The following is a 144,179-nucleotide window of genomic DNA, read 5'->3' as shown; positions in this document are numbered from 1 at the left end:
TACATGCTTTGTAAGCACTTTGCAGACCATGGCTTCAGAAGTCAGATGAAGCCAAGGATATGTCAAGAAAATCCTAAAGAGACAGCTGGTCTTTATTTGGGAGTAATCATACCCTGAATTTCATTGATTACACTGATGACGGCTGTATGATAATTACTTTTTAACATGAGATTGAATGTGATTGGTTCATTCTGAACACAGTCACATCCCCAATTATCAAAGGGTGTGCACCTTATCAAATTTTTTTATAACATAACTTTTTTATTTTTCCTTAAAATGTTTCTGATTGTTTTTCAATTAATTTTTACAGTGGGGGAAATAAGTATTGGACGCATCAACATTTTTTTCAGTAAATATATTTCCAATGAAGCTGTTCACATGAAATTTTGACGTTTTTGATATTAACTCAAAAAATCTGGAAATATAAAGAATTCACAACATTAAAATCCATAAATGAAGTTATGTGTACTAAAGTGTAATGACACAGGAAAAAAGTATTGAACACGCTAATTGAAATTTATTTAATACTTAGTGGAGAAGCCTTTGTTTGTAATGACAGCTTCAAGATGCTTCCTGTATGAAGAAATTAATCAGCCGCAATATTCAGGTGTGATTTTGGCCCATTCTTCTAAACATATTGTCTTTAAATCTTGTTCAGTTGGATTCAAGTCAGGCGATTGACTGGGCCATTCTAATGCCTTGATTTTTTCCCTCTGAAAACCAATTGAGAGTTTCCTTTGCTGTATGCTTTGGATCATTGTCATGCTGGAAGGTCCACCCATGTCTTATCTTCATCATACTGGTGGATGGCAGCAGATTCTTCTCAAGAACCTTCGGTTAAATTCATCATTCTTTTAATTATATGAAGTCTGCCAGTACCATGCAATGAAAAACAGCCCCACACCATGATGCTTCCACCTCCAAACTTCACTGTTGGTATAATGTTTGATGGGTGATGTGCAGTGCCATTTCTTCTCCAAACATGGTCTGTAGTATGACAGCCAAAAAAGTTAAATTTTGCTCTCCCAGTATTTCATAGGCTTGTCCAAATGAGTTGTAGCAATCTTTATATGAGCGTTGTCATACCTTTTCTTTAGTAATGGAGTCTTGCGGGGTGTGTGTGAGCAATGGAGTGCATTGCCTATTGTTTTCTCTGTGATGATGACACCTGCTGTGTCCAAGTGGTCCTTGGCTCTGGTTGATGACAGAGTGATGTTGCTTCCACTTACATATAATGGCCCCAATGTTGCTTACTGGAGGATTCAGAAGTTTGGAAATGCGTCTCTATCCGATTCCATCAATAAGATTGTGAAGGTCTTGGCAGAGCTCTTTGCTTTTACCCATCATGAGATGTTTCTTGTGTGACATTTTGGTAACGAAAAGCCCTTGTATATACCATCAATTTACAAACCCAGCTGATATTAATTTGCATAGATAGGAGGTATAATTACTTATGTATTTCAGCTGGTTCCTTGCCTTGCCTTGGAGAACTGCTTTTTCTTAGCATGTTCAATACTTTTTTTTATCTCCCTTGGACAAAACAACAAAATTATCTTCCTAGATAATAGAAATTGTTGATTAAGTAATGATAATGTTAGCTATGTTATATGGTAGGCTAGATGATTGATGAAAGTTCTTTGTAGCTGATAGGCTATAATCAGACAACACTTATTCTTTTACTTCCAAAAATAACTATTAAGATGTTTACTGGATAACTTAATTACAAAACATTCACACTACTGTCCTCACCTGTAATTCAGAATTATACCAACGTGGCATCAAATGAACATAAATTATTATGGCCACCATGTTATATTTAACCAGTCAGATGCAGGCTTCACAGAGGGTAAGATTTAATTTCCCATAACCAAAAAATGTAAATGTCATAGAACTATCCAACAGCATTGCAGCAGATGGCAGCACTTTGCACAGTTACCATGTTCTAGCAGGACTTAGTAGTTACTACCTTTTTGGTCATAAAGGTTCCATGGGTTTGAATCTCATTGTATCCTGAAAGCTCCACTAGCCATCTAAAAACCATATATATGTATGTATGTTTACATATTTGCATTGTGTGAATGAAGTTTGAATTCTGCTAAATGCTGCTAGAATGTTTTTTATTTGCTTGTTTGTCCTAAGGCAGTGGATGTGGAAACACATTATCTTTGTATTTACATGCCACTTGGGCATACTGTATAAAGCCAAGCCAAAGTGCCATGATAAAGCCAGGTTGGCACTGCTTATTTGAATGGCACATTTATTTATCACAGCAATTGAAAAACATTGTAATGGTGTTGTCCACTTAAATGTGAACCCCCAGGATCTGTGGATATTGGCAGGCATTGAGACCATGTTTTATTTTTTGCACAACACTATTGAAGCTGCTCTTCAATCAGCAAGTCATGCAGAGAGACTTCCAATATTGATGGTGCTTCAGAGACAAGGAGTCTCTACTAATGAGCCCATGGTTCACTTAATACACATGTACAGCTGTGTATTACTGAGGATATCAAAGGCAATATCTAAATCTTTCAGTCTTGCCAACATGTGTATGCTGGTGCACATGTGGCTGATGAATGATTGTTACTGGGTTTGTGAATTACCAGCTCCTGTGTTTGACAATGCAAAAGTAGAGGGTTTTTAAAATAAAATGCTCTAAACAACACTATGTTCTTGTGGCAGGGACAACACATCCAGCGTGCACTCCAGTATTGGCACAGAGGACTCTTGTAGGGGCATTCAGCAGTGGCTGGGGGTGCCACATGGTGGTCACAAGGATTATGGGGTTGGAGTCTCTTCCTATACTGGAAACACATCTGGCCCCCAGTCAGTCACAGACACAATGAGCACCTACAGCTTCAGGTAATTACTTTAGACCCATTATTTTTTATTTTATTTTATTTTATTGTATTGTTAGTATTTAATAAATAACAATGGACTTCTTCCATTTCTACTTTACCAGATCATGTTCTCAGGAATTGGAGGATGATCTTGCTAGAAGTGCTAGAATTCTGCCCAGGGCATCATCCTCAACTGCATTATCTGAGCTGTTGGAGGGCTTACGTAAAAAGCGGACTGGGTGGGACAAAAGTTCAGAGGTGGATGAGGGCAGTACAGTGTCACTACCCATTTACCAGCCCACAGCAGCCTCTAGCCTGCGTCGCCGAGCCTTCACCCTCTTGCCAGACACAAATGAGGGCCTGGAGGAAGCAATGCATCCAGGCATCCTTAAAGTGCCCAGCCCTCTGCTGACCCATGCTTCCAGCCTGCGCTCCCTGTCTGAATCCATGCCATCAGTCCCTTCAGCCACATCCATGCTGTCTTCTGTGAAAATCTCCAAACTCTCTATTCCAGAGGAACTGGAGGGGGACCCTGGTGCCAAAACCTTGCCTGGCCTAGGCACCCATCATCCAGTCCGCCATCAGCTGTTCAGGGGTCTGACTGCTGAAGGTGGTGGTGAGGCCCTACTTGGGTCAGAGCCACTTGTCTTTCAGAATCGGCGTCTTTTAGGAAATCCTGAAACTGACAAAGTGACGGTTGGAAGTGATTTAGGGGACACCAACTCAGACTTTGTCCCAGCTATCCGTAGATCACAATCAATAAGCAGCTTAGCAAGTAGCAGCTCCAGAGGGGGTCAGCGTCGCACCCTAAGTGTGCACTTTGGAGAACTGCCACCCTCCAGGTCATTGTGCAAGGACTCCGATTCAGACTCTTCTGATTCTGAAGGCACTCAGCACTGGATTGGTCCACAAGAAAAGAGGCTGGAGGCCGAAGGAAGTGAGGGAGATGTAAATTCAGTGATGAAAAAGTATCTGAAGAAAGCAGAGGTTGACTGAACTTAAGGAATTGGATGAGGACATTTTATTACAAATTCTAAGAGGCAGTGTGGAAATAAATTCTTCAATTGAATCAAAATTGACTTGACTAGTTTCAGTCATTAGTTGCTAAAAATGTTCTTTTACATGTGAGAAAAGGCACAAGAAGTACTCATTCTACCCAGCATGCAGTCACCCACATTGCTGAATGTGGAATCACAATGAACATGCTGCACATTCTACTCTGTACACATTAATAATAAATGATTTAAATGAAACAATGTTGTATATATTCAATAACCAGCAGCAAAATCATTTCATAAAATAATTTAAAATGATCAACTTGTTAGTTTCATAAATAATTGATTTGGCAAAATGAAGCATATACTCTGGAACTGTATTTAGTCTGCATGAAAGATAAGCCATGGCAGATTTTGGATTAGCATTGACCAAAAAAAAAAAAAAAAAAAAAAAAAAAAAAAAGGAATTCTTAAATTGCAGCATTTGGAAACCTTACAGTTGTTCAGTTTCCATATTGTCTTTTACAGCAACACTCATGGTAGTTATCCACATTAGCAGTAATTACTGATACATATATTGGTCAGGCCCAAAACTAACCTTTATTTTTATTCATGTTTAAAAACACACGCACAATTTTATATAGACATACATATATTTATATTAGGAGATGCACCAATACTAAATTTCTCAGCTGATACAGATAACCAATTATCCAGCATGATACCGATAGTTCTGCCTTTCATGCCTTCTCATAAATTAATAATGAATTTAAAATAACTCAAAGAAATGCTAATAAAACTACTCTCCATTTCAACAAGTTGTTTCACAGTAACTGGTCTCAAACAGAAAACACATTACTCAAATTAAACATTAACCTTCAGAATTTAATGTGTTAAAGTAAGATTGCTTTATTCTAAAAAAAACAAAAAACCCCTCCTGGTAGGCTCACATTCACTCACCACAAACAAAAGCATTTCTACTTCATTGAACCTCAAACTGGTAATATATAAACTTATATTTATTAATTGGATATGAAATATACTACTCTACAAATATTTCTGTGTAATATATACTTTGTCAACCCATCTTCATTTAAATCTTTCAAGGGGGTACTGGCACTTTAATTCAGTGCGAGGGTGAGGGGAAGTGCCGGGGAAAGAGAGAGAGAGAAAAAAAAAAAAAAAAAAAAAAAATTTTTTTTACTATGCCAAAACTCCCACTTCACTGCCACTCACTTCCTGTGTAAAGTTTTAGCAGTGCAGAGATTACAAACTACAGATTTGTCATCATTCCACACAAGAGATATCATCTTTACACACAGCACGAAATCTATGCGTTTTCCCCACACTCTTGATTGACAATATAAATCGGCCTTGATCAGATGTTTTTAAACTATTAGCTGATACATCGGTGCATCTCATGTATGTATACACACTTCTTTCCACTAAAATTTAAAAACGAGTGAATGCAACACAAACTCAGTTGTGGTACATAAATATTTTTTTAATTTAAAAAAACCCCACACACAAACAAAAAAACTAATTCAACAATCACTCCTTTATGTTAAAAATGGAACTTGCTTCAGATTACCAACACTGCACTTTGAAACAAGAACACAAGTCAACCACCTCACTCAATACAAACAGTATAGGTTTATTTAATACAGTCCCTTCCCAGCTGACAAATGGGAAACTTTTCTTTTGCAATTTTATTACTAAAAGCCAAGATATAGTTGCAATGCAAGGCAAGTGTAAGCATTTCAAAATCTATACCCCAAAAGGCTTTACAATTGCTTCAGAATAGTTTGCTTTGAATTAATTAGTTCAGCTGGTATCATTTCATCATTCCTTCCTGTTTGGTCAAACCTTTGCAGCCATTGGCTTTCTGCCCCTTCCTTTTCCCTGGGGAAAGAACAGCTGTTAAATTGTCAACTTAAATTTTAGATAAGTAAGATCAAAATCACTTTAGTCTTACCTTTTTAGGGGGATTATTTTCACCTTCGGATGCTTCACTATTTTACACACACAAATTTAGATGTTTAGTGGGAAAGCAGCATGCTAAAGTTGTTATTTAATACAGAAAAGAGCTCTAGAGCTTACCCCTCATCTTCCCCCTTTTCTGGCTTCTTTCTCTTGAAAAAGAACATTCAGACTGCTGTCAGAATACTGAAGCAACTTGAATAAATGAAATTAAGGTAATTTGAAGTTTGGCCTTACTTTTCCACCACCATCTTTTATGACTTTCTTCACAGGTGACTCTTCAATATCTTCCTCCTCTTCTTCTACCTCCTCCTCCATCTCATCATCCATTTCGTCATCTGAATAGTCTTCCACTAGAAGAGTATTTGTTCATTGCTACTGTACAATGCCTTTTTTGAAATTGAAAAGTTAAATTAGGTCAGTGTAAACTCACAGGCTACATGTTCTGCACCAACAAATACAGGGCCTGAGCCATGCTTCAGCCTAAAGGTCACAGGCGGATGCAAGTCTAAGCCAGACAAGTTGACCTGACCAACATTGATGAGAAATATCAATTCAAAGGTTTCATTAACAGAAGAACAGAAGAAAAGGAAGAATTCACTTACTGTAGGCATTGACTTGGCATGTAGAGTTGCAATTGGTACACATTTGGCATTGTCACCCTCCCCAGAAACTAATTCAACAATGTTAAACTCATCTTTCACAGTATGGCCCAAGCACATCTGAGAGATTTGAAAGAATATACTTTTCATTTGACTATATGAACACAAGTAAACTAGCCCATGTTATAGTTATGGAACTTACCGTTCTTAATGCAAGCTGGTGCTGATGATTTGTGTCATCAGTCTTGAAAGACTCTTGCTTGTTTGAATCATTTAGTTCACACCCTAAATTAAAAGCAAGAGGATTTGGCTAAAAAAGCAACCTGCCGAAAAGTCATGCAATGTTTAAAAATAAAGAAAGACAGCCAAGCCACCTACCCCATAGCGTTGACAGAGGTTTTTCTGATTTGCTCATCTTCTGACAGATCTTAATCTGACTGACCTGGAAATGTCAAAAGTAATGTCAAGACCCTTTAAAACACAGTATTGTGATTCAGCCTTTAAAATTAGGTTTACTTGTTTACAACAAAGAAAATAAACCTTTTGAACAAACAGAAAAGACAACCAGCTGTATGTGTATTTTTTTTCTTTTCTTTTTTTTCTTCTTTTTTTTTTTAAGTGGGTTGTTAATGTGTAGCAGGTGAAACCAATTAAGGTATTATTGTCTCAGCGATACTAGTAGCTATTTCAAGAGTATATGACCCAACTTGTGCAGTATTTCACAAAGCAATCTATCTCAATAAACCACCAAATATTCACAAGTGTAACTAATTTCCATTAATTTTTGCATTTCCTAATGGAAGGGAATCTTAAAACTCACTCATTCACTGGGGCAACATGTTCTATTGAAACATACAATCACTTCTAATATAAGCCTTATATAAACACTTGCCCTCCACTTTAATAGGAACATCTGTACACCTACATATTTGTGCAGTTATCCAAACAGCTAATCATGTGGCAGCAGTACAATGCATAAAACCATGCAGATACATGTCAAGAGCTTCAGTTAATGTTGACGTTAAACATCAGAATGAGGAAGAAGTGTGATCTTTGTGACTAACCGTGGCATGGTTGTTGATGCCAGATGGGCAATATATATATCAACAAATATATATATATATATATATATATATATATATATATATACACACACATTTATTATTATTATTTTTATTTATTTAAACATACATACATAGTTATGTGAAAAATTAAGTACACCCCATGAACTTGTTTGAAAAATGTTACAAGCAAACATTTGATCCTCTTTGAAAGGGTCTATTAATAAAGTTCTTACACTCTATCAAATAACATAAAATTGACATTTTGTAGTAATTTTCACAATTTAAATTAACAAAAAAACCAAAACAGATCAGTCTCATGGAAAAAGTAAGTACACACCTAAATTTATCACACCTTCAAATCCATAGAATCAGGTGTTCAAGATTGGGTGCCAGTGATCAGAACCTGCTTAGGGAGTGCAAGTGGAACCTGCCTTATTTATCCTCTCTCATATCTGGTGTCTTGTGTTCCCTTTGTTATTGTGGTGTGTGGTGTCATCATGCCAAGATCTAAAGAGTTTTCTATAAGGCCTTCAGAAAAAAAGTTTTTTCACCGTTGTGGGGACGTTGATTTGTTGGGGTGGTTGAAGAACACCAAGGCAAGCATTACAGGTATGCAGGATGATGAAAAACAAAACCAGTCTAAATGTAATATTTCAAACTAGATGAAACTATTTCTATAGTCAACTGCACTGTTGCAATACAGACTCGATGCAGAAGCAATTGCAGACAAATGTCTTTATTTACAACCAGAACTTAAACAGGGATCACGGTCTAAACAAGAAAAGCTATAATCAAGGTACTAAACATGAGACTAGGTTCAAAACATGTAACAAACACATGGCACGAAAACACGACCGCTAGCATCCAGGTAGCTCACATATACTTGGCGTCTGTTCATTTATCCAGAACCGAGGCATGAAACATGAAATTAGACCAGGACATGGAAACACTACTGTTTCGCATCTAGGTAGCTAACACATACATGAAGTCTATACAGTTATAATACTGCGCGAGGTGTGCCACAACACGAGTGGTTTAAATAACAAATGTAATTTACCTTGAACGCCGACAGCTGGTAAGAATTAATACACACCCTCGAAAACCAACCAATGACTAAACAAGGAGGAGACAGAACAGAAACAAACGCACATGTCCATTATAAACAAAGTCTCCATAGTTCATACGCAATCCACGAGTGTGTGCTTGCTCTGGTTTGTGCACGCGTGTGCCCTCCGGCTCTCCGTGCACATCACCGCCGCAGTGCCATCTGCAGGCGAGATCGTGACATACACATTATGTAAGTCTATGCTGTGAAGGTATGTATTATTTTATTTTCTGTTGTTTTAATGGAATCTTTTAACTTTAGGTATAGGTATATTTGTATATCGGTATATTTGTATGAAGTGCACTGCACTAATCAGTTCTTGCTTTAACTATGAAAAAAGACAACTAGTGAATTAGTCCACTACTTTTTAAAATTAGGTCTATTGCTCAACTAGTAAAAATTAATAGCCACACAACCCCTTAGACTGGCTATATAGGACTTATATCTGTTTATCTACTATTGAAAATATATAAAAGTAAGAAAGACAGTTAAGGAGACCTCCCATGATATTGTATCTAAGAATTTGTCTTGAATGTTAAGAATATACAGTCCCATCCAAAAGTATTGGAAAGCCAATTCTTTAGCTTTTACTATACACCAAACATACTGTACATTTGGGTTTGATATCAAAAGATGAATGAGATGATAGATCAGAACTTCAGCTTTCATCTTCAGGACTAGATCTGCTGCTTCTAACAATCTATTTCACCTATTACTACGCAACATTTTATTCACAACCATAGTTACACGTATGTCTGATGTTCCTTTCTTTAAACAGCTTGCCTATCAGCTTAGCTATATGATTGGCAAATAATCAGAACAGAAACCCAAGTTAGCAAAATCTAACATAGGGCCAACATAGATACCCAAAACAGATGCTCAGCCAAGGAAGTGACCTTGGAACTTGCCTTGTGAATGCATATTTTCTTTCACTATACTTGGATAGGGTCTGGATCCACCACAACCCTGAATAGGATAAAGTGGTTCGTGAAGATGAATGAATAACCACCTTGAATAATAGTATTCTTGAGTGACTTGTGTTCTTCAGTGAAACTCAGGACTGTACCACTGGGAGCTTGCTTGGTGAACAGATCTGAGTGGATAGGTCAGACAAAAATAATCCTAAAGACCACCATTAAAAGTATTTTTTTACAAACCCAGTGTACTCTGCCCTGATAAGCATTACCGGGACCCACCCCTGGAACCATGCTTGGGGGTTGTGTCCAAAGACAAAGGCAAACATTTATTGAAAAAATATTGGTTTACAAATACAAATATCTTACAAAAGATTTCATCAGATCTTACAAACATCCCCGACTAGCTTGTAGCCCGCTAGCATCACCTTAATGCTAGCCTTGTTTACATTTCACATCTATCTTATTTTCTGCTGTTTTAAAAGCAAATTTGTCGGTTGTTTCTCCACTTTTGAGTGCAGATGAGGACTCACTCGAGCTGCACATGGTGCTGTTGGAACTGGAGGCCGTGGAGAAACAGATCTGCGGCCTACTCGACAAGCATGCCCAGCTGCAGGAGCGAAGAACCGTGCTGGAAACAGCTTGTGCTTCCCCCTACAAATCCAAGGTAAGCATGCAGCGTGGTATTACCACTCCTAGCCCCTCTATGCCATGTGTTTCTCTGTGCAGGGAGCGTGCACCCAAGACGTATCCAGCCGAGGCCTCCATCACGCCGATGCCAACACACCATGGACCTTGGGTGCACCAGCAGCGGAAGGAGTGGGCCATACCATGGGCGAGGACCTCTCCCCCTCCACCACCCCCAGAGTTCGAGATCCCAACCAGGAACCGCTTCGCCCCTCTCCGTCAGACCAGACCAAACACTGTGATCGTCGGGGACTCCATTTTGCGGGACGTCCACATTGCTTCATCTAAGGGTAAGGTGCGAACACACTGTTTTTCTGGTGCTCATGTCCTTGATGTCACTGCGCAGGTACCAGGGTCCTGAAGATGGACAAGAGCATTGGAGTGATCGTGCTGCACATGGGGGTGAACAACATCAGGCTGTGGCAGACGGAGGTTTTGAAAAGGGACTTCTGCAGCCTGATCGAGATGGTATGAGGCAGATAGCCCACCAAGAAGATCATCATCTCTGGACCTCTTCCCACATACAAACGTGAAGCTGAAAGGTTCAGTAGCCTTCTCGCTTTGAATGACTGGTTAATTTCTTGGTGTAATGAACAGAATCTGCTCTTTGTCAATAATTAGAATCTGTTCTGGGAGCGTTCTAGGTTGTTCCGTGCTGACCTGGCCTGCATCCCAGTAGCCTCAGAGCGGAACTACTGTCTGACAACCTGCCCAAGACGCTACACACCATGTGACTACCTACCATAAGTACATCTTCCAACAATAACAACATTTATCAAAATCAACATTCAATTAATTGTTCAGCACTTGGAGTACATTCTATAGAGACTGTGTCTGTTCCCCGAGCTATACAAATACATAGAAAATTCGGAAAGTTTGTTTTAGTAACCTAATTAACATAAAATTAGATCATACCGAACGCACATCCAGCACCTTTGATCTGAAGCTAAGACTATTAAATATTAGATCTCTTACATCTAAGGCTCTTACTGTTAATGAAATCATCGCTGATCAGGAATTTAACATAATGTGTTTAACGGAAACTTGGATTAAACCAAACGAGTACATAGCATTAAATGAAGCCAGTCCTCCTGGATACAGTTATGCACATCACCAGTATAACATATGTAGCCACAAAAAATAAATCAATTCTGCTAAATATTATTTACAGACCCTCAGGGCCATATACTGAATTCCTTAGTGAATTTGCAAATTTTATCTGAAATCTGGTTGTTTCTGTAGATAAAGCATTAATCGTTAGTGATTTTAATATTCATTTTGATAACCCGGAAGACCCTCTGAGAACAGTAGTTGCGTCCATTTTAGATTCAGTAGGGGTCAATCAGAATGTAATAGGACCTACTCATAATGGTGGTCACACTCTTGAATTGATACTAACATACGGATTAAATATAGAAAATATTGCAATTTTTCCGCAGTCTGAAGTTGTCTCAGACCATTATCTTATTATCTCGTTCAATAATACATATTGATCATAATATTTGCACTTCGCCTCGCTACCACGTAAAACGTGCTTTCACGTCAGCTACTGCACCGAGCTTCAGCAATAACCTCCCAGAGACATTTATTAGATTTGGATCACCGTCTGATCCTGGGAACTCGATCAGGCGACTGAATGCTTAGAGTCAACGCTCTGCTAGACAGAGTGGCTCCACTCAAAAGAAAAATAATTAGAGAGAAAAAGCTAGCACCCTGGTATAATGATCAAACGCGTACCTTAAAACAGACCACTCGACAATTAGAACGTAAATGGCGTGAAACCAAATTGGTAGTATTTCAAATAGCATGGAAGGAGAGTCAAAAGAACATTAGAAAATCTCTTAGTGATGCTAGAAAAGTTTATCTCTCCACCGTAATAGGAGATAACAAAAACAATTCAAGATTTCTATTCAACACGGTAGCAAAATTAACTAGGAATAAAACCACCACAGAAACAGGCACACAATCATTACATAGCAGCAAAGATTTCATGAATTTTTCCATTGGTAAAGTTGAAAATATTAGATGTGAAATCCAGGCTATTAAATTAAAACCATACAGTTTAATAACTAACCCTGTAGATGATAATATAGCAATATCTGATCAATGATTAGAATGTTTTACTCCCCTTAGAGAGAGAGAGTTTACTCCCCTACTTCATTAATCTCTTCATTAATCTCTTCAGCGAAATCATCAACTTGCATACTAAATCCTTTACCTACATGTTTCTTCAAACAGATTTGTCCTGGAGTAATTGAACCCCTTCTAAAATAATCAATTCTTCCCTTAGCACTGGCTATGCACCAAAATCATTTAAATTAGCAGTTATTAAACCCCTGATTAAAAAAACTGACCTTGACCCCTCTCAACTGTCCAGCTATAGACCTATATAAAATCTCCCCTTTTTCTCCAAGATATTTGAAAAGGTTGTAGCACAGGTCTATGCTCGTACCTACATAGGAACAACATTCCTGAAACGTATCAGTTGGGATTTAGACTTCATCATAGCACAGAGACAGTGCTGGTTAAAGTAGTGAATGACCTACTACTGGCCTCTGATCAGGGTTGTGTCTCCTTGCTTGTATTATTTGACCTTAGTGCAGTTTTTGATACTATAGATCATACTATTCTCCTTGATAGATTAGAAAATGTTGTTGGCATTATGGGAGCTCTACTGGCTCAGGTCTTATTTGACCGATCGCTATCAGTTCGTACATGTAAATGGTGACTCCACACATACCAAAGTTAAATTTGGTGTTCCACAAGGTTCTGTTTTACGCTCACTGCTTTTTACTTTATATATGCTACCTCTAGGTCAAATTATTTGTAAACATGGAATTAGTTTCTGCTGCTATGCTGATGATACACAGCTGTATGTTTCAGCAAAGCCAGACAACAGACAGCAGCTTAATAAAGTTGAGGAATGTGTAAAAGACATTAGAGGTTGGATGCTTATTAACTTCCTCTTACTTAATTCTGATAAGACAGAAGTACTTGTACTAGGACCACGTGTAGCCAGAAGTAAGCTTTCTGATTACATAGTAACTCTGGATCTCTGGATGGACTTTCCGTTTCGTCATGTGCAACAGTAAAAGATCTTGGAGTGAATATTGACTCCAGTCTTTCATTTGATGCTTATGTAGATAATATTACTAGGATAGCCTTCTTTCATCTCAGAATTATTGTTAAGATAAGAAATATATTGTCACTACATGATGCATAAATATTAGTTCATGCTTTTGTCACCTCTAGACTAGATTATTGTAATGCCTTACTATATGGATGTTCCAGTAGGAGCATAAACAAACTCCAGTTAGTCCAGAATGCAGTTGCTAGAATCCTAACTAGAACCAGAAGATACGACCACATCACCCCTATCTTATCCACACTGCATTGGCTCCCAGTGAAATCATGCATTAATTAGGAAATACTATTATTGACCTATAAAGCACTAAACGATCTTGCACCACAGTATCTAAGTGAACTTTTGGTTTTCTATGATCCACCATGCCTACTTAGATCAAAAGGTGCAGCCTATTTGTCGGTACCTCGAACAGTGAAGGCTACAGCAGGGGTAAGAGCTTTCTCTTACACAGCCCCACAATTATTTGAACAGCCTTCCAATTAATGTTCGGGACTCAGACACAGTCAAAGTGTTTACGTCTAGGCTTAAAACATATTTGTTTACTCAAGCCTACAATGAGTAGACTTTCCTTTATGCAAAGCACAGTTTTACTAAACAATCTCTCCCTCTCTCCTTCTGCCGAGCCACATGATTTTATGGAGATACTAGAGATACTGATCCTTTCTTCTCTCTGGACCTGCCTCATCCCTTCCTCTGGATGGAGCTCTAATCAACTCCAATTACAGATGAACATTCTCACTGTGGTTGCTGGGACTATGGTTGCTTCTAAGGCCCCGGAACTGCAATTACAACATGCAGTTTTGCACTCGGGTCTCCTTTGAACAGTGAACTAGTTCAACAAACAGACTTCACATTAAACCATAATGAACTTTCCTTTACTTTTACACTATCCGTTGTTACCCAGATGAGGATGGGTTCCCTCCTGAGTCTGGTTCCTCTCAAGGTTTCTTCCTCTTAACATCTTAAGGAGTTTTTCCTTGCCACTGTCGTCACCGGCTTGCTCAATTGGGATAAATTCACACATTTAAAATCTGTATCCCGTGTTTATGTTTCTGTAAAGCTGCTTTGAGACAATGTCCATTGTAAAAAGTGCTATGCAAATAAAATTGAATTGAATTGAATTGAAGCATCAGGCAACTCAAACACCCACGTAACCCAGCCAGACTAAGCCCTAAATAGTCAAATGGAGCCATATTGTGTGCTCACCACTTCCAAGAGGAAGGGTGGGGGTTAGGTGCAATGTCAGGAATGTGATGGACAGTCTTACATGGACTAGGCTCTTGCATTGGAAACTGGCATTCGAAATGTGGTATGTCACCTTTTTGATGAGGGGAAAGAGTGTGAGGTAATGATCCTTTCTGGGTTGTTTGGAAGACAAACTTACTTGCTGCTGCCAAAAGGACTACTTCTGTGTACTGAGTGAGGTCAAGGATATTGAGTCTGAAGTGACCATGTTCAAGTCTTCACCTGAAAGAATTGTGGCCAGAATTCTGTCGGTGCCTGTCATGGCAGTAACCCTAGATTGTGCTGGAAGACACCAGTGGTGAGGGAAGATGTCCAGTTAAAGAAAGAGGCTTACTGAGTAATGTGCACCTGATTCAGTTAAGAGGTATAGAAGAGCCATAAGACCTCTAGTCAAAGCAGTAGCAAAAATGAAAGCTCAGGCATGGGAGGAGTTTGGAGAGGCCATGGAAAAAGACTTTCAGGTGCCCCCAAAGATTTCCTGGTAAACTATTCAGTGTCTCAGGCAGGTAAGATGAACCCATGCACAAGCTCTGCTTTTCAAGTGTGGGGGAGTATTGACCTGTACTGTGGATATTGCTGAGCAATGGAACACTTTGAGGAACTCCTTAACCCAGTGTGTTTTGGGGATTTGGAGAAGGCCTGTGACATTTGTGCCTTGACATTTGTTGTGGAAGGTACTGCAGGAAGTATCTGAGTTGATACATTGTGTGATCCATCTCTGTATTAGTACAGTGAGTGTTGTGTGTATGTCCATGCATTAAGTTGAAAACATTGGTGTGGTGTTGAACTCTAAGTGGTGTCAGACTCAAAGGTGTGTCTTGTCTCTACTCTTGGTTTTCATAGGCATCAAGATGCAGCAAAGGTAACATTCCTAATTTGCAGTTCTCTTGGCATCATCCAAACTGGAGCTGAGTGTGAGTGTGTGCAGAGTGTGAAGTGGATGGGATGAAAGTCAGCACCTTCAAGCCTGAGGCCATGATTCTCACTTGAAAAAGAGTGGGATGCTCCTTTTAGGTGAGGGCAGAGAGCTTACCCCTGATTGAGGGCTTACCCCTGATTGAGGGCTTACCCCTGATTGAAGTATACTGGGATGGAAAAAAAGAGAGCATGGGTTAGGGTCAGTGGCAAGAGTAACAGTTAATAGTAACTGTACCAGTCAGTGTTGATAATGCAGAAGCTCGGATTATGGACAAAGCCCTCTGATCAGCAGACTCAGGAGCTACTAGAGAGATTATATCTCACTGTTGGCTTGGGAATGTCTGTGGATCCCCCAGGAGGAGCTGGAACCTGTAGCCAGGAGTAGAGAAGTGTAGCTAGATGGCATATTCTGTCTCCTCTGTCAGTCACAGCTACACTAGCTAGTGGGCAACTGTGATGTCATACAGTGGGGGAAATAAGTATTGAAAGCATAAACATTTTTTTCATTAAATATTTCCAATGAGGTTATTCACATGCAATCAGTTTTCACCAGACATCAGTATTTACTCAAGAAATCTGCAAATATAAAGAATTCACAACAGTCCATAAATAAAGTTATGTATAATAAAGTGGAATGACACAGGAAAAATGTATTGAACACACTAAGAAAAAGCAGTTCTCCAAGGCAACGTAAGGAACCAGCTGAAATCTGTAAGTAGTTTGAATGTAATTATACCTCCTAACTTTTCAAATTAATATCAGCTGGGTTAGTAAATTGATGGTCTATAAAAAGGCTTTTTGTTACCAAGGTGTCATACACCTTGTGTCAGAAACATCTCATAATGGATAAAAGCAAAGAGCTCTCCCAAGACCTTTGCAACCTTATTGTTGCGAAACATATTGATGGAATCAGATATAGACGTATTTGAAAACTTCTGAATCTTCCAGTAAGCATCATTGAGACCATTATCCGCAAGTGGAAGACAACATAATCCGTCATCAACTGGCCATGCACATGAGCTCCTCGCAAGATTTCTGACCAGAGAGTCAGAAGAATAGTCAGAAGAGTAGCCCAAGAGCCAAGGACCACTCAGAAAGAGCTCCAGAAACACTTGGAGGCAGCAGGTACCATCGTCACAGAGAAAAAAATAGGCAATGCACTCCACCGCCATGGGCTCTATGCACTCTCATGCCGCAAGACTCCATTACTAAAGAAAAGGCATGTCAAAGCTCATTCAAAGTTTGCTACAACTCAATTGGACAATCCTATGAAATACTCGGAGAGTGTAGTCTGGTCAGTTGAGAGTAAAATTGAACTTTTTAGCTTTCATAACAGACCATGTTTGAAGAAAAAATGGCACTGCACATCACCCTTAAAACACTATACCAACAGTGAAGTTTGGAGGTGGAAACATCATGGAGTGAGGCTGTTTTTCATTGCATGGTACTGTAAGACTTCATATAATTGAAGGAATGATGAATGGAGCCCTTTACTGGGAGATTCTTGAGAAGAATCGGCTGCCATCCACCAGATGATGTAGGTGAGACATGGGTGGACCTTCCAGTAGGACAACGATCCAAAGCATACAGCAAAGGAAACTCTCAATTGGTTTCAGACAAAATAAAAACCAAGTTGTTAGAATGGCCCATTTAATAACCTGACTTGAATGCAATTGAACAAAATTTAAAGACAATATGTTTAGAAGAATGGGGCAAAAAAACACCTGATTACTGCAGCCGATTCATTTCTTCATAAAGGAAGTATCTTTTTTTTTTATCAAGGTTCCTTTATTAGCATTTTTCAAATAAAAAATCCCCTGGATTACTTTGCGCCAATCAATATCAGAAATTGATTCGCCTAAGTCCGTCTCCCGTTTATTCTTAAGGAGATCTAGGGACGACAAATCATGCATGCCAAGTAGGTCGTAGATAACCCTTATTGTCTGCTTCCTGGCCAGTTTACATTTAAAAATTGCATTAACTGTGAATTGGAAGGATACAATGGGAAGGTGTCTGAATTTAAGGCCACAAAGCTTCTAAGCTGCAAATATTTATAAAAATGCGATCTGGGAATGTCATATTTCTGCATTACCTGCTCGAATGAGAAAAAAACACCATCAACATAGAGATCAGACAGTAAGACAGCCCCCTTTCTAGACCAAGTAACGAAAGTCTTATCCAACAAAGATGGGATAAACAGATGATTATTTGCAATTGGCCCTGTGAGTGACAAGTCCCCAAGAGAGAAAGATCTTCTAAACTGATTCCAAATTTTGATTGAGTGTACAACAACTGGATTAGAGGTAAAGCTAGACAGAGGTTGTGCGAATGGTAATTTAGCACACAGTAGGGCCACTGGGGAGGTGGACGCAATGGACGCCCCTTCCATAATTGTCCATCCATTGTGCTCTATCCCCACACGCCGGATTCCCCTAATGTCAGTATTTTGTCTTAGCGCCACAGCAAGTGGGTCTATTACAATGGCAAATAGCAGTGGTGACAGAGGACATCCCTGTCTTGTACCCTGCCGGAGCTTGAAGTAGGTGGACAAATTATTATTAGTACGAACAGCAGTCCTTGGAGACGTATATAGAAGTTTGACCCATGATATGAACCTGGGACCAAATCCAAACCTCTCCAGCGCGCTGAAAAGATGGCCCCACTCCACCTGGTCAAATGCCTTTTCAGCATCAAGTGAAAGCACTATTTCTGGGGTACCAGGTGGAGAGGGGCTATAGAGGATATTGAAAAGCCTTAACATTCCAGCTCATGAAATTAATCATACTACCATCCAACCCTCTGGGTATACTGAAGTCAATCATACTTAGAGAAAAAAAAGGTTAGACATCTGAGCCCTACAGGGAACCTAGAATGACAGTAGATGAGCCACAACACAGATGTCTGGCCAATTAAACACAATAAATGACAAAGTCTAGTACACCCTCCCCATAACCCCATGCCCAACCCCACCCCCCACAGCACCTACAGGAACAGGGTGCTCACCGTACCCTCCCGAAACAAATCCACACATTCAGTGATTGTGTGGAGGAACTCTATAGAGCCTACTGCTCAAGCTCCCACCGAACCCCTGGTATGAAAAGTAAACTCAAAAAAAAAAGTGCGTCCTATCACAGTGTAGAAGCATACACCCTATCATAGCGTATATAACAGAAAATAAGACAGTGGTGTTGATCATCCTCCTTATTTCAGTAAAAGTCTGATCAAACAGTTATCATCCAGTCAAAGTTCAGAGACAATGAATTAGCCAGGGCAATGTTACTCACTCAGCCCTCTACAGTAGTAATGATATTCTTCTTGACGTAGCTCATCGCTTTGCTTGCATCTATGAACTCCTTTTCCTCTCCATTGAACGTGATGCAGAGACGGGCTGGAAACAGGATGCCATACTCCCTGCCGGTTACGGAGCAACTTCATGACCTCATTGAAGGCCGCCCTGGCCTTAGCGACACTCGTGGTATAATCCGGAAAGATAGCAATCGTCTCACTGTTATGCCGGAGCGGGGCTCGAGAGCACGCCCGGCTCAGTACCTCAACGCAGTCCTGGTAGAAGTGGAGTTTGGCTATGATGGCGCGTGGTTTCCCATCCTTCCTCACAGAACCGAGGGTTCTAGGAGAGCGGTCCATAAGCACATCTCTATCCAGCTGTAGTATTTCTCTCAGTACTTCCGAGACCGATGTTGTAGAGCTGGATCCATCTGCCCCCAGAATTCTGATGTTACATCTCCTCAGTCTCCCCTCCATGTCCTCAAACTTATTTCTGAGTCCAGTCACCTCTACTGCCAGGTCATTCGCCGTAGTCTGTAAAACTGCCACTTCATCCGACCAGGTCGTTAGCCCACCTTCCACCTCTTTAATTGTAGCTTTCATCTGGTCAATTTCGGAGTGAATTGCGGCTGTATTGTTCTTTATTTCCGCTTTCACCGCTTGCAACTCGTTCTTAAGAAAGTCAAAACCTTCAGCAAGTGCACTTTTCAGCTCAGTTTTCATCACTGCAGCAACGTTGGCCCTTAGTGAAAGCAGGATATCCATCTTCAAGGTTTCAGCATCCACCTCTTGGCTGTTCAGCCGGGGCGGGGGCTCCGAGCCCAGAGAGGCGGCAGAACTTGCGGACGAGACGGTGCTGGGCCTAGACTTGGTTAACTCTGTGAATTTATATTTCCGCAAATTTGCCGCCATCTTCATGCAAATATATGTACATTTAACTTAAGAAAATATGTTCAAAACAGGTTTTGCTAGCATTTAGCTATGAAAAACACTTATTAACTTAAATAAAAACAGAAATTCGACGGGAGCTCAAACTAAACCCGACCTACTCCATTGCCCGCTTGACAGCACCCCCTTAAAGGAAGTATCTTGAAGCTGTCATTACAAACAAAGGCTTCTCCACTATGTATTAAATAAATTTCAGTTAGTGTGTTCAATACTTTTTTCCTGTGTCATTCCTCTTTATTACACATAACTTCATTTATGGATTATAATGTTTGGATTTCTTTATATGTGTGGATTTCTTGAGTTAATACCAAAGTCTAGTGAAATTTTCATGTGATGAGCCTCATTGGAAATATATTTACTGAAAAAAATGTTGATGCAGAACAGGGTAGATAGAGCTTTCCTCATAGTGTGTTATGCTGCCCTGTGCTGCAGTATGAGCAGCAGTCCAAATAGATGTAGAGGCTTTACATGTCTTGGAGGAAATTAGTGTTTGCCCCACACTCCCCATTTGGTAGTTTGTGGAAAAATATTTTAAATGCCAATCCATCATTTTTTTTGTGTGTGTATTTACAATGCCCAAAACATAACATTCAGTGTAACATTTCGTGGTCAGTGGACCTGAATTTGATAATGCACCAGTATAATGCACCAATATCAAGACATTTGATTCAGAAAATCTTGAATGTTTGAATATTACAAGCAACCTTCAAATTATTTATCATGGGTGAGTGGTGCACAACACAACTGACTGTCCAAAACTTCACTTTTACTGCTGAGTTGCTTGGAATAATATACTGTATTTCTACCAAGGAGATCTCCGATTATCTGAAACATTTCAACCAATTATGTAATGTTTCTGGGATTCTGCTATTGTGTTTTAAAATCAGATGCTCTACTGACATAACCAATAGGTAAAATAATATCGTGTTAACTGAGTGAGTCAAAGAGTGGCCCTGCTTATATAATCAATTTGAAAACATTGACATGCTTAAACATGCACACTCTCTTTACCATTTTATGCACATAAAAATGTATAAATAATGTAGCCCCATGGGCACAGATTTCTCTATCGCTTGATTACAGAGAGGAGAGAACACACACTGGGAGAGTGTGACCCCAACTCCTCTAGATACCACAGCCCAGTTGCTTTCTGTCTTTCTGTCATCAAAGGTTATACAATTAAAAGACTGACAAGTAGAGTAGGATGGAGAGGTTTGGTAGAAAGAGATTTCAGACAGTGTCAGATAGCCCATTTAAAATGCTGACTTGAAGAGTGTCATTACTTGTGGTATAAGACCCAGCCCACTCCAACATGTCATGTTCCTGCTTCCAGCTTATCATCGGAAGATCACAACTCTTACACACCTTGCTCTGCCTTGTGCTTTGGGATTGGTTGGAGGTACTTTTCTGGATGTGCGCAGATCATTGCCTCTACTTTGTCCTGTGTAAATGTTGCTATGTGTGCTTATTTCTTCTGTGTATGACTCTTTGCCTTTTGTTGACCTCATTTGTGCTTTGCTCTTTGGGTTTAATTGTTTTATTTGTATATATGGCAGTTATGGTCTTGCCACAGCTTTATTCCTTTGTATATTGTGGCTCAACCTAGGTTATAACAGTGGCTAAATTCTTAGTCTGTGAAAATAATTTAATCTATGAGAGAAGCTTTCTAAATGTAAGAAGAATTTGCTGGTTTGCTTTAACAGTGTGTGCCCTTTGCTCTAACAGCATGTGTGTGGGAGGGCTGAAGTGAGTTCAAAGTGTGTGGCCTCTGTCCTTTTCACCATACAATAATAAAAAATAACCCAGGATTGTAGATATATAATGTCCTCCATAATTATTGGCACTATTAATAAAACTGGGAAAAGTGATTGTATAAAATAAACATATGTGTCACGTTATTAACATTATGACGGTTAGGACAGAAGCAAGTGCAGATAAGAGCTTTTAATAAAGAGAGGCAGACAGACAAATCCAAATCCAAATCATGAGACAATAGCATATCAAGAAACAGGCAATGGGTCAGGCAATCTGTAAACAGGCATGAACTAGGCAAGGCAAGAATCGAGAACGAGAAACAAGAAGAAAGATCAATGAACATGAAACAAAATGAGGAAACGTGTACAAACGTTTGGTATGGTGATAACACTCAATACTTCACAGTCATAGTGTTCAAAAAGTCTCTTATATAGCATGGAGTGAGTGTGAGATTGGCAACAGGTGTGTGTGATTAGAATTCCGGAGAAGGTGAACGTGTGTGTCCTGGGAATTGCAGTCCATGGCGGCCATGTTTGTAGGCCGCAGTACAGGATGGGAAATGTAGTCACTGGTTTGCTGTGATATGACAATATGTAAGTGGACTGGTGGTAAGAAGACACAGGTGAGAATCATCATGTGTTATCTGCCACCTCCCTGCTGTCTGCTGCTGACACTCAACCATACCCCTGCTGCCACATACCCCCACTGCACAGCTCAGGCCACGGAACTGTCCAGCCTGCAGCTGATCCCCCCCACACTGGAGGGAGAGGTAATTCGCCACCACCATCTATGCCCCCAGCCTGTGAACCACCTCAAATTTGAATTGCTGAAGTGCCAGATACCAAAGAGTAATCCGCACATTGACATCCATCATGAGGTGGAGCCATTGGAGTGGGGCATGATCAGAACAGAGGGCCAATGGGTGCCCCAGTAGGTAGTACCAGAAGGCCAGACTCCTTCTTTAATGGGGCGCTCCTCTCCCTCCACCACCAGGGACAAACTGGCCCCCAGCCTTCTTACGCATTAACCTGCAGAACAAAAGGAAGAGAAAAGTCAGGAGAGGAGTGAAAATGGCGTGGGATGTTGGAGGTGGTTACATGGGTGGTGTTGTGGATAAAAATGACATGAAATAAACATGAGGGAGACCTAGTATCCAGTAAAGGGGAGAAGAAGAAATGACGGGCACCTAGACACACAGAAGCGGTATTAGGCGGATATTGACGAATTGGATTCACACTTTAAAGATCTTTTAAGAGTAATACACTATGGTTTATTAGTCAAAAAGTCAAAAAGAAGTATAAGAGCTGAGGAGTGCTAACACACACACACACACACACTCTCGTACAGTCAAGGGCGGGCATGTAGACATAACACACACACACACTCTCTCTGTCTCTCTCTCTCACACACACACATAATAGTATAACGTTATAAGAATAATAAAAAGGAGTATTAAGATATTATAAGGGTAATATCTTATAATAATAAAATATATACTCTTTATAAAAATAAAGAGTAGTAGGATATGTAGGATAGTAGAAGGGTAATATAATGATATTATGAAGTAGGAAGTACAGTAAACCATTTTGCAAGCAGTATAACTATATATAAAATAGAGATATAGGGCAAATATGAAAATAAAGTATAAACTAGAAATACAGAAAAATGTAACTTACTCATAATTCAGATGGTGAAGATTCTTGTCTCGCAAGGAAGGCCTTAATTTTAAGAGAAAACCATGAGGAGCCATTTATAAGGGTAATTATAACCCCCCCCCCCCCCCCCCCCCGCAAGATAATAGTGAGACCAAGGTCACTCTAAATTGTTTTGTCTCTCCACTTTTGAATCTAACGGTAACTTGGAAAGCCCTTTTTCAAAACATAATGGTAACTTGGAAAGCCCTTTTCCAAAACATAATGGTAACTTGGAAAGCCCTTTTTCAGAACCTAATGGTAAATTGGAAAGGCCTTTTTCAAAACATCATGGTAATTTAGATGAGCTCTTTTTTAACCCTATTGGTACTGATATCATAGTCTTTTTGAAATATATTGGTTATCTACTGTGTAAATACAGTATAAATACTGGAGCTTGAGCTCCGGGTGTCAGATCACTTCTGAGAATTCTCATCGGTGTGGATCTCGTGTGGTGGAACGGAACCAATAAATCTGGACCCTTGCTTCTTCTCACTCACGGCTGGTGTCTTTTTTTCTATCTCCAACTGGGTTCAGAGGTAGATGTGAGTATTTGCTTCTATGTTGAATTTTAAGTGTTTTTGGGTAATAGGCTAAATTTGAGCCAGCATTTGGCGACCCAGATGGGACTGGGCTAAGAACTATATGTCTGTAATCTCTCCCGTGGGACTTCACTCTCTAAGCAACAGATAGGCCGTGTAGAAAGAAGGCATTGCAGACGCCTGTTATTTCAAAGCTCTGTTTTAGTGGTCTGTTGTTACGATTGGGAAGCCCCGGGGTGGGAAGAAAGACTAAAGTTGGTCTCCAAAAGAACCTTGGGTGAGTGAGAAGAGGTAAGAGAAGTGTGAACCAATTGTAATTGTATAGGGGCTATGAATAAGGTTCATAAGACTGTTTAATGAAATTGTACGTGTTGTGTGAGTGAAAGTCCTGCAATACCGCTGGTTAAAAATTACAGGGCTGGATAGGAAGCAGGTGGATATGAGGCCTCAAACCCCAGATACCGGCTACTAGACTAGAAGTGGCGGCTGCTTTGGTGGGGACCCCTAATACCGCTGGTAAAAGATTCCAGGTCTGGATAGAGAGGGGTATAAAATCCTGGGCCCAGGTCCGGGTCGCGCAAAACAGCGTGCATGGTGTATGAATGGAATGTGTAATAACAAATGTGTGTGCTTATAATATGAGTGTGGTGTGAGAGCGTGCATGCAGGTGCGATAAGCTCTGAAACTTAGTTTTGGAGACAGGGAAAAATGTATTCATTAGTGCTCTGAACATGAGCTCCATACATAAGGAGATATGTGTGTTGGATAAGCTTAAAAAAATTAGTTTTGGAGAAAGTTGCATTTAATTTATATGACTGTAAGCTTCATACATACGGAGCTGGTGTGAAGGCGCTTTATACTCTGAGACCACAATTGTGTGTATGTAATAAATAAATATGTGTAATAGTGTGTGAATATAATATGTGTATGTGAGCTTGCGGGCGTTGTTTATAAAAAGGAGTGGTGTGTGTGTGTTCCTATCTGTTCTTATCTGCGCAGACTTAAACATCTTAAAAATGTGTGTGTGTGTGCGCGCTCTTCAGATTGAGCTGGGTAACACAGAACATTGTGAGATTTTTTTTTTTTTTTTTTTTAATGTTTTGAATTTGGTACAGACTTTCTGTGAGTCGGGTGTGACTGTGTGTATTATAATTTCTTTGGTATCAATAACTGCTGTGTGAGTGTTTTAAAAATTGGGGGAGCATGCAAGAACATTGTAAATATTTTAGACATCTGTCAGACTGCCCATTGTGTGAATAAGAACTTCTAGACCTGTAAAACAAAATTGTTGAGAAATGAGTGAGTCAGTCCATTGGGACCTTTCATTTATATCCATAAATTATGAATGTGTTGTTCAGTTAAATGACAAATAATAATAATATAATTTAATTTAAAATAATTTTTCCCCTGTTGTATTTCTTCCCGAAAACACTTATGATAAGTGAAAAAGTACAGGCCCCAAAATTGGGTAATATTGAATAGGGGTTGTAAATATTATGTCTAAGAACATTGTAAACATGTAAGAATTGCTGGATTGGCCGTTGTGTGAGGCTGTGTGAATTACCTAAAGTTAAACTTAAGAATCATAAGATTAATTGAATCATCGTAATTAATTAATTAATCGTATTAATTAATTGAATGTATGTACTCTGAGTGTATATGAGTCCCTAGGGCAGCTGGCTGGACCGAGTACGGACGGAAGGGAAAAGCAGGCATAAATCGGTACGAGATAGGCTAAGCAGGCCGGAACAGCAGGACAAGGTAGGAGGAAAACATTTGGCTGTGAGGGATAACTTAGGCGATTTAGGGGGGGCATGTACAAAAGACTCTAAGGGCTGAGAGGTGTGAGACATGACCAGAGTTATGGCTGAATGTAAGAAAGAGATGAGCCCGATAGAGAGGGTGATAAGCAAACACTGTACAGATGAGAAGGACATTAGGCATTATTGTAAAAAGTGGAGTGAGAAGACTAGTGGTGAGTGGAAATGGCCCGAGGAAGGTACTCTTGATGAACAGCTATGCCAGATAATGAAAGAGAGATTAGCTGTATGGAATGAACAGAAAAAAGGCTTGAGAGTGAGGGAGAAATGTGTGAAGACAGAGAAGATAGTGGACTGGTTTGTGAATGCAGGGAAGGAGGAGAAGGAGAAGGATAGACGCAGAGAGAACGAGCAGAGGCTGTGGTACGGAAGAAAGAAGAAAGGGAAGCAAGCCTAGGAAAAAAGATAAAAGAGGCCATTCAGAAGGAATGGGCCGAGGCCCCGCCCCCATATAACACTCAGTACCTCCCTCCAGTGAGACCTGTCGGAAGTGCCCCACCTGCCGGGCTCTAAATGATGCAAGACCTGGAGGACAGAGAAGATGAATGGAAGGAAACCGAGGTGGACATACAGGGAACATTCACCGGATACCAAAGAATGAGGCATCGCATGCAGGAGGATGGAGAACCTACCAAAATGGAAGAAGGAGCTGCCGGATACGAGGATAGAACCCCGGTCGAGAGCGAAAGCCCACGGCTGGACCTCCCACAGGTAGGCAACAAAGAGAGGGACAGGGAACTACAGGAGTATATGAAAAACTGGACCCACACTCCGGGGTGGCCGGAGCATGGGGAGATTCCCACCAGCACTAGCACCCCGAGGCCAGGGTCATGGCCGATGGTGCACAAGCAAAGAGACAAGAAACTGGAGGAAATACAGGAGCAGGAGGAGCATAGGACCAGTGACAATCAAGAAGGTCGTAGGAGTGAGAGAGGGCAAGAGGGTGAAAACGGAGCACGAGGGGCTCCACATACCAGAGGAGGAGAAAAAGGGGAGCCAAGAGACAATGTGGGGCGGGTGGTCCATATAGAGGGGGATGTGGTGCTCTCCCCATATGCTATCGAGGAGGAGGACGGGATATCATATGGCGTGGGTAAAATGGATGAATTGAAATATCTCGCAGGTCAAGCATTCCAAATGGCGACGGCTGTGAAAAATAAGTATGCGCACAAGCCCCGTTTGGGAGAATCAAAATCACAGAGGTCGAGAAGAGCACTGAACCAGTCAGCAGGAAAACATGTGAAGAGCCTGAGTAAGGCCTCAAAGGTCCTAATATACCACCAGCAGAAGAAGAAGCAAGTGAGTTCAGACATGGATCTGGACGAACAAGGGGGGACTGAGAGCAAGGGGACTGAAACAGACAACGAAGGAAAAGTTGAACAAGACGTCAGTGAGGAGGAAGACTCAAGGGCCACGAAGACAGAGCCTAGTGAAGCTAGAGCACTACGGAGCAGGGCAAGCCTGAGGCCCCCAGTGAGATTCCAACCTGGTATCACAGCGTACTTAGCACATTCCCGCTCCCAGTCGGAGCCCAGCCTTAATCAGGTTGGGTGGTCACCCCCAGGTCAGATGCCCCTCATGGTTAAAGGAAAAGCCCTACATTATGCACCCTGGAGTTTCATGGACCTAATGGGCCTGATCCAACGACTACCCAACATGTGTGAAGGGGGGCAGAAATGGATTACACAGTTTGAGGAAAAAACATCAGGATAGCACCTGGCGATTGGCGATATCAAAGCCATTCTCTGCCAAACAGTGGGCAAGGGACGGGCTGAAGAGATTTTTGATAGGGCAGAACACAGGGATTTGATAGACGACCCCAAGGCTGACGCCATCCCGTTTGGCCTGTACCGACAAGAAATATGGGACGCTGTGAGGAGTATGTTTCCGGCTAAGATGGACCCTGGGAAGCTCGAAAATATAAAACTGAAAGACAAAGAAAACGTGATAACCTTCATACAAGAGTTTCAAGACAAATGGAGGGATGAAACGGGTGCCAAATGGGACGATTCGGTGGCAAGTGTGGGACTGTTCAAACTGCTGTTGAAGAAGGCTCTCCCTGGGGAGGTACAGCAGAAGTTAGAGGAAGTGGTGGGGCTCAACGCAATGGAATGGGCTTCATTTCTGGCACATGTGACCCATCACGTGGAGCAACACAGAAAGCTGAAAAAAGAAGCTAAAGATGCCACTGAAACCCTAATGAGCCAACTCTGTAAAGCACAGCTCGGTGAACTGACCAGGACTAAACAGGAAGAGAAGGAACGGAGGAAGGAACACATTAAACAAGCGGCAGTAATGGTGCCCCATCCACAAGCGGCAGCCCCAGCACAGGCTGACCCTTTGCTGCTGGCCAGTGGATACCAGGCCCACCCACAACCGCAAGTCCCACACATAACTACTATGCTGCACCCCTCCCAGATGGATTACATATATCATATGAGGGCCCCCATGTACCCGGGGACGCCACCCGCCTGGGGGAGGGGACGAGGATACGGACGGGTCGAGTTTTGCAAAGACCAAATTTGGCAACTGAAGGGTGTTGGGGATGCGGCGACCCTAGCCACTTCAGGAGAAATTGTCCACGTGTCCCACGACCAACTTGGGGAGACCGCGTGGATAGGGCTGAAAGAAGAGGTCAGGTGCTTGGACCGAGAGCGCCGGAGAGCTATGGAATGCCACCTCAGTGTCAATCGCTACTCCCAGTACCCCCAGGTGGCCCCATGTATGGCCCCATGGGGAGCCGGGACCCAGCCAGAGTTGAGGAGGCCTAGAGAAGCCCGGGGGGGGAGCTCATGCAGCCCATCACCACACTGCACCCAGAACAAGAGCCAACTGTTACAGTGACGATCCGAAACACCTTGCAAGCGCCCTTTATGATCGACACTGCAGCTACATATTCAAGCATAGGGAAAGAAGGTTCACAGCTCCCCCTCACCTGTAAGGCAATTCAAACTATGGGCTTCTCAGGAAAAATACAGACCTTACGATTCACCGAGCCTCAAGAACTAACTCTGGATGGCGTGACAATACAAGCACCCCTGTTATATTCGCCAGGAGCGCCTGTTAACCTACTGGGACGTGATGCCCTGTGTAAGTTGGGAGCTCAGATACAGTGCGAGGCAACTGGGATTTGGGTGACATTCCCTAAATCAATATCCACACAATACTTACTGTTGCACGAGCCACCTAACACCGCCCGTAATGTGAGGATGGTATACTGGTTGGAGATGTCCGATCCATCTAACTCGGAACTCTGGCACAGATACGCAGAATGGAAACCATGGTTACTGTACATGCGGCCTGATTGCACAGAGGTTGAGGCCCCTTTACATTGCACTATTAAATATGATGACAGTGGACGAGACCAGGAATATGCTCAGCTTTGGGAAGACATGGAACAGGGACAAGTAATGGACATTAAAACCATGGAAATAATAAGCGGCCCACAGGGATTGGCGGCCATGATCCAGCTCCCCGAGAGAATCACAAACTGGTATCAGCTGGAAGGGACAGCACCCCATGTCACACCCATAGTCACCAAAGGCCTTGAACCGGAAGATGTAGGGCCAATGATAAGGCAGGCGAAAGAAGTAAAAGAGTGGAAGCCAACTACCAATCCGTCTTTGCACAAGTCGCCTGATGGAAAGTTTGTGCGAATCTCAATAACAGCAGTTGACACCGCCGTGGCCACTAGTGTCTGCATATGCATGAGCACGGACCGAAGTGGTTTGCAAATGGCAGTTAAGGCAGCAAAAGATCAGGACAATGAGGAAATACTGAAAACTGTTCTAGAACAGCTATGGACAAAACATCCGACCGACGTAGGGCTTGTTAAATCTGCCGACCTAGCTCAGATTAAGGTAAAAGAGAATGCAAGGTTGCCCTACCAGAAACAGTATCCGTTGTCAGTGCAAGCTAGAGAAGGCATACGGCCCACAATACACGGATTGGTAGAGGCCGGAGTGCTAATCTCCACGCAAAGTCAGTGCAATACCCCCATTTTTCCAGTTAGAAAACCTGACTCAGAGAAGTGGAGGCTAGTACATGATTTGCGTGCTATTAACCAAATCGTGATACCTGAAACACCAGTAGTGCCAGACCCACACACCCTATTGTCGAACATTCCAGAAGGGACCAAATGGTATACTGTCATAGACTTATGCTCAGCATTTTTTAGCGTGCCACTGCACCCAGACTCACAGCATTTGTTTGCTTTCACGTATGAAGGGCAGCAGTACACATACACTAGACTTCTGCAGGGATACTGTGAAAGCCCATCCATATTTAATCAGGTACTGGCTCAAGACCTCTCAGCCCTGGAGTGCCGTAGCACCATCTTGCAATATGTCGACGACCTTTTGATTTGTAGTGCGTCTAAAGAACAATGCCAGCACGACTCACTAAATGGCCACAAAGTGAGTAAAGAAAAGTTGCAATTTTGTAGACAAAAAGTGGAATACCTAGGTCGCGTGTTAGAGGGAGAAAGCCGTACTATAGCGCCAAAGCATGTAGAGGCCATATGCAAGGCCCCACAGCCAACCACCGTACGACAGATGTTGGCGTTTCTAGGAATGGTGGGGTTCAGTCGCCCATGGATATGTGAGTTCGCGCTAAGGGTTCAACCATTACGGGACATGTTTAAGGCAGCAGACTAATCACAGCCAAATGCCCCCCTCGTCTGGACTCCTGAAGCTCTAGCCGCACTTGCAGATATTAAAATGGCCTTGATGACCACTCCTGCATTGGCTAACCCAGACTATAGCAAACCGTTTCACCTCTATGTATCCGAAAGAAAGGGGTACGCATCAGCCGTCCTAACTCAGCAGCAACAAGGGATGGGAAAACAGGCCATCGCCTATTACAGCATGGCTCTCGATAACGTATATAAAGGGATGCCACCCTGTTATCGGTCTTTGGCAGTGGCTTCATTTGCATATCAGAAAGCGTCCTCAATCACCATGGGGCACCCAGTTACATTATATATGACCCATGCACTGCATGCGCTCCTAATGAGTCAGACCTTTGTGATAACGAACTCCCGTTAAATGGGGTATGACTCCATTCTGTCAGCCCTGGAGCTCACTATAGAAAGGTGCACCACGGTGAATCCGGCCGATAAACTGGTAACCCCGATAGATGGTGTACCCCATGAGAGCGTAGCGGAATCAGAGAAATTTTTGAAAGCGCGTTCGGATTTGGAGAACTGACCCTATTGATAATGCTAAGCATACGTATTTTGTGGACGGTTCCTTTTATCGTACTGATACGGGCAATAAGGCTGGGTTGGCAGTAGTAGAAGCACGACGAAACCCGGCGACGTTTGAGGTGGTGATGAGTGTTCCCCTTCCCCAACCCTGCTCGGCCCAGCTAGCTGAACTACGGGCGTTGACAGCTGCATGTAATTTGGGCCGTAATGATAGTTGCACTGTGTATACGGACTCGGCCTAAGCTCATGGAGTCTGCCATGTGTTTGGATCAATCTGGGCTCAAAGGGGATTCCAGCGGGCAGATGGGTCCGCCGTGACCCACGGGGAAGCGATTTCAGATTTACTATATGCTATGACATTACCCACAAAATTAGCTGTAGTGAAATGCAGGGCACATTGACTGATGATTCCTTTATCACTAAAGGGAATGCACTGGCGGATGAGGCAGCAAAGAAAGCTGCCGTAGGGCCTGCGCAGATGATGGCCCTAACTCAGCCCGGGGAGAGTCAGCTGCGGCATCCACAGGAAGACAATGTGGCCCACATAGTGGAGCTGCAGAACACCGCAGGTGTGGCTGAAATATCGGCATGGATAAAACGGGGGGCGAAAAAAGAGGCGGGTACTGGATTGTGGCGCAGCATAGAAGGGTTGTGTATAGCCCCAGCCTGTTACCTCCCGCTCTTGATCAAAGAAGCCCATGGCTTGGATCACGCCCATAGGACCGAAACTATCCGAAAAATCCGTCAGGAATGGTGGTCCCCATTTCTGGCCAGTATGGTGGACTATGCGTTGAAAAGATGTAATGTGTGTATCAAGAACAATGTGCGAAAGAACTTTACTGCCCCTTTAGGACATATTCCCCCGCCGACGGGACCTTTCCGGCATATAATGATGGATTATGTAGACATGGGAGCAGACAACCGGAAAGAAGGGAAGCGCTACATTCTAGTAATAGTAGACCGCTTCAGCAGGTAGGTGGAGGCAACTGCGACTTCCAAGGAAGACGCGATGGCCGTGGCTAAATTTTTATGTCGCGAGGTCATTCCCCGGTTCGGTATTCCAGATTTTCTGAGTTCGGACAACGGCACCCACTTTGTGAATAACGTCATCGACAATGTTGCATCTGCCTTGGGGATAGATCATAAGCTAGGTTGTGTATATCATCCTCAATCCCAGGGCATGGTGGAACGAGTGAACGGTACCCTAGTTAATAAACTGGCAAAAATATGTGAGAGCTCTCGCCTAAACTGGGTCCAAGCCTTACCACTGGCATTGATGAAGATGCGTTCACAGACCAATCGTATGACGCACTTGACTCCTCATGAAATGCTTACTGGGCGCCCAATGCCTATGACGTTCACCCGAGGTCCATACACAGGGCCGTCTTTGGCACAATTGGAGGACGAAATGCAGGATTATGTGCGAACCCTCACCCAAATCCATAGACATTTGTATTCACAGGTTCGTGAGGCAGTCCATGGAGAGGACAAGGTACGGGAGGATGTGCGTCTAGTGGCACCCGGGGACCAGGTATACATTCGTGTTTTCAAGAGAAAGAGCCCCCTTGCGGGACGTCGGGAAGGACCTTTCACAGTGGTTGCTGCAACCCTCACGGCTGTGAAAGTTGAGGGGAGGAATTACTGGTATCACTTGAACCACTGCAGCCGCGCCGAACCAGGTAAGGGACCGCTACTGCAAGACACTACCGACAAACAACCATCGACCTCAGGTCTAGTCAGTACAAGGCAGCCCATTGGGGCAGTGGTGTTCACCGATAGTGACAGTGATTCGGATGCATCCCTGAGCCCTGCCTATGGCACTCGAGCCCAGACTAAGCGGCGGGCTGTGGAAAAACTAGATAAACTGTCTCAGTCTGATGCCAGTAGCCCAACCGGCCCTCTGCTTCTCTCCACTCCTTGCTATGATATGGACCTTGTTCTCTCACCCCGAGTAGAAGTGACGGGTGTCGTAGTTACCAGCCCACAGGAATTTGTAACCCCAATGGAGGAGGATTTTCTGTCTACGCTTGCCACTCTCTGTCAGGACCTTGACGACCCCGCTTTGCCTCTGAGCCTAATTGACTCGGATACGCTGCAGTCCCTAGAAGCACAGTTGAGCTTACCTGGGCTTACTCCTGAACTTCAGTCTCCGCATGAATCCTTGCACACTCCCCTACCACCGGTTCCGGAGGGGACCGGTGGCACGAGCTCCGCAGAATAGTAGCACATATGGGGGTAGGGTGATTTTTGCAGCAGGGCTAATAGCACTCTTTTTCTTTTTCTACGACCCAATGTTTAGAAGGACTATTCATACCTTCAATAATGCCCTGGATTCCTATCACACGTTACGCCCACGATTGGCTGCTACTTCCCGCACAGCCCCCTATCCCCGTATTAGGCATGTTCGATCCTGGATGGCCCCTGGCTTAACTGTAGGTTCACATAGCTCGATGTGTGCGTTAGCTCTCCTTAGACTCGCCCATGAAGAGTCCCTGATTGGCAGAAGTCCCTATTTGGCCTCATTCACTTTTTCCCAAGCTCGATCTGTGGAGATTCGTGTGGGACATCGTAGAATTACTGGTAGGGCACGGACGAGTAGGTGCTCCTTTGAGCTGCCCACTATTGGCCCCCTGTGGCTAGCGTTCCTTTGCTCGGCTACGGCGTGTTCTTACCATGATAGTACAGGGTCACCTTTCGCATCATGGGCTCTCCACCCCCTCCTCATTGCCCTTATGTCAACTCCAGTCGCACATAAATTAATGAAATTACAATACTATTCAATCTCCACCGATAACACCTCGCTTACGGAGGAGCAGAGTAACATGTATCTGGCATGGATGGTCCATACTGCTCGATCTGTGACGGATCGCTCGTGTCTCGTATGTCATGATCGTAGCCTCACCCCCCATTTTATGCTCCTATGGGGAACCTCACGGAATGCCTCACCACCCCCTATTCTGTTGATTTTTTGTGTCCTACTGTGTGCCTCCTTGGGGCCCTTTCTGCTGACTTTGGCCCATCGTGGATGTACAATGCAAGCTCCTCATGCCTGTTTCACCCTGTTTCCACTCAAGTGTCGACTTTTGTCCACGTCCAACCGTCTCTGCCCTTGTTCTTTCCCATCTGCCTCTGCTCCTCTGTTGGCGTATATCCTGTGGGAAATGTGTCTGCCCAATGTAATGTCTCCCTGTTCGCTAATGATTTGCAAATTGAGACTCTCTCTGTCTGTGATTCATCCCCATGCACCCCCAGTGTGACAATTCCCCTACCTGATCTTAGTGTTGGTACTTTTCCCCTTGCGGATGTTTTCTGGTTTTGTGGGGGCCAACGTGTACGCCAGACTTTGCCTGCAGAATGGCAGGGGTGCTGCGCCCCGGATAGGTTGGACGGTAAGACCCGTGTTTTGTTGGTGGCTGACCAACTGTCATCCAGCCGGTCCCGTTCACGCCGCGACGTGGCCCTGTGGACTCAGTATGTCCGTGACGCTGGTGCAGCAAGCTATTCTGACTGGGCCGCTGATGAGACCATCCATCTTGACTTTGGGGGCACCCCCGTTGGCGTTCCTGCTCGCTACAGAGCCATGGAGGCCGTTGGCAGTGGTGTAGCGTCTATTTTGCTCCCGGCCGTGCAGATCAACCGCAACGTGGCATGGATTAATTACATGTGGTACAACGAGCAACGCTTCATTAACTACTAGGTGAGTGCTCTCGGACTGGTCCGTGATCAGCTCCATGCCACTTCCCTCATGGCTGCTCAGAACCGTTTTGTCCTGGACCAGATGCATGCCCCTGAGGAGGGTGTCTGTGCAATGATTGGTCCCGAGTGCTGTGCTGCAATCCCTTTGCACACTGGTTCTGAGGGTGCTGTCTCCAAAGTCCTGGGTCATCTACAGGTCCTCCAAGCAGAGCAAGCGACTAACTCCGGCTTTGGGTCTAGTCTCCGCCTCCCGCCGTGGCTCTCCTGGTTTCTTTCTGGAGATTGGACTGCTGCCCTGACCCGCTTGGGAGTGTCCCTGCTCGCCCTCCTTCTCCTTGTGGGTCTGGTGGCCTGCTGTGTGATCCCCTGCGCACGGCGGATGGTGATGTCCTCCGCCTCCTTTTCTGGCCAGTACATTGTTAAGGGTGAGGCGTTACCACCTCAACGGGGGGTGGTGATCGAGACCATGCGACGGGAGACAATGAGCAGCAACAGCAGCAACACCAGCGAGACCGGGGGGGTCTACGAGAACATGAGACGGGACATGAGCCAGGACTGATGAGGACAGCGCAAGGGAGCGCAAGGACCCATTTGTACAAGGTAGTGGCCAACTGGGCCTATCCGAGAAAAACGGGACCTATAGGTGTTTTGTATGTGTTCATCTGTGTCGCAGATCTACTGAACCCTGAGGGGTGAGAAGAAGATGTGATGATCCATACCCTGGGTGTAAGTGCTAGCCTAACCTCTCCCCAAAGGGTGGTTCTCTACAGTACGTAAAGTGCTTGAGCCGAAGACAACCGGAATACAGAGAGATACTGCCAATAGAGACTGTCATGTCAATTTTATAAAATGTTGTAATATGTGATATGATATGTGATGGGGTATGACCTGTGATGTGCAACAAAGTGTGACGTAATCAGGCACGAGAAAAGTATAATGGTGCTGTCGAGCACATAGTGCTGGCAGGGTGGGAATTTTTCCTCATAAGAGGTTTTTTCGCCCACCCCTGACTGCGAAGGATTGGGGTTTGTTTTTTTGGGGGGAAGCAAGACTCTGCAGGTCCCGACAAATACAAAACTGTGGGCTGACAGGCCTAGTTGAGAAAGATAGGGACGTCTAGATCCAATCAAGTAGTTACTGTAGTGGCCACTCATACTTAAACTAGCGACGGCAGTAGTAGTAGTAATGAATGATTAAGGGAACTCAGTTAATCACACTTATAATCGATGTAGGCAAACAAACGTATAATCAAGGTAGTTAGATTCGAAATAACATATATATATAGTTGAAAGGAGAAGTAAGTTAAGGGTTAAGAGTTATGGCTAGGTACATCTACATGGGTCCGGCGCAAAGTGGACGTAGGGGGGTCCTAAGGCCCATTCTCCAGCTGCCAATCTACTATGAAGCCCCGGGGCGCACAACGCTAGCACGTCTCCCACCAGGTCTACAAAACCTCCTCAGCTCCTATTCTGATCAGTGTAGCGTAGAAGTGGTTACTGTAAGGGATCCATTTGATTACGGGGACAAGCGCAGGGATTATGGCTTCGTTAGAGTAATCCTCCGACAGCTAGCGGGGGACGGCCATGGGGTGCGGCAGAACCAGTTTCTCCACAGATACCCGCTTAATTAAGGTAGTGTATGAGGCTTTATAGCCTCAGAGGGGGAAATGTTGTGGATAAAAATGACATGAAATAAACATGAGGGAGACCTAGTATCCAGTAAAGGGGAAAAGAAGAAATGACGGGCACCTAGACACACAGAAGCGGTATTAGGCGGATATTGACGAATTGGATTCACACTTTAAAGATCTTTTAAGAGTAATACACTATGGTTTATTAGTCAAAAAGTCAAAAAGAAGTATAAGAGCTGAGGAGTGCTAACACACACACACACTCTCTCATACAGTCAAGGGCGGGCATGTAGACATAACACACACACACACTCTCTTTGTCTCTCTCTCTCTCTCACACACACATAATAGTATAACGTTATAAGAATAATAAAAAGGAGTATTAAGATATTATAAGGGTAATATCTTATAATAATAAAATATATACTCTTTATAAAAATAAAGAGTAGTAGGATATGTAGGATAGTAGAAGAGTAATATAATGATATTATGAAGTAGGAAGTACAGTAAACCATTTTGCAAGCAGTATAACTATATATAAAATAGAGATATAGAGCAAATATGAAAATAAAGTATAAACTAGAAAAATGTAACTTACTCATAATTCAGATGGTGAAGATTCTTGTCTCGCAAGGAAGGCCTTAATTTTAAGAGAAAACCATGAGAAGCCATTTATAAGGGTAGCTGAGTCAAGCTGCCCCCCCCCGAGATAATAGTGAGACCAAGGTCACTCTAAATTGTTTTGTCTCTCCACTTTTGAATCTAATGGTAACTTGGAAAGCCCTTTTTCAAAACATAATGGTAACTTGGAAAGCCCTTTTCCAAAACATAATGGTAACTTGGAAAGCCCTTTTTCAGAACCTAATGGTAAATTGGAAAGGCCTTTTTCAAAACATAATGGTAATTTAGATGAGCTCTTTTTTAACCCTATTGGTATTGATATCATAGTCTTTTTGAAACATATTGGTTATCTACTGTGTAAATACAGTATAAATACTGGAGCTTGAGCTCCAGGTGTAAGATCACTTCTGAGAATTCTCATCGGTGTGGATCTCATGTGGTGGAACGGAACCAATAAATCTGGACCCTTGCTTCTTCTCACTCACGGCTGGTGTCTTTTTTTCTATCTCCAACTGGGTTCAGAGGTAGATGTGAGTATTTGCTTCTATGTTGAATTTTAAGTGTTTTTGGGTAATAGGCTAAATTTGAGCCAGCAGTGGTTACATGGGTGTTGGTGGTTACATGAGTGATTACATTTGTGTTGGTGGTTACATGGGTGGTTACATGGGTGGTTACATGGGTGTTGGTGGTTACATGGGTGATTACATGGGTGTTGGTGGTTACATTGGTGGTTACATGGGTGTTGGTGGTTACATGGGTGGTTACATGGGTGTTGGTGGTTACATGGGTGGTTACATGGGTGATTACATGGGTGTTGGTGGTTACATTGGTGCTTACATGGTTGTTGGTGGTTACATGGGTGATTACATGGGTGTTGGTGGTTACATTGGTTGTTACATGGGTGTTGGTGGTTACATTGGTGGTTACGTGGGTGTTGGTGTTGTATATTCTGACTACTGTTCTGGTTTTTGACTGTGAGTTTTGTTGTCTCTGTATCTGTTTGGCTATTCTATACACCACTGTATATATTTTGCACTCAGTTCACCAGCAGTAAGGGTGTGGCTGTCATTTCTTTTGGGAGGGGTTCTTTTGTCTCTGATTTTGGCTTAGGGATTTAGGGAAGGATACCTGTTTTTCTGTGTTATTTTCCTTTCAGGTAAACTAGCTAACAAACCAAGAATCCTTTTGTTTATTATTTTGGCCTTGGCCCACCCTGAAGGTACGTCTGGTGTTTGGTTCTCTGTACAGTTATATGTAAATGTGTATGTCTGTGTGTGTGTGTGTTATAATATACCACAACTTTTTAACACAAACCTGTTTGTGTTATTCCTGGCTTCCCTTATTTAAAGGTCAAATTCCATTGAATTGTGAGCTGGTTACTCTTTGTGGCCTAACGTAGACTCATGATGAAACGGAAAGTCCATCCAGAGTAGCTATGTAATCAGAAAGCTTACTTCAAGCTACACATGATCCTAGTACAAGTACTTCTGTCTTGTCAGAAGTAAGTAAAAGGAAGTTAATAAGCATCCGATGTCTAATGTCTTTTAACCCCTAACCCTGTCATCTGGCTTTGCTGAAACCTACAACTGTGTACATCAGCATAACAGTGGACGCTAATTCTATGTTTACAAACAATTTGACCCAGAGGTAGCATATATAAAGTAAAAAGCAGTGGACCTAAAACAGAACCTTGTGGAACACCAAATTTAACTTCGGTATGCATGGAGAAGTCGCCATTTATATCTATGAACTGATAGCGATCGGTCAAATAAGACCGAAGAGCCAAGAGAGGGCTATTCCCTTAATGCCAAAATTTTCTAGTCTATCAAGGAGAATAGTATGATCAAAAGTATCAAAAGCTGCACTAAGCTCACACACACACACACACACACACACACACATTGGTCATTGTTTTTTTCGTTCATAAGCTGTGCTACACGATTGTGGTTACAGTCTGTACACTAACACGTCTCACACACGTCTAAGGTGTACAGCTCCATCTCCCGCTTCTTATTCTCAGAGTGTGACCTTCTGCAGTAAAATTCTCTCAGATTTTCTCTACATCATCAAAATAAACCTTTGTCCATGTTTCTCATATTTAGCTGCTGATGCTGACAGTGTAATGTTTCAGAAGGGATGGTGGCTGGAGCTTTACTGCACATCTTCTCTCGCTGTCTTTGTAACTGTTTAACACCAGGCCATAAAGCCACTGCAAGTCAAATGTCTACTGAATGAAGCGTGTGTTCTTTCAAGCAAAGGCCCACTTTCAAACCTGTACCTGTGTCACTGTGTCTTATTCTATTCATCTGTAAGGAATTAAACACTCTGTGGTGTGCTGTTCTAGGGAAATAATCAGTGATGGACTGGTGTGATGAAGCGTGTACACACACACACACACACACACACACACTCCTTCAGATCTAGAGCCAGTTTATCTCAGCCAGTTAACCTATAGATGTGTTTTTTTTCCACTCCTCCTCTAGTCTGTGAACAGATGCAGGAAAAAAGAAAGGAACACAGGAGTGTGTGTATAAAACACAGTGTAGCACTGACTCCCCTGCTGTTTGTGGAGCAATAATAAAATAAAAAATATCTTTAAAAAAAAAAAAAAAAAAAAAAGCTGCACTAAGGTCAAGTAACACAAGCAAGGAGACACAACCCTGATCAGAGGCCAATAGTAGGTCATTTACTATTTCAACCAGGACTGTCTCTGTGCTATGAAGAGGCCTAAATCCTGCTTGATACATTTCATGAATGTTATTCCTGTGTAGGAATGAGCATAGCTGCTGTGCTCCAACCTTTTCTAATATCTTGAAGATTAAGGGCAGATTTGATATCAGCCTATAGCTGGACAACTGACTGGGGTTAAGGTCAGGTTTTTTAATCAGGGGTTTGATAACTGCTAATTTAAATGATTTCGGTACATAGCCAGTGCTAAGGGAAGACTTGATTATTTTTAGAAGGGGTTCAATTATTCCTGAAATAATGTGTTTAAAGAAACTTGTAGGTAAGGTATCAAGAATACAAGTTGATGATTTTGCTGAAGAGATTAATGAAGTTAGTTCGGTCTCTCTAAGGGGAGTAAAACATTCTAATCGTTGATCATATATTGCTGTATTATCATCTACAGGGTTAGTTATAAAACTGTCTGGTTTGTATGAAAATACAAATATTATTGAGGCCATTTTAACTGTTCCTTCTGAGCTGTACTGTATGGAACTTTCCAGGAACTGGTGGTGTAATCTTGTGAGATCACACGAGACTGTAGCACTGTGATGTGTCTGCACTTGTAGGAAGAGCGGCAATCTGCATAGTGCCAGTGGCCAACGAGATCAAGAAGAAGACGATGATGAAAGAGCGCAGCAAAGATTGTCATTTAACGGTTCTAGATTTATAGGTAATCAATATTTGTAATGCAAAATGCTATTTAATTTACATATAAAGAGTGAAATTACTAAAATGACTGATGCCAATTCCTGGTAAAGCAAACACCACAGTTTGCTAATAGCTATAAGTTAGTCAGGGAACAAATCGCAAGCAATGTTAGCCTACCAATTTAGAGTTCTTTTTTCTAGTTGACCTAAAGTGTGTAAGATATAACATACGCTTTATTTTTTGTGTTGGTTGCTAGGTTAACGTCTCAACTGGTGATAATTTGAGCGCCTTTTGGTTCTGTTTTGGAGGTTCCCCTCCTTTTAAGCACATAAAAATGGAGCTGGGCTTTTAATAGTGTGTAAAAGTGATTTTGGCTAGCTGGTGATAATCGTGGCACCATTTTGCTGTTTCCCCTCACTATAACGTGAAAGAATTATAAACTCGCTTCTGTTCACCTCCATTTAGATTTTTAAAAAATGTAAACATGCATTGGTCAAAAGTAAAATCATCAAAACTCTTCTTTACAATCACCAAAACGGTTTGTGCGGACCAAACTAAAGCAATAAGACATTGCTAGGCATGACGGGGAGCATATAAACCATGGCATCACGGGCTAGTCCATAAAAATATTTATTCCTGCAAAACAGGTGATTGCAAGGTTTTGTAAAGATATTGATTTGAACTGTGCATTTTGTACCAAAGAGAATAAAAGAATTGTCCATTTATTTTAAGATTGCATTTATACAAAATTATTTTAGTGTGATTTGGTTTGTTTTCTTGTTGTTTTGTCATAGTTGTATGAATGACTGTTTAAATTTATTCTTGAGAAATTAATCCCTGAATAATAATAATTTAAAAAATCTGTTTATTCAGAGTAATAAAATTGTTATATATTATGTAAAAAGTATTTGAGTATAATTTTTAATTATGGTAGCATATACAATGTGTTTTCCCCCATAAAAGCTAACAGTACTTTAGAAATCTGAATGTTAAAAGAATGCAGATCTTTGGAAGATTGAATTGTAACAGCTGTGTTCCTTAATTTATACAGAAAGGTGCCATAATCTCTTGTTCCACTGCGATCTTATTGAATAACATTCAATGTTTACCATCTTATTTAATAACATTCCAGGTTTACCTCTGACTTACTTTGAGGTGTTTATTGTGTGCATGATATAGAAATCGTATAGCAACAAGGTGCATACAGCTGAGTTGGAAAAAAATGTAGGCTACATTAAACCAGATTCAGCAAGTATTGTCATGTGTTGTTCTGAATGCGAACTAGGCTATAACAAAAATAGGTTATAATGTAATTAAATGCACAATTGTGAGTGAATTGGAAATTCAATTTATAGTTTACTCAATATTGAAACGTATGGCTTTGAAACAACATCGGAATATTAAGATTGATTCAATTTGCAAAATCGAAGGCAAAAATTGAATCTGTCACGTTTAATCAATGGTGATACAATGTTGAAATCCCTGCATGGGGGTGGGGGGGGGGTGGTTGGGGTGAAGGCTAACATATGAATCCTCTGAAACACCTGAAGCCATAATTTATTTTATAACAGTGTCAAAGGAGAAGCTGGAAGCTCTTGGAGGTGAACGTTATTTCACATACAGTATCTCACAAAAGTGAGTACACCCCTCACATTTTTGTAAACATTTGATTATATCTTTTCATGTGACAGCACTGAAGAAATGTCACTTTGCTACAATGTAAACTAGTGAGTGTACAGCTTGTATAACAGTGTAAATTTGCTGTCCCCTCAAAATAACTCAACACACAGCCATAAATGTCTAAACCGCTGGTAACAAAAGTGAGTACACCCCTAAGTGAAAATGTCCAAAATGGTCCCAAAGTGTCAATATTTTGTGTGGCCACCATTATTTTCCAGCACTGCCTTAACCCTCTTGGGCATGCAGTTCACTAGAGCTTCACAGGTTGCCACTGGAGTCCTCTTCCACTCCTCCATGACGACATCATGGAGCTGGTGGATGTTAGAGACCTTCTGCTCCTCCACCTTCCGTTTGAGGATGCCCCACAGATGCTCAATAGGGTTTAGGTCTGGAGACATGCTTGGCCAGTCCATTCCCTTCACCCCCAGCTTCTTTAGGAAGGCAGTGGTCATCTTGGAGGTGTGTTTGGGGTCATTATCATGCTGGAATACTGCATAATGATCATGCTCTGCTTCAGTATGTCACAGTACATGTTGGCATTCATGGTTCCCTCAATGAACTATAGCTCCCCAGTGCCGGCAGCACTCATGCAGCCCCAGACCATGACACTCCCACCACCATGCTTGACTGTAGGCAAGACACACTTGTCTTTGTATTCCTCACCTGGTTGCCGCCACACACGCTTGACAACATCTGAACCAAATAAGTTTATCTTGGTCTCATCAGACCACAGCACATGATTCCAGTAATCCATGTCCTTAGTCTGCTTGTCTTCAGTAAACTGTTTGAGGGCTTTCTTGTGCATCATCTTTAGAAGAGGCTTCCTTCTGGGACGACAGCCATGCAGACCAATTTGATGCAGTGTGTGGTGTATGGTCTGAGCACTGACAGGCTGACCCCCCACCCCTTCAACCTCTGCAGCAATGCTGGCAGCACTTATACGTCTATTTCCCAAAGACGACCTCTGGATATGATGCTGAGCACGTGCACTCAACTTCTTTGGTCGACCATGGCGAGGCCTGTTCTGAATGGAACCTGTCCTGTTAAACCGCTGTATGGTCTTGGCCACCGTGCTGCAGTTTAGTGTCAGGGTCTTGTCAATCTTTTTATAGCCTAGGCCATCTTTATGTAGAGTAACAATTCTTTTTTTCAGATCCTCAGAGAATTCTTTGCCATGAGGTGCCATGTTGAACTTCCAGGGACCAGTATGAGGGAGTGTGAGAGCGATGACACCAAATTTAACACACCTGCTCCCCATTCAGACCTGAGACCTTGTAACTCTAACAAGTCACATGACACCAGGGAGGGGAAAATGGCTAATTGGGCCCAATTTGGACATTTTCACTTAGGGGTGTACTCACTTTTGTTGCCAGTGGTTTATACATTAATGTCTGTGTGTTGAGTTATTTTGAGGGGACAGCAAATTTACACTGTTATACAAGCTGTACACTCACTACTTTACATTGTAGCAAAGTGTCATTTCTTCAGTGTTGTCACATGAAAAGTTATAATCAAATATTTACAAAAATGTGAGGGGTGTACTCACTTTTGTGAGATACTGTACATGAGCTTAATGGAGAGAGTAATGCCATTCTTTCCACCTAGAGTGCAGGGCCAAGTATGCTTTCTTGGACTCCTGAGATTCAAACTCATGATCTTACACTTCAAACTTTTTTCATTTTTCTCTAGGTATATCAGTAGTGGCAAACATGAAACTGAAATGTGTTAAATTTTACAGTGAAATACAGTTTTGAAATAAATTTTACAGTGGAAGAGACATAATCAAATATCACAATCCTTAAAAGAAACCACAATGAATTGAACCATGAACGTGTTTGATAAGTCTTTATGACCTGAACTTTAGCCCTCATCTCATACCAGATTAATTAGTGAATAGAGACATTCTATCTGTCAAATGGCTATGCATAGATTTTAACCATCTTTGTTATGAATTGGTCTCTCTTTACTTTGTTCCATTTCAGCAAGACAGCTAACAATTTAGATTCTTTGGAAAAACAATTGTTCTTTTCTGCATCATCATCATCATCATCATCATCTTTTAACTGTCAATGAATTAACTGATTTTAATAATTGCCCACATTCTGCATCCAAACACTATTTGAGACATTAATAGTAACCATCACACAAAGTATAGCAGTTCAGCTAATAGGTGTTAAAAAACAAAGCTCTTTGATAGTCACTTGATCACAAGCAAAAGATGTCATCTGAGCACTGATTTCTCGTATCTGATCTCTAAAATGTCCAGAGTTCTTTATGAGCTTCCTGGGCAGTCTTTCCAGGACACTGGTTCCGTTTTTAGGGATAATTCAGGCACCTGGCTATATTTTCACATGACTTGGCATGTGATTCTGGTCTGTTCTGCTCAGCAATGGTATCTAATTCCGGATTATGTTATGCACAAATGTCACATTTGTGACACAAATTTGTGACACAAAGATGGCCATTGTAGTTAAACCAAGTAAAAAAACAAACAAACAACAACAACAAAAAAATTGATTGTTTTGCAATACCAATACATAGAGGTAATCACTCAAAAAAAAAATAAAATAAAATAAAATAAATAATAATAATAATAATAATAATAATAATAATAATAATAATAATAATAATAAAATAAAACAGTCAAGCAACCAACTAATTATTGGACCACTTGAGATGGAATGACCCAGAATAGGGTTCAACAGTTTGTGTTTCTGGGGGAACAAACTGAAGAATGTTCCATATAGAACTCTACAACATAAAGTTCCCACTCAGTAAAGGTTCTGAAGAGTAGAACCTTTAGACACACCATCAACCACCAAACCATCCTTCAGGAGCCTTTATTTTTGAGCACCTTGTCAAATAAAATTAAATGTTAGTGTAGCATATATGAAATATGTACTATATAGATGATGTGTAGACCAGATATCAGAAGACTAAAGGGTACGTAGGAGATAGTGGATTGAAACAATAACGGTGACAGAACAACTGATAACTTAAATATAGAATGATTTATATACAATTTAGAATGAGTGTTCTTTGTGCTGTCTGCGCAGTAAAAACAAAAAACAAACAAAAAAAAACCAAACAAACAAATAAAAAAAACACTCTCCCTGTCACCTGTCAATCAAGGCGGGATCTATGTGTAGAATGGTGTTAATTGGTCGAAATTATCAACATGAAACATTTTAACTGGTTCAAATAACGTATTTGAAATTATAGTGGTTTACATTCTGCTTCATTTTTAATGAATCTATATTGTTTTAAATTCTGTTTAAGATATTTATTGATATACATTTTCTAGTGGGCTACACCAGTGAAAATCTCGTTGGTTAAGTGTGAACTCAGTACGACTTATGAGCAGGCAGTAGCCTTGATATTTTTCATTATTTCTGTCTTTGTATCTTTTTATTTTCTTTCTTTCTTTCTTTCTTTCAAACAACCAACATTTAGTCTGCTAACACATTAATATAACGTGATTATCAGACAGTATAATATTATAGTGAAATCCAGTTTTGGGACCTAACGATGGCAACACAAAAAGGGGCAACTTTTATTGAAAGGAGGTGCGCGGAGGGAGAACGGCGAGACACTGCAGTGAGAGAAAGAGAGAGAGAGAGACATTTGCTAGAGGGGGAGCGGATCCGAAATGTAATGGTCACTCGGAAACGTCTTCCCTCCTCGATTAATCCCTGCATTTACATCCTGCCGGTTTCACGGAGCTGTATCACAGATACTGGATTTCTGCGTTGTTTAGTGCGTGTGCGCATCTCGTCATGCCAATCACACGCTCTGTTGAAAGTCGTGCTTTAATCGCCGCGGTCTGGGTGGGCTTCCTGTGCGGAATCATCCTGACCCAAGGTAATATTCAGCATTCGCTTACATTGCAAAATGCTGTTCTCAGGCTCTTGACTTTCATTCTACATTCTTTCAATGCACATACATGATATTGTAGCAGTCACTTCTGAAACTTTCGCTTGGCCGATTACTCTGTGCCGAATTATTCTGCGACAGAAGACTGTATTTTACGTGCTTCTGTATTTTAAGTAACATATATAGACGTCACACGCGGCATGGGCTATGCAGAAAGATTTGAGTGAGAATCGGTTTTCAGAGTCCCATATGTAGCCCATTTTTAAAATCTAAGCTTTTACATGATGTTGTTGTGTAGTTTCAGGGACGACGAGGGGTCATTGCCCACACCGAGACAACAAAATGCGGTGTTATTTTGATGCGCTGTGTGATAATTCGCATCAACAAAAGATCTCAACTCCGAGATCCTTGCTTTGTGAATGGGTGCATACATTTACACAGCTCCATGGGTGTAACCTAAATTAAAATTATCCTTAAACACGATGTCACCTGTGTGAAGCAGCGGTAGGTTTCCGGGCTGATGGTAGCTTGTATTGATCTGAATGATCGTAAATGCAACACTGACTCATAGGCGCCGATTTCTGTTTCTGCCGGTGCCCCCCTCCCTTTTATCTCTCTCTCTCTCTCTCTCTCTCTCTCTCTCTCTCTCTCTCTCTCTATATATACACACATGTATATACATATATGTATATACATGTATATACATATGGATATACATGTGTATATATATATATATGTATATACATGTATATATATGTATATATATACATGTATATATACATGTATATATATACATGTATATACATGTGTATATATATATACACATGTATATACATATATGTATATATGTGTGTGTGTGTGTGTGTGTGTATGTAATATTCAGCAATTTATAATGTGAAACATTTTAACAAACTCACAATGAATAATTCATCTTGCTCCAGATCTTAAGTTACAAAAGCAGAGACTAGACACAAGAAATTTGTATAAAACATTTTGACAGCTTCTATAGACTATAAGAAAAATATTATGCACACTTAGCGTGTTCACTTGCGATAACTTGAAACGGTTAACATGCTCATGCAACAATTATTTTGTTTTTGGTAGCATCGTATGCTATCCAGAGGAAAGTTTTTTTTTCCAGTTATCTCGATATGTTCAAGAATTCTTTTGCCTCCCGGCTTCACTGCTCCTGTTGTCTTTACATGATGATGTCGATGATGACTGGTCATCTGAAGTAGCAGCAGCACTGCTACTAATTGAAGAGAAGCTAGTGTCAATTGAATTTTTCATTTTTATTACAAACCTGTCCATTTGTATGTTAAATGCAAAGAAAAAAAAAAAGACAAAAAAAAAATGCAAAGACGAATTGACCTTATGACAACGGTCTGATAATCACGCCCGCCACCACTTTGAAAAGGCGGGCATTCTATCTATGTCTATAGAAAGCATGGTAGATATTGCGACCCGTGAGATACACCAATCAGAGAGCTTCCTGAATTTCAAAAAATTTTTTGATTGGTTAAAATTTATGTGGAATATCTCGTGTTTTTCTGTAGACCATTTCCATGGATGCTGGGGGGATCAGCGCCTATGCTTTCAAAGTAGAATTGGTCGAGACATTTTCGTGAATGTGGCACATGATTAGCCCACTTCTTTCCCTAAAAAGTGGGGAATCATTTAAGACACAATGAAGCTTGCCAATGAACGATATATTTTAAAAAATATTGTTTCACATGGACCTTTACAACAATAAATTATTTGGGTAGAATTGCTTAAATCTCTCAGGAACCACGTGTCACTAAACTGTTCATCAGTAATCAGAAAGCTTCATTTACAGATTCATAGATTTTTTTGTGTAATGCAAGAATCAGGAAAGTATTAAGAAAGCAATAAGTCACTGGCTTCACCATTAGGCCTGGCCTGTGAAGACAGACTAGTACATTAAGTCCAAGTGACAGGCTATATTAAACCCATGGTCAGTGAATGGCATATCATGGAACAATTGGTAAAAGAATTGAAATTCGACAATATGTTAGATAATAACTGTAGGGCCAGAGTCATTGGCTCCATCCTGATTTCTCATTCTTATCATGTTTGGTGGCATTTGCACGTTTGCATTATTGGATCCAGTGAAATTAAGTGAAATTCACTTACAGACCAAGTAACCCTGGATGATTCATTTGCTGAACAATTCTGAAGCAAATTTATGAGTGGAACTACCATGGCATTAGTGCAGTTGTGCTAATGGAAGCTGAATTCAGTATTTCTACTGAGCCGTCACAGTGCTTTTATCAGCAGGCCCCGGCTCTAGTGTCTGTTCTGAACTCACTCGGCTAGAATTTGTCCACCTGCTCTCATCCCATCACTCCTGTACAGCTTCCTTCACTCTCCTTGTTTGTTATACACATGTACTATATCAGAAGATAGACAGAGAGGAAGAATATCCTGAAACAATTTGAAGGGTTTTTTTTTGGAAGAAAATTATAATTCTTGTGGTTATGGGATATTTCATGCATACAGTAGACGGAAAATATATAGCACTGACTTTGTCTTTATTTGGGAATAATAGAGTGAACAATGTAGATTTGTTGTTCATGGTCCAACAATTTAATTATTGCATTCCTTCAAACTCAGGATGAAAACAAACAGCAGTTGTTTTAAATCTTTAGAGCGCTTTTATTTTCAGTAGGCATGAACAGCCATTGCCTTAATGTAGTTTATGTACTAGGTAGCCTACTGTAGTTAGATACTTATACTTCTATTTTTTCTTAAATATGCAAGCACATTTAAAATAGGAATAAATCCAAACCAAACCTAAAAGACTTTCAGCCCCTAGCACTCCCTAAGCATGAATAACGAAGCAGCTCTGAGATCTTGTACTTTCTTTGAAATGATGGTCTGTTGTGGTTCTTTCAAATCACACAGCATTTTTATGTCTGGGGTTCCCTGAGAGAAAAAGGTAGCAGCCAATACCTATAAGCAAGGTTGGCTTTTTTAAACTGCAATAACAAATGGTGTTAAACAGGATGCCAATAAAAAAATATTTGCATCAGATTAGAGCCTGAGCACACTTCCAGGGCACAATTCATCAATTGGCATCATATTTAAAAATTTCTTAGTTAATTTTCAACCCCTAACACACACAAGGCTCTGACCACAAAGGTGCAAGACCCAAACCAGCTTGGTAGACTGTTCAGTTCACTGACTGACTGTGAAGTTCAGTCTCTACTACAGGCAAAGCAACTGGCCAGGCACCCCAAGTGTTAGACAAAGTATAAGCAAGATGCCTTAGAGCCCCTGCAGTGTCACTGTCTGAGTGTATTTCTGGACAATCGGCTGCTGGGACAGCAGGGATTTTAAACAGACAAATGTCCTGATCATGCATATGGAAGCGCTAGTACTAAAAGACAATCACAGAAAGAGTCACTTGCTTAGTTGCTCACAGGCTGTCTAGTGATATGAGTCTCGACTCATGTGCCAAATAAGTCTTCTTAATGAAATTGAAAGTGAACAAGATGTCCTGGCAGTCCTCTTTCAGAGCTATGATTACATTACTGTATGTAACATTCTACTTTGTTATGTTCCAGGATCTCACAGGCATGGTGATGGTAACATGGTCTAACTGAATACTCAAGATAATGTATAAATTGTAATATTGTGTAAAAACATTGCATCTCCAATAACAATCATTCTAAAAATTGCTTCAGTTATTGTAGAACATTATGCATACATTTTGAGTTTTTATACAATAACAGCTTTTAAAGTTACTGTTTTGGTGATATATGAGGATCTCATGGCAAGGATGTATAAACCTATAATCTCAGAAATGTGTTTTGACTTGAGTTCAGTAAGATTAATTTACATCTTTTTTCCATAAACCATAAAAACCCAAACCTCCTCAAATGGCTTCTCTCAATTCAGAGGAGCAACAGCTGTTCTTCCAAACTGCAAAAGACCTCGCCCCATCACAGAGAGTGAGCCCATCAACCCTTCACCACCTTCAGAACAACAGAAGATAGAAAATGTGAAAATTTTACCATGTTGGAAACCATTCTCATTTCTAACACTTATACTTGCAAGTAGGGATGCATCAGTCCAGATAGTTGTATTGGTATTGATACCTTGCTTGTGTACACATACTCGAAAAACATGCTCTGATACCAACATCCAATACCCTGTGACACTATGTGACATAAGCATAGTGTGCGATGTCATGCTAATGCAGAGAGCACACATAATGACAGCAGTCTGCATTTGTGTTTCATGATTAATGATGGTAGCCATAGCAGAGCAGACTACTACAGCATCTTCCTACAACAGAAGCAACCTGAAAAAACATCTTAAAGTGCCCCTATAATTCTTTTTCAGATATTACCTTTCATGTAGTGTGTAATATAGCTGTTTGTGAATGTAAAAAGTCTGCAAAATTTCAAAAATTACAGTGCATGACAAATGGAGTTATTGTCTTCCAAAAGAAAGAACCAATTCTGAACAGCCTGAAACGAGTTGTCAGTAATTCCAGACTTACTTCCTGCACAAACCTATGTGGGTTTATAACAAAAAAAACCCACCTCTGGTCTTCATTGGCTGCTCGCGAACAACATGCACTTTGACCTGCCTTTGTCATTGCCATAGTATCCTAAGTATGAGCTGTAAAGCACAGCCCTCTTCAGGAAAAGGGGCGGGGAGCAGAAGCTCATTTACATTTAAAGAAACGCACACGAAAACAGTGTGTTTTTGTTTCCATCCAAAAAGGGGTATTTACTGCATGGTATAATAAATGATCCGTGGGGTATTTTGTGCTGAAACGTCATAGACACATTCTGGGGACACCTGAGACTTATATTAATAGCTTGTAAAAAAGGGGCATAATAAGTCCTCTTTAAATGTAAAACTCAACATGAGGACTACATTGCTAGCAGTACACAGCAGCAACCATCACTAATGGTTGTTATCAGTGTCCTCAACCCCACTCAGAAAAAGTCCTTTTGGAGGTGTGTTAAATTTGTCTCTCACTGATATAGCCCTGAGGTTCAGTGAAGTACACAAGCCCCTTCACCACTACAAGGTGTCAATCCACGAAGGGGTGTGTACATCCACCAACTCAAAAATTTGCAAAATGCAGCATTTCTACAGTAATGAATGAGAGTACAATATATAGTGCCAAAAATGATCCAGAGAAAATCCAGGCTATCTACTACATACAGTCATGGGAAAAAGAAACCACACCCTCCTTCAATTCTATGTTTTTATTTATCAAGACCTAAATAACAATTGTGTGATCCTCACCAACTTCTATAAACAAACAAATAACCTCAGGGGACAGCAACAAAACAACAACAATAATGAAAAAAAAAATAAGTATACCCTTCCTACTTCCCCAATCATTAAGAGAGTTATTAACAGTCAGATGTTATTAATGTAATGCACAAGATTAATTAATCATCAAAAAGTGCGACTACCTATATAAAACTGAACCTTTGGCAGTTTGGTGTTCTGGATCACTCAGGTGTGTGTTTACATCATGCCAAGAAGAAAGGACATCAGCCATGCCCTCAGAGAAGTAACTGTTGCTGCTGATCAATCAATCCTTCAAGACAGTTGCCAATTTCCTCAAGGGTGGGTGTCTCAGCAAATTCAGACCAAGGTCAGACCATTTATTGCTCAGATTTTTAAAGAAAAACCCAAGATCTATATCATGTGACCTACAGCACCTAAATTTTGTAGCAGAAACTCTGATACACATGTGCATACACATGACTCTGTGCTGCTCACCTCTCTCTCCCTTCATTGTTGTCTCTCCCCTCTTTACTCCTTTATCCTTGCCACCGCTCACTAAAACACAGAACACTCGTTAGCAAAATCCCAGACAGGTGCAGATCCTTACCACTCACTTTTTACAGCTTCGCCCTCCATTCAGATACCAGTACTCAACCACATGTTGCCTCCTGTCACGATTTCCCCTCATGCTAGCGCGGGAGCACGCAGCATGCTCCGAAGCTCGAAGCATGAGTGTGTGCTTCCGGGTTTTAAGTAACATTGACTTTTGTTTACTTTTGAAATGTGTGCATTTGTTATGATTACTGTCCTGTCTCCACCCCTGTATTGTCATTGGTTGTTCCCTTATGTGTCATCACTGTATTCAGCTGTTCTGTGTTATTCCCTGTTTACATTTGGTATTAAAACCCCTTGTGTGTCTATGTTCAGGGCGAAGTATTACATGTGTTTTCTGTATACCAAGCCGTCGTTCCTCGTTTCATGTTTCATAGTTTTGATATTGTTCTCGCCCGTTTGCCGATCGCCTGACCCTTTGCCTGTTTTTGACCACACCTTTGATTCACGTTTTGCCTCTCTTCAATAAAGCTCTTATCTGCACTTGCACCTGTCTCAACCCTCCATTACGTGACACCTCCACATATGGCTTTCATGGAAGGATGACTAGGAAAAATCCCCTTCTCTCCAAAAAGAATATGCCAGCATCACTTAGGTTTGCAAAACTGCATCTGAACAAACAACAAAAGTTGTGGAACAATATCCTTTTGACTGATGAGACCAAGGTGGAGCCAGAGGGGTGTCTGGGGTGGCATTGAACACCCCAGATATCTCGCATCCTGGGTGCTAACCCCAAAATTTCATTTGCATTTCACCTCTTGTTGAAAGGAGCGTTTATTTTGACATTTGGCAGCGACTTGGCACGTTATTCAAATCAAGGACGAGGACGAGTGATTATTAATGTTGGTTGCGAGATACAGAAGAATAAGAAGAACATACAGAAGAAGAGAATATATTTCCGCAGCTTGAAGAGCTCTTTTTGCAATTGGTGAAAACATCATATTTGAAGAAAATTTTAAGGTTTAATATTGGGTTGAGGTTTTCCAAACAGCTTTTATGAAAGTTGAGTTGCTGTGTAAGTTAACATTAGACCTTTGGCTCCATTAACAGACAGTTAATCCGACAGGAGAGATCGGTTCCCAATTTAGCCTAATATTATGTTTATATCTGTGCTAGTAATACACACATATTGAGTGCAGTGTTGTAAGTTACAGTATATGAATGTTTAGCTAAGGGGTAATTAGTAGGCTACATCTGTCAGTGTTCAGCAAGTTAACAATTAGCAATTGTTCAATCCATTAACTCAGTTAGAATTTCATACTTGAATTCAAAACAAACAATTGCTATTATCAGTCTGTTAATGTTACTCAAAAGATTACCACAATTGCACATAGACTGTTTGCTATTGTAAAGGTGTAAGAAATTATAGCTAGCTAAGTTACTTGCAGAGTATGGCTAGCCATGATCTAACTAGTAACTTGGGCAGGTAGTTGATTTTAAGGTACAGTTATGATAAAGGGGATTTGTAATTACTATTGAGATTTGACTAAAATGTATATAATTGGATGCTTAGATGTAACTATAGACTCTTATGTTTACATAGGGTCAATTAAACATGAAAAGAAAGGGATAGATATCAGACTTATTTTTAAAAAAGCACAGCGTGACCCAAGTCTCTCCAGTATGTGAGTACTGTGTGTGTGTGTGTGTGTGTGTGTGAGTGAAAGAGAGAGAGAGAGAGAGAGAGAGAGAACTTGAGCTGCAGTTTAGAGACACTGACTATTCATAGTATGATAAAGAATTCTAGTGAAGTAACACTTTTGGACCACATTACCACATCTGCCACATTGAAGAACTCCAGGTTAAGTGAATTATCACTTCTACCTCTGCCACATTTAAGAACTCTGCCACAGTCCTTCTGGAACCTTTTGTGTATTTGAGTCCCTTTACTCCCTAAGAGCCTGAATGACTATATGTGGGCTGTTAACTACAATTATTTCCTGGCAGAACTTATAATGCTGCACTTTAATGCTGGAAAATGCAATTTTGTTTTGTCTCAGGAGGCAGTAACACACAAAAAAAGAAAATCCTCTGTGTGTCAGTGGTTTTTGAATGTTTTTTGAACAACACATCCTTTTGTGTTGTACTACCAAAATCAGCTAGAAAGAATTTGCCAGCTTTAAAATTGCAAAAAGTGCAAGGGCTTGTTCTCTGATATAAGCAAGAGGACTCTACATCAGACATCAAAGAGACATTGGTGTGGCAGTGGATTGATATCATCTGACAAGAAATTGGAAGAGGAGTGTGTCATATCTCAGCCCAGCCACAACTCGGTTTCCCGATAAGCAACACTTACTTCAAACATGGCCGCTGAGGACTACACTTCCCACACACGCATGCGCTCACCTTCCCCGGAGTTCTGATCACACACACTTGCAGCCAATCATTATTGCCCTCTTACCACAGCATGTAAGAGACTTTGGATGCATACAGACTTTGCGAAGTAAACCTTCAGCTGACTTGTTTCTCTGTCGTTATCCAAGCCTTATCTACCGTGTTTATTGCAAAGTGACTTTGAACAATGTTTACGTCCCCGACCTCGATTTCTGCCTTGCCCCATTTTGTTTAGTTTGCATGATTGCCTGACCCTTGCCTGTTCGACTACGAACTTTGACCATTCCTCTGGATTATACTGCCTGAATCTGTCTCCTGCATCTGCTACCATGTTCTCAACGGTACGTGACAGATTATGTTGCCTTCCTATGGAAGCAGCGTGTGATCCGCGGTGGCATCAAGCCGTTGAAGGCCACGGTCAGATTATTAGTGACCAGAGACAACAGCTAGCCAACCTGACGGAGCAGGTGGCTAGGCTAGCTCAAGCCGTGCCGGTCGCTACACCGATGACTGCGCATTTTCCTCCCATACCGGCGCCAGAGAAATATGACGGAGATCCGGCATGCTGCCGGGGTTTCCTCCTCCAGTGCTCCCTGTTTTTCTCCAGTTACCCATGCATGCCGGAGAGTCGGAAAATGATCCATTTCATGGAGCTATTGACCGGGAGAACTTTGCTCTGGGCCACAGCAGAATGGGAACAGGGAGACAGCACCATCACTACCTTGGATCAACTGACGGAGCGATTTCGGATCATGTTTGATCACTCCCCAGACAACAGGGAGACTGGGGAGGAATTACTGACCCTGAAGCAAGGGCCACTCTGCGTAGCGGATTATGCTTTAGAGTTTCGTACTGTCGCGGCCAGGAGCGGATGGAACCAACCAGCCATCAAGACTATGTTTCGCCAGGGATTGAACCCGGATATAGTGACAGAACTGGCATGTCGTGATGATCAGCTAACTCTATATACACTCATTAGCCTGGCTATTCACCTAGACTGCCTGCTACAGAGCTGCCGCCCAGTAAGCAGCGAGGCGGATGTTGCGGTGCAAAGTCTCCCCGCTGAACACATGCAGCTGGGGCGGGCACGGGTTAACACGGAGGAGAGAGAGAGACGGCGTTGCGAGCTTCGTTGCTTCTACTGCGGTGAGGAGAAGCACTTCGTCAGACAATGCCCTCTCAAACAACGCCGTGATGTAGGAGACAACGGAACGGTTAAGCTACATCAGCCAGGTGTGAGTTTGGGTCCTTTAACCCAGAGCATATTTCAATCTGCATTCTTGCTGCCGGTCATAGTAGAATACTCAGGACTGTGTTGTACCTTGGAAGCACTGATTGATTCAGGAGCAGCGGGGAATTTCATTGACCAGACCCCCATACAGCAGCACAAGATCCCCGTTCGTCCACTAATCACACCATGCCGGATTCAAGCCATCGATGGGGCCCCCATTGGAGGGGGGTTCATCACGCATTGTACTGAACCACTCAACCTCCAGACCAGCGCACTCCATCAGGAGAGCATGGTGTTCTACGTCACGGTGTCCGCCAGACATCCAGTGGTCCTAGGCCTCCCCTGGTTAGAACACCACAACCCGGTTATTTCCTGGACTCACAAGGAGATCACGCACTGGTCCCCCCATTGCATCAACCATTGTCTTCAGACACCCGTGATCACCCTAGCGACCACCTCCATGGAGAGCCCAAACAAAATTACCACAGTCCACATTCCCACTGAATACCAGGACCTCAGCGAGCCGTTTAGCAAAGAAAAGGCTAGTGGATTACCACCTCACCGGCCCTACGACTGTGCCATCGATCTGCTTCCAGGAACTATACCACCCTGAGGAAGGGTTTACCCACTATCACAGACTGAACAGACAGCTATGGAAGAGTACATCCAAGAGGCAGTACAACAGGGTTACATAAGACCTTCTACGTCCCCTGCCTCTGCAGGATTCTTCTTTGTGGAGAAGAAGGGAGGAGGGCTACAACCATGCATAGACTACAGGGGTCTAAACCAATGCTGTATCAAGTATCACTACCCTCTTCTGTTAGTACCAGTCGCTCTAAAACAACTTCGCGCTGCCACCATCTTCACAAAGCTGGACCTCCGCAGTGCATACAATCTGGTCCGGATCAGAGAGGGAGATGAGTGGAAGACGGGGTTTAGCACCACCTCTGTGCACTACGAATACCTGGTAATGCTGTATGGGCTTTCTAGCGCTCCCTCTGTCTTCCACTGTCTAATCAAAGACGTCTTAAGAGACATGCTGGAACGTAACGTAATCACGTACATCAACGATATATTGATCTATTCCAGTTCCAAGGAGGAGCACGTTCACCATGTCCATAAAGTCCTTCAAAGATTACTCCAGCACCAGCTTTACGTCAAAGTCGAAAAGTGTGAGTTCCATAAGGACACCATTTCATTTCTGGGGTACATCATCAGCCCTGAGGGGGTTACCATGGACCAAGTAAAAGTGAAAGCAGTAGTAGACTGGCCCTCGCCTGCAACCGTGAAGGAGCTACAGACATTCCTGGGTTTTGCCAATTTCTACAGAAGGTTCATCAGAAATTTCAGCTCCATAGCAAACCCACTGACGTCCTTGTTGAAAGGAAAGCCTAAATGCCTGCCATGGAACCCAGCGGCCCAAGCTGCACTAGATCAGCTCAAGAAGGCCTTCACAACCGCTCCCATTATCAAGCACCCTGACCCATCCAAACCATTCGTGGTGGAGGTCGACGCATCAGAGACAGGCATAGGAGCTGTTCTCTCACAGCGTTTCGGAGAGAAGCCCAAACTCCATCCTGTGGCATTCTTTTCATGTAAACTATCACCTGCCGAAAGAAACTACCATGTGGGCAATAGTGAACTCTTGGCCGTTAAGCTAGCCCTGGAAGAATGGCGACACTGGCTGGAGGTAGCTACACACCATTTTGTCATATTCACTGATCACAAGAACTTAGAATATCGACGTACTGCAAAGAGGTTATCACCCCGTCAAGCCCGATGGTCACTGTTTTTCGCCAGGTTCCAGTTCACCCTGTCATACTGACCCGGATCCAAGAATACTAAGGCTGATGCCCGGTCTCGTCTGGACAACACTGAGGTTCTGAGGAACAACAAAGAGTACATCTTACCACCCACATGTACTGTTAGTGCCCTGGAGTGGGAGCTGGATCAAGTGCTAGAAAACATACCCCAGTCGCAAGTTCCAGAAACATGCCCTTCGGGAAGACGATTTGTGCCTGAACGGTACCGACAGGAACTCATCGTCTGGGCCCACACGGTGGTTGGCACAGGTCACCCAGGGGCACAACGCACCTACCATCTGTTTTGGGAAAAGTACTGGTGGCCTAATATGGAGAGGGAGATACACAGAGGGGTGGCATCATGTTCATTGTGTGCTCAGAGTAAAGTACCACGGACACTTCCTGCTGGCAAGCTCAAACCTCTACCTGTAACCAGAACGCCCATGGTCACATATCTCTATTGACTTTGTTACAGATCTATCCAAGTCCCAAGGTAACACAACCATTCTGTTAACGGTGGACCGATTTTCAAAGTCAGTAAGGCTCGTTCCACTACACGCCCTGCCCTCCGCATTCATGACAGCCGAATTACTATTTCAGCATATATTCAGGTACCTCAGCATCCTGGAGGAAATAGTCAGTGATCGAGGACCTCAATTCACATCCTGGGTATGGTCCAGTTTTATGGAAAAGATGGGGATCACAGTCAATCTCACATCTGGTTATCATCCACAAGCTAACGGCCAAGTGGAACTAGTCAACCAGGAATTAGGCCGGTTCCTTAGGACATTCTGTGCCTCAAACCCGGACGATTGGAGCAGATTCCTCCCGTGGGCCGAATATGCACAAAATTCACCACGACACTCAACCACGGGCCTCACACCATTTCAGTGCATACTAGGTTACCAACCCCCACTGTTTCCTTGGAATGCGACTCCCACGGAATCATCAGCAGTGGATCAGTGGTTCCAGAGGAGCAAACAAGTTTGCGAACACACCAGCGCCTGAGACAGACGGCACACACCTACAAGCGTAGAGCTGATCGCCGCCGCAGTGAGCATCCACATTACCAGCCCGGCGATAGGGTTTGGTTGTCCACAAGGGACTTGAGACAACCACATGGCTGCAAAAAACTCACCCCAAGATACACGGGGCCATTCAAGATCCTAAAACAAATCAATGAGTTCACCTACCATCTGGAATTACCTCGACATAGTTGCATAGCCCCCTCCTTCCACGTGTCATGACTTAAGCCCGTCATCACAGAACCTCTAGCCATGGAGGTGCCCTCCGAAACCCCTTCTGTACAACTGGAGATCGATAGGCAACTTGCATACTTGATCAAGAATATCCTCAACTCTAGGCGCAGAAGGGGTAAGCTGGAATATTTAGTCGCGTGGGAGGGCTACGGACCAGAAGAACAATGTTGGTTTCCGACCCAAGACATAATGGACCCACAGCTCTGTAAGGACTTCCATGCAGCTCACCCTAAACTTCCAGGTCCACGACCCTGGAGGAGACCCAGAAAGGACTCTGCTCCCGGACTGAGCCCTTTGGAGGCGGGGGGCTTCTGTCATATCTCAGCCCAGCCAGGACTCAGTTTCCCGAGAAGCAACACTTACTTCAAACATGGCCGCTGAGGACTACACTTCCCACACACGCATGTGCTCACCTTCCCCGGAGTTCTGATCACACACGCCTGAAGCCAATCATTATCGCCCTCTCACCACAGCATATAAGAGACTTTGGATGCATACAGACATTGCGAAGTAAACGTTCAGCTGACTTGTTTCTCTGTAGTTGTCCAAGCTTTATCTACTGTGTTTATTGCAAAGTGACTTTGACCATTGTTTATGTCCCCGACCTTGATTTCTGCCTTGCCCCGTTTTGTTTTGTTTGCATGATCGCCTGACCCTTGCCTGTTTTTCGACTACGAACTTTGACTATTCCTCTGGATTGTACTGCCTGAATCTGTTGCCTGCATCTGCTTCCGTATTCTCAACGGTACGTGACAGAGTGTTTGTAGTGGATGTGTACGTATATTTAATAAGTTTCCCTATTATCCAGCATTTAAAGATAGATTCAACAGAATAGGGTACTGAAATCTCAAGGGAAGATCAGGATCTGCATTAACCCTACTCATTTCAACAGGGCCATTTCTAGGCATAGGTGAATTAGGCAGTTGCATAGGGAGCCACCAGCTTGGGGGCGCCAATGAGCACCCCAATACCCCCGCCCCCTCCAGACTCACCCACCCATAAGAAAGCGATTACCAGGAGTCTAACCTGGTAACCATTTGGGGTTGTAGTCATAAAGATTTTTTTTAGCCCTGAACAATTTTTCACTTGGAACAGTGTTGTATTTTATCTTCAGTGAACAGAGGTGAGACAAATCAGACAGAATTTACAGGAAAATACATGGAAGTACTTGTGTTTTATTGACTGACAGGTCTCAATTCTGCCAAACGCTAGCTCACACAGTTAGTGTAAAAATGGATATACACCGATTTATTAAATTATTATTATTTTTTACCAGTTAAGGGTTTGAAACTGACACACTAACATCCTCTCATGCTGAGTCAGGAAAACAAAGGTGTATAAATGTGTATACGAGTTCTAGTTTACGTGAACACGACATGAGCAGAACATAAGGAAAGCTAACGTATTTGCATGGCACTGTAGCAGCAAAACCCTTACAGTGATACCTTAGTTGTGTTTCCCCTTGTCTACCAAAACAAAACTAGGCTAATCTCATGTTAGAACGCCAAAAAGTTTTATATATTATCAGTCTGGTAGTCCTGCAAACAGTGGTAACACCTGAGGCAAGTTTTATGATAAAGCCAACTTATTGTCTGATCATGTTATACATTGACAGCTAAGTTACCACAGCTTCCATAAAACAAAACTTTAGGGTACTAGCTGAGCTGAGAACATTTAGCTGGAGAATTGACCAGCACCAATAGGAATCTCACCTGGCATCTCAATGACATCTGTTTGCAGAGCAATGCAGTCTATTTTATCCTCCACCTCAGGATTCTGCCCCACACCAATCTGTCTGGATTTAAGAATCCTCAATTTGTTGTTGAATCTATTCCTGAACAAATCCAGAAAATTATTTCACAGTTTTTTTAAAATGATTTTGTTCTTGAAGGTAAACACTGGGCAGAGCGTGCCAAGGTTTCATGCAGTGCTGAAGAAGTTAAAATAGTCAGGGCTCAGCCTCAGTGACAAATTCTATCTTGAAGTGAATACAATTGGGATGCCTCGGACAGGAATATGGCTTGAGAGGCCGTCTCTTCAACCTCAGACAGGAACATGACTTGGGAGGCTGTCTTGTTGACCTCTAGCAGGAACTTGACTTTATGCTGGAGCTCTGGGGAGGAGATCGCCACGTTGACCTCCGACTGAAGCTCAGCAGGTGAGACCATCTCATGGATCTCAGGTTGGAGCTCTGGAGATGAGGTCGCCATGTTGACCTCCAGCTGGAGCTCTGTGGGTGAGACCACCTCGTGGATCTCATGCTGGAGCTCTGGAGATGAGGTCAACAAGTTGACCTCTGGCTGGAGCTCTGCGGGTGAGATCACCTCGTGGGTGTCAGGTTGGAGCTCTGGAGCTGAGGTCGCTACATTGACCTCCGGTTTGAGCTCTGCAGGGAAGACCACCTCTTGGATCTCCGGCTGGAGCTTGGGGGCCGAGGTCACCACGTTGACCTCTGACTGGAACTCTGCTGTGGGAGCCACCCTGTTTGCCTGCATATAATAGGTGGTGAATGGCAGAGCAGGTTATGTTCATAACGATGAAGATCAGACTCTGATAGAGCCCTGTTCTTTAAATAAAACAGGGTGCTTACTCACACCTGATTGTCATCCCATTGATTGAAAACAGCTGACTCTAATTTTACCTTCAAATTAAACTGCTAATCCTAGAGGTCCACATACCTTTGCCACTCACAGATATGTAATATTGGATCATTTTCCTCAGTAAATAAATGGCCAAGTATAATATTTTTGTCTCATTTGTTTAATTGGAATTTCTTTGTCTACATTGAGTTGAGCACACTGGAGGGCTGTCAAGCATGAACTGCCTGTTTAAGGTCCTGTCACAGCATCCCAATGGGGTTCTAGTGAGGACTTTGACTTAGCAATTCAAATCTTAACCTTTCATGCATGAATTGTGAAATCCTGATCAAGGATTTTTTTTCTCTGTGTGTTTTTATTCTTTTTTAGGCATAAAAAAAATAATTTTACATTCATTTTACTTTTACATACATTTTTCAAAAAGTTATTGAACTGTCCACTCCATTGGACTGCATGCATTCAAATGAAGAATTAGTGTCCACTCTAGTAGCTTGTATGCAGTTATTCTATTGATATCCTTGCAATAGCCAGAAAATGGCTTTTGAATAGCTGTCCACTGTAGTGACCACTATGCATGAAAGGGTTAATTTTGTTATCTTGCTGCATAACCCAGTTTTTTGCTGTAACACACCAGTTTTATGGAAACTGGTGTCCTGACATTCTCCTTCAGGATTTTCTGGTAGAGAGTAGAATTCATGGTACCGTTAACTGTGGCAAGTTACTCATGCCCTGAACCAGCAAAGCGGCTCTACACCATCATAATACCACCACCATGTTTGACTGTTGATATGATGTTCTTATTGTGGAATGCTGTATTAGTTTTTATACCAAGTGTAACAGAACCCATGTCTTCCAAAATTCCACTTCCACTTTCAACTCATCAGTCCACAAGTTATTTATTAGCAAATGTGAGCCAAAACTTAATGTTCCTTTTGGTTAGCAGTGGATTTCACCTCGCAACTCTACTATCGATACCATTTTTTCTAATGGTATCATGAATGGAATCATGAGTGTCGAACTTGTATATTTCAATTACTTTTTTCTCATCCCTTCTAAAATTTAGCATACTACTTGTAGGGCTGCACAATTAATCAAATATCGATTGCGATTACGATTTTGACTGCCCACGATTACACGAACATGATCGACTGCGATAGTGATGTTTAAAGTTCGTCCTCCACTCATAGAAAACTCTGCTTCAGATCAAATCAAGCGCTTTCTAAACTTACAACCAATCACCATATAGTGGCGCAGAGATGACGTCCTTTAGTAATGCCAAAACCCAGAAACGGATTTAGCATTTTAGCCCTCGAGCTGCCAGCGTCGCTTCGGAAATCATGGCACTAACATGTTGCTAAATGGCATTACAGAGGTTGTCGGGACTTTAAACGTCATCCCTCCGAACAGGAAAAAATTTTGTAGATGAACACAGGGCTCTACAGTGTGACCATTTCACTCGCATTTGCAACTGAAAAGTACTTTGTGTGACTGTGAATAAATATTTATTTGCACCGGTGCGAGTGACCTTTTCGGAGTTGTATAATACAATCTGAATAAAAACTACAGGAAGTCCAAAATGCATCTACACTGCGCAACAGTTACTTTTACACTGCTTTTCTTCATCTCAGTCAACCGAACAAGTATGTAAATACTGCAAAGAAGCCATTATGATGGCAACTTCCCGATCTCACAAACCGACATCTTTTATTGATCCCGCAAAATGACCTGAACCTGCCACTGTGACCCGCTCGTGTAGTCACAGCGGCCTCGGGCAGAGTAAATTAAGAATAATACTGGTGGGTTTAATTCAAACTTCTTTATTAAATAATTTGTGTCGCATTCCTAGTATCAAGCCACTCCTGAACCAGAGACAACGTCAGTAGCGTCTTACCTGGGCTATGGAGAAAAAGAACTAGACCGTTGGTCAGTGGTCCAAAGTCCTCTTTTCAGATGAAAATAAAAATGCATTTCATTTGGAAAGCATTTCATTTGGAAATCAAGGTCCCAGAGTCTGCAGGATGTGTGGAGAGGCACAGTGTCCAAGTTACTTGATGTCCAGTGTGAAGTTTCCACAGTCACTGATGATTTGGGGTGCCATGTCATCTGCTGGTGTTGTTCCACTGTATTTTCTCAAGTTGAGAGTCAATGCCACCGTCTACCGGGAGATTTTAGAGCACTTCATGCTTCCATCTGCTGACAAGCTTTATGGAGATGATGATTTCCTTTTCTAGCAGGACTTGGCACCTGCTCACAGTTCCAAAAATACTAGTAACTGGTTTGCTGACCATGGTATGACTGTGCTTGATTGGGCAGCCAACTCGCCTGACCTGAACCCCATAGAGAATCTATGAGAGACACCAGACACAACATTACAGATGACCTGAAGGCTGCTATCAAAGCAACCTTAGCTTCCATAACACCTCAGCAGTGCCACAGGCTGATTGCCTCCATGCCATGCCGCATTGATGCAGTAATTTGTGCAAAAGGAGCCCTGACCAAGTATTGAGTGCATAAATTAACATTTAACATTAACATTTGTGCATTAGCAAAAGTATTAACATACTTCTAAGGAGGTCAACATTTCTATATTATAAATTCTTTATTCTAATATTTTGAGATACCGTATTTTTGATTTCCATGAGCTGTAAGTCGTAATCAAGATAAAAAAAAAAAAAAGGCTTGAAATATTTCACTTGTGTATGTGTAATGAATCTAGAATATATGAAAGTTCCACTTTTTGAATTAAATTACGGAAAAAAAATACTTTTCCACAGTATGTATATATTTTTTTAGATGCACCAGTATGCAATCAATCTTATCCTATTTTTTTTTTTTTTTCAAGTTTTAGTTGACTAAAGGTCTGGGCATTTAAGTCTTATCTTAGTCAAAGTAAACTGTAAGAATTTTAGTCCAGTTTTAATCAGTGAAACTTTTGACATTTTAATCACTGAAAATTTAGACATTTTTAGCCACAAGATTATTATTCACTAACATTTCAGTCATTCTAATCTAGCAAGTGGTTGAAATGGCCGAGATACACTGGGGGACTCTATTTGGGAACTTTTGTTTTTATTTTTCATCTTTCAGATGACATAGTGTAAATATAATATAAAATACACTCATTTCATGTCTCCTCCAAACAATATGCTTTCTTGAGTATCAAGACAGGTAAATGAAAGGTCAGTGAACAACATTAATGAATTATGTGTGGCATAAAACAAACATTGGTCATTCATCCTTACATTCCATATCTGAACCGTCTGCCCTCGCACTGCTTTTTTACCAGGTGGTCCAAAGTAATTTGAACAAGTTTCTATTTGTAGTAAACATGTATACTAATTTAACTGTGGATATACTTTCACAGTTAGTGTCATAGTCACAGTTAGTGTTTAATGACGGTGTCATCTCGTTCTTGTCTTGTTTGTTAACAAAATTAACACTACTTGGTTCCTGTTATGAATCTCAGGAGGGGACTATGGAGTCCAATTTCCAGCAGTCACTGCACCTTTACATCACTGTCACCTGTGTGTATTTAAGTCAAGGTTTGGCAGCACTCAGTGTCTGGTTTGTTTTGTCTAACGTTGTCATGTTATGCTCACTCTTCTCCTAGGTCTTGGTTTATGTTTGTTTCCCTGTTCACGTATGCTTAGTGTCTTTTGTATTTTGCTTGTTATTTATTAAACTTTGAATCTACACATGCATCTGCCTCTGTCTCCGCACTCATGACAGAAAGCCAGGACAAAACAGCCAGGCACTCTGTTTTTTTGGTTAACAGTCTACAAACTTATCACATCTTAATTTGTCAATTTCATTCCACTTTTCCTTGCAAAATTGTTCCAGATCTGTCAAATTGTGAGAGGACCTCCTGTGCTCAGCTTTCTTAAAGTTCAAGCCATTCCAAAGTATTGATCTTCTGAAGCCATTCCATTGTTTACTTGGTTATGTACTTTAGTTTGCTATTATTTCATTATTATCATTATGCAAAGTGACATTTTTCTTCATCTTCAGCAGTCTAGCAGAGGTCTGAAGGTTTTGTGCTAAAACAGATTGTTATGTGGAGCTATACATGATTCCTTCTGGCTTGAATAGAGCACCAGTCCAGCTGAAGAGAAGTAGCCACATAGCATGATGCTGCCACCACCATGCTTCCCCATGGGTATGATGTTCTTTGAGTGATAGGCTGCCATTTCACAATCGGTTGCCCCAAAGGTCTACTTCAGTCTAGTCAGACCATAACATATTTTACCACATGGTTTAGTAAAATGTAGGCAGGGTTGGAAAGGGTTGCTTTAATCTAGCCACCCTAGCCTGCTTTGTAAGCTCTTTGTGGACTATGGCTTAAGCAATCCAGGAAAGAAATCCTAGAAAAACAGCTTTTTTTTTTAAATCAGATTTTACAGATTTTTATTTAATCAGAATCATTTGAACATGAGTTTGCATGTGATTTTGTAAATCATAAAAACATTTTATATTAAAAAAAATATTTTATAAATATATTGCTGGAGTGTATTGAGCGTGAGGTCATGCTGAAAAACCATTTAATAAATCCTGTTTTTGGATTTACATCCATTCCCTACTGAGAATTTGAATGAATGATAGGCAGGGTGTGGAAGATGCCATGGTTGCCTAGGCCAGACTGAGTTTTGTGCTGTGGGCAGCAGTCATTGAAACACCACTCACGCGTCTCCCTACTTCAAGTCCACACAAGGGAGCTTTCGGGTAGGGGGGGTGAGGGGTTTGGTGGGTAGGGGGGTTCATGGAAAAACAGGATACAGGGGTAAGAGAAAAAAAAAAAAACCCACTGCATGTTTGATGGCAATACTGTTATAAGTTAGTGTGTTTATAAAAGTACCATATGGTTATGGTGTCACCATAATATAATAGGTGTGTGTGTGTATATATATATATATCTATATATGTGTGTGTGTGTGTGTGTGTGTGTGTGTATTTTTTTTACTTATTTTTTTACTTTTGAGATGGGCTATCATGGGCATCATCATGTTTCTCAACTTCTCAAGCTTTTCTTAACCCAACACGTGAAGGGTTTAATGAACTAATGGTGGGTTGGGGACAGAAAAAGATTGAGAAAGCCCATTAATGCATGTTGCTCACAAAATCACTAGTCGTTTTTTTCATTGTGCATCACCACGACAACAACAAAAAAACAGTCACAAAAACTATATTGCTCTCATAGATGTGAGTGTTGATAGAGAAAGGGAGAGAATGTGAGTGAGAAATTAATTGAATTGAATTGTCTTGTCTTATCTTATCCTAGAAAGAAACAGACAAATGCACAGCTGCCCAAGCAGACAGCTCACACCTGTGAGGCTGTAGTGTGGAGTGCAAAATCGTAAGCAGACAGTGAATGCCACTTTGAAAAATTTGGAATCAAATGAATAGCCCTAGTTTGGCCCTAAAATAAGGTATCACAGACCAGTGCTCCAAACTTTGTCTTAACATTTAGTGCCCTGATACACTTTCAGCTTAATCCTAATTGTGCCATCTGTCTCATCGGTCCAAGGTTAACAGATCTTATTTTTTCACACCCACACGCCTTTAGACACGAGCAGTCACCAAGTGTCACGATCTCCTCTTGAGACAATGCTGCAGCTTGCAGCGTGCTCGGAAAGCCGCAGTATGAGCGCGTGCACGAGCCAGGTGCGCGAGTGCCCAGCGAGCAAACGCCCTTCGATTTTTGATGACTGTGACTTTGTTTACTATGGCCACGTGCGTTTGTTATGATTATGTCCTGTCTCCGCCCCGTTTAGTAATTGGTTGTTTTCTGTTAGGTGTGTCAATATTGTTTCCAGCTGTCCGCGTTTAACCATCATTACATTAGTCATTTAAACCCCTTGTGTTTCTGTGCAAATGGCGCAGTATTGAGTTTCCCTCTCTACTAAGCGGTTGATTCGCATTTCATGTTATTTACCTCGTTTCTCGTTTCATGTTAAAGACCTGGTTTCTCGTTTCACGTTTACGATTCTAGCCTCGCCCAGTTCATGCCCGTTTGTATATCGCCTGACCCATTGCCTGTTTTTGACTACGTCAAAACAGACCAATCAACAATAAGAACACAAATGATGTCAAACCAAATTGGTAGTATTTCAAACAGCATGGAAGGAGAGCCTACTGAACTATAGAAAATCTCTTCAATCTCTACAAAACCTCTACAAAAGTCTATCTCTCCACCTTAATAGGAGATAACAAAAACAATTTGAGATTTCTATTCAACACGGTAGCAAAATTAACTAGGAGTAAAACCACCACAGAAATAGGCACACAATCATTACATAGCAGCAGAGATTTCATGATTTTTTTCCATTGGTAAAGTTGAAAATATTAGATGTGAAGTTCAGGCTATTAAATTAAAACCAGACAGTTTTATAACTAACCCTGTAGATGATGATATAGCAATATCAGATCAATGATTATAATGTTTTACTCCCCTCAGAGAGACCGAACTAGCTTCATTAATCTCTTCAGCGAAATCATCAACTTGTATACTAGATCCTTTACCTACATGTTTCTTTAAACAGATTTGTCCTAAAGTAATTGAACCCCTTCTAATGATGATAATATTACTAGGATAGCCTTCTTTCATCTCAGAAATATTGCTAAGATAAGTCTCCGAACCTCTGTGAGAGGATGGCTCCCACTACTGTCTCTGAGGCATCTACCTCCATGACAAAGGGCTTGGAAGGACCGGGGTGCTTGAGGATGGGAGCGGTGGTGAATGCTTACTTGAGTTCATTTAGCGCTTCTAGGGCGGCTGAAGCCCAGGTTAGCTGCTTTGGCTTGCCTTCTAGCAGGGACATTAAGGTGTGTACTATGGAGCTGAACCCTCTGATAAAACATCGGTAAAGGTAGGTGAAGCCTAGAAATCACTGTAAATCCTTGATAGTTCATGGAGTGGGCCAATCCACCACAGCCTGCACTTTGCCTTGGTCCATGGTCACTCCCTCAGGGCTGATGATGTAGCCCAAGAATGAAATGGTGTGCTGATGGAACTCACACTTCTCTACTTTGACATAGAGTTGATGCTGAAGGAGTCTTTGTAAGACCTGATGTACATGGAGGACATGTTCCTCAGGGGATTTCAGAGTAGATCAAAATGTCATCGATGTAGGCAATGACACTCCTCCCCAGCAGGTCTTTTAGGACATAATGAATAAGACACTGGAACACTGAGGGGGCGCTAGAGAGCCCATATGGCATGATCAGGTACTCATAGTGACCCGAGGTGGTACTGAAGACCGTTTTCCACTCATCTCCTTCTCGGATACAGACCAGGTTGTAAGCACTGCGACGGTCCAGCTTTGTGAAGATGGTTACTGATCTTAGTTGTTCGAGGGCTGCAGGCACAAGTGACAGAGGATAGTGGTACTTGACAGAACATTGCTTGAGGCCCCGGTAATCTATGCATGGCTTGAGGCCACCTCCATTCTTCTCCACAAAAAAGAAACCAACTGAAACAGGGGATGTAGAGGGTCTGATGTACTCTTGTTTGAGTGCCTTCTGAATATATTCCTCCATGGCTCGCTGTTCTGTCTGTAAGAGTGAATACACCCACCCCCGAGGTGGACTGGTTATGGGCAGCAGCTCAATCACACAGTCATATGGACGGTGTGGTGGTAGTCCGCTTGCTTTCTCCTTGCTGAATACCTCCAGGAGATCATGATACTCAGGTGGAACATGAACTCGGGTGGAACATGGATTGGTTAGGACTTTCTACTGATGTGGCTGCCAGCGGGATAACTGGACTTTGAAGAGAGTGTGCATGGCAGTAAGGAGACCAGTGTGTGATTTGCTTGTTGGTCCATGAAATATGAGGATTGTGTAGCTCCAACCATGGGAGACCTAGGATGATGGGATGTCTGGCAGAACAATGATTTCTTTATGGAGTGCGCTGATCTTGAGGGAGAGGGGCTCTGTGCAGTGTGAGATGATCCCTCCCCCAATTGGAGTGCCATCAATGGCTTGAATCTTACGTGGCTACAGTAAGGGACAAACAGGGACATTGAACAGGTTCACCATATCTTGATCGATGAAGTTCCCTGCTGCTCCGGAGTCAATCAGTGCTGTGAGAACAGAAGACACCCCTGAGTATTCAACCATAACTAGTAGAATGAAGGCTTGGTGAGAGGGTAACTGAGATGGACTCACCCCTTGGGTGTGAGGTCTGGAGTCCCCGCTCTCCCTGGTGTCCTGACGAGACTTGAGAGGGCACTGCCGGATGAGATGGTTGTCTTTTCCGCAGTAAAAGCAGTGAAACTCTCGACGGCACCTCTCTCTCTCCTCCTTGCTAAGCCATCCGCACCCCAGCTGCATGGGCTTTGCAGTGGCATATGGCACTGTGAAACTTCCGTCACTACACACTGGATGGCGGCTCTGAAGAAGTCAATCAAGTCGGATTGCCAGGTCACTGAGTGAGTTGAGGATGAGTAGATGGTCGTGGCAGGCCAGCTCCGTCACCACTTCCTGGTTAAGTCTATTGTGAAACACCATCTTTAGAGCTGGTTCATTCCACTCACTCCTTGCGGTCATGGGCATATTCTGCAACACGTAATGAGCCTTGAGAAATAGTCAGGAGTACCTCTCCTGTTTCCTGGCCGTCGGGAGTGTGATCGAAGACACGCCGGAATAGTCCTATAACTAAACTGTCCTAGCCCTAAACTGATCATAAGAGGAGGTGGGCTTGCCGCCTTGCTCCCTCACCGCCATTGCCCAGGTGAGAACATCACTGGTTAAGAGCTCCATTACTGTATGTGAACAAGGAGTATTGCAGGAGAAAACTCTTGCATCATGCAGGATCCCCAGCATACTTCTCTGGTGCTGGTATCGGAGGAAACGGGGTATGTGTCAGCATGACGACCAGTGTGCTTTGGGAAAGACAAGTGACCTGCTCGGTCAGATAGGCGAGCTGTTGGTGGTGTTTCTCCTATGAGCCTCAGAGAAACGAGGTTGTAAATGAGCGTATACTTCGCAAAGACATTGTGTTCAAACAGTCTCTATATAGTGTGGAGTGAGTGTGTGTGAGATTGTGTGTGTGTGTGGGGGGGGGAATTGTAGTCCTCTTCGGCCATGTTTGTAGTTGGGGTGGATTCTGGGAAATGGTTTGCTGTGATATGTCATTCACACTAAACTTCCAAAATATATATTTAGATGGTGTTTGTTTTAAGCCTACCACCCTCCATCTGTTCGCACCTGTAGATGTCTTCTAAATTAACCAAAACAAGCTAATCTGCATATTTAAGTATAACATTTTAGGAGAAAAGACTCTTGATGTAAGTCATTAACTGGGGTAATTCAGCTGTGATATGCTTTAGTTATTTTGTTGCAAATGTATGCAAATTAGTGCATTTTAATTAGTTAACGCCTAATGTGCATATCAATGTGGCGATTGTGGTGACGTTTTTAGACACAAATTTACTGTATTCACCTGTAGTGTATCCATTAAGTACAGTACATTAGACTGTATGGCCATGATATATTGTTTCAGCTAAACTTTAGCTAACTTACTACATTAGCTAGTACAGCTATGTAGCTCATGAATCATGCACGTTAACAAGACACAATTTAGCTATATTTGTCTTTTGGCTTCTGGCTAATTAAGTCGAGGCACTGGTAGCTTAGTCTTTTGTTCATCACCACTCACCTCCACCCAAGCCAAGAAAAACACAATTGGGATAGGAGCTGGGAGGGGCTGCTCCCTGCCTGTCTGTCTGTGTGTCTGACATGCCGATGTGTGCTGCACTGCTGCACGGTGACGCGGAGGGAGGGAGAGGGGGAGGGGGAAGGAGAGAGAGGGAGAGAGAGCATAGGAATTCGACAAAATCTCTTCTCTCGACCTGATATTTAGATTTTTATTCAGTTAATATACTTGTGTGACAGGGACTGTGCGCAAGCACACACACACAAACACACACACACACACACATACACACACACACACATATATATATATATATATATATATATATATATATATATATATATATATATATATAAAGCACCCCAGAAAAAAGGGCACTTTCTCTTGAGGAAGAAAAGCCCCCTTTGATATTTGTGTGCACGTGCCTGAATGAGTCTGTATAGGTTTCAACAGATACCGAATGGGTCGGCCAAGGAAAACAACAATAACTGATGACAAACAATGTGAGAGCTGTGGAAAAAAACCCAAAAACAACAGTCAGTGACATCACCAACAACTTCCACAGAGCAGGGGTGAAGGTATCACAATCTACTTTTCGAAGAAGAAATTGAGAGCAGAAATATAGCAGCCATACCACAAGATGCAAACCACTCATCAGCAGTAGAATCAGAAAGCCAGACTGGAATTTGCCAGGAAATACCGAATTGAGCCACAAATATTGGAACCAAGATTAACCTCTACCAAAGTGATGGACAGGCCATATTGTGGAGAAAGAAAGGATCTGCTCATGATCCAAAACATACAAGCTCAACTGTGAAACACGGTGGTAGTGTCATGGCTGAGCTTGCATGGTTGCTTCTGGAATAGACTCACCAATCTTTATTGATGATGTAATTCATGATGGTAACAGCAGAATTAATTCAGAAGTTTAAAGGAACATTTTGTCTGCCAATTTACAGAGAAATGCATCCAAATTAATCAGGAAGAACTTTATCATGCAGCAAGATAATGACCCAAAACACACTGCCAACTCAACAAAACGGAAGGTTTTAGACTGGCCAAGTCAATCACCAGACCTTAACCTTAGAGAAACCCTCTAAGACAAACAACTGAAAGGGGCTTCAGTAGAAGCCTGGAAAAGCATCACAAAAGAAGAAACCAACAATTTGGTGGTGTCAGTGAGTCACAGGCTTGATGCAGTTATTGCAAGCAAGGGATATGCAATCAAATATTAAGTGTTATTTACTTTCATTTACTTCAAGACTTATCTGTTCTCATACTTTTACTTGCTTAAAAATTGAGTGGTCTAACGCTCTATGTTTTATGTTGTTTAACACATCTAGATGTAAATACCAAGAAATAAAAGTTGAAATCCTAAACTCTTATCACATATCTTTTGATCTCACAATCAAACGTCTTTGGTGTATAGCACAAACAAATTAATTGGCCTTGTTGTTACAATAGTTTCGAAGGGGACTGTATTTGTAGTTGTTTGCTCTCATATAAATTATATTTCTTATAAATGAGTTCAGTTTCATGTTTGTGCCAGCTTTTCATACAATCAAGCATCCCACATTATTCCCACCCCTACCACACACACACACCCTACACAGTGGTGGGATCATTGACACCTTTAATGAGTCAGCATATCGTCAAAGTGCTAAAGTGTGATATTAACATGCTCTGAGAAAAGAGGAAAAAGAAATGAGTTGGTACCAAACCTGCATGTAAAAGAAAAATGCTGCTTGTTTACCATGCCGGTTAAGTAATTTATTTGTAGCTCTGCTGTCTTATAATTATTAACCATGCGCCAATATTTTCAGGTGGTATAAATAAGCTGATGTTTGTTCAAGAGCACAAAAATCTCTATAAAATGAGCTTTTTAAATTGATAGTGTCGGTTTATAAGATAAATGTATATGATAATTTATATGATAAATTTCCATCTTGAAATTCAGGGATTGATAGGACAGGATTTTGGACTGCTTTCTGATCCACCTTAGTTCATTTATACCTTTTGTCAGCCTCACATGGGGAGAAATGGTAACCTAACAAACCATGCTGACTAATAGTAGTAGTTCAGCGTGACTAGAGATAATGTTGGACATGTTTAAGATACTGTAGATGCCTTTATAAAAGTATTGACTATCAGAAACCTAACACAGGGACCACCCTTCAAAAAGCCTGGAATGTAATGATATAATGTTTGTTTATGTGACTCTACCTTCCTAAAGGTTTACAAATGGTATAAGATAATGAAGATATTTTTAACATTGGGTAGTTACAATTATTATAAAAATTAAATAAAAAAAGTTACAATTATACAAAAAGCTATGACTTAGTGACAATGCTATTGTTCTGTTGAGGGCACTTTAACTGAAGATGATTTGTGCAGAGACCAGTATAATATCAAAGGCTGCTCTTTTGTAGTGTGTAACAGAAGGCCAGTCCTTCAGTGATATCATACAATATCACTGATGGGTAAAAACCAAAAATTATAGGGTTTGGTGGTTTGAACAGAAAAACAAAGGGTAAGAGAGATACTAGAGGACAGGTCTGTATTATTGTAAATGCATCTTACACACACACACACACACACACACACACACACACACACAAAATCAGTACTTGCCCTACACCATGTTGCCTGCTGGAATCGTTAAAACTCTTGGTAATTGATGTGTATTCTAGTGCTTTGCTGCTGAATGCTGGAAGCTTTAATTATATTCTGCTGTTGGGTGAATGCTGGGCTTTTGTGCTGTTGATGTGCATTGTTACTGCACATGCAATATGTGCTTGTTTGATTCAAGTAATTTCAAACAAACAGGTTAGTTCATTTGTCATTCAAAGCAGAGAAGGATATTAGACATAATTTTTATGATTTATAATTTATGTCTAAGGATATTAGACATAAATCCTGACGGTGACTGAGATATTATCAGGGGAGCCAAGAGACACAATAAATATTCTTGACAATACACAGGATCATGTCTTTCACAGCTCGCTCCTATGGGATGATACAAAGTGTGAATAATGACTCAAATCTCAGTAACCGCAGCCTCCCTGGAGGCACAGGATGACCTTGTCTGACCTACCTGCTAAAAATAAGTAACAACCTTGTAAAGCAGCACTTCAGACAGTAAAGGAGTAGGAAAAGTAGAACTGGGGGAAAACTGCACACTAGTTCATATAGATTAACATCATGGCAGAAAGCAGTAGGATTCTGTGACTTTATGTAAAGTTGCATTCAAAGCAAAACAGTCCACAATTATTAAGACCACATGCTTTTCATGCCTCCACTACATGGCAGTGTTTATGGGTTGTCCATCTGTATCTATCTATCTGACCAAGATACTTGTTAGAGATTATCTCAAGAACGCGTGGTTGAATGTTTGAAAGATTTATAAAGAAATATCATTGTAACCAACAGATGAACTGATTAGATTTTGGATATGATCCAAACAGAATCAAGGTCAGAAGAGGGCCAAATGTCTGAAATAGTTTCATTTTTCGATAGCTTCCTCCCTGTTTGTCACATAGAGATATTATTTATCATGTTACTTATCCTTATTGAGGACAGGTATGCTATGAATTTTATAAGCGATCGGAATGCCGGAATTCTCAGTATGGATGCTCAAAGTCGGAAAATTTCCTATTGACTTGCATTGAGCTGCAAAATTCTTGGTGCCCTAAAGGGCCAGCTCTAAAAGTATTGCCTCCTTACATGTTCGGCTCTAAAAAGTATTGGCACCCGATCGCTCCGGCTCTAAAAAGTATTGGTGCCCTATCTGGCTGGCTCTAAAAGCATTGGCACCCCACACGGCCTGCTCTCAAAAGTATTGGCACCCTACACGGCCGGCTCTAAAAGCATTTCCACCTTACACGGCCAGCTCTAAAAAGTACCGCCACCCAATCCGTCCTGCTCTAAAAAGTATTGGTGCCCTGTCTGTCCGGCTCTCAAAAGTATTGGCGCCCTATGCGGTTGGCTCTAAAAGTATTGCCGCCCTACGCGGCCGGCTCTAAACAGTATCGGCGCCCGATCTCTCCTGCTCTAAAAAGTATTGGCGCCCTATTCGTCCAGCTCTCAAAAGTACCGGCGTCCCACAGTCGCGGTCTGCTACTAGGCCTGGTCTGAGAATAGTCATAAAGGCCAAGCAGGCAAAGAAGAGCGGTCCTGAGGGGCCGTGGAGGGATGTATCAGGGGACATGAGGCTGTTTGGGCAGGTAGCCCCCAGTGCTACTGTAGGGCCTCCCCTAGCCGAGGTGGTCCCCAAATTTTCAGTGTTCTCTGGTCAGCGAGCTGTCACAGGGCAACGAAAATCTGATGCTTTCCCTCCAATAGAATGTGGAATAGTTAACGTCACTAAAGACCATCGGGCAGCATGCAAACTACTGCCGAATGTGTCTCCATGGGTTCTGTCTACCATAGAAAGGGTTACAGGGTCCAGTTTATAGGTCAACCCCCCCCCCCCCCCCCGCCCCCGTTCACTGGTGTGCTCACCACAGCAGTCAGCACAGACCAGAGCCCGACGTTAGTGCAGGAAGTAAGTTCCCTTTTGGACAATGGGGCTATAGAACATGTACCCCATTCCCGAAGGGAGGGAGGTTTACAGCCATTATTTCCTGTTCTGCAAAAAAGTGGGAGTATGCGGCCAATTTTAGATCTGCATCATCTGAACCGTACTCTTCGGACATACAGGTTCAAGATGCTGACGCTCAAACTTATCGTGCCACAGATTCGGTTCCAGAACTGGTTTGTGGTGATAGATCTAAAAGGTGCATATTTCCACATAGGAATGTCGCTAGCTTTATCCCCTCGCACCTTCACAAACTGCATGGATGTCTCTCTGGCTCCATTGTGACTCCAGGGCATCCGTGTACTAAACTACCTGGACGAGTGGTTAATTCTAGCACAATCCAGGGAACTGGCGGTTCAACATCGAGATGTTGTTCTCGCCCACATGAAGAACTTGGGGCTCAGGTTGAATCTCAGAAAAGTATGCTTTCCGAAGTGAAGTGAACAACTTTTCTAGGGGTTATAAGGATTCTACTACAGTGAGGGCGTTTCTATCCCCAACATGCGTAGGGTCAATCCTATCAACACTGAGCAAGATAAAGCTGCATCTTGGGAGACTATTGGAGCTTATGGGCCTATTGCACAGGAGACCATTCAGTGGTGGCTGAGAAGTTGTGGGTTTCACCCAAGGACGAAACCAATGAGAGTAATCAGTGTCACGCGGCGATGCTTACGTGCTCTGAGAAATTGAGCGTCCCCAGTTTCTAGCCTTGGGTCACACTCTAGGCGTGTCTCCTTAGCGCAAGATGGTAATGACAGACACCTCCCTCATGGGCTGGAGCGCGGCCTTAGACAGCTGTCCAGCTCACGGTCTCTGGAGCGGCCCTCATCTGGAGCGGCATATAAATTGCCTAGAAATGTGGACCATATTTCTAGCACAGAAATTCCTTCTTCCTCAATTGAGAGGTCACCATGTATTTACAGACAACACACTGGTGGTCTCATATATTGACCACCAGGGAGGATTATGTCCGCGCCCCCTGTTCAGGCAGGCGCAATAAATTCTTCTCTGGGCAGAAGGAAAGTTTGTCAGTGAGTGCAATTTACATTCTGGGAATATGGGGGAAGACATCCTGTTGAGGCAGGGGCTGAGGCTCAAGAATTGGTGGCTCCATCCACAAGTGGTGGAGGCCATATGGCGAGGCTTGGCCAAGCGGGACTACATGTGTTCACCTCCGAGGAGACAACACACAGCCTGCTGTGGTTCACTCTCACTCCTCCGCGCACAATTAGGGCTGGACGCCATGATGCACATGTTGCCAAGGTCACATCTGTACGCTTTTCCCCCGATCGCTCTGCTCCCACAAGTTCTAGCGAGAGTTTGCCAAGACAGTCTATGACTGCTGCTAGTAGCACCTTATTGGCCAGCTCGAATATGGTTCTCAGAGATAATATCCCTGCTAGATGGCACTCCTTGGGAGATTCCCATCCACAGGGATCCACTGTAGACCCAGTGAGCTGCACAATAGCTACAGTCCTGGAGTTCTTACAAGAACGTTTCTCAGCGGGGTGGGCTCCTTCTACAATCAGGGTTAACGTGGCCACCATTTCAGCCAGCCATGCCCCTGTTGATGGAGCCTCTGTGGGGAAACATCCTCTAACTTCGAGGTTTATGCATGGTGTCAGGCAGCTGAGGCCCATCTGCATACCTTCCTAGGACCTTATTGTGGTTCTGGAAGGGCTGTCAGGTGCCCCATTTGAGCCCTTAGAGTCAGCCTCTGAGACGCTTCTGACTCTAAAAGTAGCTCTTCTGCTGGCCCTGACATCTCTCAAGCGAGTAGCAGATCTACAAGCTCTCTCTGTTGCCCCTTCCTGCCTTGACTTTGCTCCTGGATTAGCCAAGGCCTTCCTGTATCCTATGCCGGATTATATTCCTAAGGTGCCTTCATCGGGTGCCCACCCTGTGGTGTTGCAGGCTTTCTGCCCTCCTCCATTCCCCACATCGGAACAAGAGAGAATGCACCTGCTGTGTCCAGTAAGGGCTCTCTGTACTTACGTCCACCACTCCGGCCAGTGGCGTAAGTCGGAGCAGCTGCTGGTCTGCTTTGGCGGTGACAGTAGAGGTGATGCTGTGTCAAAGCAGTACGTCTCTAATTGGATAGTGGAAGTAATCTCTATTGCTTATGAGGCGCGAGGTCTCGCTATGCCTCTGGGCATAAGGGCTCATTCCACTAGGGCAGTTGCCTCCACGAAAGCTTTGTCCAAAAGGGGTATCCTTACAGGATGTGTGTGCTGCTGCAGGGTGGTCTACGCCACACACATTCATTCGTTATTACAGACTGGATATTCATTCCACCCCAGGCTCGAGTGTCTTGCAGTGACCCTCGGGCTTGGGTATTTTTGAACAGGCCGTACCCTCGGTATGACGGAGTGGGTATTCCCGTTCCCATACTGTTATGCTAAATGCAATGTCGAAGTTCCCTTTGAAAGGGAACGTCGAGGTTACGCATGTAACCCTGTTCCCTGAGAAGGGAACGAGACGTTGCATAGCACTGTCATACCAGGGCAGGCCTGTGAATTACGTCTTCGCTTCAGATAATAGAGGCTGATGGCGCAGTTCACAGGTGCCATATTTATATCATGCAACGCACTTAATTGCCACGTCACCTGATCATGGCGGGCCTATAAATAGGTATGATTTTACACAAGCTTGAGATGCCGGTCGCGCGCGAGAGGACTCGCTTGACTCTTGGCTACAGAGGTCTGTGAGAAATTTTAAACTAATCTGCCACTTGGGGGCACTATCAAGTTTTTCATGCACATAAATTGTTTTATATACTGCAGTATTTTATACCTTTCGGTTTATACATTTTGGTCGAGCTCCTCATTTTGTCTCAAGAACCACTGGAGTCAGTCAAATTGTTCATAAAACATTTGCAATTACTTAAAAAGCATACTTTTGTGAACTAGTCCTAGGTGTTTTGCTTAGCCAAATAAATCCAATACAGGAAAATTACTTAGATCAATAATTATCAAAAAAAAAGTTTAACTTTAAATTCATTGCTATGACGGCAGGCAAAATCATTTGGAGAGGGTGTGGCCTCTTTTATTGAAATGGCGGTAACTTTTGAATGGAATGAGATATTTTCACATGCACAAAATGGCTGCACTTACAGGAAAAAATATGAAATTGGTGCTAAATGTGGAACCATTGGTTTAATTGGCTTGGAATGTTGCACAAAATGTCTTTGTTGAAGGTCCCATCAGTGTCTATGAGGACAGTTTGACATTGGTCAAAAGATATTTTGGGTTTCAGCCATTGAATTGAATCAAATCATCTTCAGACAATGCTGAAAAAAGTTATGGAAATCAAATTGATTAGGCAATCCATACCTGAATAATGTGCAAATGAATAAAAAGGCAAGCACATCAAAATGGGCGTGAGGCAATATCGCTGTAATGCTTTAGCAGATTCAGAGCAAACTATGCATATGTCATAGTCACCATGACTAGAAGGTACCTGCTCAGTTTCGGAACAGTACCACCTAGTACTCGTGATGTAGGGGAAAAAAAGCATATTTTTGCTTATGACTTCTGGTCATTTTATATTCTGTGGGGCATACGGAGTCGAATGATATGGAAAATTCCAATGTTGGCCATTTTGGGTGTTGGCCATTTTGAATTTTGGAGTAAGATGCTGTATTTTACGAACATTTTGGCATGCTGTTTATGAAACTCGGTATGCCCTGAATGTACACAAAAAGTTTCAGGACAGCGTCACTTTGTGGTCAAAAATTACAATGCGTTTTTAAAAAATGCTAATAGCACTTGGCCAAATTTGAGTTGCGAGTATATCTCTGTAACACTTGAGTGTATGCAGAACAAATTTAGTATATGTCATAGCCATCATGACTTGAGGGTACCTGCACAGTTTTGGCACAGCACCACCTAGTGCTCATGAGACATGAAAAATGCTTATTTTTGCTTTTTGGACCGTTCGTCTGATTTTCAGTTCAGCTTCAGTCAGTGCCAACAATAAGTTATGGATTTTGTGTTGATAGACCAAACTGAACTGTTGGTCCAAAAACAGTGATATACATTTTTCCACAGTAGGCCATTTTATCTGTTTTGAGTCATGTCAATAATACTTTTTTGGAGTCCTCCTAGACCATTTATCCAATCTTCACCAAATTTCACATAGATCATCATCAGAGCATGCTAGCAAAAAACTTTTTGATATCTCAAACCGTTACCATATAACACATGGACATAAGTGCCGAATATTCTTTTATGCAAAACCTTGGCAACACTACTATGAGCTATTGAAGTGAAACTTGATATGTAAAATCATGACCATGCTGTGATGCTTGCTTATCTCCTTGCTTCGCCACTGTTGTACACTGAAAGTGTGTAGGCACCCTTTTGTTATTCTACCTTCTTCTTCTGGCTAGGGTGTCTTTGGAAGCCCATTGAACTTGTAAGTTGTGAAAAAGTTATGAAATTTGGTAAACTGGGTAAAAATGCAATAAACAGGATGTGTGCAATGCATCTATGATACATGAATGAACAATGAACAATACAATGAATCATGAAACTTGATTAGCATCTTCAGGACCATGCACTAAATGTACCCAAAGAATTTCGGGACTGCTTCTCCTTGTGGCCAAGAGCTGTAACAAATTATTTTTTTCCTTATAACATTTGAAGAATTTGTGCTAAATTCACAGTTCATTTTTCCTATACTTCCGTGGCATGTGCTGAAAGTGAACGCACACCAAAATCTGAAATTTAAGTGTACATCCTGTTGACCATCTTGTATTTTGTTAAAAACATTTTTTTAAACATAATACAACAGTGTATTTTGTTTTTTGTTTTTTTTTTGCTACTTCTACAAATTTTGTCCCATCATTAACAAATTTGGCGCACTTCATCAGCAGAGTAAGCCTCAAAAAAGTTATCAAGAAAATGTTGATATTCAAATGGTTTTCTCATAATGTACCAACAAATCTGACAGGAAATGAGGCTGTATCTCAGAAAAGACCTTGCGCACTAACACAATTCTTGGTAAGCACCTTCAGGACCATGCCCTGAGGCTATGCAACAAACTTTGTTACAGCACCAGTTACTGGTCAAAAGTTTCTATAGCATGCTGAAAATGCTTCCATCTAAGTGCTTCCATCATTTTTGCTACTCGTCCTCCAAATTTTGTTCAGTGTTCACCAAATTTGGCACACATCAACCTATATAAACAATATGTATCAAAGGGACTCTGATATTCAAAACTGTCCTCCCATAACAGACTGGCAAATCCCCTTGCCTATAGTTACGGCTCTGCTTGTGAATGTGCGGCTCAGAGAGACTGGGTGCTTGGCCCCTGAAAATGCTGCTTGTAGCTTTAATTATTATTATTGCTGTTGTTGTTGTTGTTGTTATTGTTGTCGCTGTTGCTGCTGCTCTTGTTACAGCTACCTAAATACATTAATCTTATCACATTTCAGACTAATCGCTTTTTTCCCCGGTATAATTTAACTGATGACTCTCTTTCTTTTTCACTAAGGTATGCCAACTATCAACTATAAAAAAGCACTTGAGTCACAGGAATGCTAATCCAGCACAAATAGTTAATTATGTTAATGATAATACATTGATGAATTTGTATACTCTTAAGTATCTGTCTTTAGAATTTCTTCATATCATTTTAATCAACGTATCATTCAGTGTGAGTACAAACACTCCCACTTTTGAATTGCAGTTCTTGTTATATAATTCTGAGGTTATATAATTCCCCTTTATACAAATGCAAAGCCTATAAATACATCTGATTGTATAGATATAACTTAGTAAAGTACAATTGTTATTAATAATATAATGAATTATAATTATTTTAACCTTGACATTCCATTCCAATGTACAAATGCAGTCTCTTTTCACAGTAATGAAAAACCATGACTGATTCATTCAAATTGTATCAGCCAACATCTGAGTGACTTAGATTTTTTTTCCCCCCCTCTGTGTAACATTTTAAGCACTTTAGTGAATTGATGTGCAGGAAGCCAAAGATAGAATCTTAGCATGTGTGGGAATTTGCCTGTCTGTGCATTTCTCCCACTCTGTGTCATATCCCCACCACACTTGATTGTGCTGTGGGGTGTCTGTGGGAAGGTCTGAATCAGAGACAGAGAGCACAAGAGAGAGAGAGAGAGAGAGAGAGAGAGAGAGAGAGAGAGAGATCTTGGCTGGCCAGCAGTTCTCAGCAGACCCAAAATAGTTCTCTGAAGGACTGGGTGACCCCTGGTAAAACTCCCATTGTATTCATTTTCTGTCTAACTCTGTGACTCCCCCACAGCTTCTGGCAGAATACTGATTTCCAATTCTGTATAAGATATTACTGTCATTGATCATGAAATGAGATAAATCAATATTACAGAGAGAAAGAATTACTGTGCTTTGGGAACCATGGTACAATGGAAAGTGCCATTTGAAATCAGCATGTAGTATGGGTTAATCAGCTAAGGCCCCCCCCCCATCTGGCTCTCTTTCTCTCTGTAGATGAGGCTGTTCAAACTACTCCACATTCCTCTCGTGCATTGTTCCAGGGTGCAACACCCAGAGAAAGCCAAGATCAAGATTTCATAAGCCATCAAAAAGGGGTGGAAATCCCCAGGGATCTGCTCCCCGTGCTTGAGAAGGACATTGATTTTGGACATGAGGATGAAACACTGCCTCCTGAGCAGCAACACCTTCTAAGAAAGATGCTGCTTGGTCACAACAAAGCTTTGCATCCAACTTGGTCTCCAGTAGAAGAACATGAAGCCCCTACTACACTTAATTCTTACAATTCTACCACAATGACACAGGCTGCTATCAAAACCAAGCCATCACTCACTTCAGTAGTGATCACAACAACGGAGATGAAAGCAGAGCCTGGTAGGTGCAAACCTTCAGAGAAGGTTATAATAAGAATATATTCAAGTGTTGAAGCAAGTTTCCAAAGTTTCCAAAAACTGTTTTGGTTCAACACATCAATTTTATGCCCATGGTCAAATTTGTTTTAAAGTGCCACAGCATTGAGAAATGTAATATATAAATACATACATATATATATATATATATATATATATATATATATATATATATATATATATATATATATATATATGTATATATATATGTATATATATATATATATATATATACAGAAGTATCTCACAAAAGTGAGTACACCCCTCACATTTTTGTAAATATTTGATTATATCTTTTCATATGACAACACTGAAGAAATGACACTTTGCTACAATGTAAAGTTGTCAGTGTACAGCTTGTGGAACAGTGTAAATTTGCTGTCCCCTCAAAATAACTCAACACACAGCCATTAATGTTTAAACCGCTGGCAACAAAAGTGAGTACACCCGTAACTGAAAATGACCAAATTGGACCCAATTAGCCATTTTCCCTCCCCAGTGTCGTGTGACTTGTTAGTGTTACAAGGTCTCAGGTTTGAACGGGAAGCAGGTGTGTTAAATTTGGTGTCATTGCTCTCACACTCCCTCATACTGGTCACTGGAAGTTCAACATGGCACCTCATGGCAAAGAACTCTCTGAGGATCTGAAAAAAAGAATTGTTACTCTACATAAAGATGGCCTAGGCTGTAAGAAGATTGCCAAGACCCTGACACTGAACTGCAGCACAGTGGCCAAGATCATACCGCGGTTTAACAGGACAGGTTCCACTCAGAACGGAGGTTGTCTTTGAGAAATAGACGTATGAGTGCTGCCAGCATTGCTGCAGAGGTTGTAGGGGTGGGGGGTCAGCCTGTCATTGCTCAGACCATACGCTGCACACTGCATCAAATTGGTCTGCATGGCTGTTGTCCCAGAAGGAAGCCTCTTCTAAAGATGATGCACAAGAAAGCCTGCAAACAGTTTGCTGAAGACAAGCAGACTAAGGACCTGGATTACTGGAAGCATGTCCTGTGGTCTGATGAGACCAAGATAAACTTAATTGGTTCAGATGGTGTCAAGTGTGTGTGGCGGCAACCAGGTGAGGAGTACAAAGACAAGTGTGTCTTGCCTACAGTCAAGCATGGTGGTGGGAATGTCATGGTCTGGGGCTGCATGAGTGCTGCCGGCATTGGGGAGCTACAGTTCATTGAAGGAACCATGAATGCCAACATGTACTGTGACGTACTGAAGCAGAGCATGATCCCCTCCCTTCGGAGACTGGGCCGCAGGGCAGTATTCCAGCATGATAATTACCCCAAACACACCTCCAAGACGACCACTGCCTTGCTAAAGAAGCTGAGGGTGAAGGTGATGGACTGGCCAAGCATGTATCCAGACCTAAACCCTATTGAGCATCTGTGGGTCATCCTCAAACAGAAGGTGGAGTTGCACAAGCTCTCTAACATCCATCAGCTCCGTGATGTCGTCATGGAGGAGTGGAAGAGGACTCCAGTGGCAACCTGTGAAGCTCTGGTGAACTCCATGCCCAAGAGGGTTAAGGCAGTGCTGGAAAATAATGGTGTCCACACAAAATATTGACACTTTGGGCCCAATTTGGACATTTTCACTTAGGGGTGTACTCACTTTTGTTGCCAGCGGTTTAGACATTAATGGCTGTGTGTTGAGTTATTTTGAGGGGACAGCAAATTTACAGTTACACAAGCTGTACACTCACTACTTTACATTGTAGCAAAGTGTCATTTTTCAGTGTTGTCACATGAAAAGATATAATTAAATATTTACAAAAATGTGAGGGGTATACTCACTTTTATGAGATACTGTGTACATATATATATATATATATATATATATATATATATATATATATATATATATATACATACATACACATACACACACACACACAGTGCATTTCACTAATATTGGCACCCTTGGTAAATATGAGCAAAGAAGGCTGTGAAAAATTGTTTTAATTGTTTAACCTTTTGATCTTTTGTTAAAAAAATTCACAAAAATACTCTGATCTCATGGATATCAAGCACAGGTTTATCAAAAAAAAAATCTTTGTTAAGTTTAGTACCCCTATGAATTCATATGAGAAAAATATATTTGAAGTATATTCCCATTGATACTTTGCATTTTTTTAGTACACCTGGGTGACTACTGTAGGAACAGGAAATTGTCCAACCATGACTTCCTGTTTCACAGGGGTATAAACATGAGGTAACACATAGGCCAAATTTCCTTAGTCATTCATAACAATGGGTAAGACCAAGGAATATAGCTGTGATGGGTGGCAAAAGGTTGTTGAGCTTCACAAAATGGGATGCGGCTATAAGAATATAGCAAAAGCATTGAAAAGGCCCATGTCCACCATCAGAGCAATAACTAAGAAGTTCCAGTCAACTGGAAATGTTATGAATCAACTTGGAAGAGGATGTGTCTGTATTATCTCAACGAACTGTGAAGAGGATGGTTTGAGTGGCCAAAAAAATATCTAAGGATTACAGCTGGAGTATTGCAGAAGTTAGTTGCATCTTGGGGTCAGAAAGTCTCCAAAACTACAATCCGAAGTCACCTACATCACCACAAGTTGTTTGGAAGGGTTTCAAGAAAAAAGCCTCTACTCTCATCCAAAAACAAACTCAAGCATCTTCAGTTTGCCAGAGACTACTGGAACTTCAAATGGGATCGGGTTCTATGGTCAGATGAAACCAAAATAGAGCTTTTTGGCAATAAACACCAGAGGTGGTTTTAGCACTCACAGAGAGGTAGCCATATGCAAAAGTATTTTGACATATTTGGACAAGCAAACATGTGATCCTCTCTGAAACAGTGCCTATTAATAAAGGTGATACACTCTATCAAATGAGACATAAAATTGACATTTTGTAGTAATTTTCACAATTTAAATTAACAAAAAATCAGATCAGTCACATGGAAAAAGTAAGTACACCCCTACACTTATCACACCTTGTCTTATTTATACCCCTCTCATATCAAGTGTGTAGTGTTCCCTTTGCTATTGAGGTGTGTGGTGTCATCATGCCAAGCTCTAAAGAGTTTTATAAGGCCTTCAGAAAAAAGGTTGTGGATGCCTATAAGTCTGGCAAGGAATTAAAAAAGATCTCCAAATTATTTGAAATAGATCATTCCACTGTAAGGAAAATAATCTACAAATGGCACAGGTTTCAGACAGTTTGTCTAGGACTGGCTATCCCAGTAAATTCAGCCCAAGAGCAGAGCATCTAATGCAAAAATAAATTTCCAAGAACCCCAAAATTTCATCACAGGATACTAAGCTAGTAAGTCTTGCAACTGTTGGTGTCAAAGAGCATGCATCTACAATCAGAAAGAGACTGCACAAATTTGACCTGTATGGGAGGCATGCCAGAAAAAGCCTTTGCAAGACTACAGTTTGCCAACAAGCATATAGGCAGAGACCATGCCTTTTGGAATAATGTGCTCTGGAAAGACAAATCAAAAATAGAGTTGTTTGGTTACAGTAACAGCAGACATGTTTGGCGCAGAACAAAGAGAGACAAGCACCTCATACCAACTGTGAACTGTGTCTGAGGTGCTTGTCTGTCTTTGGTCTGCGCCAAACATGTCTGCTGTAACAGCATTGTAGGTTACAGTGAATAGCTAAGCGAGTAAAGCAATCAATGTAAAGATGACATTTCTTTAATATTTCAAGCAGTATTACTTTTTTTATTTCCATCTTTTACAGTTTCAAAATGACAAAAAATGAAACGAGCCCAAGCAAATGTTTGAGCACCCTGCATGTAATACTTAGTGACACCTCCTTTGGCAAGTATCACAGCTTATAAACACATTTTGTAGCCAGCTAAGTGTTCTTTCAATTCTTGTTTGGGGGATTTTTACCCATTCTTCCTTTCAAAAGGCTTCTAGTTCTGTAGGATTCTCGGCCCATCTTGCTTCCACTGCTCTTTCGTGGTCTATCCATAGATTTTTGATGTTTAGGTCAGGGAACTGTAAGGCCATGCCAAAACCTTCAGCTTGCACCTCTTGAGGTAATCCATTGAGCATTTTGAAGTGTGTTTAGGACGATTAACCTGTTGTAGAGGCCATTTTTTCATCTTCAATTTTTTTTTTTTTTTTTTTTTTTTTACAGACGGTGTGATGTTTGCTTCCAGAATTTGCTGGTATTTAATTGAATACATTCTTATTCTACTGGAAGATCCAACCACGGCCCATTTTAAGCTTTCTGGCAGAGGCAATCAGGTTTTCATTTAATATCTGTTGATATTTGATAGAGCCCATGATGCCATGTATCCCAACAAAATGTCCAGGTCCTCTGGCAGAAAAACAGCCCCAAAACATTAAAGAGCCACCACCATATTTAACCATGGACATGAGGTACTTTTCCACATGGCTACCTCTCTGTGTGTGCCAAAACCACCCCTGGTGCTTATTGCCAAAAAGCTCTATTGTCTATATCTGACCATAGAACCTGATCCCATTTGAAGTTCCAGTAGTCTCTGGCAAACTGACGACACTTGAGTCTGTTTTTGGATGAGAGTAGAGGATTTTTTCTTGAAACCCTTCCAAACAATTTGTGGTGATGTAGGTGAATTCAGATTGTAGTTTTGGAGACGTTCTTACCCCAAGAGAAAACTAACTTTTGCAATTCTCCAGCTGTGATCCTTGGAGATTTTTTGGCCACTTGAACCATCCTCTTCACAGTGCGTTGAGACAATATAGACACACGTTCAATTCCAGGTTGATTCATAACATTTCCAGTTGACTGGAACTTCTTAATTATTGCCCTGGTGGTGGAAATGGGCATTTTCAATTCTTTTGCTATTTTCTTATAGCCAATTCCCATTTTGTGAAGTTCAACAACCTTTTGTCACACATCACAGCTATATTCCTTGGTCTTACCCATTGTGATGAATGACTAAGGGAATTTGGCCTATGTGTTACCTCATGTTTATACCCCTGTGAAACAGGAAGTCATAGTTGAAAATTTCCTGTTTCTAGTCACCCAGTTTCAGTACTAAAGAAAATGTAAAATATCAATGGGAATTTACTTTAAATATATTTTTCATATATGAATTCATAGGGGAGGGGGCACGGTGACTTACTGGTTAGTTCGGTTGCCTCATACCTCCAGGGTTGAGGGTTCAATTTCTGCCGTGGCCCTGTGTGTGTGGAGTTTGCATGTTCTCCCCGAGCTTCAGGGTTTCCTCCGGGTACTCTGGTTTCCACCCCCAGTCCAAAGACATGCATTGTACGCTAATTGGCATGTCCAAAAGCATCTATAGTGTATGAATGGGTGTGTGAATGTGTGTGTGATTGTGCCCTGCATTGGATTGGCACCCCGTCCAGGGTGTCCTCGGCCTTATGCCCCATGCACCCTGGGATAGGCTCCAGGTTCCCTGCGATTCAGTAAGGATAAGTGGTACAGAAAATGGATGGATGGATGAATTCACAGGGGTGCCAATTATTGTTGCACACCTAAATTTAACAAAGATTTTTTTATAAACCTGTGTTGTGTTTGCAATTGTTTGATATCCATGAGAGCATTGTATTTTTGTGATTTTTTTTTAAAACAAAAGATCAAAAGGTTAAACAGTAAAGACAATTTTTCACAGCCTTCTTTGCTCAAGGGTGCCAGTCTTAGTGGAGGGTACTGTACAGAAGACCATTTTAGAAGTTAAAGACAACAGACAACAGACAATATTAGACAACAGTCCCTGAAGCTTTCATGCATCTAGTGTGAATAGTTCAAAAGTAATGACTTATGGAACTTTGTAACGTTTTAGCACTTGTTTATACATGGCCACACACCCCTTTTTTTAGTCTCTATATCTCAGAGACTATTTCAGAAATTTTGCACACTATATGTGAATAATGGTATTATTTGTATGAAGCAAATCTGAGATGGCTAGTCAGGGGGCCTCCATTGATTTCACATGGATTTATCCTAATAGAAATTTTAAATGGTTCTCATACAGAACAGAAGGGTTAAAGTAACTGATTCGGTTTGCTCAATTTCACAGTTTCACATGGTCTTGCATTTGCATTATTTTCTTTTCTTGATATCTATTATATTCTTTTTATAATGCTGTATTGTTAGGACTTCTGTACTATTTCACACTTTCAGTGTTTATATTTTAATGTACAATATCTTCCATCTCTTCTCAGCTTCATCAAGCTGTATGATCAATTTCTCAGACCCTGTGGGCTACATTGATTCGTCAGACGATCTGCCGCTTCCAAATGGCACTTTCCTGCAGTGCACTTACACAGTGACTGTGTATACAGGTTATGGGGTGGAACTACAGGCATGCTTTAAAAAAATCTCCTGATCTGCTTTTTTGTGTATGATGTTTAGCTTCCAGCAGCAGGTTTCTTCTTTTTAAACCACTAATTCTAATGTATACTGAACACTAGTTTGGGCATTATTCTTTCAGGTTTACTCAAAAACATAAGGAAGGCATTTGCTGTGGTAAAAGAAAAGTCTGATTTAATTGTTATTAAATAATAATTTTTTTTTTTATTAAAAGTTTAACCCAATTCTATATCCACTTAAAATATACATTAATATGTCTGCTCTATAGTCAAATCAGAAATTCAGTTTTTTTTATATATATATTGCAGAATGTAAGGAATATGCTTTTAAACGTGGATGTTTCTTGGCTATGTGAGCCTGAAGTAGTGAAATTAGCTAGAATGTGACCTCAAGTGGCCAATCCTGGTAGTGCAGGCCTCAAATTACTGTTCATGTATGGATTTTGCATCACAACTATTTCCTCATGAGCCACTGCCCCAAACACTTTATGATATCTGTTCACCTGCAAAATTACTATAATCCCATGTCATCAAAGGCTCTCTCTCTGTGCCAGTCCCTCACACCACAGCATAATCTTCAATTACACTTTAATTCCCTGGGCTCTGTATGCATATGTGTTAACCCCCTGAGTTTGACATTTAAATAGTAGTTAATGTGTTGTGTGCATGCATAAGACTGGATTGCTGTAACACAACGCTGGCAACCAGATAATATTTACTCATAGAGGAAAGTGGAAGATTATATTGAGAGTTAATAATGACCTTTAGTTTCACTGTAAATGCCGGTGATTAATAACTTTGAAAAGCATTTATTGGTGCTTTAAAATGTATAAAATTGTTACAAAGAATTATTCCCAAATGACAAAGAATTATAATCAGAGTAAGGATTGTGCACTTAAATACAGAACTCTACAGAATACTTTTTTTTGTCATCATAGGTCAAAAGTGTTAACCTATCAGAAGGTGAGCAGCTGTCGATTAGAGGGGTAGATAAGGATGGCACTTTGCTGGTACTTGCCAATCAGACGCTGCTGGTGGAGGGTCAGGTGATCCGCAGCCCAACCAATACTATGTCAGTATTTTACCGCTCTTCACCTGAGGGTAGCATGGGCACATTCCAGCTTCATTACCAGTGTGAGTGAAAATTTAAATGTCCTGAAATGCTGTTCAACTTCAATTACCTCCTTTTAACTGCACTACTTCTATTTCCTCCTTTTAACTTTTATCTACCTTTTTTGCTGTGTAAACTGCATTATACTCACTTAAGATGTGTTATACTTATGCTGGAAGATTCATGTAGATTGAACACTGATACAAAGGAGTAAAATCCCTTTTAATCCCTTTTTTCTTGTTCCTGTTAAAAGATTTATAGTTTATAATACCAACTACTATATATTTGAACTTCCACTCAACTTTTAACAATATAAAATAATTTAAAAGCATTTTATCATATTAATTTATTATATATATATATATATATATATATATATATATATATATATATATATAATTTCTTTTATAAAATTAAAATGGGAACATGAGCTCTAATGTCCTTTTTCTGAAACACACAATATTCAAATTTTTCTTGGGTAGTGTTCCATCTGAGCTGCCCTTTGCCGCGACGGCCTCACTTTGGGGAGGTGTCAGTTTTGGATTTGCGCCCAGGAGGTACAGCACATTTCTCCTGCCACATGGGTTACCATCTGCAGGGTGCAATGTTGGTGACCTGCCTCAATGCCTCTCTGCCTGCCTGGAACCAGCGTGAACCCAGCTGTAGAGGTGAGAAAGAGCCTAAAATCCATACACAGACAAAAAAAAAGTTTTAGAAACCTTAATAACAGGATTTTTATTTGTCTAGTGCTTTTCTCAGACACAAGGGGAAAAAGTAGAACATTACTACTACTGCTACTACTCATAAACTACTTCTACTACTACTACTACAAAAGTGGTGCTTGAAAGTTTGTGAACCCTGTAGAATTTTCTACATATCTGCATAAATACCTAAAACATCATCAGATTTTCACACAAGTCCTAAAAGTAGACAAAGAAAATCCAATTAAACAAATGAGACAAAAATATTATACTTGGTCATGTATTTATTGAGGAAAATGATCCAATATTACATATCAGTGAGTGGCAAAAGTATGTGAACCTCTAAGATTAGCAGTTCATTCGAAGGTGAATTTAGAGTCAGCTGTTTTCAATCAGTTGGATGACAATCAGGTGTGAGCACCCTGTTTTATTCAAAGAACAGAGATCTATCAAAGTCTGATCCTCACAACATATGTTTGTGGAAGTGTATCCTGGCAGGAACAAAGGAGATTTCTGAGGATCTCAGAAAAAGTGTTGTTGATGCTCATCAGGCTGTAAAAGGTTACAAAACCATTTCTAAAGAGTTTGGACTCCACCAATCCACAGTCAGACAGATTCAGGACCATTCAAGACCATTGTTACCCTCCCCAGGAGTGGTTGACCAACAAAGATCACTCAAAAGAGCAAGTCGTCTAATAATCTACAAGGCACAAAGGAACCCAGGTTAACTTCTAAGCACCTAAAGGCCTCTCTCACATTGGATAATGTTAATGTTCATGAGTCCACTATCAGAATAACATTGCATGGCAGGGTTGCAAGGAGAAAGCCACTGATCTCCAAAAAGAACATTAATAATTTAATTCCTTAGATTTATATAGTGCTTTTCTAGGCACTCAAAGCACTTTACATTGTAATGGGGGGAAATCTCCTCAACCATCACCAGTGTGTAGCATCCACCTGGATGATGTGACAGTAACCATAGTGCACCAGAACGCCCACCACACACCAGCTATTGGTGGAGAGGGGAGGAAAGTGATGTAGCCAATTCAGGGATGGAGATTATTTGGGGGCCATGATAGATAAGGGCCAGTGGGGGAATTTTGCCAGTACACCGGGGTTATACCCCTACTTTTTATGAGACGTGTCCTTGGATTTTTAATGACCACAGAGAGTCAGGAGCTCAGTTTAATGTCTTATCCTAAAGACGGTGCTGTTTTTACAGTATGGTGTCCCCATCACTATACTGGGGCATTAGGACCCACACAGAACACAGGGTGAGCACCCCCCTTCTGGCCTTCCTAATACCACTTCCAGCAGCAACCTTAGTTTGCCCCAGGAGGTCTCACATCTAGGTACTGGCCAGGCTCAATCCTGCTTAGCTTCAGTGGGAAATCAGGCGAGAGCTGCAGGGTGATATGGCTCTCGTAAAATTGCTGCCTGTCTGCAGTTTGCTAACAATCACATGAACAAACCAGAAGGCTAGTGGGAAAATGTTTTGTGGACAGATAAGACTGAAATAGAACGTTTGGTTTAAATACGAAGCGTTAAGGAAAACATGACATTCCAGCATAAGAACCTTATCCCATCTGTGAAATATGGTGGCGGTAGTATCATTGAAAGTAGAGCCATAACTTTATGCAAAGGGATTCAACAGTCATTTGTAGTTTCACTCATGTACAGTAGGGGAAATAAGTATTGAATGCATCAACTTTTATTTCAGTAAATATATTTCCAATGAGGCTATTCACATGAAGTTTTCACCAGACATCAGTATTAACTCAAGAAATCCAGAAATATAAAGAATTCACAACATTAAAGTCCATAAATAAAGTAATCTGCAATAAAGTGGAATGACACAGGAAAAAAATATTGAACACACTAAGAAAAAGCAGTTCTCCAAGGTAAGGTAAGGCAAGGAACCAGCTGAAATCTGTAAGTAATTATACCTCCTATCTGTGCAAATTAATATCAGCTGGGTTAGTAAATTGATGGTCTATTAAAAAGGCTTTTTGTTACCAAAGTGTCACACAAGAACTTTGCAACCTTATTGTTGCAAAACTTATGATAAAGATGTGTTTCAAAACTACTGAATCTCCCAGTAAGCACCATTGGGGCCATTATCCGCAAGTAGAAGCAACATCACTCTGTCATCAGCCGGCCACGCACAGAAGCTCCTCGCAAGATTTCTGACCAGGGAGTCAGAAGAATAGTCAGAAGAGTAGCCCAAGAGCCAAGGACCACTTGCAAAGAGCTCCAGAAACACTTGGCAGTAGCAGGTACCATCGTCACAGAGAAAACAATAGGTAATGCACTCCACTGCTCATGCTCACCCCGCAAGACTCCATTATTAAAGAAAAGGCATGTTGAAGCTCATTTATCGTTTACTACAACTCATTAGGACAAGCCTATGAAATAGTGGGAGAGTGTAGTCTGGTCAGATGAGAGCAAAATTGAGGTTTTTGGCTGTCATACTACACACCATGTTTGGAGAAGAAATGGCACTACACATCACCCTAAAAATACTATACCAACAGTGAAGTTTGGAGGTGGATGCATCATGATGTGGGGCTGTTTTTCTTCACATGGTAGTGGCAGACTTCATATAATTGAAGGAATGATAATTGGAGCCCTTTACCGGGACATTCTGCTGCCATCCACCAGGATGATGAAGATGAGATGTCATGCTGGAAGGTCCACCCACAACAATCCAAAGCATACAACAAAGGAAACTCTCAATTGGTTTCAGTGAAAAAAAAATCAAGCCCAGTCAATCACCTGACTTGAATTCAATTGAACAAGATTTAAAGACAATATGTTTACAAAATGTGCCAAAATCACACGTAAATACTGCAGCCGATTAATTTCTTTATACAGGAAGCGTCTTGAAGGTGTCATTACAAACAAAGGCTTCTTCACTATGTATTAAATAAATTTCAGTTAGCGTGTTCAATACTTTTTTTCATGTGTCATTCCTCTTTATTACCCATAACATCATTTATGGATTTTAATGTTTGGATTTCTTTATATGTGTAGATTTATTGAGTTAATACCAAAGTCTGCTGAAAATTTCATGTGAATAACCTCATTGGAAATATATTTACTGAAAAAATTGACAGGTTCAAACTTATTTCCCCCACTGTATGTTTTGACCATGGACAACCATGGACTTCTCTGACTATAGGATGAACAAATGGGTGGCAGGGTGGCATTGCTGTCTCAATATGATGTGAGCCAAATTTGGTGATGATTGGACAAAATTTGGAGGAGGAGTAGCAAAAATGGCAGTGAGATGGGAGAATTTTAGGCATGTTATTGTAACTTTTGACCAGTTAGTAGTGCATTCATGAATTTTGTTGCATCGCCTCAAGGCATGGTCCTGAATATGCGTACCAAGATTTGTATCAGCATTCATGGTTGATGCTGAGATACAGTCTCACTTCCTGTTAGGTGGCTTATGACCATAAACATACTTTCAAATTAGGCCAAATAAAATTTGACCCAATGGTGGTGCTAGTGGCAGCATCATAAACATTTTACCGGACAGTTCTATGGGCTGCCTTAGACACCCTATCCAGAAGAAGAAGAAGAAGTAAAATAACGATAGGGTGCCTACGCACCCTATGTCAACAGGTTTGACTCAGTCCTCACCCCTGAGAGCTCTAAATGACAGTCTTGCAATCCTGATACTGAAGACAATACAGGAAACATCAGAGACACAGGTACCTCAACTACTCCCTTCCCCTCCACCAGCCCATTCATAATATCCGGCCAGGTGAGACAGGAGCTATCCAAACTCTGAATGAATAAATCTATGGGCCCAGACAACATTAACCCCAGGCTGCTCAAGGCGTGTGCCACACAGCTTGCAGGTGGATTTCAACACCTTTTCAATCTTTCACTAAGGCTGAAAAAGGTTCCACAACTTTGGAAGACCTCCTGCATTGTTCTGGTGCCCAGGAAGGGTTGTCCCAGTACTGTAAATGACTAAAGACCTGTGGTACTGACCTCACATGCCATGAAGACCTTCAAGAGACTGGTTCTGCAGCACCTGAAGCTGATTGTGAATAACTCGATCTGCTACAGTTTGCGTACCAGGCCCAAATCAGTGTGGATGACGCAATCATCTACCTGCTGCACAGGGCCTACTCACACCTGGAGAGGCTGGGAATCACATTGAGAGTCATTTTTTTTTTTTTACTTTTCCTGTGCATTTAACACCATCCGGGCTCCCATATTCAGTGAAGCTCTCAGCCATGCGGGTAGATCATGACATGGTGGCCTTGATCACTGACTATCTTACCAGCAGACCATACTATGTCCGACTGCAGTGCAGTCTGTCAGATATGGTGATGTGCAACACCGGCACACCTCAAGGAACTGTACTTTCACCTTTTCTATTCACCATCTATACCTCTGACTTTAGCTTCAACTTTGGAACATGCCACCTCCAGAAATTCTCTGATGACTCCTCGACCGTGGGCTACATCAGTGAGGACATGGAGGAGGAGTACAGCGGCATGGTAGAGAGCTTCATCAGATGATGAGGATAACCACCTTCAGCTCAACATCGGCAAGACCAAAGAGCTGATTGTGGACTTCTGCCAGAACAGAAAGCCCCCAACACCTATTACCATCCAGGTTGAGAAAATAGAGATGGTGGAATCGTACCAGTTCCTGGGAGTGCACATAAACAACAAACTGGACTGGCCAGAAAACACTGAAGCTCTCTACTGGAAGGGACAGAGCAGACTGTTTTTTCTAAGGAGGTTCAGGTCTTTTGATGTGAACAGCAAGCTACTGCAGATGTTCTATCAGTCTGTGGTAACCAGCACCCTGTTCTTTGCTGCGATGGGCTGGGGAGGTGAAATTAAGGCTGGGAAGGCTGACAGACTCAACAAGCTGGTGAAGAAGGCCAGTTCTGTTGTCGGTCAAAAACTGGACAATCTGGTGATTGTGGTGCAGAAGAGAATGAGAGACAAAATCAGGCCCAATCTGGGAAACCCCTCTAATCCACTGTATGTTGAGTTGCATCAGATGGAGAGCATCTTCAGCCACGGGCCCAAGCCCCCAGGTGCGAGACGGAACGTTTCACATGATCCTTTGTGCTGACTGCCATGAGACTGAACAACACCTAACCATCCCCTCCCTTGATTTTACCTTACTTTACTACACTACATATATGTTGCAATATTGTTGTAATATGGGTACTGTACTGTAATATTTATATTGTTTACTTATCACTATTTCATATTTATTGTCACTTTTTCACTTTTTATATGGTACAGCTGCTATATCTATATAGTATTGTGTATACAGTACATATGCGATATATACATGTGCTATATGTATAGTGTGACTGTGCCTTGTTATTTGTTGTTTATATTGTTCATATGTTCATATGTACATTATATAGTTTGCTCATATATATATATATATATATAAAATATAATTAGTATCTCACAAAAGTGAGTACACCCCTCACATTTTTGTAAATATTTGATTATATCTTTTCATGTGACAACACTGAAGAAATGACACTTTGCTACAATGTAAAGTAGTGAGTGTACAGCTTGTATAACAGTGTAAATTTGCTGTCCCCTCAAAATAACTCAACACACAGCCATTAATGTCTAAACCACTGGCAACAAAAGTGAGTACACCCCTAAGTGAAAATGTCCAAAATGGGCCCAATTAGCCATTTTCCCTCCCCGGTGTCATGTGTCTTGTTAGTGTTACAAGGTCTCAGGTGTGAATGGGGAGCAGGTGTGTTAAATTTGGTGTCATCGCTCTAAACTCCCTCATACTGGTCACTGGAAATTCAACATGGCACCTCATGGCAAAGAAAACTCTGAGGATCTGAAAAAAAGAATTGTTGCTCTACATAAAGATGGCCTAAGCTATAAGAAGATTGCCAAGACCCTGACACTGAGCTTCAGTACGGTGGCCATGACCATACAGCAGTTTAACAGGACAGGTTCCACTCAGAACAGGCCTCACCATTGTCAAGTTGAGTGCACATGCTCAGCGTCATATCCAGAGGATGTCTTTGGGAAATAGACGTATGAGTGCTGCCAGTATTGCTGCAGAGGTTGAAGGGGTACTGTGTACTATGTACTGTGACATACTGAAACAGAGCATGATCCCCTCCCTTTGGAGACTGGGCCGCAGGGCAGTATTCCAATATGATAACGACCAAAACACACCTCCAAGACGACCACTGCCTTGCTAAAGAAGCTGAGGGTGAAGGTGATGGACTGGCCAAGCTTGTCTCCAGACCTAAACCCTATTGAGCATCTGTGGGGCATCCTCAAATGGAAGGTGGAGGAGCACAAGGTCTCTAACATCCACCAGCTCCATGATGTCGTCATGGAGGAGTGGAAGAGGACTCCAGTGGCAACTTGTGAAGCTCTGGTGAACTCCATGCCCAAGAGGGTTAAGGCAGTGCTGGAAAATAATGGTGTCCACACAAAATATTGACACTATGGGCCCAATTTGGACATTTTCACTTAGGGGTGTACTCACTTTTGTTGCTAGCGGTTTAGACATTAATGGCTGTGTGTTGAGTTATTTTGAGGGGACAGCAAATTTACAAGGTCATACAAGCTGTACACTCACTACTTTACATTGTAGCAAAGTGTCATTTCTTCAGTGTTGTCACAGGAAAAGATATAATCAAATATTTACAAAAATGTGAGGGGTATACTCACTTTTGTGAGATACTGTATGTGTGTGTATATATATCTCTATTTTCTTCACCTGTCTTCACCATATTTCTCCATCTGGGGATTAATAAAGTATTATCTTAAAGCAGCTTTACAGAAAAATATAAATTTTGGATATAAATTTTTAATTTATAAATTTATCCCTAATGAGCAAGCCAAAGGTAGCGGTGGGTAACTTCCTAGTCCAAATTCAAATTTTATAATAATACCAAATTAAATTAATATTTGACACATTTTCTAAGGGTATGTCCATGCGTTTATTATTATTATTATTATTAAAACCTTTCGTAGACTCCAAAAGTAACCATGTACACATAACTAAGATAAAAAAGTTGCTACTCTTGATGTTTCTTATAATTATCATATCCAGCTATCCACAAAATATATATTTATATGTATATTTATATGTACTTTTATATATATTTCATAATTGAAAACTTTGTGCAATTTTAAGTGGTCTTCTGTCATCGTTTACAGAGCTTTACGCCGGGACTTTTAATTTGAAGTGTTGAAACACACCTGAGAAGCAAGATATCATTCTTTTCACCAGTTCAGTGGCTACACGATGTACAAGTCATCTGCACAGCCAGCATTATTTAGCTGGGGCTATTCACGTGGGAAAGGGGGAAGGAGCTTCTCTTCAGTACAGACTCTCATTGGATTTTGAAGACAGGACATAGAAGATCCTATTGGTTCAAATGAGGTGTCATTTGATAGGTCACAGCCCAGGGACCATTTTGAGATCTAGCGATTAGGTGTGTTCAGTCAGGCGTGAGGAGATGAGGAGAACAACTTGGTCTTCTGTGATAATTTGGAATTATGCAGAAGCAGTTCTTGTGGATTTATTGATGCAAAATGTGTTTTGGAATAAATATTTTTACATAATTGGATTGGTTGGACCTTTGCCAGTATAACAAGACAGTGTTTTTGTCAGGATGTTACGGATCATTGGACTGCTATGAGGCTTCAATGGTGAGTTGCCTCTGTTTGGTGTTTCTTTGTTTGTATGCTGGTGATCTGACAAATACATTGATTGTAGCTGCTGTTGTGATTGTATCTTTAAACTGGTTATATCACTCAAATCACAAGAATCTTAGCTTTCCAATAGTATGACTACATATGTACTACATACAGCTGTGTAAATGGCAAAGTTCTCCTAATAACCTTTCAAAAAAGTGTGTTAAAATTCTGCCGGTGGGCCACTGGAATGCTAGGAGCCCCCAGAAGGTAATCTCTCAGAAACCCAGCCCACCAGCGCTTTGTAGTAATGGAGTCAGTAAGGGACCGTATAAAAATTGCATGACCTGGGCAACTATGTGAAACTATAAAGATTCTATCAAGATTATAGTCATCTACTTCACAGAATATCTAACGTATTGCAGTGTTCGGATAGAGTACATTTTATTAATGATTATTATCTTCGCAACTACAGCAAAATGCTGTAAAATAGCAAGTGGTTTTCTTGCTAAAATTTTTTCTGCAAACAAATTGAAATGAAATCCAACAAATTGTATGATTCACACTATATTATACACCATTCTTCCTGTTAGAGACACAATTTGATTTTGAAAATAAGTTGTTTTGTTTGTCAGCCCACCGATCTCTAGATGGAGGATGTGGGCGTGAGCACAGACCCACCCACTTAAAATAAATAAATAAATAAATAAATAAACAAACCACAACCCCCACATCAGAAAAAAAAATCGACCCCATGCTGCAGCACCTAATTGAGACCAGTCTCCAGCAGCAGGCCATGATGTAGCAGCTCGTCCAAAACCTGCAGGTCACAACCCGGGAGCTTCTGTCCCAGAAAACAATGACTGCGGCTGCCACACCTCTCCCTGACCCTGGCACCTTCTTCCCCACCTGACCCCGGAGGACGACATCGAGGCCTACCTAGAGGCCATCGAACGGGTGACCCACCCAGAAGACTGGGGCTCTGAAGAGTGACCACGCATCCTCGGCCTGCTGTTATCACGCCAGTGTACTACACCCTCTCTCCGAACAAAGCAGCAGACTACGGGAAAGTAGAGATCCTGACATGGTGTGGGCGAACCCTCTACCAGGCAGTGGCGGAGTTCCACCGATGGAGCTACAGGCCTGGAGCCAAGCCACACGGACAGATGGATGCCCTCCTGTGCATCACCAAGTGGTCAGTTGGATGAGAACTCTGGATGGATCAGTTCCTGAGAACTCTACCACCCACAGAATGCCAGGCCATGGGGATGCAGGCTCCCGGAATGCCCAAGGAACTAATAACCGCCCTGGAACGTGCCTTGACCACCCTGGAGCTCGGCAGGGACGGACAGCGAACCCTTAGCCCACCTAGAAGGGCCCCCCACACCAGCCCAAATGCCAGCTCTACACCGAGGAGGGAGAGGACAACCGAAGTCACCCCGCCTACGGGACACCCAGGGAAGAGCCCATGCTGATAGGGCCAGACCGGGGAAGCCGAAGAAGGCCCAGAAACCCTGGCTGGCAGGGCGTGCCCTCCACACGCTGGACCTGCCAAAAGCACCCCAGCGAGCGAAGCAAACATGAGGCCTACATGGCTCAAGGCGAGGAGGACACCATGGCAGAAGGTGAGCCGCACACACATCCTAACCCAATGTCATCTGTGTTCCAACAGGTGAACCGGCAGGGGAACTTTGGTTGGGAGAAGAAGGAGAACGACCGTCTGAAGCATTGCTGGGCCCAAGTGCGGCAGATCAAAGGGGTCGACCGGAGTCTACTTTCTAGTCAGGGGAGGCCTGCTTTACCACCAGACCAGCCTCAGAGGGGAAATTGTGGACCTTTTGGTAGTCCCCAAAACAAGATCCCAAACACTGATGCACCTGGCCCATGCCCTTCCACTCGGGGGCCACCTGGGGGCATGAAACACCCTGGAAAAGCTGACGGACCGCTTTGTCTGTCTAGGGATGGACGCAGAGGTCCAGGGATTCTGCCAACAATGCCCCCAGTGCCAACGCACGGCCCCGAGGAAGCCCCCGCTGGCACCCCTTATCCCGCTTCCCATCATAGGTGTCCCCTTCAAGATGATTGGCATGGACCTCATCAGGCCGCTCCCAAAATCCGCCCAGGGCCATAAATAAATACTAGTCATCGTGGACTACGCCACCAGGTACCCCAAGGCGGTGACTCTACATAAAGCCACCTCCCGAAACATCGCTAAAGAACTGGTGCTCCTGTTCAGCCATGTGGGGATCCCAAATGACATATTGACAGACCAAGGTACCCCTTTTATGTCGAAACTAATGTCTGATCTGTGTCGGCTGTTGCAGGTAAAACACCTGAAGGCATCTGTGTACCACCCACAAACTGATGGGCTCGTCAAAAGGTTTAACCAAACTCTGAAGTGGATGCTGCACCAGGTGGTAGACGATGAAGGGAGAAACTGCGACCTAATCTTGCCCTACATCCTCTTTGCCATCTGGGAGTGCCCCCAAGCATCCATGGGCTTCACACCCTTCGAGCTCCTCTTCGGACGACAACCTCGAGGACGTGGCATGAGAAGTGTGGGAAGAACAGCTCTCCCCATTCCGCTCGGTCATTGACTTCGTACAGCAGATGCAGGAGAAGATCGACCGAGTGGCCCTGATCGTCCAGGAACATATGAGAGCCACCCAGGGGGAACAGAAAAGAGTGTACAAACACACAGCTCAACCACGGGAGTTCCTGCCTGCAATCGGGTATTCCTGCTAGTGCCAAAGAGCTCCTGTAAGTTCCTAGCTTGGTGGCAAGGCCCATATACAGTCCTTGAGAGGAAGGACGCCGTGAACTAGTGGAGACCAAAATGAATCGCGTAAGCCTGCTGAAGAAGTGGGTGGAGCCAGTCCCCATATTGTCTGCGTCCGCTGCCCGAGACACAGAACACAACGAGGGCGCCTTGGTCAAGTGCCTCATCCCCACACAAAGACAGGAGCTAATGGAGTTGGTGGGCCAGTTCACCGATGTCTTTTCTACCTCCCCAGGGATGACACAGCTGGTCCACCATGAGATTAAGACCCATCCGGGAGTGGTGGTAAGACAGCGGCCCTATCGGTTCACGGAGGCCCGCCCCAAGGCTATCAAGGAGGAGGTCGGCTGGATGCTACAGGACAACATCATAGAGGAGTCCAACAGCCCCTGGTCCAGTCCCATCGTGGTCATGCTGAAGCCCAACAGAAGTATGCGCCGCTGCAACGACTTCCGGAAGCTGAACCAGGTTCTCACAGTTTGACAGCTATCCCCTCCCCCGAGTGGATGACCTAGTGGAGTGATTGGGGAGGGCCCGGTTCATATCCACACTGAACCTGACAAAAGGTTACTGGCAAGTAGCGCTGGCCCCAGAGGCAAGACCGAAGACAGCCTTCATCATGGCAAACGGCCACTGGCAATGCCGAGTTCTCCCCTTCGGGCTACACGGAGCGCCCGCAACATTCCAGCAGCTGAGGGAAGAGGTCCTGCGACCCCATCGTACATTCGCAGCCGCCTACCTGGACGATGTGGTCATCCACTCCTGCACTTGGTCGGATCACCTATTGCACCTGGGGGATGTCCTGAAGGAGCTCCGGAAGGCCGGGATGACAGTCAACCCCAAAAAGTGCCACCTGGGGCTGACTGAGGCACAGTACCTACGTTACCGTATTGGCCGGGGCCTACTAAAACCACAGACGAAGAAAATTGAGGCAGTTAAAGACTACCCCCGGCCTACGTCAAAGAAACAGGTACGTGCCTTCTTGGGGTTGGCGGGGTATTACCACAGGTTCGTGCCTAATTTCTCCTCTGTAGCCTCCCCCCTGTCAGATCTCACAAAAAGGGCCAGCTGTACCAGGTGAAATGGTCTGCAGAGGTGGAGCGGGCATTCTGAGCCCTGAAAGAGGCTCTCATCAGCACCCCAGTACTGTGTAACCCGGACTTCACCCTTCCATTCCCAGTATACACTGATGCATCCGAGACCGGGCTGGGCACTGTCCTCTCGCAGACCTTCAACGGAGAAGAACACTCACTCCTTTACATCAGCAGGAAGCTGTCCCCAGCTGTGAGGAGATATGCTGAGAAAGAGGCCCTGGCGATAAAGTGGGCCATCAAGGAGCTGCTCTATGACCTGGCCGGTCGGCACTTCATTCTGGTGATGGACCACACTCCACTCCACTTTCAGGTCCAGCACCAGGCGGGAGCCCAACATGGGAACGCAGATGGCTTCTCACAACGTGATGCACTGTGGGCCCAACACACAGCGGCAGTAGGCTCAGAGCTGAGGAGGGTACTGTGGCGACAGGCCGGCGGCTGGCCAACAAATTGTATGATTCGAATCCAACAAATTGTATGATTCGCACTATATTATACACCATTCTTCCTGTTAGAGACACAGTTTGATTTTGAAAATAAGTTGTTTTGTTTTTGTTAAAATTAAAATTCAATAACTTTTTGATTGTAGGAGTTACACATGTAAAACCAAATGTACTATGATACCTAATGATCAACTAAAGCAAATAGATTTAAAGATTTTTTTTTTAAAGAAATGTGTTTACATGTGTAACTCCTGCAGTTGAAATGTTATTGACTATGTGGCTACAGGCCAGCGGCTGGCCCACAAAAGGGAAAGAGCACTCCTCCTGCGATTGCCACTATGGTGCTGAAGTGACACCTCTGCTTCAGCACCACCAATGATTTGGACAGCTGGGGAGCACGTGGCTGTGGGGCGGGGCCGCCGACACACACACGGCTGACGGCTGATGATCAGCGCGGCCACTCTCCACCATCCAGCAGCTGACGGGAGAGTATAAAAGGGCCATCCTCCACTAGCAAAGGGAGAGAGGGCCCCCAAGGTATGCATGATGATTTGTTTTGTGTGTCTTGCAGAGGATTCGGACGGAATGGAGGATTTCGCCCATGGCTGCACCCGCGGCACTGTCTGACTGCAGAACGGGATCTCAGCCACTCGGAAAGCCCCCAGCACGGCCCCGGCAGCCCCGTGGATGACACCGGCGCCCGAGCACTTCACCCCACTGCAACTCCTTTGCACCCCACACCCTCATGGAATTTAAATAAACTCAGCACGTTTGCCCCAGAAACGGCCTCTTGTGCGTCTGTGCTCAGCCCACCGCTGTCTAGGCTCACTACAACTATTAATAATTTTTACTTTTAAAAAATAATAGATGACTATAATCTTGGTAGAATCTTACACAGTTTCCCAGGTCATGCAATTTTTAGATGGGCCCTGTGTTTCTCTGGCTTTCTAATTAGGGATAAATTCATACATTTAAAGTCTATATCCTGAATTTATTTATTTCTGTAAAGCTGCTTTGGGACAATGTCCATTGTTAAAAGTGCTATACAAATAAAACCAAATTGAATTTAATTGAACTGAATAAAAAGGAAATGACAGCACAAAATTATTGAGGAAAAAAATGTATAAGTAGGAACTAAATAATAATAAAGGTAAATGACATAACTAATAAAGCAAAGAGAGTCACAACAGAGACACAAGGAAAGAAAGACATAACTTCATTATGTTATATATTATAAATGTAATTATATTATATTTAAATTTGTATTTTTGTGAGTGCAGGCTTGCAAGGATGCTGAACTGAATGACAAAAATGACTGTAAAACTGTAAAAATTTGGAGATTTATGAGAACACAGGCTGGAGTTCTGGTCTGCTTTGCACTGGACATTGAGTCTCTCTGAGGTCCTGCATCTTCATCTGGATGGAGCTGTAGTGTACCTAGAACATAAGCTCTTGGTGAAGTTGTGATCTCATAGTGTATTCTGAAAATCCAAGTAGGAGCTGTGAATTGATACAATTATTCAGAATATCAGAAGGTTGGAGAGACAGCTAATTTCAGTGTTGAAAGGGAGACAAAACCTGATTTCTGCAAAAGGTCTATATGTTAGAGTGCATATTCTAAGAAGACAAAAGGACTGATGAAATCATTTTGAGGAGAAGGGGGAGTAGACTTGGCCACCATTGTTTAAAGAAGCTGCGATCCTAAAGGAGGTGAAAAAGAAGGGCTGTTGTCCATGAGGGAGACTGATTGGTAGCATCTGTGTGTGTGTATGAGAGAGAGAGAGAGAGAAAGAAAGAGAAAGACAGAGAGCATGTTGGTGATGCTTCAGAGAAAAATAGAATCTGCAGTGCTTCAGAAAGTGATAGCATCTATGATGCTTCAGAAGTAGAGAGAAAGCAACTGAGTTGCTTGAGAGGGAAAGAGAGTACATTTGTGGTATTTCAGAGAGACGGAGCGATGCTATATTGAGAGAGACAGAGTGCCTGTACTGTAGGTGCAACATTTCAGCTCTCAGTAGTAGGTGTCAGTACTGAAATATGTAGAAATATAGTTAGAACTCTGTTAAGATAGGGAAGCGAGTAGGGCTGTGATGGTGGCAATTTTTTTACCACCATGGTGGTTAATGACCAAACCACCTCAGTGAGCGATATAATATAATATAAAATTAATAAAATAATAAAATAATAATAATAATAATAAATAATAATAATAAAAAAGTAATAAAATTAATTTCATATGTCTTAAACTTTAAAGCTCTCTCAAATGATGATAAATAAAAACTTATTTATCATTAAACAAATAATCGAACTATTATTTGTTTTGAGCTGACCCCAGATAAATGTTATCTACGGAAATTAGACAAACATACACTGCAATTATAAACTAATGCCATGGTCTCTGGAAAGAGGTTTGGTAAACTTATATTTATGTTCCACACTGTCGGGTGATTATTTGGTGACAGAGATGTCTTCCACTGGTGATGCGGATTGCATGCAGTAGGAAAGATGCAGTTATGTTCCAATAGTCATTGTCACACTGTGCTGGAGAATACTGAACTCCTATTGCACCAGGGAGGTCCTAAGAGACTGGACCATGCAGTTGGGTCAGATGAAGTCATCACAGGGTCCTTTGCAGGCTGGGTTGTGTCACTGAGGAGCTGTGTGGGTCAGGCAATATCTGCCTATGCGGGGATCCTTACAGTCTCGAACACGCAGCTGAAGTAGTTATCAGGGTCGGGCATTGACTGCCAAAACAAAAGGTCCTTAAAATCTGGAACACACAGCTGAAGGTACCTTGAAGGGAAGGTATTGCTCGCGAAAGCTTAACCTTAATCATACCATTGCCTCTCCCCTTGTCAGGTTAGAGATTCAGGATGGTTGTTTCTGTTAATGTCTTCGACCACACTGTCCAAAGACCAAGTATTGAGTGCATAAATTGACATACTTTTCAGAAGGTCGACATTTCTGTATTATAAATTCTTTATTCTAATATTTTGAGATACTAAATTTTTTTATTTCCATGAGCTGTAAGCTGTAATCATCAAGATTAAAACAAAAAAAGGCTTGAAATATTTCACTTTATGTTTAATAAATCTAAAATATATAAAAGTTCCACTTTTTGAATTAAATTATTGAAAATCATGAAGTTTTCCACGATATTAAATTTTTTTTTAGATGCACCTTTATACAGTTGCAATCAAATGTATTAATCCCCCATGGCAAATCAGGTTTATTGTCAAAATTTACAGACTTTAAGCGGTTTGTATCACATTCCGAGATGTAAGGGAGTTGAATACAGAAGCAGGTGCAGGTAAACACGTTTATATTTAAAGGAGACAGGCAGATAAATCCAAATCTTGAAACAGAGTCGTAGTCAAAAACAGGCAATGGGTCAGGCGATCGGCAAACAGGCATAAATGGGGCAAAGCAGGAATCTTAGTCGCAGTCACAGAAAACAAGGTCCAAACACAACACAAGAAACATGAAGCTATGACAGGGAACTGGGAAGGGAAAACACCAGAGTGGCCCAAGTGAACTAATCTAAAATTTAAACTAACTAAATCTATCAAGGTACGTAACATTCACTATCTAACTATTTTAACTATAATACTCCGCGAGGTGTACAGGGAAGCGAGCGGTATATATCCCGAACATAATCAGCGTTAAGTGCTGGCAGCTGAAAACAATCAAGACACACCCCCGAACAACAACCAATAACAGAACAGGGAGGAGACAGAACAGAAACAAAGCAAATGCACGTGTCCATAGTAAACATTGTCACGGTTGTCAACATTCAAAGAGCGGTGCTCGCGCACCTTGTTCGTGCACGCACGTGCCCTCCAGCTCGCACGCTGCCTAAAGGGGAAACCGTGACAGTTTGCAATTAACAAAACAAACCTGTCACGATTCGTGACAGAGCAGAGATAGGACGGATGCAAGTGCAGTATGAACGGTTGTTTATTAGAAAGAGAGACAGGCAGACAAATCCAAAACGTGATCCAAAACGTAATCCAAAAACATGCAAGAGGTCAGGCGATTGGCAAACAGGCATACATGGGGCAAGGCAGGAATCTAGGTTGATAAACAAAACAAGAAACGAACTATGACGAGGGACTGGAAGCGGATAATCCAGCGCGAACTAACTTTAAACATGGGCTATGACTACGATACGAACTAAACTAACGCTAAGGTATTATTATTAATCTTCCGCCCCGAGTGCTGGGAGGCGCGCGGTATATATGCGGACATAATCAGCGTCTAAACTGCTTGCAGCTGAGAGCAATACAGACCCACGTGAAATCCCAGCCAATGACAGAATAGGGAGGAGACATGACAGAAACATAAACAAAACACACGTGTCCAGATGTCATTACGGTCAACAACGGAAAAGCAGGTGCTCGCGCATTCGCGCTTAGAGCACGCTGCTTAAAGGGGGAATCGTGACATCCTGGGGGCGGGGGCAGGGGGAATAGACTCAATTTTGCTGCTACTCACTTCCGGTGTAAAATTTTAGCGGTGCAAATTTTTTTTTTTTTACAAACTGCAGTTTTGTCATCATTCCACACAAGAGACATGATCTTTACACACAGCATGAAATCAATGTATTTTCCCACCTTCTTTTGATTGACAGGATATAATCGGCCCTGATCATCGGATGTTTTTTAACTACTGGCCGATAGCCGATAGCAGGAAAAATATCCTTTATCGGCACTGAAAAAGAAACGACCCTTTTTCAGAAGACTGTCTTTTAAAGATAATTTGATAAAATCCAAAAAATCTTTACATATCTTCATTGGAAACAATTATTGCACATGCACCTATGGAACAGTCCTTAAGACACTAACAGTTTACAGGTGGTAGGCAATTAAGGCCACAGTTACAATAACTTAGGTCACTAAAGAGACCTTTCTACTGACTCTGAAAAACACCAGAAGAAAGATGCCTTGGGTGCTTGCTCACCTGTGTGTACATGCCATAGGCCTGCTGCAGGGAGGCATGAGTACCGGAGATGTGGCCAGCACAATAAACTGCAATGTCTGTAATGTAAGACACCAAAGACAGTGCTACAGGGAGGCAGGAAGGACAGCTGATCATCCGTGGAAAATTACATGTAACCATGTGTCCCCCCAGACATGATCGAGAACTTGCAAATGGTGGAAGAGTGGAGTAACATCTCACAGCATGAACTGACAAATCTGGCGCAGTCCATGAAGATGAGCTTAAAGCAGCCCGTGGCCACATCAGATACTAACTGTTACTTTTGATATTGACCAGCCCCCCCCCTTTTGTTCAGGGACTCATTATTCCATTTTTGATCGTCAAATGTCTGTGAAACTTGTTTAGTTTATGTCTCAGTTGTTGAATGTTTTTATGTTAATACAAATATTTACATGTTAAGAAATTTGCTGGAAACAAAAGCGTTTGAATGTGAGAGGATTTTTTTTTTTTTTTTTTTTTGCTGAGTATATCCAACACCAATATGTGCAACTTCTGTCAGCCCTGTTGCTAGTCTAGTCTGATCTTTGAGATTGCACTATCAAAATCATGTAGACAAAAAATCAACAGGAAAAAAATATCAGTTGGCAGGGGGTACTGTTCACAAGCTGAATACAGAAAAATGTCAACCAATGAAATGACTAAACTCAACCATTGTTGTGGAAGAAATAATCATGCTCCTAGGGTTTGTAAATATACTGTAGAAAAATTCCACAAGCGTGGAAAAATAGGGCATTTGAAAAGTTAGCAAAACAGATGACAGTGAGAAAGCTAGTGTTAAGGAGGCAAAACAAGCCGCAGAGGGAGGGAGAAGCAGTAAAGGTAGGCAAATTATCTTCAGGATGAAGAAGGCAATGCTGAGGTCTTCACAATGTTCAGTCTAGACACAACAATGCCCAGAGTCCCCTCATTATTGCAACTCAAATTAGTCTGATTTTGCATGTTTATCATAAATGTGATTGCTTGGCCTCTACTTCACTTCTTATGTTCGTCTTATGATAAACATGCAGACACAAACTTCTTTGAGTTGCAGTAATGAGGGAAATGTGGCGTAAATTCTAAAACCAATATCTCTGCCTTCATCTTGTTGTTGGCCTCCTCAGGATATCACAGTGTCTGTGATCCTTCAGAAATAGAATGATTCAGAGAGAGATAAGGGGGGTAGACAGGAATAGCTGCAACCCTTGACAGATGGGAAGGGCTGCGAACTTTGAGAGACAGAGTGGCTGAGAGTTTTAGAGATACAGGGGCTGCTAACCTTCAATGTTTTCAATGTTTTTTTCTTTTCTTTAAAATCTTAGTTGACATTTAAACTAATATTAATATGCTGAACATGGACATTGCCACTTCAAAATAGTGGCACCTATGCTGTCTCACAGTGGTCAGTCTGGCGATGTCATATTGCTGATGCATATTGATAGCTGCCTAGTGTTGTTTACCATTTAACAGTATCGATGTATCGATAGTATTGACAGTATCAACAAAAAGATGCACTGTGGTTGAGATTTAACAGTGAAGGGTAAACAGGGTTAAAAAGGCAATTTTAGCCATGCAGACTGGCATAAGATGTGCATTTGTTGTGATGCCCTTAGTGAAAGCGCTCATACCACAAAGTCCTATCCAAGTCTGGTTTATATATCAATCTCTCCTTCACTAACCATAACAACTCTATCATAGTGATCATGAAATTTGAAACAGGAAGTAACATGACAAGTTGAACCAATCCATGTTGCTCAGCATGCAGCACAGAGAACAGATAACTTTCACACCTGATGTGGACTGCACTATGGTTTAGTGGAAGTGAGCCCCTGACAGTGGTTCGCTGGATCACTCCTGGGCTTGAAAACAGCTTTCATACGTAACACCCTATAAGTTTCTGTGAAAAGGTGCATTTTAATATTAGCTTTGGCAGATATGAGGTCCACATATTTTGCGGAGATGAAATAAAAATACATAAATATCTCCCTATCCAGCTCTCTGTGGTGGTACAGTAAAAAACGTCACTGTAGGCAGAGTGCTGTCACCATCACCTCACCTGAGTCCCAACAGCACTCTTGACCACAGCTGCTCCTGGTCCCTAGAGGCTCCCAGTGGCCAGCGACTACATCTCCATCTGGAGAGGATGGTCCTAGGACCAACAGACCGGTGAGTGTGTACCTGTTTCCATATACTTGCTATAGATAATATTTACATATCCTCTAGAAAGTATTCACCCTCTAGTAATTATCTCTGCGTTTACTCAGTTGCAGCATCAGATTTAAGTAGAAGAGAGTGGGACTTTTTCTGCTCCTTTTGAAGTGGCTCTGAAATCTGAACACTGTCCTCAATTAAGGCTTTGAGTTCTCTCCGATATGTCTCTTTGAGCTTTGCACATTTAATTTTGATTTTGCCATTTTTTCCCATTCCCCAATGCAATTGTCTCCAACTCTACCAAATTTGTTGAAGGATGTTCGTGGAATGCTTAGTTTTTGCCCTGTGCTTTGGGACATTGTCCTGTTGGAACATCCATTTTCACCATAGACATAGATTTCTGGCTGAATGGAACCGGTTCTACTCAACAATTTGCTTGTATTTGGCTCCATCCCTGTTGACCTTGATGGCAAAAAGATTTCCAGTTGCTGCTGGTGAAAGGCAACACCACAGCATGATGCTACCACCACCATGCTTGATGGTAGGAATGGTATTACCTGGGCTTTGGGCTATATTTAGTCTGTGCCAAATGCTTGTTTTTTTTAGACAAAGTGTCTCAAAATCTTTTTCCAAAAGCTCTCAGATTTTGTTACGTGACTTCTAGCAAACTTCAGGTGTACCTATATGTATGTGGCCTGATGTTAGTGTATTGGTTGTGCCATATATTTCTACATTGTTATAATGGACTTCACAGGGATTCTAGGAAGGTTCAGAGCTAAGGTCTTTTCATAACTGTTAAGTTTTTGTCCGATACCAGTCAGAACCAGAATTTGAATCTGATTTCCTCTCTTTCACACAAAACACAGTTTTTTGTTTAATGCTCACAAAGGCATGTCATACATACCCAAGAGATAAGAGGATAGGAGCCGGAGAGATGGGAAAAACTAATTCTATCGAAGGTCATGGTTCCTGTTTTGTACCAAGACATCATGACACAGACTTGAGAGCTTCAGAACTGAGACACAGAGATCATGCCATAAAACTTAGAAATAACTTTCATTTTGTTCATCCTAAGAACTTCATCTCAAAGCTTCACAGGCGGTTCCTTGGTCCTTATAACAGCAAGACTAATCTTATGTGCCATTTTAGCTGTGAGACCTCCCAAAGTTAGTGCTATTCATTGTGATATTTATTGTGCAACCATGCAATTGGACACAGGGGGATTTTAAATATTAATCAATTAATCAGGGTTTATTTATTTTTTTAGATTTTCTTTTCTTCAATAATTGAGAGGACATTAAAAATAATTTATTTAATTTGATTTAATTTTAATGTATTAGTTTATTTAATTTTATTTCTGTAGAGGGTCAGTCCAAAAGAAACAAAAAATAATGTTGCAATACAACAAAAAGAGAAATAATCACTAGGGGTAAATACTTTTTGGCGGCACTGTATGTTTTTGAGTATTACCTCTCATTTTTGCTTCAGGCTTGTTTTGTGGAGTGGTCTGGATGCTGGCGCCGTGGTTCTGTTTGACTCTGGTCAGGGCGTTCCTATCCCATTTGAGGGAGTCATCAGTGAGGGCCCAGCAGTCAGAATCCAGTTCATAACAGACAAGCCAAATGACCAGAATACTGGTTTCAATATCCGTTATGAGGGTGAGTTACCTCTTAACATGCATTTCAAATATCAATTAATATTCAGCCCTGGCAACTGGACTACAAAGTCCTACAAAGTTTGTTCTTATTTAGAAAGATAATTATTAAAATAATTGTGGGGGTTTCTTTCGGATGCTCCGGTTTCCTCCCCTAGTCCAAAGACATTTGCATGGTAGGCTGATTGGCGTGTCTAAAATGTCCGTAGTATATGAATGGGTGACCCTCACAAAACCCTCACAATGTCATTCACACCATGCTGACTTTTGTAATTCTATCTGAGCAGCATTTGAGAAGGGTCATTGCTATGAGCCATACATCCAAAACGGAAACTTCAGCACCACAGACGTAACCTATGGTGTGGGAGCCATAGTACAGTTCTCCTGTGAACCTGGCCATTCTCTGGAGCAAGGCCCTCCTGTCATTGAGTGCATCAACACACGAGACCCCTACTGGAATGACACAGAGCCTCTGTGTAAAGGTATAAGTATACAAAAAGAACACATTTTGAATTAACAATAGTGTCAACTGATTCTTCCCATGAGACTAATTGCTTATTCTCACCTGCTTTCTAGGATTCAGCAGTCTATTTCCCAAAAGTTGGGCTCATTATCAAATTATGCTTGCAGGTTATTTGGCTTCCTCTGAGCCTTATTAACTGTCATGATTTTTTTTTCATAGATAACAGTATTTTTCCTGAAAATACAATTTGGGATTGTAAACATTTTTGCATGTTAGATTATTCTGGTGCAGGTCCATGGTTTCTTCCCTTTCAAGTAATGATGCCAAGTCTGAGCCCAATGGTGAATATTGAGGAGTTAACAACAAATTTGCACACATTGGTATTCAGACCTCAAAAACCTCAGACTACTCAGACAGGTGCATTTGAAGTGGAGTTTGCTGATGTAACCGAATATGTCATACTGAAATGTATGTTCTATAACAAACCTTCTTTAAATACCTGGATATCTTCTTATAAACGTGCACACATGTTCTTTACCACTACATTATGTGGTGATTGTATGACATAGACTTTTACTGTACGATACCCAGAGGTAACATGCTACATTTACTTCGTTACATTTAATTGAGTAACTTATAAAAATAATAATAATAATTACTTTAAGAGTAGGTTAAACTGGCCATACTTACACTCTTACAAAAGTTCATTTTTAATCACAGAAATGTACTTTTACTTGGCTACATTCGGTGGAGTACCTCTGTTACTGTTAAATATTAACGAATATATATAGTTTTAATAATTAGTTTATATCATGTATATTGAGGTCGTAAAACTTGCAATACGCTGCAATGGTCTGAATGTGGATGCAAACATCTGCTCACTTTTTTAGCGACTCAATTGAAGAGGGTGGGGGGGGGGTGTCGACAGAGGCAGGACACGCGCACACACATGTCCAAACATATTAACACACACAAACACTCACTCTCTCTACACACACTTTCTCTTCTGTTCGGTTCCATAGTCTGTTCTTTTGTTTTCTGTTGTCTTGTTTAAATGCAGATGCTGACAAGTTTGTGCTGTTAACATGTGAAAATATTTGTTTTTTGGGGGATGTGTGAGATTTTGTGTTGAAAATGAAAGGTTCTGTGTTATTGCTGCTTCATCTTGAACCCAGGTTTTATATCATCTATAGAACAGACAGAGGTTTTATATCATCACAGAACAGACAGATGTTCAAGGAGAGGTGTGACATACAGTTCAGTGATTGCATCAGATCAGCGGATTCTGATGACTAAGCTGCATAGGTCTAAATTTAAATTCTGCTACTAGCCATGCCTTCAGGTCAGGGCCTGGCAACCCCATCTGCTTCAGATGAGACATTAAAGCCTTACTGTTACACATGTATAGCTATCAGGAGTTGCTTATGTTTGCAGTAACATACTGGGTCATTGGGGCAAATTGGAGTTGCCTTTCAAGGACTGGCATTACAAGTTGAGGGTAGGATATCAACTCTTCTGCCTTTGATGGTCAGTGACATAAGGATACCGCCATACTATTACTATGGGTTCTAGTCAGTGGTCAATTTGTAAAACATAAAGTACCATAACACCAAGGGAGAGGCAGGAGAGGTTTAGGAAGGAAAAGGTCATAACATACACAGTCCCGTCTGTAAGTATTGGAATGGCAAGGCAATTCTGCTGTTTTTGTTATACACCAAGGACATTTGAGTTTGACATCAAAAGATGAATTTAAGATAATCAAAATTTCAGCTTTCATTACCTGATATTTACATTGATATGTATTTAACAAAATAGTACATGGCACCTTTTGTTTGAACCCACAAATTTTTCAAGTGATCAAAAATATTGGAACATTTGACTGACAGGTGTTTCTAGATTGCCCAGTTGTGCCCTTTTAACCAGAGCTGCAACAATAGCTCCTGTGGGAATTGTTAGGATTAATCAAACCTCAGGAATGGATTTATTCTGTTTGTTTGGTTGATTAGATAATTGCATGAAGCTGCAGGTGTACAGATGTTCCTAATAAAGTTGACTAGACTCTTATTCAATGTTTTTTTTGAATGTTTGCCATCTCGTCTTTCATGTTGTCTTTTTCAAATACTGTCTTTTGTTTTAGGCTTTCTCATATTTCATTTGACAGCAAATAAAAAAAAAACTGCTTCTTCAGTCTGCTTTTTATTCAAACTTAAAGGCAGGTGCTTGGGTTTAAAGTCGGTGGTCTAGATAATATTTAATACCCCATCACAACACGTCTACTTAAGAAAAGTCTGGCAACCTTGGCCGCATGAACTACATATGGGTATTTTTAGTAATCTGAGCGGGCAACACAGAAAATCAACTTGGGTACCTGTGTAACCTGACTCAGAATATGAGGAACATTTCCTGCATGAATATTGATGCAATTTGTGTTTGTGTCGCCAACTCTGAATACAACCCAAAATGTATATATTTGAAAATCTCTAATTACAGTTGCTTCTGAACAAATGGAAGCATTGCTGTTAGTTACCTCCCCAAAATACACTGACTGAGTAAGAGACAGTGAGAGAATAGAGCAATCCAACAGGAAACTAATGAGTTATTAATTGGTGTGTGTTATATGTGCAGCTTTATGTGGGGGAGACCTGTCTGGACCCAGTGGCTTGATTTTATCCCCGAACTGGCCTGACTGGTATGGTGAAGGTGAGGACTGCAGCTGGAGAATTCATGTCGGTGAGGAAAAGCGTATCCTGCTGGATGTGCAGCTGTGGGTTCATTTTCTCATCACACATTAACATTAATACACATACATGTTTAGAAAAATTGTTCCTTGTATAGTTCCAACTCTGTAAATATGCTGTATTTTACCTTTTATGAAAGGGAAGTACTTTGTTGTAGGGATCTACTTAGGACATACATCCCCCTTCAAAAGTATCAGAACAGCAAGTCCAATTCTATTGTTTTCATTATACACTGAAGACATTTGTGTTTCAGATCAAAAGATGAATATGAGATGATGGATCAGAATTTCAGCTTTCATTTACTGATATTTACATCTATATGTGTTAAACAACTTAAAACATGCCACCTTTGCAGACTACCCAATTTTAAGGTGAGCAAAAGTATAGGAACAGATAGTCTTAAAGTAAATTAAAGTAAATAACAATTGTATTTTAACAATTGTTTCTGCCATCACCTGCTGTTGTTTTCCTTGGCTGACGTGTTCCATGTCTGGTTGTTAGTATACCAGTGGTTTTAGGACATTGCAAATTGTTGTACTGGCTATGCCCAATGCTTGTGAAATGGCTCTGATAGATTGTCCCTCTTTTCTCAGTATCAAAATCACTTGCTTTTCTCTCATAGAGAGCTCTCTGGTCTTCATGTCGCTTTATCCTTTCTAACAACAAATGCAGTCTTCAGAGGTGAAACCTAGGGCTTAAACCAAGAGTAGACATTCAGAGCTATTAATTCTTTAAACAATCAATTTAACAGGTCACAACAAGGCAGCAAGAAACACCTATCAATCACTTGTTCCAATATTTTTAATCACTTGAAAAATGGGTGGGTTCCAACAAAAGGTGCCATGTGCTAAATTGTTTAATACATCTAGATGTAAATGTGAGGAAATGAAAGCTGAAATTATGATCTATCATCTCATATTCATCTTTTGATCTCAAACCCAAAGGTTTTCAATGTATAGTAAAAACAATAGAATTGTCCTTGCTGTTCCAGTACTTTTGGATGGGACTGTATATGGAACAAATAGTGGAGCCTGGTTAAATCTAGTAAATCTGGTGTATCAGTTTAGCTTAGAAACTTATACTATTTACAGATTGTTGGCATTAGTAGGCTTCTTGAATATCTCTATCTGTCTCACATTCTCTCCCTCCAGTCTGAACCTTAGTGACAGTGATATGCTGACCATTCTGGATGGTGATGAGGTCACCACACGCATCTTGGGCCAATATGTGGGAGGAAACAGTCCATTCAAGCTTACCTCCTCTACTCCTGATCTTACCATCACCTTCCATTCTGACCCAGCTGGCCTGTTCTTTGGCAAGGGAGAGGGTTTCATCATTAACTATGTGGGTAAGAGGTCAAAAATTTAAAAGCAGCTATTTCCAACCCTGGTCCTTGAGTATCCATGTGCTTTTGATCTCATAGAGCTGATCCAGTAAGCAGCTAATTAGGCAGTTAATCCTAATCCTTCTGAGGCTTGTTGCATCAATTTTTGCCTATTACCCAAAGACAATTAATATTTAACATAGAAACAGATACTCGCATATATTAACCAGATGAAGGTAGAAAGTAAGACACCAAGAGCCAGTGAGTGAGAAGAAGCAAGGGTCCAAGTTTATTTGTTCCATGAGATCCACACAGTTGAGACGTCCCAAGGGTGATCTAAAAAACCCAGAGCTGAAGCTCTCCTATTTATACCGTTTTCTTAGGGTCAGGATGACCAGACACCAATATGTTTAGAGTTAGCTGTCCCAGACCACCATTACATACGTTAATCGGCATTTGTGAGTGACCCTGCTCCCACGGGCTTATCTCGCAGGTGCAGCTCGGCTTCAATACCCTTATATTTTGTCTTGTTTCACTCTTAAAAAATAACATGACCTTCGTCTGTGTCACTCCTGACTGGATTTTCGTTGAGAAAGGATTCTCCACACCTTCAAATACACCATCTCCACATTATGAGTAAGTTTTATGTTTGTTCTGTATTTCTTTTTTGTAGTGCTTGCATGTACATTACCCTATAATAGTTTTTTTTTTTTTTTACATGAAACAGAAAATGTAACAGAATAATTTCTGTTTTCTGCCTACACACCAGGCCTCTCTGTGTGTGTGTCTCTTAGTTGAACTTCTGCCTGCGTGCAGACGTACTCCACCTACACTCTGAGGCCTGCCGCACTAACCAAAACATGTATTGTTATCCCCCTGCGCATTGCTTATCTGTGTGTGTTGTGTCTTAGGTGAACGTCAGTTCTTACAGTCCCACCAGCCCAATGAATTCTCAATAAAATTACATACTACTCATACTTGGTCTCCCTCATGTTTATTTCGTGTCTATTTTATTTCCAACATTCCTCCTTCTGAGGCTATAAAGCCTCACAAACTGCGTATCTGTGGGGAAATTGATTCTGCCCTTGGCCGATTCTATGCTTCTCAATTACTACGCGTATATATTGTTTTGAACCCTGACTACTTTGATTACACGTTGATTAACTTTGTACCCCCTAAATAGTGATTATTACTACTACTGTCGTTAGTATGAGTGGCTAATATGAGTAAATACTTGATTGGATCTACACGTCCCTATTTTTCTCAACTGGGTCTATCAGCCATCAGTTTTGTATTTGTCGGGACCGCGCAGTGTGTTGCTTCTCCCCAATAATCAAATCTCACATGCAGGGGTGGGTGAAAAAACCTCTAAGGAGGAAAAATTCCCACCCTGCCAGCACCATGTGCTCGACAGCACCGTTATACTTTTCTCGTGCCTGATTGCGTCACACTTCATTGCACAACACATGTCACATTACAAACATTTTGTAACAACCTAAATAGTCAGTCTCTGTCTCCAGTTTTAAGTCCATCTTTCTCCCCTCTCTGTATGCTGGTTGTCTTCAGCCCAGGAACTTTACGTACCATAGAGGGCGACCCTTGGGGAGAGGTTAGGCTAGCACTTACACCCAGGACATGGCTCATCACGTCGTCTTCTCATCCTCGGCTGCTGTCTCTGCGGGTCCTGTTTTTCTCGGATAGGCCCCAGGTGGCCACTACCTTGTACAAATAGGACCTTCATGTGTCCCCAGCCTCACAGGACCTCCTCGTCATCAGACTCAGACTCGGGGGTCGGGGTCTCATATCCTCATAGTCAGCTGTTTCAGCCATTCTCTCGCTGCTCATGGTCTCCCGTCTATGATTGAACACCACCCCCCGTTGAGGTGGTAACGCCTCACCCATAACAATGTATTGGCCAGAAAATGTATTAGCGGTGACGGAGGACACCACCAACCGCCTTGCACACGGGACCACACAACAGGCAACAAGACCCACGACGAGATAGAGGGCAAGCAGGGACGCACCCAAGTGGGTCAGGGCAGCAGCCCAGTCACCAGAAAGAAACCAAGAGAGCCACAGCGGAAGGCGGAGGCGTGTTCCAAAGCCAGAGTTAGCCGCCTGTTCCTCCTGGAGGGCCTGCAGACAAACCAAGACCACAGAGAGATCTCCCTCAGCACCGGTGTGCAAAGGGATCGCAGCACATCACTTGGGACCAATCATCGCACAGACTGGGCTGGAACACCCCTAGGTACACCTGTTCTCCAGGAGTCACTGGACAAGGAACTTCTGTCTCCACTTGCAGTCCCCAGCTCTGTTCCTTTGAATAGATAGCTTCATACATAGCAGTTAGTTATCTCATATATGCTCTTAGTTCCATCTGCAATTACTCCAGCGGCAGTCCTTCATGAGGACCACTCAGATATGACACAGACATGGGTCGACCCATAAGCATTTCATGCAGTGTTAGATACATATTTCTTTTAGTCTTCATGCGATAGGTCATTAGTGCAAGAGGTAGAGCATCTATCGAAACGAGTTCAGTGTCGGCACAAATTCCGTTAAGCTTAGCCTTAAAGGGACCATTTACCTTTTCCATTATTCCCTGTGACTAAGGGTGATAAACACATCAAAATTTTAATTTATTTACAGTTACTGTTTTTTATGTTTTTGTTTTTGTTTTTTTTAAACAAACGCTGAGCCATTGTCAGAGCTAATCTGAGATGGTATGCCAACTCTAGGAATTACCTCTCTGGTCAAAATTGAATCACTGTTCTAGCACTGTTCAGTTTGCTGTTGCTCTGGATAGTCTCTTGCAAAATGTCCAACTTTTCCGCCGTTGTAACAGTTTAATCTGGGTCCATAGCCCTAATGGCCAGGTCTTCCTCGTCTGTGTGCTTTTGGTCTTCCTCTCCTTTATGGATACTTGGTCTCCCTCGTGTTTCATGTCTATTTTATTTCCAACAGGCTATTTGAGAGGGGAAAACACTAATGTGCAGGGCAAGTATATTATGCGAACAGGCTTAGGAACCACTGGTTTACAGCACTAATCAGCATGAATTGGGAGGTGTAAGAGAGTATATGAGATTAAGTTTTGGTAGATGTTTTTGGATATCCCACTGTAGACATTCAACTAACTAAAAACCATCTATAGACTATCAGCAACCTGTCAGGTGACTGTGATCAACCTGCCTGCACTGACACACTGTTTATATTTGTTGTAATCATTGATTGTACACAAAAAATGTATAATCATTAATATGTTTATATTTAGCATTTATGGAAGAAGTCTGGGGTGTCAGCACTTTGTAACAGCCCATAGGTTTTCTGCAATGGGAGAGTCTTCAGGACAGAAGAATTTGTTTTCCAGATTGTGTCATGTAATGGAGGCGAAGGCAGATGCAAGTTAAAGGTGTAATTAAAGGTGAAAGACAAAAACAAAAGGATATCATGCAAAACAAGAAATACCAAGGCAAGGGAACGTCGGGGTTACGCATGTAACCCTGTTCCCTGAGAAGGGAACAAGACGTTGCATTTAGCATAACAGTATGGGAAGCGCCTTGCGTGCGTGACCGGTATCTGAAGCTTGTGTAAAATCATGCCTCTACATATAGGCCTGCCATGATCAGGTAACGTGGCAATTAAGTGTGTCGCATGATATATATATGGCACCTGTGAACCATGCCGCCAGCCTCTATTATCTGAAGCGAAGACACAATTCACAGGCCTGCCCTGGTATGACAGAGCTCTGCAACATCTCGTTTACTTCTCAGGGAACAGGGTTACATGCATAACCCCGACGTTCCCTTTCAAAGGGAACTTTCACGTTGCATTTAGCATAACAGTATGGGAATGGGAATACCCACTCCGTCATACCGAGGGTACGGCCTGTTCAAAAAGACCCAAGCTGCAAGACACTCGAGGTCAAGGTCACTGCAAGACACTAGAGCCTGGGGTGGAATGAATATCCAGGCTGTAATAACGAATGAATGTGTGTGGTGTAGACCATCCTGCAGCAGCACACATATCCTGTAAGGATGCCCCTTTGGACAAAGCCTTCAAGGAGGCAACCGCCCTAGTGAAATGAGGTCTTATGCCCAGAGGCGTGGCGAGACCGCGCTCCTCGTAAGCCATAGAGATTGCTTCCACTATCCAATTAGAGATGCGCTTCTTTGACACAGCATCACCTCTACTGTCGCCAACAAAGCAGACCAGCAGCTGCTCTGATTTACACCACTGGCCGGAGCGGTGGACGTAAGTACAGAGAGCCCTTACTGGACACAGCAGGTGCATCCTCTCTTGTTCCGGTGTGAGGAACAGAGGAGGGCAGAAAGCCTGCAACACCACAGGGTGGGCAGCCGATGTAGGCACTTTAGGAATATAATCCGGCCTAGGATACAGGAAGGCCTTAGCTAATCCAGGGGTAAAGTCAAGGCAGGAAGGGGCAACAGAGAGAGCTTGTAGACCTCCCACTCGCTTGAGAGATGTCAGGGCCAGTAGAAGAGCTAACTTTAGAGTCAGAAGCTTCTCAGAGGCTGACTCTAAGGGCTCAAATGGGGCTCCTGACAGACCTTCCAAGACCACAGAAAGGTCCCAGGAAGGTATGCATGGCCTGCAGATGGGCCTCAGCCGTCTGACACCACGCATGAACCTCGAAGTTAGAGGATTTTGCCCCACAGAGGCTCCATCAACCGGGGCGTGGCTGGCTGAAGCAGCGGCCACGTAACCCTGATTGTAGAAGGAGCCAACCCTGCTGAGAAACGTTCTTGTAAGAACTCCAGGACTGTAGCTATTGCGCAGTTCACTGGGTCTAGCTGATGTTCCTCACACCACAAGACAAAAAGCCTCCACTTGAGTGCATACAATTTCCTTGTGGATGGTGCTCTAGCGTTTAACATGGTCTCTACAGCCTCAGTTGTGATACCAGAATCTATGAGTTGGTGCCCCTCAGGGGCCAGACCCACAGTTTCCATAGTTCTGGCCGAGGGTGATAAATCAGCCCTTCGACTTGAGACAGCAGATCCCTGCGGATGGGAATCTCCCAAGGAGTACAGTTGAGCAGGGAAATTATCTCCGAGAACCATATTCGACCTGTCCAATAAGGTGCTACTAGCAGCAGACGTAGACCGTCTTGGAGAACTCTCGCTAGAATTGTGGGAGCAGACCGATCAGGGGAAAAGCATATACACGTGACCTCGGCCACGTGTGCACCATTATCTTGCTCAAAGTTGATAGGATCAATCCTACACGTGTTGGGGATAGAAATGCCCTCATCGTAGTAGAATTCCATATAACCCCTAGAAAAGTTGTCCTCTGCACTGGAGTAAGCATACTTTTCTTGAGGTTCAACCCGAGCCCCAAGCTCCTCATGTGGGTGAGAACAACATCTCGATGTTGAACCCCCGGTTCCCTGGATCGTGCTAGAATTAACTGTCGTCCAGGTAGTTTAGTATACGGATGACCTAGAGTCGCAAGGGAGCCAGAGCAGCATCCATGCACTTTGTGAAGGTACGAGGGGATAAAGCTAGCCCGAAGAGAAGAACCCGAAATTGATGTGTTGTCTCCAAACACAAACCTCAGGAACTTCCTGTGGCTGGGCGATATTCCTATGTGGAAATATGCATCTTTCAGATCTATCGTCACAAACCAGTCCTCAAACTGAATCTGTGGCACGATAAGTTTGAGCGTCAGTGTCTTGAACCTGTATGTCCGAAGAGTACAGTTCAGACGATGCAGATCTAAAATTGGCCGCATACTCCCATCTGTTTTGCGGACCAGGAAATAACGTCTGTAAAAACCTCCCTCCCTTAGGGAACGGAGTACATGTTCTATGGCCCCTTTGTCCAAAAGGGAACTTACTTCCTGTGCTAACATCAGGCTCTGGTCTGTGCTGACTACTGTGGTGAGCACACCTCTGAACCGGGGGGGTCGAGCTATAAACTGGACCCGGTAACCCTTTTCTACGGTAGATAGAACCCATGGAGACACATTTGGCAGTAGTTCCACGCTGCCCGATGGTCTTTTAGTGATGTTAACTATTCCACATTCTATTGGAGGGAAAGCATCAGATTTTTGTTGCCCTGTGACAGCTCGCTGACCAGAGAAGACTGAAAACTTGGGACAGCCTTGGCTAGGGGAGACCCTACAGTAGCACTGGGAGCTAACTGCCCTAACAACCTCATGTCCCCTGATACGTCCCTCCATGGCCCCTCAGGACTGCTCTTCTTTGCCTGCTTGGCCTTTATGACCATTCTCAGATCAGGCCTAGTAGCAGGCTGCGACTGTGGCCGCCCTGTTCCCCTGGCTGTCTGCGGAGGTTGGCGGGCTGCAATACTTGCCTTCTGTGTTTACTTTCACCCAGAAAGTGTGCGCTATTCCCCGTGATGAAACGGGAGCAAGCCGTAACACACCTCCTGAATTCTTTCTCGCTCATTACTTCCCTCTCTTTTCTTTTCTTTTTTTTTCTAAAAAAGGGATAGAAAAGTTTAGAGATTTTGACAAAATATAGAGTAGAAATGAAACGTTTTTTTGTCACACAAACAACAGACATGCAGTCTCGCTGAAGATAATAAGGTTGGTGGCGTGGTTCACAGGTGCCATGTATATATCATGCGACCTGCTTAATTAACACGTCACCTGATCATGGCAGGCCTATAAGTAGAGGCATGATTTTACATACCGGTCATGCGCGCAAGGCGCTTCCCATACTGTTATGCTAAATGCAACATCAAAGTTCCCTTTGAAAGGGAACAAGATATACATAACCTGGGTAGCAGACAACAATGACCACAAAAGACAAACGCTAGACAAAGAGTGAGGTCCAAGATGTGACTTAAATGCATGAGCTCATTAATGAAAAATGTGAAACAGGTGCAAAACAGTCATGTGACATTCCATTGAGGTGCAGTGACTGACAGGAAATGTAGTTCAGTGCCGAATGTGTGGCTCTCAACGCATTAAAATTGGTTTGGGAGGGGGTCCTGGACACCTAGACAAGATGTTGCTCAGCTGATCAGGGTCCTTAGGAGCACCACTCATTACAGAGCTGGCAAGAGACAAGATGTTTTCTCTCTGGCAAAGAGGCAGAGCGATCTCCTCTGCCCAGCCGAGGGGTGGGGTGACATCCAAGGCCATGCATGAGCACGGAGGGATGACCACCTTGAAGCCAGTGAGGGAGCGAAGTTCAAGGCGGAGTGACATTCTCTGCAGAGCCGGGGGAGGAGCAACGTTCTCCTCAAGGCTAGAGGGGGAAGCGACATTCTCTGTGAAGCAAGAAGGGGGAGTGAAGTCCTTCACATAGCAAGAAGGGGGAACAATGTATGGCGCACAGCAGAGGGGAGGAGCGACATCTTTAGTGCAGCAGGGAGACAGAGCATCATCCTCAGCAGAGCAGGAAGGCATAGCAGCATCCTCAGCTGAGCAGGAAGGTGGAGTGACATCCTCAGCAGAGCAAGGAGGCAGAGTGATGTCCTCACTGGAGTAGGAAGGCGGAGTGACATCCGAAGTGGAGCCGGGCATAGTGACATCCGAGGCATAGCAGGTAGATGGAGTGATGCCCATGGTGAGGCTGTGATCTGTAGTGCCATTTTCTGTGGGGTAGGAAAGTAGAATGGAGCAGGGATTCCTCAGCCGAGAAGGAAGGCAGAGTGATGTCCTCAGCAGAGCAAGGAGGCAGAGTGATATTCTCAGCAGATCAGGGAGGGTGGGAGATGCCTCCAGACAGACCAGGTGCCCCCCTCCAAAAAATTCCCAGAGGAGGTGCCTGACTTCAGGCCTAGACATGAGCTGGTCCAGGAGGGCCTCGAGCTGGTCGATCTGCCTCTGATTCTATTGGATCTTCTACTCTTGGGCCCACATGCACTGATGCAAGCCTGTTGCATCCATGGTTATAGGTCTAGCGTTCTGTCATGTAACGGAGGCAAAGGCGGCTGCAAGTGCAGACTTACTTTATTAAAGGGCAAAAACAAAATACTATGATGCAAAATAAGAAATACCAAGGCAAGGGAACAAGATATACAACACAGACAACAATGACCATAAAAGACAAATGCTAGACAAAGCAGAAGCTGCAAGATGTGACTTAAATGTATGTGCTCATTAACAAAAAACATGACATAGGTGCAAAACAGTCATGTGACATATTCCAGCGAGGTGCGGTGGCTGACGGGAAACGTAGTTCAGTGCTGAATTCTGCATAACCCTGCTAGATTGTCTGTAACATGACCGAATGATGCTCAGTTGCAGACTTGCCAGGAGCGAGTTGTAGTAGTCCAGTCTCGAAATGACAAGAGACTGAACAAGCACCTGAGTGGCCTGTGTTGATTAAAATGGATGAATCCTTCTGATGATGTAAAGGAGAAAGCAACATGAGCATGTCAGATTAGCAAAGTGAGAGGAATAGGACAAGTAAGATTAAAGTTTCGTCAGTCAGAGGTTACTAAGAGTAACACTGTAGAATAAATTAGTGAAGGTAATGTCTAATGCAGTAATATGCTCTGGCCCCATGCCAATAATGATAATGAGTCTTTATTGGTCACAAATACATTACAGCACAGTGAAATTCTTTTCTTCACATACCCCAGCATGCCAGGAAGTTGGGGTCAGAGCACAGGGTCAGCCATGATACAGCGCCCCTGGAGCTGAGAGGGTTAAGGGCCTTGCTCAAGGGCCCAACAGTGGCAGCTTGACAGTGCCAGGGCCTGAACCCCCGACCTTCCAATCAGCAACCGAGAGCCTTAACCGCTAAGCCACCACTGCCCCCAATACACAATGTATGTAGCTTACTGCGGGTTATGGTCACCGAACTGTTGTCCAGGTGGTGCTCTGAAAACAATGGGGGCATTATAGATAATTAGGGTAGTTTTGAAGGCAAGGCTGGTCTGTTAGGGTGAGATGATATCCATCCTACTCGGGAAGGTGCTGCTCTCATGTCTTCCAGCATAGCACATACAGTTCCCTCCACTAATATTGCCACCCTTGGTAAATATGAACAAAGAAGCCAAACAAAAATTGTCTTTATTGTTTAACCTTTTGATCTTTTGTTAAAAAAAACAACAACATAAAAATACTCTGCTCTCATGGATATCAAACAATTGCAAACAAAACTGGTTTATCCAAAAAATATTTTTGTTAAATGTGTGCCACAATTATTGGAAACCTTTTAGTCAATACTTTGACTAGAGTTTTATGAATAACCTCCCAGAGCTATGATTGGATCAGTGTCTGATCCCAAAGAACTTGATCAGGTCGACTAAATGCTGAAAATCAACATTCTGCTGCATGCTAGATAAGATAGAGCCACACAAAGAAAAATAATTAAAGAGAAAAGCTAGCACCCTGGTATAACAATCACATGTGCAGACCACTTGAAATTTTGACCGTAAATGTCATCAAACTAAATTTCTAGTATTACAAACAACATGGAAGGAGAGCCTCCTGACCTATAGAAAATCTCTAGGTGCTGCTAGATCAATGTATCTCTCCACCCTAAAAGAAAATAACAAAAATAGTCCTAGATACTTATTTAATACTGTAGCAAAAATAACTAGGAATAAGACCACATCAGAAACATGCACACAATCATCAGAAACATACACACAGCAGCAATGACTTCATGAATTTTATCAATGGCAAAATTAAAAATATCAGGCAAATAATTCTGCCTATTAATTTAAAACCAGACAATTTGATAAATAACCCTGTAGATAATAATATATGAATATCAGATCAATGATTAGAATGTTTTACTCCCCTTTGTGGGACTAATTTCACTTATTTCCTCATCAAAATCATCAACTTGTACAGTAGATCCCTTACCTCCATGTTTTATTAAACAAATCATTCCGGAATCAATTGAATCTCTTCTAAAAATAATCAGCTCTTCCCTTAGTACTGGCTATGTACCTACACCATTTAAACAAGCAGTTATCAAACCCCTGAATAAGAAACCTGTATCCTTGTCAATTGTCCAATTATAAGACAAGTTCAATTTAATAACTTAATTATTAAATTATTATATGTTTTTATGCTATATTATAAAATTTATAGTTATATTAATAGGCAAATGGTTGTCCCTTTGAGTAAATAAATTTATGTTGTGAACATCAGCGATATCTCCTAGTGTCTTTTATTCACTGTAAAAGTTCAGAATGTAATATTTAATGATTACCCAATACCGGCCAATGAACATGCCAACATGTGAATAAGGGGAGCATTGGCACTTTTTTTCCACTTCAAAAAAATTACTTTTACAGCAACCAGAAGTATGTAAGATGAGTCATCTTACATACTTCTGGTTGCTGTAAAAGTAATTTAATGAAGATACACCCCCTATCTGTGGATGCATGATACCTACAGTCATTTTTATATGTTTAATACATATGGCTTTCAATACTACCAATTTTGAGTGCATTAGAATGCCAAAAACATACACTATGTTGTCAAAAGTGTGTGGATACCTGACCGTCACACCTATATGTGGGCCTTCTCCAAACTTTTGCTACAATGTTGGAAGCACGCAATTGTATAGGATGTCTTTGTATCCTGTAGCATTACAATTTCCCTTTACTAGAACTAACAGGTCTAGCCCAAACATGTTCAAGCATGACAATTTCCCTGTGCACAAAGCAAGGTCCATGAATTCATGGTTTGACAAGGTTGGTCCCCATAGCCAAAATCTAGTGGAAAACCTAGAAAATTCCAGACTGCTGGGACTACGGCTGCTCCTAAGGCCATACAGACTTCATATAAATCCATAATGAACTTTTTCACACTAACTGTTGTTACCCAGATGAGGATGGGTTCCCTTCTGGTGATGGGTTCCTCTCAAGGTTTCTTCCTCTTAAAACATCTTAGGGAGTTTTTCCTTGCCACCGTCGCCACTCAGTGGCTTGCTCAGTTGGGATAAGTTCACACCTTTAATATCTGTATACCATGTTGATATTTCTGTAAAGCTGCTTTGAGACAATGTCTGTTGTAAAAAGCGCTATACAAATAAAATTGAATTGAATTGAACCTCCCCAAAAGAGTGGAGGTTAATCTAACAGCAAAGGGGAGACTAAATCTGGAATAGGATGTTCAAAAAGTACATACAGTCCCCTCTGATTGGAACAGCAAGGCAAATTCTATTGTTTTTGCTATACATTGAAGGCATTTGTGTTTTAGATCAAAAGATGAATATAAGACGATAGATCAGAATTTCAGCTTTCATTTTCTGATATTTACATGTAGATGTGTTAAACAACTTAAAACATGGAACCTTTGGTGGCAGACCACCCAATATTTAGGTGAGAAACATTTTGGGAACAGATAGTATTAAAGTAAATATTACTTAATATTTGGTTGCAAATCCCTTGCTTGCAATAACTGCATGAAGCTGGTGACCCACTGACATCACCAAACTGTTGCATTTTTCTTTTGTATTGCTTTTCCAGGCTTACACTGTAGCTTCTTACAGTTGTTGTTTGTTTTGGGGTGTTTCTTCCTTCATTCTCCTCTTCAGGAGGTGAAATGCAATTGGGTTAAAGTCTGGTGATTGACTTGGCCAGTCCAAAATCTTCCACTTTTTCTCCCAGTGAAATTGGCATGTTGGCACTGCATTTTGGGTCATTGTCTTGCTGCATGATGAAGTTCCTCCCAATTCCATTGAATGCATTTCTCTGTAAAATTAAACACAGATTAATGAGCCTATTCCAGAAGTAGCCATGCAAGCCCAAGCCATGTCAATACCTCCTGCATTCTTGAGAGATGAGCTTCTGTGTTTTGGATCTTTATCAGATCCATACTTTCTCTACACTTTGGCTTTCCGTGACTTTGGTAAATGGTAATCTTGGTTCCAAAACTTTTATGGCTCATCTCTGTATTTTTGTGACCTCTAGTCTGGCCTTCTGATTCTTAGTGCTCATGAGTGGATTGCATCTTGTAGAAAATATGACGAAATGAAAGTTGATATTGTTACGCCACCGCCGGCAGATGGCACTGCGGTGCGCAGACAAGTGACTGAACTGGGTGAAGTGGACATGTGACTTGTGTTTTGATTCGTTCTCTTCCTGTTTGAGTACTGGTTTATGTTAGAGGATGTCTTTGATTTGCCCCAGGTGTCCATGGTTTAGTATAATTATGTTGGCTATTTAAACCCCTCGTGTGGCTGCGCACTTTGCACAGTGTTATGTGTAACGTAGATGTCAGTGTGAAAGATATCGGTGTAGCGTGCATGTTTAGCATGCTAGCGGTCTCATTTCCATGTCCTGTTTCCTGCCTCGACTTTAGTCTCATGTTTACTCTCATATCTAATTCCGTAGAGACCTCGTTCCCTGTGTTTGTGTGTTTTTGAGTTTATTAATAAAGACAGCGCTCCTGCGCCTACTTCCTGTGTATCCCTGTGTATCGTTACAGATATTCTGATCTGTTGTGTCATATTCATCTTTTGATCTCAAACCCAAATGCAGACATCCCACCCTGCGTTGGTGTATGTGTGTGTATATATATATATATATATATATATATATATATATATATATATATTATCTCACAAAAGTGAGTATACCACTCACATTTTTGTAAATATTTCATTATATCTTTTCATGTGAAAAGATGAAAAGATTCATTTGCTACAATGTAAAGTAGTGAGTATACAGCTTGTGTTACAGTGTAAATTTGCTGTCCCCTCAAAATAACTGAACACACAGCCATTAATGTCTAAACCACTGGCAACAAAAGTGAGTACATCCCTAAGTGAAAATGTCCAAATTGGGCCCATTTAGCCATTTTCCCTCCCCTGTGTCATGTGACTTGTTAGTGTTACAAGTTCTCAGGTGTGAATAGGGAGCAGGGGTGTTAAATTTGGTGTCATCGCTCTCACACTCCCTCATACTGGTCACTGGAAGTTCAACATGGCACCTCATGGTAAAGAACTCTCTGAGGATCTGAAAAAAAGAATTGTTGCTCTACATAAAGATGGCCTAGGTTATAAGAAGATTGCCAAGACCCTGACACTGAGCTGCAGCACAGTGGCCAAGACCATACAACGGTTTAACAGGACAAGTTCCACTCAGAACAGGCCTCACCATGGTCGACCAAAGAAGTTGAGTGCAGTGCTCAGCATCATATCCAGAGGTTGTCTTTGGGAAATAGACGTATGAGTGCTGCCAGCATTGCTGCAGAGATTGAAGGGGTACTGTGTACTGTGTACTGTGACATACTGAAACAGAGCATGATCCCTCCCTTTGGAGACTGGGCCGCAGGGCAGTATTCCAGCATGATAACGACCCAAAACACACCTCCAAGACGACCACTGCCTGCCTTGCTTAAGAAGCTGAGGGTGAAGGTGATGGACTGGCCAAGCATGTCTCCAGACCTAAACCCTATTGAGCATCTGTGGGGCATCCTCAAATGGAAGGTGGAGGAGCACAAGGTCTCTAACATCCACCAGCTCCGTGATGTCATCATGGAGGAGTGGAAGAGGACTCCAGTGGCAACCTGTGAAGCTCTGGTGAACTCCATGCCCAAGAGGATTAAGGCAGTGCTGGAAAATAATGGTGTCCACACAAAATATTGACACTTTGGGCCCAATTTGGACATTTTCACTTAGGGGTGTACTCACTTTTGTTGCCAGCGGTTTAGACATTAATGGCTGTGTGTTGAGTTATTTTGAGGGGACAGCAAATTTACACTGTTATACAAGTTGTACACTCACTACCTTACATTGTAGCAAAGTGTCATTTATTCAGTGTTGTCACATTAAAAGATATAATCAAATATTTTAAAAAATGTGAGGGGTGTACTCACTTTTGTGAGATACTGTATATATGTATGTACACACATATACTTACATATACATATATAAGTAAAGAAGGCTGTGAAAAATTATCTTTATTGATTAGCCTTTTGATCTTTTGTTAAAAAAATCACAAAAATTCTCTGCTCTCATGGATATCAAACAATTGCACACAAAACATAGGTTTATTGAAAAAAAAAAAAACTTTATAAAATATAGGTGTGCAACAATTATTAGCACCCTTTTAGTCAATACTTTGTACTACCTCCCTTTGCCAAGATAACAGCTCTGAGTCTTCTCCTATAATGCCTGATGAGGTTGGAGAATACATGGCATGGGACCTGAGACCATTCCTCCATACAGAATCTCTCCAGATCGTTCAAATTTCGAGGTCCATGTTGGTGAACTCCATTTCCTCTCCATTTCACCCCACAGGTTGTAGATAGATGTGTAGATGTGGTCAGTAAATCATTTTTGTGTTGATTTTGATTTTGCAGCAAGCAAAACTGTCTTTTTTTTTTTTTTTTTACCCCTGTTAAGCAGTGGTACAATTTAGTGTAGTCTGGGGTAAAGTGCATTTTGTATTTCCTTTTTGTTTGGACATGCTGCCATGGTGCTGCATGAAACCACAGTGTTACTGAACTACAGTGGTACACTGAACTGATGGATGAACTGGAGAGAGAGAGAGAGAGTGGTCAACTGTAAAGCCCACCCACAGAGAAAACTGATAGGTCTAGTTAACAGAAAGAGAGACCAATCAGTCACTCAGTCGCTTCATTGGGTGACTCACTCTCTCGGTGTCTGTAGAGTCCATCTACTATTAGAAATTCTCTGGTCTCACTCGCTCTAAAAAAAACCCCCAGATTGCCAGGACATTATATATCATTTGCGAGTGTCAGAGAGCCGCTATAAATATGCGGGAGACTCCCGTAACTTCCAGGAGAGGTGGGATGTCTGCAGATGTCTTCAATGTGTAGTGAAAACAATAGAATTGGCATTGCTGTTCCAATACCTTCGTATGAGTATGATGGTCAGGTGTCCACAAACTTTTGGCCATATAGTGTACATTTTACTGTGACACACTGTGGTTATATTAACTTGTGAAATAGTGCTCCTCACTCAGGCCGATATGTGTCAGAATTACACATGACTCTTCTGTATAAGGCAAACCCTACCCTGTCTGCCTAAATGAATTTGCACTGATGTATGTAATTTCAGCATTCACTGCTCATGTTCAACTCAACTCTGAATACAGCCTATGCTGTATATGCTGCTGCCAATCATTGCTATAAATGACTATGCTATTTAAATAGGCCATCTCTTATGTACAGTGAGGTCACAGAACTCAAACCATGAGCCATTGAAATTTAGCATGACACATACAAGGGGCTTTGGTTATAGCCAGTGTTGGATAAAAAACAAGCTACAACCAGCCTTAATCAGCAGCATTTGATACACATTCGATTTCAAATCCACACTCAAATCCATGCAGAACCAGACCTCCCTGTCCCATTTGAGCAGAATATGGTTATTATGACTCCTGTATCACTCACCAGCATTTTCTCCTTTTTTATGAACCATGTTTCTTTTGTGTTCAGGTAAAATATACAGGTAGTGCATAGAGCTAGTCTTCAGAATAGATTTTTGAAGGATTCTTATTTAAGCACTCCACTAACCCATCAGTTGGTAGGGGTTGGTATAGGCTGATTTGCATACTTTTCATTCCCTGCAATTCATAATAAAATATGCCCTTTGATTGCCTAGCATTTATTTGGGATTCCACCCCGGGAGATAATCTGAAACAGTTCCTTGGCCATGCTCCTTGCAGAGATCATGTGCTGAGTCACTGTTTCAGAATATTTTGTCACATTAGGACTAAAACATAGAGGTAGTTTCTTGCTGGTGATGTTTATTACAATTCTTCCAAAGAGGACCTGGATAAGTGGAAGTGGGGGCAAAGGCAAGTTTGGCTGAGTGGAGAATTCAACAGCTGACATTAGTAAAGAGTCTGCATAAATGGTCTGCACTTATATAGCACTTTTATCCAAAGCGCTTTACACTGTCTCTCATCCACACATTCACCCATTCACACACTCACACACACACCAATGGTAGCAGAGCTGCCATGCAAGGTGTTAACTTGCCATCGGGAGCAACTTGGGGTTCAGTGTCTTGCCCAAGGACACTTCGGTATGTCGAGTCATGTGGGCCGGGAATCGAACCACCAACCCTACGATTAGTGGACAACCCGCTCTGCCACCTGAGCCACAGCCGCCCTAGTAGCAAGATACACTGACATACACTGATCAGCCATGACCTCAGCCATGACCAGCCTCTGGCAGGAGCTCTGTAGGGAAGGAAGTTACTAAGTTGACTTCTGGCTGGAGCTCTGTAGGGAAGGAGGTCACCCTGTTGGCCTCTGGAGGGAGCTCTGCAGGAGAGGCTACCCTGTCAGCCTCTGGCTGGAGCTCTGTAGGGAAGTAGGTTGCCCTGTCTGTCTCAGGCTGGAGCTGGGCTGTGGAGGCCACCCTGCTGGCCTCTAGCAGGAACTGGGCTGAGGAGGCCACCCTGGTGGTCTCTGGCTAGAGCTGAGCTTTGGAAGCCTACAGACTTGGTCACACATCCTAGGCCAAGGTTACCTGTGGCAATCAGGAGCTTTGCCCACTGGCGGGCTGGGCCAGAGAGCCAGGACAACAAAAACATCAGCCACTGTTTTTCATCGGGCTTGGGGTTCAACAAACTGGAAAAATAAATTTGGCTTTGCATCAGAAATTCTTTAAAATGGTCTTCAGAGCCATTGAAGGGTTCCAGAGTATAAATAAAAGTCCACTGAGGGAAGTGCACCGAGTCAAATGCCAGCATAGTGACCCCGGCGTTACACTAGTCTTGCTTCTCTGCAGGGTGAAATGGATGCAAATGCAGTCAAATCCAAAACAAAAGACACACTCAGAATCAGTAAATAGGCATGGGTCAGGCGATCAGCAAACAGAGAACACCGGACAGAGCACGAAAACCGAGAAACTGTGTGAAGTCGAAAAACCAGGAAAACGGTTTGGTATGGCTCAGGTAGCAAAACACTGAAACAATACTACAAGACCAAAGACTGAAATATGAGGGTATAATAGCTAAACTAATCAAGGGGGAAATGGGAACAGCTGTGAAAAATGATGACACAACCAATAACAAAACAGGGGTGGAGACAAGACAGAAACAAAAACAAAAACACGTGTCAATGTAAACAAAGTCATGATAAACCGGAAGCATGCTGTGAGAGTGCTTAGTGCCCTAAATACCTGACAGAGTATCCTCCCAAGGGTGCTTCTCCCAAAGCACCTATAACAGCCCCTCCACCAGTGGTCCTGAGACTCTGGGTAAAATGTCCACACAGAGCTCAAGGTCCAGAGGCACGCATTGTCTATACAGTAGATTGTTCCCAGAGAAGCTATGGAGCAGACATGAGGCTGGGACAGGCTCGCCGAGTTCGCGATCGGGGAACAAGGCTTGGGAGTAGACAGGACATGAGTGTAAACAAAAACACACATGGTAACATAAACAAAGTCATGTCAACCCGGAAGTGTGCACTGTCACGCTATAGGCAGCTTAAGCATGCTGAGCACTCCGACACTTAGCGCAAGGGGGAAATACCAGACACAGCACATATGACCTTGCTGCTCCCAGTATTCTATAAAAATAGCTAGGACATAATACTTTTCTGATATAATTTCCAAATGCTCCTATAGTCTCAAGTTTTTGTTCAAAACAATAAATGCAGTGCTGAACCCTGCTGCTACAAACATTCCAGAAGCTACTGCTGAAACCTGCAAAGAATTCTAAAAATTAATTATTTTGAGGATTTTGATCCGATTGACAATGCAAGGGCACTGATTTCACCTCCAGCTCATGATTTATCTATTTGTTTTGCAATCCTAGACCAATTTGAGCTTGTGTCTTTGTCTAAACTGACAGATCTTACATATGACGCCTTACACTTGTCCCTTGGATGTAGTTCCCTCACTTCTCAGAGATGTGCTGCTTGTTGTTGCCATTATTATTCTATTTATACTATACAGCTACTTAGCTAGTGGTTCCATTCTGTCTTGTTTTAAAGATGCAAACGCTCTGCTTCTTATCAAAATGCCCAGGCTAGATTCATCTGCTTTTAATAACTTTAGACCAATGTCTAAGCTACCTTTTAGGAAATACTGTCTTTAATCAGCAAAATAATATTCTGGAGAAATTCAGGTTCAGTTTTAGAGCACACCATAGCACAGAGTCTGCCCTCTTCAAAGTATCAATTGTTGACTCTGACCTAAGACAAGGAGGCAATTGGTTGTGATAGGTGACTACTTTTTAAATAAGAAACTTTGCCAATTTAAAATGTCTTGTCATTTAAGGATCTGGAGATTGTTAGTCATGGATTTATTTCTTGCACCGATTATTGTAATTTCCTCTACGTGGGACTAAGAGGGAAAGCATGGCTTTTTAAATAAAGGTATCTCCCATGGTAGACATTTTAAAATTCAATTAAAAAAATATTCTCCCATTTTCTGTAAGTATGGGAAATCCTAAATTCAATGCCAACATTCAAAATACAAAGAGGCAAAGTTATACTTCAGCCCTCCTAACAACCAAAGGTGGTGAGAATCATATGGACACCTTCTTCTGCACACATGCATACATGTCAAGACCGTCAACAAAATCATTAAGTGACCATATAACTTTAATATAAATTCTGTAGTTCTGCCAATATTCCCTTTTCTGCTTCTCACCTCATACACATGTTGGACCTTGTGCTCACTGAGGACAGCCAGAGCTACAGGTAACCTGTCCTCCAAATCAGGCAATAGGCTACTATCATATCCTTTTTAGAGCTACTACCTTGAGTGGATATCCTTCATTAGCTTGCTAGCCTTGTTGTCCATCACTGCTTGGAGCTATCGACTGTTTTGTTGCTCAGAACAGCAGTAACCTCTTTGTCCTTTGCCAGGTACCTCAGTGATTTTTTCACATTGCCTACCATCTACAGTGACCTCCACTAATATTGGCACCCTTGGTACTGTAAATATGAGTAAATGATGTGAAAAATTGTCTTTATTGTTTAACCTTTTGATATTTTGTTTAAAAAAAATTACAAAAATACTCTGCTCTCATGGATAGCAGACACTTGCAAACAAAACAGGTTTATTTAAAAAAAAAAATACTTTGTTAAATATATGTGCAACAAGTATTGGCACTCTTTTAGTAAATACTTTGTGCTACTTCCCTTTGCCAAGATAACAGCTCTGAGTCTTCTCCTATAATGCCTGATGAGCTTGGAGAATATATGGCAAGGGACCTGAGACCATTACTCCACATAGAATCTCTACAGATCCTTCAAATGCTGGTGGACTCTTTTATTTAGTTCACCCCACAGTTTTTCCATCAGTTTCAAGTCAGGGGACTGGGATGGCCATGGCAGGATCTTGATTTTGTGTTTATTAAACCATTTTTGTGTTGATTTCGATGCATGTTTTGAATCAGTGTCCTGCTGGAAGTTCCAACAATGACCCATTTTAAGCTTTCTGGCAGAGGCAGTCAGGTTTTCATTTAAAATCTGTTTATATTTGATAGAGACCATGATGCCATGTATCCTAACAAAATATCCAGGTCCTCTGGCAGAAAAACAGCCCCAAAACATTTAGAGCCACCACCACCATACAGAATCTCTCCAGATCCTTCAAATTTCGGAAAAAACAATAGAGAATCTCTCCAAATTCTTAAAAAAAAAAAAAAAAAAAAAAAGCCCCAAAACATTAAAGAGCCACCATCATATTTAACCTTGGGCATGAGGTACTTTTCCATATGACTACCTCTCTCTGTGCACAAAAACCACCTCTGGTGTTTATTGTCAAAAAGCTCTATTTTGGTTTCATCTGACCATAGAACCTGTTTGAAGTTCCAGTAGTGTCTGGCAAACTGAAGACACTTGAGTTTGTTTTTGGATGAGAGTACAGGCTTTTTTCTTGAAACCATTCCAAAGAACTTATGGTGATGTAGGTGACTTCAGATTTTAGTTTTGGAGACTTTCTGACCTCAGGACGCAACTAACTTCTGCAATTCTCCATCTGTGATCCTTGGAGATTTTTTGACCTCTTGAACCATCCTTTTCACAGTCCGTTGAGACAATATAGACACATGTCCTCTTCTAGGTTGATTAATAACATTTCCAGTTGACTGGAACTTTTTTGCCCTGATGGTGGAAATAGGCATTTTCAATGCTTGTTCTATATTCTTATAGCCACTTCCGATTTTGTTAAGCTCATCAACCTTTTGCGGCACATCACAGCTATATTTCTTGGTCTTAACCATTGTTATGAATGACTAAGGGAATTTGGCCCATGTGTTACCTCATATTTATACCCCTGTGAAACAGGCAGTCATGATTGAACAATTTCCTGTTCCTAGTCACCCAGGTGTACTAAAAAATGTAGAATATCAGTGGGAATATACTTCAAATGTATTTTTCTCATGTGAATTTATGGAGGTGCCAATAATTGTTGCATACCTTTATTTAACAAAGATTTCTTTTTGGACAAACCTGTGTTTTGTTTGCAATTGTATGATATCCATGTGAGCATTTTTTTTTTAAACAAAGATAAAAAGTTTAAACAATAAAGACAGTTTTTCACAGCCTTCTTTGCTCATATTTACCAAGGGTGCCAATATTACTGGAGGGCACTGTATAACCTGTGGGCCTTGTGAATACGTGCTGCTATTCACAGTGGCCTACCATGCTCTCCACTGCTGAATTTTTGCAGTTAGTTGGACTGGTAGCATGCACACATGGGCTGGAGCTGGGCTGTGAATATGAGAAAGTGACTGAAAGCTAAGCTTCAGGCAGGGCTGGACTGGAACATAATTTCAGGCCGGGAGTCTCACACTCATCCAGGCCACCCCATATACCCGCAACAAATTTTGAAACCACTGACAACCCTATTTTTTCTTTCCCAAAATAAATTTATTACACAAAGTATGGCCATCCCATAAAAACATAAACAAGCAACCTAGAGGTAGTGAAACAGTCCTAATTTATATCAGCTTACATACATATGCCAAGCATTTAACAAACACCAGAGGTACAAAGCTGCCAGTAACTATTCACTTTTCACTCACAAAAGTACATTAAATGCAGAAAAGAGGTAAACAAAAAAAATTTTTTTTTTTTTTTTGCCATTTTTCAAATACCTGTCACTTCTATACCAGGTCTGCTGCTATGAACAGAACTTTTTAACCTCACTGTAATTGGTGAGCACAGACTCACAAATTTGATTTGAGCGCTAAAATTAAAGTAAAAAATTTTTGAGCCATAAAAATCCTTAAAATACGATTTAACCATACTATATTTCACGCAAATATATTAGAGCATATTTATTTTCTCTTATTTTACTTCTACCTGTCATCTCAGGTTAACCCTGAAATGTGACCAATGCACCAGTGCCACCTTATTGTGAAAATAATTTATTTTTTCCAACCTCACATATGGGCAGACATAATTTTCTAAATTGCCAAAATATCTGTTAGCACAATACTTTGTTTTGTATTTATTTATGTATTTTTTTATTAGAAGCAACAGATCCAAACAATCATCTCGACTCATTCCTCAGACCAATCCTACAGAGCGTGTGGTCCGACATTTCTTCAGTTATCTGCTCGCAACTTTAATTCCTTTCTGCTATTAGTTCCCATAAAAATGGAAAGTTATAAGTGTGGTTTAATCTTATCTTTTTATATATGACCTCTGATTAAACATGTACAGAGATGTTACAAAGAAAAATAAAGATTGAAAGGAAGTAGCAGAGATCATTGGTGTCTCTGGTCAGTGTGTGTAGCTAGTACAGTTAGCTTGTGCTGCTAATAGCTAATACAAAGGCTAGCATGCAAGCAACTAATTTTCACACTGAGAAGACGACAGATGGTACATGCCGACAAGTAATGTCAGTAGCACTTTTTCAGAATTAGGTCGAATTTTTTTTTTTTTTTGCAACATCAACAACAACAACAACAACAACAACAATATCAACAACAATTACAACAACAACAACACTAACAACAACAATAACAAAAACTCAGCAATAAAATCAACAACATCAACAACAATTCCAATAATAATAACAACAACAACAACACAGAATACTAACTACATTGTGGCAATGTCTATTTAGAAAAATCCTAATATTGAACATGATGTTGCCTTTTATGACTCATAGCTTTTTTTGATGTTGTTGTTGTTGCTGCTGTTCTTTGAACTAGTTGTATTTGTAATTTCAACATTTAAAATAACAACATGGAGGGCTCCCTAAATGTACTGTGAGTAAATTTGGATATTTGTCTGCTAAATTACTTAGTATTATAACTATAAAGTAGATAATACTGTCCTTTAGTATATTTTGAGTCATGATAGTAATAGTGCTAATCTTTGCTAGTAGTGAAACTGTGCTTAATACTTGATTAGCTAAGTGAGTGAACACAAAGCTACAGTATTTACAGATGAGACTGACCTGCATTTGAAGCCCTGAAAAGTTCAGAAATGTTGGTACATTTCGCTGCTTCTTCTTGGAGGGCTTTCTTTTCTTTCCCTCTGTGCTCCACCTCTCCATCCTCGCTCTGTGCATTGATGACTCTGTTTGAACCGTTCGCTGGAGCTCAGGTGAATGGTAGCACTGCAAGTCAAAACCAACAAATTCATGGTTTACTAATAATTTATTATCGAATGCTGAATTCTGAAAGGATGACTTGAGTACAAAGAACATGACAAAATAAATTAATTAATTCATTAATAAAAAATAAATAATAATAATAATAATAATAAACAAAACCAGCAGGGCAGCAGGCCAAATTAGTCATCAGGCTACCGGGAATTCTCCTGGTGCTCCTGATGGCCAGTCCGGGCCTGGCTGCAGAGAAGAGCAAATTTGGGGCAAATTGCCCCTATTTTGTCAAGAAATGGGGTGGAGTAGTAGGAGGCTCATTAAGCTGTGATTTGACCATTAATAATATGTTTAAGAACATTTCACAATTTTTAACCACCTCTTATAACAGAATACAGTAATGACCTATTGTTATGAATGTGCTTTCAGTTTGGGTTGGCAAAAACTTTGAAGAATCTTAGAGTGCTAATTGTGTTCTTCTGAGCCACTGAAAATGGTTAAATCATTATGCAGATTGTCGATTATTTAAAAGAATTTACTTGCAGTTGGACCTTTAATTTGGAATCTCCAGACTCCCTCCATCCATAAATACTTCAAATATCAGGTAAGGAACATTTTCCTAGTATTTTATGTATTCTGAGGCTGGTAGCTTATCGGTTAGGATGTTAACTAGTGAACATAACAATGGCCCTTTTAGCATAAAGGGTGCATAGTCATCCTATCACGTTCTTTTTCTCCATATAGAACACCTTATTAAAGGAAAAGAAACAGAGACAATATGGAGGAAGGGAAAGACAGAAAACCCACAAAGAGGTTACTTCAGAAGAGGCACCTGAAGTAAGGGAAGATGATAAACATACTGTAGCTATAAAATTAACAAGTTCTTAGAATTTTTTAACTTGTCCATATTTTTTAAAATCAGAATTATTGAACATTGAAGTTGTGTGTCACAGTAATGCAATTTTAGTACTAGTAGTAGCACAGTACTGGGATCCACAATTCAGAATTTTATAGAATATTATTTTATATTCTATATATTATATATTATATTATATTATTTTATAGAATAATATACTTTAAGAGTGAATTATGAACCAAGGGGTTAAGAGGTTTAAGTCAGCATAATGATACACACAATGGCTTTCCTAAATGTATTAATGGATACAAATTTTAATGGCTCTGATACTGTCATTTCAGAATTCAGCCAATCTGGGTGCAAACTACATTGGCCTTCAACTCTACATGACAACTTGAGGAGCAAGTAAGAAAGTTGGAAGCGGAGCAGTTAAGGCATACTGTTGATGGTAATTTTGGATACACATTACATTTATGGCATTTGGCAGATACCCTTATCTAGAGCAACTTACATTTATCTCATTTATACAACTGAGCAATTGAGGGTTAAGGGCCTTGCTCAAGGGCCCAGCAGTGGTAGCTTGACAGTGCTGCGGCTTGAACTTCTGACCTTCTGATCAGTAACCCAGAGCCTTTAACCACTGAGCCACCACTGCCCCCACTTCTATTGAAATAAAAGTATGTTTGGGCCATACATGTTCAAACAAAAGTCTAACCTTTAAATGGTCATTTTTAAAGTGCAGTTGAACTTTAACAGTGATCTTCTATTTTAGTTTGTGTACATGTAGTGAATATTTTGTTGTTTATGTCTACAGCAGGGGTCTCAAAATAAAATTGCCCTGGGGCCACTTTTGGTACTGTCATCTCATCGGTGGGCCGCAAGAGCATTAAAATACTCCAAGAAAGTGCAATATTCTCAAAATGTACTTTTTTTATTACCATTACCAACATATTTTATTAAACAAATTTAGTAGTAGTAAACATAACCATAAAAATAACTTGGTAACAATTTCAACATAAATGTAATAGTTCACACACACACACACACACACACACACACATACACACACACAAATTTTTGTTTTGTTTTCATTCCTGCCAGACACCTGACAGCGCTTCTTCTCACACAATTGAGATACATTTGCCCTGATGGAGGTTGTAGTCGAAACCCTAAGTACAGCTTCAAGATGGGCATTAGTAATCCTGGACCTGTACTTGCATTTATTAAAGTTCATTGTTGAGAAAAGTTTTTCACACAGATATGTGCTTCCAAAAAGGTACATTAACCGGCTGAACATTTTTAACAGTTCTGGGAAGGATGGAGGTAAGTCTCTCAGAAATTGTCCAATGAGATCTGCTTTTCCCTGTGCCTCCCTGAATTTAGTTTGTAGTTCACTGTTACACTGCAAGTCAATAAGTTCCATTTGCAACACACTTGGGACACTCTCCACATAAACTGAGAAGGGGTCTGCAAACAGCTGGAAAGTGTCACGGTGTGCCTTGAAATCAGCAAAGCGCTCATCAAATTCCTGTAGTAGGTTGTCAATAGCAGATGTATATTTATCACCACTGAATGATGTGCCCTCCTCCACAAGAGATCTGCATGATGGGAAATGGCTAAGGTGTTTTGCAGAAAGCTGACATTTCCACAATCTCAGTTTTATGGAGAAGGCTTTCACGTTTTCATAAGCTGCTGTGATGAGCTGATCAGGGCCCTGGAGCTTCAGGTTAAGGATGTTTAGCTCATCTGTTATGTCCACTAGGAAGGCAAGATCCATCACCCATTTTGGATCATCAAATTCATGAACATCCATTCTGCCATCTTCCATGAATCTCTTCATCTCTGTTCTTAACTTAAAGAATCTCTTCAGGACATTTCCCCTGCTGAGCCAGCACACTTCAGTAAAGTAAAGTACATCACCATATGCTGACTCAATTTCTTGCAAAAAGGCCCTGAACTGGCAGTACTGCAAACCCCTGGATCTGATATAATTAATACATTTCAGGACAACAGACATGACATGTTCATATTTCAGGCACTTGCTGCACAGTGCCTGTTGGTGTATAATGCAGTGCAGAACAACTGCTGGATCTGATTTTTCCTCTTCTAATTTTCTTTGTAACAGTGCAACCAGTCCGTTTTTTCTGCCTGTCATAGACTGCGTTTACATGGACAGCAGTAATCTAATTATTGACCTTAATCTGAGTAAGATAATAATGTGATTAAGGTGTTTACATGAGTCGCTTTTAAAATACTCCTGTCATGTTCCCGTTTTACATGTTTTAGAATATAATTAGATTAACAGCCCGTGTCATTACGTCACCGCGCCACGCCGTCTGACGTCCCTCCAGAATTTCACGTATCAACATACAGTTCGTCTTCGTTATGGTACCGTATACAGTTTTGGGTGTTTTTATTTATTTTTTTTTTACGAAAGCTTTAAGTGCAGTTAATTATTTGTCATGCTATACGTGCTAATAGACAACTGCTTGAAACGGTGGGTGTGTCCCAAATCACGTAGTTACCGTCTATATAGTAGCCAAGATACATGTATTTTTCCCCACTACAGGCCTATAGTAGGAAAGTATGCGATTTGGGACACAGCCGAACTCTCTTGTTCGCCGTAAAACGTAAAACTGCCGTGTGTGATTGTGTCCTGTCGCAAAATGCGGTGAAAACTCCCACACAACGTTCATAATCTGATTAAGGTGTTTACATGTCACTACTACACGTCCATAATGCGACTAAAACAGGAGTACTCCACCTGTCTTAATTAGATTATTGCTTACTTCGATTATGATCTTAATTAGATCAAGGTAAGTAAAAATTGCTGTTTACATGGTAGTTTCTTAATTAGAGTATGGTCTTAATCGGATTAAGAGTGGATTATTGTTGTCCATGTAAACGCAGCTATAGATGGGGCTCCGTTAGTTGTAATGCCTACCAGTCGGCTCCATGGTAAACGAGCACGCTCAAACGCATCACACAGCTCCTGGAAAATATCTTTGGATGCGGTGCGGCTGTGCATTAGACACAAACTTAGCAACTCTTCTGTCACTTCGAACTTCTCATTAATACCCCTTATGAAAATTGCGAGCAGAGCATTGTCAGTTTTATTTGTGTTTTCATCAAGTGCCACAGAGTATGCAATGAAAGCTTTAACTTTATCACGTAACTGATCATAAATGTCACTTGATAACTCGCTGATCCGCTCCACCACCGTAGCCGATAGCGCTATATTGTTGAACAAGCTCTTTTTTTCTGGACATAAAATATCATTTTATGATATATATTCATCATGCAGTCCTTCAGAAACAGGCCTTCAGTGAATGGTTTCCGGCTTTGGCGATTAACTCATATTTTGCTGAGATATAAATCCTCTCTATAGCTGCGTGGCTCGTGTTGCCCTCTCATCTCCCTCGTACTTCTTGTACTGCTCTCCGTGTTTAGTCCAATAATGACACTTGATATTATATTCCTTTAAAACTGCAACTTTTTCGTTGCATATCAAGCAGGTAGCATTTCTATTAAACTCCATAAAAAAATACTGGGTAGTCCATCTTTCTTGAAACAGTCTGTGTTCATCATCCACCTTACGTTTTGATTTTGGACAGCGACATCTTTGTTCTTCAGCACCTTGCGCGAATTTTGGTCAAATTTGACCTGTGCCATAACAAATAAAATGCATTTAAAAAAAAAAAAAACAGAATTGTGTTTTTATTTTAATTATTTCAAAAGGGTAGCTTGAATTGGCATGAAAACGCTATAAAATATCATTAGATTTGGCGGGCCAGATTATATTATTTTTTTTACATCCCGTCGCGGGCCGGACTGAGGGGGAAGGCGGGCCTGAAGTGGCCCACGGGCCGGGAGTTTGAGACCTGCTTTAAAGAAGTATTTGTTGCAGTGGCCAAATTACCAAATTCCTTACATTTCGCAAAAGTGCATACGTGCTTTAGCCAGTTCACAAAAAGTGTGTGAACGGCTTTTTACAAAGACGTAAATACTGGCTCTATTCTTCTTCTCAGTGATAAGCAAGTGTCAGAAATGAAAAGTTGTGCAGCACCACCTTGTGTACCTTGGGTACTCCTGCTTTTCAATCAGCACCATCTACTGTCATGGAGTGAATATACACTTTCATTCACTTTCAAAGCGATATATCAAGCGTAGAACAATATAAGTAGTGCTACCATACAAGATTTTTCGTTGAGTTCTAGAAAGTGCGCAGAGTAGAGGTGTAAGTGCCAGAGTAGTTTTTTTTTTTTTTCATTTTAAATTTTTTATTTAGGATAATGTGGGGTTGGTGTTTTAAGGGTTAGTTAGGTGTTCACGGAAGAGGTGGGTCTTTAGGTGTTTTTTGAAGATAATGACAGATTCTGCAGTCCGGTTTGAGGTTGGAAGTTCATTCCACCACTGAGGGACAGATAGTGTGAAGGTTCTGGAAAGGGACCTTGAGCCACGCTGAGTAGGCACTACTAAGCGTCGGTCGTTAATCAATCGCAGATTGCGTGAGTGAACGTAAGCCTTCAGGAGAGTGTTGAGGTTGGGGAGTGCTGTTCCAGACAAGGTCTTGTACGTGAGCATCAAGGCCTTGAATTTGATATGGGCAGCTACAGGAAGCCAGTGGAGGGAGATGAAGAGGGTTGTGACATAGGTCCTTTTGGGCTGGTTGAAGACGAGACGTGCTGCTGCATTCTGAATCATCTGGAGGGGTTTGAAAGAGCTGGCTGGGAGGCCCGAGAGTAGTGCGTTGCAATAGTCCAGTTTTGATATGATAAGAGACTGGACTAGTAGTTGTGTAGCCTGTTCGTTGAGATAGGGTCTGATTTTCTTGATGTTGTACAGAATGAACCTACAGGACCATGCAGTTGTTGAAATGTGGTCTGTAAATCTTAAGCAGTCATCAAAAATCACCCCAAGGTTCCTGGCTGTCCTGATTGGCTTGAGTGTGATTGAGCCGAGCTGTACAGTGAGTTGTGGTTGATTAAGGGGCAGGCTAGGATGACGAGAAGCTCAGATTTTTCCAAGTTGAGCTTAAGGTGCTGTTCCCTCATCCAGTCCAAGATGTCAGACAGGCAAGCAGAGATTTGTGCACAGACAGATGGGTCATCAGGCTGGAAAGACAAATAGAGCTGGGTGTCATCAGCATAGCAATGATATAAGAAGCCATGAGACTCAATCCCCTGCCCTAGAGATTTAGTATGAATTGAAAAGAGCAGTGGACCCAGAACTGACCCCTGAGTAACCCCAGTTGTGAGTTGCTGAGTTTCAGAAATACCTCCCCTCCACAATACCTTGAAGGATCTGTTTGAGACATACAATTCCACCCAGAGCCGTTCCAGTCATGCCTAGGCTGGAGAGAGTTGATGGGAGGATATGATGATTCACAGTGTTGAAAGCAGCAGAGAGGTCAAGTAGGATGAAGACAGATGATCTTGAGGTTGCTCTTGCTAGTTGTAAGGCTTCAGTGACGGAAAGCAGAGCAGTCTCCGTGGAGTGACTGCTTTTGAAACCTGATTGCTTGGTGTCCAGGAGGTTGTTCTGTGTGAGAAAAATGGAGAATTGATTAAAAAC

General features: G+C 41.8%; 5 protein-coding genes across 7 annotated transcripts in view; 4 read left to right on the top strand and 1 right to left on the bottom strand.

The window, feature by feature from the left end:
- LOC128620580 (unconventional myosin-XVIIIb) overlaps positions 1 to 4,253 on the top strand; it is a 117,887-nt gene extending 113,634 nt beyond the window's left edge. For both annotated transcript variants that reach the window (XM_053645742.1, XM_053645741.1), the window contains exons 42-43: positions 2,683 to 2,862; positions 2,963 to 4,253. In XM_053645742.1, the coding sequence (XP_053501717.1) occupies positions 2,683 to 2,862; positions 2,963 to 3,836 (1,054 nt within the window). In that variant the 3' untranslated portion in view covers positions 3,837 to 4,253. The remainder of the gene's footprint in view (positions 1 to 2,682; positions 2,863 to 2,962) is intronic.
- On the bottom strand, positions 4,231 to 9,769 carry npm2b (nucleophosmin/nucleoplasmin, 2b). Its single transcript, XM_053645904.1, has 6 exons — positions 9,753 to 9,769; positions 8,631 to 8,748; positions 6,796 to 6,859; positions 6,620 to 6,702; positions 6,249 to 6,537; positions 4,231 to 6,168 (listed from the first exon to the last, which is right to left on the bottom strand). Exons 1-6 carry the CDS (start codon positions 9,767 to 9,769, stop codon positions 6,026 to 6,028), a joined length of 714 nt encoding a protein of 237 aa, XP_053501879.1. The 3' UTR covers positions 4,231 to 6,025.
- Positions 9,770 to 44,013: 34,244 nt separating this feature from the next.
- Positions 44,014 to 88,197, top strand: LOC128620144 (uncharacterized). Its single transcript, XM_053644845.1, has 3 exons — positions 44,014 to 45,605; positions 81,449 to 81,826; positions 88,034 to 88,197. Exons 1-3 carry the CDS (start codon positions 45,521 to 45,523, stop codon positions 88,195 to 88,197), a joined length of 627 nt encoding a protein of 208 aa, XP_053500820.1. The 5' UTR covers positions 44,014 to 45,520.
- Positions 88,198 to 89,233: 1,036 nt separating this feature from the next.
- Positions 89,234 to 109,672, top strand: LOC128620145 (seizure 6-like protein). Its single transcript, XM_053644846.1, has 3 exons — positions 89,234 to 89,314; positions 89,774 to 89,959; positions 108,956 to 109,672. The coding sequence occupies exons 1-3, from the start codon at positions 89,251 to 89,253 to the stop codon at positions 109,129 to 109,131; spliced, it is 426 nt and encodes a 141-aa protein (XP_053500821.1). The 5' UTR covers positions 89,234 to 89,250; the 3' UTR covers positions 109,132 to 109,672.
- A 383-nt stretch (positions 109,673 to 110,055) lies between these two features.
- On the top strand, positions 110,056 to 117,047 carry LOC128620143 (seizure 6-like protein). 2 transcript variants are annotated; one of them, XM_053644843.1, is made up of 6 exons: positions 110,056 to 110,770; positions 111,054 to 111,248; positions 113,855 to 113,993; positions 115,119 to 115,311; positions 115,888 to 115,927; positions 116,203 to 117,047. In XM_053644843.1, exons 1-6 carry the CDS (start codon positions 110,566 to 110,568, stop codon positions 116,472 to 116,474), a joined length of 1,044 nt encoding a protein of 347 aa, XP_053500818.1. In that variant the 5' UTR covers positions 110,056 to 110,565; the 3' UTR covers positions 116,475 to 117,047. The 2 variants fall into 2 exon arrangements, with proteins under 2 accessions (XP_053500818.1, XP_053500819.1); XM_053644844.1 differs by having other exon boundaries at positions 115,119 to 115,315; positions 116,086 to 117,047.
- The last annotated feature ends 27,132 nt before the right edge of the window (positions 117,048 to 144,179 follow it).

This window comes from Ictalurus furcatus, chromosome 16 (assembly GCF_023375685.1).
Source record: "Ictalurus furcatus strain D&B chromosome 16, Billie_1.0, whole genome shotgun sequence".
NCBI classification, from domain to species: Eukaryota; Metazoa; Chordata; class Actinopteri; order Siluriformes; family Ictaluridae; genus Ictalurus; species Ictalurus furcatus.
The sequence above is the reverse complement of the archived record's forward strand: the minus strand, read 5'-3'. Positions and strand labels throughout refer to the sequence as shown.

Coding starts and splice junctions, on each gene's coding strand:
- npm2b (XM_053645904.1), bottom strand. Junction 6,860..8,630: donor ACTTTGTTTATAATGGACAT/GTGCGTTTGTTT, acceptor TGACATTTCCAG/GTCAGTCAGATTAAGATCTG. Junction 6,703..6,795: donor ACCTCTGTCAACGCTATGGG/GTAGGTGGCTTG, acceptor CTTTTAATTTAG/GGTGTGAACTAAATGATTCA.
- LOC128620144 (XM_053644845.1), top strand. CDS start 45,521: ATGCCAATCACACGCTCTGTTGAAAGTCGTGCTTTAATCGCCGCGGTC. Junction 45,606..81,448: donor CGGAATCATCCTGACCCAAG/GTAATATTCAGC, acceptor TTCTCTCTGTAG/ATGAGGCTGTTCAAACTACT. Junction 81,827..88,033: donor GGAGATGAAAGCAGAGCCTG/GTAGGTGCAAAC, acceptor ATCTCTTCTCAG/CTTCATCAAGCTGTATGATC.
- LOC128620145 (XM_053644846.1), top strand. CDS start 89,251: ATGTCAGTATTTTACCGCTCTTCACCTGAGGGTAGCATGGGCACATTC. Junction 89,315..89,773: donor ATTCCAGCTTCATTACCAGT/GTGAGTGAAAAT, acceptor TTTCTTGGGTAG/TGTTCCATCTGAGCTGCCCT. Junction 89,960..108,955: donor GCGTGAACCCAGCTGTAGAG/GTGAGAAAGAGC, acceptor CTCCCTATCCAG/CTCTCTGTGGTGGTACAGTA.
- LOC128620143 (XM_053644843.1), top strand. CDS start 110,566: ATGTTTTTGAGTATTACCTCTCATTTTTGCTTCAGGCTTGTTTTGTGG. Junction 113,994..115,118: donor ATCCTGCTGGATGTGCAGCT/GTGGGTTCATTT, acceptor CTCTCCCTCCAG/TCTGAACCTTAGTGACAGTG. Junction 115,312..115,887: donor AGGGTTTCATCATTAACTAT/GTGGGTAAGAGG, acceptor TCGTTGAGAAAG/GATTCTCCACACCTTCAAAT.